The following is a 144,179-nucleotide window of genomic DNA, read 5'->3' on the forward strand; positions in this document are numbered from 1 at the left end:
AGTACATTAACACTCAGCAAAGATAAACAAACTCACTAACAAGTAAACCCAATAAGAGCAGAACACAAGAACATGCTAGCTGATGAGCTGAGATCTGTGCTATTATTATCAATAACAATGTCCTGTGCTATTATTATCAATAACAATGACAATGTCAGTTTGGCATCGATACGTATTGTCTTGTGTACTTAGAGAAAAAAACCAATTTCTTCGAGATATTGGGTTTCTTGGGCCAGACTAAAACGTCTCTGAACAATCTAGCATTTCCTAGCCTGGCTAATATATTTTACTCATGAATAAATTTATGTTCCATAAAATATTCTCTCCACTTCCACCGATTTATAAATACACCATTCAAAAGCTGTTATAAATATAATTCTTTGGCGGTTGAGAAAAGCTCTGGTCAAGGCTGCCTCCTCTCTTGCCTGGGCTCTTGGACATCAGTTTGCATGATGACAGCTCAGCTAGATGACTCAGGAGCCACGCTCATCCTTCGCCTTCCTCTGAGAGACATGGAGGACCAATCTATGGTCGGTCTTTTTGATACATGTGTTTAATATGTATTTGTATACGTTTGGTAACCCTAATCTTAATGTATCCATTCCTCCCACCTTTCCTTTTAGATAACCATAGTTTGTTTTCTAAGTCTGTGAGAGTCTTTCTCTGTGGAAATATGTGCATACGTGTCAGTTGTTAGGTAACAGCTAGGAGTGATATCACAGGTTATTTGTCGTCTGCTTTCCGACTTACCTCATGTTCTGTGATTATCTCTAGGCTCATCTATGGTGCTGCAAAGAGCAGTGTTTCATCCTTTTCCATGGCGAATATTCCATTGTGTATACGGACCACTTCTTCTTTGTGCATTCATCTGTTGATGGACATTTTGGTGACTTCCAAGTCTTGGCTATGCTAAATATTGATGCAGTGCAGGATTGCCAGCCTGTGTCTTTTGGATTCTGGTCTTCTCAGGGGTTAGGCCCAGCAGTGGGCCTACTAGATCATATGGTAGTTCAATTTTTACCTTTCAACGCACCTCCATTCTGTTCTCACTACTGGCTGTTACCAGTTTACATCCCACCAGCAACTACAGGGTACACAGATCTCTCAAACCCCTTCAGCATTTATTGTTTGTAGACTTTTTACTGATGGCATGTTGAGTGTTGGGAGGTGATACCTTTTTGTAGTTTGGATTTGTATGCGTCTAATAATTCCTGATATTGAGCTTTCATCTACGTCCGTTTTCTTTCTTTTTTTTAGGTGAAACAGAGAAACTTACCTCTTCAAATTGTTTCCTTGAAAAATGTGCCATGTTCTGAATTCCTGTGGCCATTACCTGCCCCAGGACATTTTTTGAGGGCAGGTGTCGTTTACAGCCCTGTAGTAATTGTGAGTATCACATGACCATTAGTTCTGCGTTTAAAGCTGCTGTTGCAGGCAACGGCCAAAAGGGGGCAGCATTTCTATATTCCCCACTCTGGTTACTAGGGCAGCAGAGCCTTCCTGGAAGTCCTGTTTGTAGGTTGTAGAGTAGAGTGGAATGTGCCAGGATAAACCCCCGAAAACTATGTCTACTTATTTGTTGTTGGTATTCTCAGTTGAATTTTCATTTTTCTCAGAGCAAATTTGATTGCAATGTTGTGTTTGTTCTAGGTGTACAGAATGTCTTTCATTGATTCATATATCTTTTCATGTTTGGATCCTGTTCCATATAGGTTATTACAGAATGTTGTATAGACCTCTCTTGGTATTCGGTATGTCTGATGATTATATATTTTATAAGTATTAGCATACGTCTGTTAAACACAATATCCTCCATTATACATTCCTCACACCTTTCCATTTGGTTAACCACAAGCTTGTTTTCTGAACACGTGAGTGTACTTCTCTGTGGAAAGAGGTTCATTCCTATGACATTTTAGATAAGACCTATACGTGATATCATAGGATATGTGTCTCTCGCTTTCTGACTTACTTCAAGTTGTGTGATTATCTGTAGCCTCATCTATGGTGCTGCAAACAGCATTGTTTCATTCTTTTCTGTGTCTAATATTGCATTGTGTACATGGACCACTTTTTCGTCCATTCATCTGATGATGGACATTTTTGTTGCTTCCAGGTCTTGGCTATTGTAAATACTGCTGCAATACACGATTTTCCATCCTGCGTCTTTTTGATTCTGGCTTTCACAGGTGACAGGCCCAATAGTGGGCCTTCCGGATCATATGGTGACTCAATTTTTACCTTTAAACGCACTGCCATTCTGTTCCTATTATATGCTTGTTACCAGTTTACATCCCACTTAGACCGAGAGCTTACGCTATTCTCCACAACTTCTTCAACATCTATCGTTTGTTGACTTTTTGCTGATGGTCATTTTGACTGGTGAGAGGTGACACCTTTGTGTAGATTGGATTTGCATGCGTCTAATAATTCCTGATGTTTTGCGTTTATCAATGTCCTTTTCATTTTTTTTAAAGATTGAGCTAAACTTACAACTTCAAATTGCCTTCTTGAAAAATTTGCCGCGTTTGGATTTCTTTGGGCATTCCCTACCCCAGGACAGTTTTTGAGGGCATGAGTCATTTACAGCCCTGCAGTCCTTGTGAATATTAGTGACCATTAGCAGTGGATTTAAAGCTGCTGTTTGAGGAAACGGCCTTAGGGTGGCAGCATTTCTACGTTGCCAACTCTGCTTGCTAGGGAAAGAGAACCTTGCTGCAAGTTGTGCTTTTAGGTTGCAGATTAGAGTGGAATGTGCCAGGACAAACCCCCATAAGTTTTAGCCTCCTTAATTCTTGTTTGTGTCTTTAAGTTTTAATTTTTATCAGAGCAAATTTGATTGAAATATGTCTTTTGTTCTAGGTGTACAGAATCTTGTTCATGAACACATATACATATATCTATTGATCTTTGTGTTCTTTTCCATGTAGGTTATTACAAAGTGTTGAGTAGACCACTCTTGGTATTCCATAGGTCTTTGGGGATGATATATTTTATATGTCTTAGTATATGTTTGTTAATCCCAATATCCTAATTTATCCATTCCTCACACCTTTTCATTGGCTTGACCATAAGTTTGTCTTCTCAATCTGAGATTGTCTTTCTCTATGGATATATGTTCATTTTTATGAATTTTCAGATACCATAAGTGATATCGTAGGATATTTGTCTTTCGCATTCTGACTTACTTCACGTTGTGTGATTATCTCTAGGCTCATCTGTGGTGCTGCATATGCCATTCTTTTATTATTTTTCGTGGCTAATATTCCATTCTGTACATGTACCACTTCTTCTTTGTCCATTCATTTGTTTATGGACCTTTTTTTTGCTTCCATGTCTTGGCTATTTCAGTATCGCTGCAGTGCATGTTTGCCTGTCTGTGCCTTTCCGATTGTGGTCTTCTTCGGGTATAGGCCCATTTAGGGGTTCGGCCACATCATATCCTAGCTCAGTTTTTACCTTTTAAAGCAACTCCATTCAGTTCTCATTAGTGCTGTTACCACTTTACATCCCACCAGCAGCTAGAAGGTACACAGCTCCTTAAAACCTCTTCAGCATTTATAGTTCGTAGACTTTTTGCTGATGGTCATTTGACTGGTGTGAGCTGAATCCTTTGTGGACGATGGATTTGCATGCGGCTAATAATTACTTATACTGAGCTTTAGGCATGTCCTTTTTTTTCTTTTCCTTTTTTTTTAAAGAGTGAGTACAACTTCCCTCTTCATATTGACTTTTTGAAAACTTTGTCATGTGTTGAATTTTCTTGCCTATTCCCTATCCCAGGACATTTTTTGAGGGCAGGTGTCCTTTACAGCCCTGCAGTCCTTGTGACTATTAAGCGACCATTAGCACTGGGTTTAAAGCTGCTGTTGTGGAAAACAGCCACAAGGCGGCAGCATTATTACGTTCTCAACTCTTGTTACCAGGGCAACAGAGTCTTTTTGGAGGTAGTGTTCCGAGGTTGTAAATTAGAGTGGAATGTGCTGGGACAAGCCCCCAGAAGTTTATGTCTCCTTACTTATGTTTGTTTTTAAAATTTAATTTCTATTTCTTATTGCAGTAAATTTGATTAGAGTGTTGTGATTGTCTGGCTGTACAGAATCTGCTCAACGATTCATACATATGTCTGTTCATCTTCGGATCCTGTTACCATGTATGTTATTACAGAATGTTGAGTAGACCTCCCTTGGTATTTGGTAGGTGTTTTGTCATTATATATTTTATATGGATTGGTGATTATATAATGCATATAGTTTATATGTTATATGTTTATATACATTTAACATACCTTAGTATATGTATGTTAGCCCCATAATCCTAATTTATCCGTCCTCCCACCTTTCATTTTGGTTAACCATTAGTTTGTTTTATAAGTCTGTGAGTGTCTTTTTCTGTGGAAATATGTTCATTGGTAGCAATCTTAGGATAACATGTATAAATGATATCATAGGATATTTGTCATTCCCTTTTGACTTACTTAACGTAATATGATTATTTCTAGGCTCATGTGTAGTCCTGAGAACGGCATTGTTCATTTCTTTTCCGAGGCTACTATTCCATTCGGTGGGTATACCAATTCTTCTTTGTCCATTTATCTGTTGATGGACATTTTGTTTGCTTCCATGTCTTGGCTATTGTAAATACTGCTGCAATACACGATTTTCCATCCTGATTCTTTTTGATTCTGCCTTTCACATGTGACAGGCCCAATAGTGGGCCTTCTGGATCATATGGTAACTCAATTTTTACCTTTAAACGCACTGCCATTCTGTTCCTATTATTGGCTGTTACCAGTTTACATCCCACTTAGACCGAGAGCTTACGCTATTCTCCACAACTTCTTCAACATCTATCGTTTGTTGACATTTTGCTGATGGTCATTTTGACTGGTGAGAGGTGATACCTTTGTGTAGATTGGACTTGTATGCGTCTAATAATTCCTGATGTTTTGCATTTATCAATGTCCTTTTCATTTTTTTTAAAGATTGAGCTAAACTTACAACTTCAAATTGCCTTCTTGAAAAATTTGCCGCGTTTGGATTTCTTTGGGCATTCCCTACCCCAGGACAGTTTTTGAGAGCATGAGTCACTTACAGCCCTGCAGTCCTTGTGAATATTAGTGACCATTAGCAGTGGATTTAAAGCTGCTGTTTGAGGAAACGGCCTTAGGGTGGCAGCATTTCTACGTTGCCAACTCTGCTTGCTAGGGAAACAGAACCTTGCTGCAAGTTGTGCTTTTAGGTTGCAGATTAGAGTGGAATGTGCCAGGACAAACCCCCATAAGTTTTAGCCTCCTTAATTCTTGTTTGTGTCTTTAAGTTTTAATTTTTATCAGAGCAAATATGATTGAAAAATGTCTTTTGTTCTAGGTGTACAGAATCTTGTTCATGAACACATATACATATATCTATTTATCTTTGTGTTCTTTTCCATGTAGGTTATTACAAAGTGTTGAGTAGACCACTCTTGGTATTCCATAGGTCTTTGGGGATGATATATTTTATATGTCTTAGTATATGTTTGTTAATCCCAATATCCTAATTTATCCATTCCTCACACCTTTTCATTGGCTTGACCATAAGTTTGTCTTCTCAATCTGAGATTGTCTTTCTCTATGGATATATGTTCATTTTTATGAATTTTCAGATACCATAAGTGATATCATAGGACATTTGTCTTTCGCATTCTGACTTACTTCACGTTGTGTGATTATCTCTAGGCTCATCTGTGGTGCTGCATATGCCATTCTTTTATTATTTTTCGTGGCTAATATTCCATTCTGTACATGTACCACTTCTTCTTTGTCCATTCATTTGTTTATGGACCTTTTTTTTGCTTCCATGTCTTGGCTATTTCAGTATCGCTGCAGTGCATGTTTGCCTGTCTGTGCCTTTCCGATTGTGGTCTTCTTCGGGTATAGGCCCATTTAGGGGTTCGGCCACATCATATCCTAGCTCAGTTTTTACCTTTTAAAGCAGCTCCATTCAGTTCTCATTAGTGCTGTTACCACTTTACATCCCACCAGCAGCTAGAAGGTACACAGCTCCTTAAAACCTCTTCAGCATTTATAGTTCGTAGACTTTTTGCTGATGGTCATTTGACTGGTGTGAGCTGAATCCTTTGTGGACGATGGATTTGCATGCGGCTAATAATTACTTATACTGAGCTTTAGGCATGTCCTTTTTTTTCTTTTCCTTTTTTTTTAAAGAGTGAGTACAACTTCCCTCTTCATATTGACTTTTTGAAAACTTTGTCATGTGTTGAATTTTCTTGCCTATTCCCTATCCCAGGACATTTTTTGAGGGCAGGTGTCCTTTACAGCCCTGCAGTCCTTGTGACTATTAAGCGACCATTAGCACTGGGTTTAAAGCTGCTGTTGTGGAAAACAGCCACAAGGCGGCAGCATTATTACGTTCTCAACTCTTGTTACCAGGGCAACAGAGTCTTTTTGGAGGTAGTGTTCCGAGGTTGTAAATTAGAGTGGAATGTGCTGGGACAAGCCCCCAGAAGTTTATGTCTCCTTACTTATGTTTGTTTTTAAAATTTAATTTCTATTTCTTATTGCAGTAAATTTGATTAGAGTGTTGTGATTGTCTGGCTGTACAGAATCTGCTCAACGATTCATACATATGTCTGTTCATCTTCGGATCCTGTTACCATGTATGTTATTACAGAATGTTGAGTAGACCTCCCTTGGTATTTGGTAGGTGTTTTGTCATTATATATTTTATATGGATTGGTGATTATATAATGCATATAGTTTATATGTTATATGTTTATATACATTTAACATACCTTAGTATATGTATGTTAGCCCCATAATCCTAATTTATCCGTCCTCCCACCTTTCATTTTGGTTAACCATTAGTTTGTTTTATAAGTCTGTGAGTGTCTTTTTCTGTGGAAATATGTTCATTGGTAGCAATCTTAGGATAACATGTATAAATGATATCATAGGATATTTGTCATTCCCTTTTGACTTACTTAACGTAATATGATTATTTCTAGGCTCATGTGTAGTCCTGAGAACGGCATTGTTCATTTCTTTTCCGAGGCTACTATTCCATTCGGTGGGTATACCAATTCTTCTTTGTCCATTTATCTGTTGATGGACATTTTGTTTGCTTCCATGTCTTGGCTATTGTAAATACTGCTGCAATACACGATTTTCCATCCTGATTCTTTTTGATTCTGCCTTTCACATGTGACAGGCCCAATAGTGGGCCTTCTGGATCATATGGTAACTCAATTTTTACCTTTAAACGCACTGCCATTCTGTTCCTATTATTGGCTGTTACCAGTTTACATCCCACTTAGACCGAGAGCTTACGCTATTCTCCACAACTTCTTCAACATCTATCGTTTGTTGACATTTTGCTGATGGTCATTTTGACTGGTGAGAGGTGATACCTTTGTGTAGATTGGACTTGTATGCGTCTAATAATTCCTGATGTTTTGCATTTATCAATGTCCTTTTCATTTTTTTTAAAGATTGAGCTAAACTTACAACTTCAAATTGCCTTCTTGAAAAATTTGCCGCGTTTGGATTTCTTTGGGCATTCCCTACCCCAGGACAGTTTTTGAGAGCATGAGTCACTTACAGCCCTGCAGTCCTTGTGAATATTAGTGACCATTAGCAGTGGATTTAAAGCTGCTGTTTGAGGAAACGGCCTTAGGGTGGCAGCATTTCTACGTTGCCAACTCTGCTTGCTAGGGAAACAGAACCTTGCTGCAAGTTGTGCTTTTAGGTTGCAGATTAGAGTGGAATGTGCCAGGACAAACCCCCATAAGTTTTAGCCTCCTTAATTCTTGTTTGTGTCTTTAAGTTTTAATTTTTATCAGAGCAAATATGATTGAAAAATGTCTTTTGTTCTAGGTGTACAGAATCTTGTTCATGAACACATATACATATATCTATTTATCTTTGTGTTCTTTTCCATGTAGGTTATTACAAAGTGTTGAGTAGACCACTCTTGGTATTCCATAGGTCTTTGGGGATGATATATTTTATATGTCTTAGTATATGTTTGTTAATCCCAATATCCTAATTTATCCATTCCTCACACCTTTTCATTGGCTTGACCATAAGTTTGTCTTCTCAATCTGAGATTGTCTTTCTCTATGGATATATGTTCATTTTTATGAATTTTCAGATACCATAAGTGATATCATAGGACATTTGTCTTTCGCATTCTGACTTACTTCACGTTGTGTGATTATCTCTAGGCTCATCTGTGGTGCTGCATATGCCATTCTTTTATTATTTTTCGTGGCTAATATTCCATTCTGTACATGTACCACTTCTTCTTTGTCCATTCATTTGTTTATGGACCTTTTTTTTGCTTCCATGTCTTGGCTATTTCAGTATCGCTGCAGTGCATGTTTGCCTGTCTGTGCCTTTCCGATTGTGGTCTTCTTCGGGTATAGGCCCATTTAGGGGTTCGGCCACATCATATCCTAGCTCAGTTTTTACCTTTTAAAGCAGCTCCATTCAGTTCTCATTAGTGCTGTTACCACTTTACATCCCACCAGCAGCTAGAAGGTACACAGCTCCTTAAAACCTCTTCAGCATTTATAGTTCGTAGACTTTTTGCTGATGGTCATTTGACTGGTGTGAGCTGAATCCTTTGTGGACGATGGATTTGCATGCGGCTAATAATTACTTATACTGAGCTTTAGGCATGTCCTTTTTTTTCTTTTCCTTTTTTTTTAAAGAGTGAGTACAACTTCCCTCTTCATATTGACTTTTTGAAAACTTTGTCATGTGTTGAATTTTCTTGCCTATTCCCTATCCCAGGACATTTTTTGAGGGCAGGTGTCCTTTACAGCCCTGCAGTCCTTGTGACTATTAAGCGACCATTAGCACTGGGTTTAAAGCTGCTGTTGTGGAAAACAGCCACAAGGCGGCAGCATTATTACGTTCTCAACTCTTGTTACTAGGGCAACAGAGTCTTTTTGGAGGTAGTGTTCCGAGGTTGTAAATTAGAGTGGAATGTGCTGGGACAAGCCCCCAGAAGTTTATGTCTCCTTACTTATGTTTGTTTTTAAAATTTAATTTCTATTTCTTATTGCAGTAAATTTGATTAGAGTGTTGTGATTGTCTGGCTGTACAGAATCTGCTCAACGATTCATACATATGTCTGTTCATCTTCGGATCCTGTTACCATGTATGTTATTACAGAATGTTGAGTAGACCTCCCTTGGTATTTGGTAGGTGTTTTGTCATTATATATTTTATATGGATTGGTGATTATATAATGCATATAGTTTATATGTTATATGTTTATATACATTTAACATACCTTAGTATATGTATGTTAGCCCCATAATCCTAATTTATCCGTCCTCCCACCTTTCATTTTGGTTAACCATTAGTTTGTTTTATAAGTCTGTGAGTGTCTTTTTCTGTGGAAATATGTTCATTGGTAGCAATCTTAGGATAACATGTATAAATGATATCATAGGATATTTGTCATTCCCTTTTGACTTACTTAACATAATATGATTATTTCTAGGCTCATGTGTAGTCCTGAGAACGGCATTGTTCATTTCTTTTCCGAGGCTACTATTCCATTCGGTGGGTATACCAATTCTTCTTTGTCCATTTATCTGTTGATGGACATTTTGTTTGCTTCCATGTCTTGGCTATTGTAAATACTGCTGCAATACACGATTTTCCATCCTGATTCTTTTTGATTCTGCCTTTCACATGTGACAGGCCCAATAGTGGGCCTTCTGGATCATATGGTAACTCAATTTTTACCTTTAAACGCACTGCCATTCTGTTCCTATTATTGGCTGTTACCAGTTTACATCCCACTTAGACCGAGAGCTTACGCTATTCTCCACAACTTCTTCAACATCTATCGTTTGTTGACATTTTGCTGATGGTCATTTTGACTGGTGAGAGGTGATACCTTTGTGTAGATTGGACTTGTATGCGTCTAATAATTCCTGATGTTTTGCATTTATCAATGTCCTTTTCATTTTTTTTAAAGATTGAGCTAAACTTACAACTTCAAATTGCCTTCTTGAAAAATTTGCCGCGTTTGGATTTCTTTGGGCATTCCCTACCCCAGGACAGTTTTTGAGAGCATGAGTCACTTACAGCCCTGCAGTCCTTGTGAATATTAGTGACCATTAGCAGTGGATTTAAAGCTGCTGTTTGAGGAAACGGCCTTAGGGTGGCAGCATTTCTACGTTGCCAACTCTGCTTGCTAGGGAAACAGAACCTTGCTGCAAGTTGTGCTTTTAGGTTGCAGATTAGAGTGGAATGTGCCAGGACAAACCCCCATAAGTTTTAGCCTCCTTAATTCTTGTTTGTGTCTTTAAGTTTTAATTTTTATCAGAGCAAATATGATTGAAAAATGTCTTTTGTTCTAGGTGTACAGAATCTTGTTCATGTACACATATACATATATGTATACATCTTTGACTCCTTGTCCATGTAGGTTATTACAAAGTGTTGAGTAGACCACTCTTGGTATTCCATAGGTCTTTGGGGATGATATATTTTATATGTCTTAGTATATGTTTGTTAACCCCAATATCCTAATTTATCCATTCCTCACACCTTTTCATCGGCTTAACCATAAGTTTGTTTTCTCAATCTGAGATTGTCTTTCTCTATGGATATATGTTCATTTTTATGAATTTTCAGATACCATAAGTGATATCATAGGACATTTGTCTTTCGCATTCTGACTTACTTCACGTTGTGTGATTATCTCTAGGCTCATCTGTGGTGCTGCATATGCCATTCTTTTATTTTTTTTCACGGCTAATATTCCATTCTGTACATGTACCACTTTGTCTTTGTCCATTCATTTGTTTATGGAGCTTTTTTTTGCTTCCATGTCTTGGCTATTTCAATATTGCTGCAGTGCATGTTTGCCTGTCTGTGCCTTTCCGATTCTGGTCTTCTTAGGGTATAGGCCCATTAGGGGATCGGCCGCATCATATGGTAGCTCAATTTTTACCTTTTAAACGCAGCTCCATTCTGTTCTCCTGATTAGCTGTTACCACTTTACATCCAACCAACAGCACAGTGGGTATGCATTTCTCCTCCAACCCGTCAGCATTCATTGTTTGTAGACTTTTTACGGATGGCATTTTGAATATTGGGTGGCGACATCTTTTTGTAGTTTGGATTTGCATCCAACCAATAATTCCTGATATGGAGCTTTTATCCATGTTCTTCTTTTTTTAAAACAACAGAGTGAGGAACACTTACCTCTTCAAACTGTCTTCTTGAGAAATTTTCCGTGTTGTGAACTTTCTTGGCCATTACCTACCCCAGGACATTTTTTGAGGACACGTGTCATTTACGGCCCTACAATTACCGTGAATCTCAAGTGACCGTTAGCCCTGTGTTTAAAGCTGCTATTGTGGGAGACGGCCACAAGGCGGCAGCATTTCTCCATTCCCAAATCTGGTTACTAGGGCAGCAGAGCCTTCCTGAAAGTCGTGTTCCTAGGTTGTAAATTAGAATGGGATATGCCAGGGAAAGCCCCAATAACTTTATGTCTCATTAATTGTCGTTCGTGGTTTTAATTTTTTAAATTGGGGTAATGAGTAGAATAGTGTTTGTTCTGGGTGTACACAATCAGGTTCAATTGAACATTATATATGTCTATTCATGTACAGATCCTCTTCCCATGTAAATTACTAGTATTTTTTTGGTAAATTTTATTTATTTATTTATTTATTTTTGGCAGAGTTGGATCTTCGTTGCTGCATGTGGGCTTTCTCCAGTTGCCGTGAGCGGGGGCCACTCTCCGTTGCGGTGCACGGGCTTCTCACTGCAGTGGCTTCTCTTGTTGCGGAGTACGGGCTCTAGGCGTGCGGGCTTCAGTAGTTGTGGTGCCTGGGCTCAGTAGTTATGGCTCGTGGGCTCCAGAGCGTAGGATCATTAGTTGTGGTGCACGAGCTTTGTTGCTCTGCAGCATGTGGGATCTTCCTGAACCAGGGATCGAACCTGTGTCCCCTGCATTGGCAGGCGGATTCTTAACCACGGTGCCACCAGGCAAGCCCCCGTGTAAATTATTACAGAGCGTTCAGTAGACCTCCCTTGGTATATGGTCGGTCTTTTTTTGTTTGTTTGTTTTTTCTGTTTTATTTGAAGTACAAGTAAATTTGGGAGAGAAGGATATTATCAACTGAATGTGGTATGATTGTTTCGGCGAAATGAAATGGTTAACTTGTGGGAGTGTTCTTACACAAGCTAAGACATCAAAATCATTGTTCTGTGGACATGGGGCTGTTGGAACTCTAAGTTTTTCAAAATATTTGGTCCAGAAGTAGTACAATAATTTAGTTTTAAAAGATTAAAAAATTAAAAATCCTTTCAGAAAGAGAAAATAGTACATTAACACTCAGCAAAGATAAACAAACTCACTAACAAGTAAACCCAATAAGAGCAGAACACAAGAACATGCTAGCTGATGAGCTGAGATCTGTGCTATTATTATCAATAACAATGTCCTGTGCTATTATTATCAATAACAATGACAATGTCAGTTTGGCATCGATACGTATTGTCTTGTGTACTTAGAGAAAAAAACCAATTTCTTCGAGATATTGGGTTTCTTGGGCCAGACTAAAACGTCTCTGAACAATCTAGCATTTCCTAGCCTGGCTAATATATTTTACTCATGAATAAATTTATGTTCCATAAAATATTCTCTCCACTTCCACCGATTTATAAATACACCATTCAAAAGCTGTTATAAATATAATTCTTTGGCGGTTGAGAAAAGCTCTGGTCAAGGCTGCCTCCTCTCTTGCCTGGGCTCTTGGACATCAGTTTGCATGATGACAGCTCAGCTAGATGACTCAGGAGCCACGCTCATCCTTCGCCTTCCTCTGAGAGACATGGAGGACCAATCTATGGTCGGTCTTTTTGATACATGTGTTTAATATGTATTTGTATACGTTTGGTAACCCTAATCTTAATGTATCCATTCCTCCCACCTTTCCTTTTAGATAACCATAGTTTGTTTTCTAAGTCTGTGAGAGTCTTTCTCTGTGGAAATATGTGCATACGTGTCAGTTGTTAGGTAACAGCTAGGAGTGATATCACAGGTTATTTGTCGTCTGCTTTCCGACTTACCTCATGTTCTGTGATTATCTCTAGGCTCATCTATGGTGCTGCAAAGAGCAGTGTTTCATCCTTTTCCATGGCGAATATTCCATTGTGTATACGGACCACTTCTTCTTTGTGCATTCATCTGTTGATGGACATTTTGGTGACTTCCAAGTCTTGGCTATGCTAAATATTGATGCAGTGCAGGATTGCCAGCCTGTGTCTTTTGGATTCTGGTCTTCTCAGGGGTTAGGCCCAGCAGTGGGCCTACTAGATCATATGGTAGTTCAATTTTTACCTTTCAACGCACCTCCATTCTGTTCTCACTACTGGCTGTTACCAGTTTACATCCCACCAGCAACTACAGGGTACACAGATCTCTAAAACCCCTTCAGCATTTATTGTTTGTAGACTTTTTACTGATGGCATGTTGAGTGTTGGGAGGTGATACCTTTTTGTAGTTTGGATTTGTATGCGTCTAATAATTCCTGATATTGAGCTTTCATCTACGTCCGTTTTCTTTCTTTTTTTTAGGTGAAACAGAGAAACTTACCTCTTCAAATTGTTTCCTTGAAAAATGTGCCATGTTCTGAATTCCTGTGGCCATTACCTGCCCCAGGACATTTTTTGAGGGCAGGTGTCGTTTACAGCCCTGTAGTAATTGTGAGTATCACATGACCATTAGTTCTGCGTTTAAAGCTGCTGTTGCAGGCAACGGCCAAAAGGGGGCAGCATTTCTATATTCCCCACTCTGGTTACTAGGGCAGCAGAGCCTTCCTGGAAGTCCTGTTTGTAGGTTGTAGAGTAGAGTGGAATGTGCCAGGATAAACCCCCGAAAACTATGTCTACTTATTTGTTGTTGGTATTCTCAGTTTAATTTTCATTTTTCTCAGAGCAAATTTGATTGCAATGTTGTGTTTGTTCTAGGTGTACAGAATGTCTTTCATTGATTCATATATCTTTTCATGTTTGGATCCTGTTCCATATAGGTTATTACAGAATGTTGTATAGACCTCTCTTGGTATTCGGTATGTCTGATGATTATATATTTTATAAGTATTAGCATACGTCTGTTAAACACAATATCCTCCATTATACATTCCTCACACCTTTCCATTTGGTTAACCACAAGCTTGTTTTCTGAACACGTGAGTGTACTTCTCTGTGGAAAGAGGTTCATTCCTATGACATTTTAGATAAGACCTATACGTGATATCATAGGATATGTGTCTCTCGCTTTCTGACTTACTTCAAGTTGTGTGATTATCTGTAGCCTCATCTATGGTGCTGCAAACAGCATTGTTTCATTCTTTTCTGTGTCTAATATTGCATTGTGTACATGGACCACTTTTTCGTCCATTCATCCGATGATGGACATTTTTGTTGCTTCCAGGTCTTGGCTATTGTAAATACTGCTGCAATACACGATTTTCCATCCTGCGTCTTTTTGATTCTGGCTTTCACAGGTGACAGGCCCAATAGTGGGCCTTCCGGATCATATGGTGACTCAATTTTTACCTTTAAACGCACTGCCATTCTGTTCCTATTATATGCTTGTTACCAGTTTACATCCCACTTAGACCGAGAGCTTACGCTATTCTCCACAACTTCTTCAACATCTATCGTTTGTTGACTTTTTGCTGATGGTCATTTTGACTGGTGAGAGGTGACACCTTTGTGTAGATTGGATTTGCATGCGTCTAATAATTCCTGATGTTTTGCGTTTATCAATGTCCTTTTCATTTTTTTTAAAGATTGAGCTAAACTTACAACTTCAAATTGCCTTCTTGAAAAATTTGCCGCGTTTGGATTTCTTTGGGCATTCCCTACCCCAGGACAGTTTTTGAGGGCATGAGTCATTTACAGCCCTGCAGTCCTTGTGAATATTAGTGACCATTAGCAGTGGATTTAAAGCTGCTGTTTGAGGAAACGGCCTTAGGGTGGCAGCATTTCTACGTTGCCAACTCTGCTTGCTAGGGAAACAGAACCTTGCTGCAAGTTGTGCTTTTAGGTTGCAGATTAGAGTGGAATGTGCCAGGACAAACCCCCATAAGTTTTAGCCTCCTTAATTCTTGTTTGTGTCTTTAAGTTTTAATTTTTATCAGAGCAAATTTGATTGAAATATGTCTTTTGTTCTAGGTGTACAGAATCTTGTTCATGAACACATATACATATATCTATTTATCTTTGTGTTCTTTTCCATGTAGGTTATTACAAAGTGTTGAGTAGACCACTCTTGGTATTCCATAGGTCTTTGGGGATGATATATTTTATATGTCTTAGTATATGTTTGTTAATCCCAATATCCTAATTTATCCATTCCTCACACCTTTTCATTGGCTTGACCATAAGTTTGTCTTCTCAATCTGAGATTGTCTTTCTCTATGGATATATGTTCATTTTTATGAATTTTCAGATACCATAAGTGATATCGTAGGATATTTGTCTTTCGCATTCTGACTTACTTCACGTTGTGTGATTATCTCTAGGCTCATCTGTGGTGCTGCATATGCCATTCTTTTATTATTTTTCGTGGCTAATATTCCATTCTGTACATGTACCACTTCTTCTTTGTCCATTCATTTGTTTATGGACCTTTTTTTTGCTTCCATGTCTTGGCTATTTCAGTATCGCTGCAGTGCATGTTTGCCTGTCTGTGCCTTTCCGATTGTGGTCTTCTTCGGGTATAGGCCCATTTAGGGGTTCGGCCACATCATATCCTAGCTCAGTTTTTACCTTTTAAAGCAACTCCATTCAGTTCTCATTAGTGCTGTTACCACTTTACATCCCACCAGCAGCTAGAAGGTACACAGCTCCTTAAAACCTCTTCAGCATTTATAGTTCGTAGACTTTTTGCTGATGGTCATTTGACTGGTGTGAGCTGAATCCTTTGTGGACGATGGATTTGCATGCGGCTAATAATTACTTATACTGAGCTTTAGGCATGTCCTTTTTTTTCTTTTCCTTTTTTTTTAAAGAGTGAGTACAACTTCCCTCTTCATATTGACTTTTTGAAAACTTTGTCATGTGTTGAATTTTCTTGCCTATTCCCTATCCCAGGACATTTTTTGAGGGCAGGTGTCCTTTACAGCCCTGCAGTCCTTGTGACTATTAAGCGACCATTAGCACTGGGTTTAAAGCTGCTGTTGTGGAAAACAGCCACAAGGCGGCAGCATTATTACGTTCTCAACTCTTGTTACTAGGGCAACAGAGTCTTTTTGGAGGTAGTGTTCCGAGGTTGTAAATTAGAGTGGAATGTGCTGGGACAAGCCCCCAGAAGTTTATGTCTCCTTACTTATGTTTGTTTTTAAAATTTAATTTCTATTTCTTATTGCAGTAAATTTGATTAGAGTGTTGTGATTGTCTGGCTGTACAGAATCTGCTCAACGATTCATATATATGTCTGTTCATCTTCGGATCCTGTTACCATGTATGTTATTACAGAATGTTGAGTAGACCTCCCTTGGTATTTGGTAGGTGTTTTGTCATTATATATTTTATATGGATTGGTGATTATATAATGCATATAGTTTATATGTTATATGTTTATATACATTTAACATACCTTAGTATATGTATGTTAGCCCCATAATCCTAATTTATCCGTCCTCCCACCTTTCATTTTGGTTAACCATTAGTTTGTTTTATAAGTCTGTGAGTGTCTTTTTCTGTGGAAATATGTTCATTGGTAGCAATCTTAGGATAACATGTATAAATGATATCATAGGATATTTGTCATTCCCTTTTGACTTACTTAACGTAATATGATTATTTCTAGGCTCATGTGTAGTCCTGAGAACGGCATTGTTCATTTCTTTTCCGAGGCTACTATTCCATTCGGTAGATATACCAATTCTTCTTTGTCCATTTATCTGTTGATGGACATTTTGTTTGCTTCCATGTCTTGGCTATTGTAAATACTGCTGCAATACACGATTTTCCATCCTGATTCTTTTTGATTCTGCCTTTCACATGTGACAGGCCCAATAGTGGGCCTTCTGGATCATATGGTAACTCAATTTTTACCTTTAAACGCACTGCCATTCTGTTCCTATTATTGGCTGTTACCAGTTTACATCCCACTTAGACCGAGAGCTTACGCTATTCTCCACAACTTCTTCAACATCTATCGTTTGTTGACATTTTGCTGATGGTCATTTTGACTGGTGAGAGGTGATACCTTTGTGTAGATTGGACTTGTATGCGTCTAATAATTCCTGATGTTTTGCATTTATCAATGTCCTTTTCATTTTTTTTAAAGATTGAGCTAAACTTACAACTTCAAATTGCCTTCTTGAAAAATTTGCCGCGTTTGGATTTCTTTGGGCATTCCCTACCCCAGGACAGTTTTTGAGAGCATGAGTCACTTACAGCCCTGCAGTCCTTGTGAATATTAGTGACCATTAGCAGTGGATTTAAAGCTGCTGTTTGAGGAAACGGCCTTAGGGTGGCAGCATTTCTACGTTGCCAACTCTGCTTGCTAGGGAAACAGAACCTTGCTGCAAGTTGTGCTTTTAGGTTGCAGATTAGAGTGGAATGTGCCAGGACAAACCCCCATAAGTTTTAGCCTCCTTAATTCTTGTTTGTGTCTTTAAGTTTTAATTTTTATCAGAGCAAATATGATTGAAAAATGTCTTTTGTTCTAGGTGTACAGAATCTTGTTCATGAACACATATACATATATCTATTTATCTTTGTGTTCTTTTCCATGTAGGTTATTACAAAGTGTTGAGTAGACCACTCTTGGTATTCCATAGGTCTTTGGGGATGATATATTTTATATGTCTTAGTATATGTTTGTTAATCCCAATATCCTAATTTATCCATTCCTCACACCTTTTCATTGGCTTGACCATAAGTTTGTCTTCTCAATCTGAGATTGTCTTTCTCTATGGATATATGTTCATTTTTATGAATTTTCAGATACCATAAGTGATATCATAGGACATTTGTCTTTCGCATTCTGACTTACTTCACGTTGTGTGATTATCTCTAGGCTCATCTGTGGTGCTGCATATGCCATTCTTTTATTATTTTTCGTGGCTAATATTCCATTCTGTACATGTACCACTTCTTCTTTGTCCATTCATTTGTTTATGGACCTTTTTTTTGCTTCCATGTCTTGGCTATTTCAGTATCGCTGCAGTGCATGTTTGCCTGTCTGTGCCTTTCCGATTGTGGTCTTCTTCGGGTATAGGCCCATTTAGGGGTTCGGCCACATCATATCCTAGCTCAGTTTTTACCTTTTAAAGCAGCTCCATTCAGTTCTCATTAGTGCTGTTACCACTTTACATCCCACCAGCAGCTAGAAGGTACACAGCTCCTTAAAACCTCTTCAGCATTTATAGTTCGTAGACTTTTTGCTGATGGTCATTTGACTGGTGTGAGCTGAATCCTTTGTGGACGATGGATTTGCATGCGGCTAATAATTACTTATACTGAGCTTTAGGCATGTCCTTTTTTTTCTTTTCCTTTTTTTTTAAAGAGTGAGTACAACTTCCCTCTTCATATTGACTTTTTGAAAACTTTGTCATGTGTTGAATTTTCTTGCCTATTCCCTATCCCAGGACATTTTTTGGGGGCAGGTGTCCTTTACAGCCCTGCAGTCCTTGTGACTATTAAGCGACCATTAGCACTGGGTTTAAAGCTGCTGTTGTGGAAAACAGCCACAAGGCGGCAGCATTATTACGTTCTCAACTCTTGTTACCAGGGCAACAGAGTCTTTTTGGAGGTAGTGTTCCGAGGTTGTAAATTAGAGTGGAATGTGCTGGGACAAGCCCCCAGAAGTTTATGTCTCCTTACTTATGTTTGTTTTTAAAATTTAATTTCTATTTCTTATTGCAGTAAATTTGATTAGAGTGTTGTGATTGTCTGGCTGTACAGAATCTGCTCAACGATTCATACATATGTCTGTTCATCTTCGGATCCTGTTACCATGTATGTTATTACAGAATGTTGAGTAGACCTCCCTTGGTATTTGGTAGGTGTTTTGTCATTATATATTTTATATGGATTGGTGATTATATAATGCATATAGTTTATATGTTATATGTTTATATACATTTAACATACCTTAGTATATGTATGTTAGCCCCATAATCCTAATTTATCCGTCCTCCCACCTTTCATTTTGGTTAACCATTAGTTTGTTTTATAAGTCTGTGAGTGTCTTTTTCTGTGGAAATATGTTCATTGGTAGCAATCTTAGGATAACATGTATAAATGATATCATAGGATATTTGTCATTCCCTTTTGACTTACTTAACGTAATATGATTATTTCTAGGCTCATGTGTAGTCCTGAGAACGGCATTGTTCATTTCTTTTCCGAGGCTACTATTCCATTCGGTAGGTATACCAATTCTTCTTTGTCCATTTATCTGTTGATGGACATTTTGTTTGCTTCCATGTCTTGGCTATTGTAAATACTGCTGCAATACACGATTTTCCATCCTGATTCTTTTTGATTCTGCCTTTCACATGTGACAGGCCCAATAGTGGGCCTTCTGGATCATATGGTAACTCAATTTTTACCTTTAAACGCACTGCCATTCTGTTCCTATTATTGGCTGTTACCAGTTTACATCCCACTTAGACCGAGAGCTTACGCTATTCTCCACAACTTCTTCAACATCTATCGTTTGTTGACATTTTGCTGATGGTCATTTTGACTGGTGAGAGGTGATACCTTTGTGTAGATTGGACTTGTATGCGTCTAATAATTCCTGATGTTTTGCATTTATCAATGTCCTTTTCATTTTTTTTAAAGATTGAGCTAAACTTACAACTTCAAATTGCCTTCTTGAAAAATTTGCCGCGTTTGGATTTCTTTGGGCATTCCCTACCCCAGGACAGTTTTTGAGAGCATGAGTCACTTACAGCCCTGCAGTCCTTGTGAATATTAGTGACCATTAGCAGTGGATTTAAAGCTGCTGTTTGAGGAAACGGCCTTAGGGTGGCAGCATTTCTACGTTGCCAACTCTGCTTGCTAGGGAAACAGAACCTTGCTGCAAGTTGTGCTTTTAGGTTGCAGATTAGAGTGGAATGTGCCAGGACAAACCCCCATAAGTTTTAGCCTCCTTAATTCTTGTTTGTGTCTTTAAGTTTTAATTTTTATCAGAGCAAATATGATTGAAAAATGTCTTTTGTTCTAGGTGTACAGAATCTTGTTCATGAACACATATACATATATCTATACATCTTTGACTCCTTGTCCATGTAGGTTATTACAAAGTGTTGAGTAGACCACTCTTGGTATTCCATAGGTCTTTGGGGATGATATATTTTATATGTCTTAGTATATGTTTGTTAATCCCAATATCCTAATTTATCCATTCCTCACACCTTTTCATTGGCTTGACCATAAGTTTGTCTTCTCAATCTGAGATTGTCTTTCTCTATGGATATATGTTCATTTTTATGAATTTTCAGATACCATAAGTGATATCATAGGACATTTGTCTTTCGCATTCTGACTTACTTCACGTTGTGTGATTATCTCTAGGCTCATCTGTGGTGCTGCATATGCCATTCTTTTATTTTTTTTCACGGCTAATATTCCATTCTGTACATGTACCACTTTGTCTTTGTCCATTCATTTGTTTATGGAGCTTTTTTTTGCTTCCATGTCTTGGCTATTTCAATATTGCTGCAGTGCATGTTTGCCTGTCTGTGCCTTTCCGATTCTGGTCTTCTTAGGGTATAGGCCCATTAGGGGATCGGCCGCATCATATGGTAGCTCAATTTTTACCTTTTAAACGCAGCTCCATTCTGTTCTCCTGATTAGCTGTTACCACTTTACATCCAACCAACAGCACAGTGGGTATGCATTTCTCCTCCAACCCGTCAGCATTCATTGTTTGTAGACTTTTTACGGATGGCATTTTGAATATTGGGTGGCGACATCTTTTTGTAGTTTGGATTTGCATCCAACCAATAATTCCTGATATGGAGCTTTTATCCATGTTCTTCTTTTTTTAAAACAACAGAGTGAGGAACACTTACCTCTTCAAACTGTCTTCTTGAGAAATTTTCCGTGTTGTGAACTTTCTTGGCCATTACCTACCCCAGGACATTTTTTGAGGACACGTGTCATTTACGGCCCTACAATTACCGTGAATCTCAAGTGACCGTTAGCCCTGTGTTTAAAGCTGCTATTGTGGGAGACGGCCACAAGGCGGCAGCATTTCTCCATTCCCAAATCTGGTTACTAGGGCAGCAGAGCCTTCCTGAAAGTCGTGTTCCTAGGTTGTAAATTAGAATGGGATATGCCAGGGAAAGCCCCAATAACTTTATGTCTCATTAATTGTCGTTCGTGGTTTTAATTTTTTAAATTGGGGTAATGAGTAGAATAGTGTTTGTTCTGGGTGTACACAATCAGGTTCAATTGAACATTATATATGTCTATTCATGTACAGATCCTCTTCCCATGTAAATTACTAGTATTTTTTTGGTAAATTTTATTTATTTATTTATTTATTTTTGGCAGAGTTGGATCTTCGTTGCTGCATGTGGGCTTTCTCCAGTTGCGGTGAGCGGGGGCCACTCTCCGTTGCGGTGCACGGGCTTCTCACTGCAGTGGCTTCTCTTGTTGTGGAGTACGGGCTCTAGGCGTGCGGGCTTCAGTGGTTGTGGTGCCTGGGCTCAGTAGTTATGGCTCGTGGGCTCCAGAGCGTAGGATCATTAGTTGTGGTGCACGAGCTTAGTTGCTCTGCAGCATGTGGGATCTTCCTGAACCAGGGATCGAACCTGTGTCCCCTGCATTGGCAGGAGGATTCTTAACCACGGTGCCACCAGGCAAGCCCCCGTGTAAATTATTACAGAGCGTTCAGTAGACCTCCCTTGGTATATGGTCGGTCTTTTTTTGTTTGTTTGTTTTTTCTGTTTTATTTGAAGTACAAGTAAATTTGGGAGAGAAGGATATTATCAACTGAATGTGGTATGATTGTTTCGGCGAAATGAAATGGTTAACTTGTGGGAGTGTTCTTACACAAGCTAAGACATCAAAATCATTGTTCTGTGGACATGGGGCTGTTGGAACTCTAAGTTTTTCAAAATATTTGGTCCAGAAGTAGTACAATAATTTAGTTTTAAAAGATTAAAAAATTAAAAATCCTTTCAGAAAGAGAAAATAGTACATTAACACTCAGCAAAGATAAACAAACTCACTAACAAGTAAACCCAATAAGAGCAGAACACAAGAACATGCTAGCTGATGAGCTGAGATCTGTGCTATTATTATCAATAACAATGTCCTGTGCTATTATTATCAATAACAATGACAATGTCAGTTTGGCATCGATACGTATTGTCTTGTGTACTTAGAGAAAAAAACCAATTTCTTCGAGATATTGGGTTTCTTGGGCCAGACTAAAACGTCTCTGAACAATCTAGCATTTCCTAGCCTGGCTAATATATTTTACTCATGAATAAATTTATGTTCCATAAAATATTCTCTCCACTTCCACCGATTTATAAATACACCATTCAAAAGCTGTTATAAATATAATTCTTTGGCGGTTGAGAAAAGCTCTGGTCAAGGCTGCCTCCTCTCTTGCCTGGGCTCTTGGACATCAGTTTGCATGATGACAGCTCAGCTAGATGACTCAGGAGCCACGCTCATCCTTCGCCTTCCTCTGAGAGACATGGAGGACCAATCTATGGTCGGTCTTTTTGATACATGTGTTTAATATGTATTTGTATACGTTTGGTAACCCTAATCTTAATGTATCCATTCCTCCCACCTTTCCTTTTAGATAACCATAGTTTGTTTTCTAAGTCTGTGAGAGTCTTTCTCTGTGGAAATATGTGCATACGTGTCAGTTGTTAGGTAACAGCTAGGAGTGATATCACAGGTTATTTGTCGTCTGCTTTCCGACTTACCTCATGTTCTGTGATTATCTCTAGGCTCATCTATGGTGCTGCAAAGAGCAGTGTTTCATCCTTTTCCATGGCGAATATTCCATTGTGTATACGGACCACTTCTTCTTTGTGCATTCATCTGTTGATGGACATTTTGGTGACTTCCAAGTCTTGGCTATGCTAAATATTGATGCAGTGCAGGATTGCCAGCCTGTGTCTTTTGGATTCTGGTCTTCTCAGGGGTTAGGCCCAGCAGTGGGCCTACTAGATCATATGGTAGTTCAATTTTTACCTTTCAACGCACCTCCATTCTGTTCTCACTACTGGCTGTTACCAGTTTACATCCCACCAGCAACTACAGGGTACACAGATCTCTAAAACCCCTTCAGCATTTATTGTTTGTAGACTTTTTACTGATGGCATGTTGAGTGTTGGGAGGTGATACCTTTTTGTAGTTTGGATTTGTATGCGTCTAATAATTCCTGATATTGAGCTTTCATCTACGTCCGTTTTCTTTCTTTTTTTTAGGTGAAACAGAGAAACTTACCTCTTCAAATTGTTTCCTTGAAAAATGTGCCATGTTCTGAATTCCTGTGGCCATTACCTGCCCCAGGACATTTTTTGAGGGCAGGTGTCGTTTACAGCCCTGTAGTAATTGTGAGTATCACATGACCATTAGTTCTGCGTTTAAAGCTGCTGTTGCAGGCAACGGCCAAAAGGGGGCAGCATTTCTATATTCCCCACTCTGGTTACTAGGGCAGCAGAGCCTTCCTGGAAGTCCTGTTTGTAGGTTGTAGAGTAGAGTGGAATGTGCCAGGATAAACCCCCGAAAACTATGTCTACTTATTTGTTGTTGGTATTCTCAGTTTAATTTTCATTTTTCTCAGAGCAAATTTGATTGCAATGTTGTGTTTGTTCTAGGTGTACAGAATGTCTTTCATTGATTCATATATCTTTTCATGTTTGGATCCTGTTCCATATAGGTTATTACAGAATGTTGTATAGACCTCTCTTGGTATTCGGTATGTCTGATGATTATATATTTTATAAGTATTAGCATACGTCTGTTAAACACAATATCCTCCATTATACATTCCTCACACCTTTCCATTTGGTTAACCACAAGCTTGTTTTCTGAACACGTGAGTGTACTTCTCTGTGGAAAGAGGTTCATTCCTATGACATTTTAGATAAGACCTATACGTGATATCATAGGATATGTGTCTCTCGCTTTCTGACTTACTTCAAGTTGTGTGATTATCTGTAGCCTCATCTATGGTGCTGCAAACAGCATTGTTTCATTCTTTTCTGTGTCTAATATTGCATTGTGTACATGGACCACTTTTTCGTCCATTCATCTGATGATGGACATTTTTGTTGCTTCCAGGTCTTGGCTATTGTAAATACTGCTGCAATACACGATTTTCCATCCTGCGTCTTTTTGATTCTGGCTTTCACAGGTGACAGGCCCAATAGTGGGCCTTCCGGATCATATGGTGACTCAATTTTTACCTTTAAACGCACTGCCATTCTGTTCCTATTATATGCTTGTTACCAGTTTACATCCCACTTAGACCGAGAGCTTACGCTATTCTCCACAACTTCTTCAACATCTATCGTTTGTTGACTTTTTGCTGATGGTCATTTTGACTGGTGAGAGGTGACACCTTTGTGTAGATTGGATTTGCATGCGTCTAATAATTCCTGATGTTTTGCGTTTATCAATGTCCTTTTCATTTTTTTTAAAGATTGAGCTAAACTTACAACTTCAAATTGCCTTCTTGAAAAATTTGCCGCGTTTGGATTTCTTTGGGCATTCCCTACCCCAGGACAGTTTTTGAGGGCATGAGTCATTTACAGCCCTGCAGTCCTTGTGAATATTAGTGACCATTAGCAGTGGATTTAAAGCTGCTGTTTGAGGAAACGGCCTTAGGGTGGCAGCATTTCTACGTTGCCAACTCTGCTTGCTAGGGAAACAGAACCTTGCTGCAAGTTGTGCTTTTAGGTTGCAGATTAGAGTGGAATGTGCCAGGACAAACCCCCATAAGTTTTAGCCTCCTTAATTCTTGTTTGTGTCTTTAAGTTTTAATTTTTATCAGAGCAAATTTGATTGAAATATGTCTTTTGTTCTAGGTGTACAGAATCTTGTTCATGAACACATATACATATATCTATTTATCTTTGTGTTCTTTTCCATGTAGGTTATTACAAAGTGTTGAGTAGACCACTCTTGGTATTCCATAGGTCTTTGGGGATGATATATTTTATATGTCTTAGTATATGTTTGTTAATCCCAATATCCTAATTTATCCATTCCTCACACCTTTTCATTGGCTTGACCATAAGTTTGTCTTCTCAATCTGAGATTGTCTTTCTCTATGGATATATGTTCATTTTTATGAATTTTCAGATACCATAAGTGATATCGTAGGATATTTGTCTTTCGCATTCTGACTTACTTCACGTTGTGTGATTATCTCTAGGCTCATCTGTGGTGCTGCATATGCCATTCTTTTATTATTTTTCGTGGCTAATATTCCATTCTGTACATGTACCACTTCTTCTTTGTCCATTCATTTGTTTATGGACCTTTTTTTTGCTTCCATGTCTTGGCTATTTCAGTATCGCTGCAGTGCATGTTTGCCTGTCTGTGCCTTTCCGATTGTGGTCTTCTTCGGGTATAGGCCCATTTAGGGGTTCGGCCACATCATATCCTAGCTCAGTTTTTACCTTTTAAAGCAACTCCATTCAGTTCTCATTAGTGCTGTTACCACTTTACATCCCACCAGCAGCTAGAAGGTACACAGCTCCTTAAAACCTCTTCAGCATTTATAGTTCGTAGACTTTTTGCTGATGGTCATTTGACTGGTGTGAGCTGAATCCTTTGTGGACGATGGATTTGCATGCGGCTAATAATTACTTATACTGAGCTTTAGGCATGTCCTTTTTTTTCTTTTCCTTTTTTTTTAAAGAGTGAGTACAACTTCCCTCTTCATATTGACTTTTTGAAAACTTTGTCATGTGTTGAATTTTCTTGCCTATTCCCTATCCCAGGACATTTTTTGAGGGCAGGTGTCCTTTACAGCCCTGCAGTCCTTGTGACTATTAAGCGACCATTAGCACTGGGTTTAAAGCTGCTGTTGTGGAAAACAGCCACAAGGCGGCAGCATTATTACGTTCTCAACTCTTGTTACCAGGGCAACAGAGTCTTTTTGGAGGTAGTGTTCCGAGGTTGTAAATTAGAGTGGAATGTGCTGGGACAAGCCCCCAGAAGTTTATGTCTCCTTACTTATGTTTGTTTTTAAAATTTAATTTCTATTTCTTATTGCAGTAAATTTGATTAGAGTGTTGTGATTGTCTGGCTGTACAGAATCTGCTCAACGATTCATACATATGTCTGTTCATCTTCGGATCCTGTTACCATGTATGTTATTACAGAATGTTGAGTAGACCTCCCTTGGTATTTGGTAGGTGTTTTGTCATTATATATTTTATATGGATTGGTGATTATATAATGCATATAGTTTATATGTTATATGTTTATATACATTTAACATACCTTAGTATATGTATGTTAGCCCCATAATCCTAATTTATCCGTCCTCCCACCTTTCATTTTGGTTAACCATTAGTTTGTTTTATAAGTCTGTGAGTGTCTTTTTCTGTGGAAATATGTTCATTGGTAGCAATCTTAGGATAACATGTATAAATGATATCATAGGATATTTGTCATTCCCTTTTGACTTACTTAACGTAATATGATTATTTCTAGGCTCATGTGTAGTCCTGAGAACGGCATTGTTCATTTCTTTTCCGAGGCTACTATTCCATTCGGTAGGTATACCAATTCTTCTTTGTCCATTTATCTGTTGATGGACATTTTGTTTGCTTCCATGTCTTGGCTATTGTAAATACTGCTGCAATACACGATTTTCCATCCTGATTCTTTTTGATTCTGCCTTTCACATGTGACAGGCCCAATAGTGGGCCTTCTGGATCATATGGTAACTCAATTTTTACCTTTAAACGCACTGCCATTCTGTTCCTATTATTGGCTGTTACCAGTTTACATCCCACTTAGACCGAGAGCTTACGCTATTCTCCACAACTTCTTCAACATCTATCGTTTGTTGACATTTTGCTGATGGTCATTTTGACTGGTGAGAGGTGATACCTTTGTGTAGATTGGACTTGTATGCGTCTAATAATTCCTGATGTTTTGCATTTATCAATGTCCTTTTCATTTTTTTTAAAGATTGAGCTAAACTTACAACTTCAAATTGCCTTCTTGAAAAATTTGCCGCGTTTGGATTTCTTTGGGCATTCCCTACCCCAGGACAGTTTTTGAGAGCATGAGTCACTTACAGCCCTGCAGTCCTTGTGAATATTAGTGACCATTAGCAGTGGATTTAAAGCTGCTGTTTGAGGAAACGGCCTTAGGGTGGCAGCATTTCTACGTTGCCAACTCTGCTTGCTAGGGAAACAGAACCTTGCTGCAAGTTGTGCTTTTAGGTTGCAGATTAGAGTGGAATGTGCCAGGACAAACCCCCATAAGTTTTAGCCTCCTTAATTCTTGTTTGTGTCTTTAAGTTTTAATTTTTATCAGAGCAAATATGATTGAAAAATGTCTTTTGTTCTAGGTGTACAGAATCTTGTTCATGAACACATATACATATATCTATTTATCTTTGTGTTCTTTTCCATGTAGGTTATTACAAAGTGTTGAGTAGACCACTCTTGGTATTCCATAGGTCTTTGGGGATGATATATTTTATATGTCTTAGTATATGTTTGTTAATCCCAATATCCTAATTTATCCATTCCTCACACCTTTTCATTGGCTTGACCATAAGTTTGTCTTCTCAATCTGAGATTGTCTTTCTCTATGGATATATGTTCATTTTTATGAATTTTCAGATACCATAAGTGATATCATAGGACATTTGTCTTTCGCATTCTGACTTACTTCACGTTGTGTGATTATCTCTAGGCTCATCTGTGGTGCTGCATATGCCATTCTTTTATTTTTTTTCACGGCTAATATTCCATTCTGTACATGTACCACTTTGTCTTTGTCCATTCATTTGTTTATGGAGCTTTTTTTTGCTTCCATGTCTTGGCTATTTCAATATTGCTGCAGTGCATGTTTGCCTGTCTGTGCCTTTCCGATTCTGGTCTTCTTAGGGTATAGGCCCATTAGGGGATCGGCCGCATCATATGGTAGCTCAATTTTTACCTTTTAAACGCAGCTCCATTCTGTTCTCCTGATTAGCTGTTACCACTTTACATCCAACCAACAGCACAGTGGGTATGCATTTCTCCTCCAACCCGTCAGCATTCATTGTTTGTAGACTTTTTACGGATGGCATTTTGAATATTGGGTGGCGACATCTTTTTGTAGTTTGGATTTGCATCCAACCAATAATTCCTGATATGGAGCTTTTATCCATGTTCTTCTTTTTTTAAAACAACAGAGTGAGGAACACTTACCTCTTCAAACTGTCTTCTTGAGAAATTTTCCGTGTTGTGAACTTTCTTGGCCATTACCTACCCCAGGACATTTTTTGAGGACACGTGTCATTTACGGCCCTACAATTACCGTGAATCTCAAGTGACCGTTAGCCCTGTGTTTAAAGCTGCTATTGTGGGAGACGGCCACAAGGCGGCAGCATTTCTCCATTCCCAAATCTGGTTACTAGGGCAGCAGAGCCTTCCTGAAAGTCGTGTTCCTAGGTTGTAAATTAGAATGGGATATGCCAGGGAAAGCCCCAATAACTTTATGTCTCATTAATTGTCGTTCGTGGTTTTAATTTTTTAAATTGGGGTAATGAGTAGAATAGTGTTTGTTCTGGGTGTACACAATCAGGTTCAATTGAACATTATATATGTCTATTCATGTACAGATCCTCTTCCCATGTAAATTACTAGTATTTTTTTGGTAAATTTTATTTATTTATTTATTTATTTTTGGCAGAGTTGGATCTTCGTTGCTGCATGTGGGCTTTCTCCAGTTGCGGTGAGCGGGGGCCACTCTCCGTTGCGGTGCACGGGCTTCTCACTGCAGTGGCTTCTCTTGTTGTGGAGTACGGGCTCTAGGCGTGCGGGCTTCAGTAGTTGTGGTGCCTGGGCTCAGTAGTTATGGCTCGTGGGCTCCAGAGCGTAGGATCATTAGTTGTGGTGCACGAGCTTAGTTGCTCTGCAGCATGTGGGATCTTCCTGAACCAGGGATCGAACCTGTGTCCCCTGCATTGGCAGGCGGATTCTTAACCACGGTGCCACCAGGCAAGCCCCCGTGTAAATTATTACAGAGCGTTCAGTAGACCTCCCTTGGTATATGGTCGGTCTTTTTTTTTTTGTTTGTTTTTTCTGTTTTATTTGAAGTACAAGTAAATTTGGGAGAGAAGGATATTATCAACTGAATGTGGTATGATTGTTTCGGCGAAATGAAATGGTTAACTTGTGGGAGTGTTCTTACACAAGCTAAGACATCAAAATCATTGTTCTGTGGACATGGGGCTGTTGGAACTCTAAGTTTTTCAAAATATTTGGTCCAGAAGTAGTACAATAATTTAGTTTTAAAAGATTAAAAAATTAAAAATCCTTTCAGAAAGAGAAAATAGTACATTAACACTCAGCAAAGATAAACAAACTCACTAACAAGTAAACCCAATAAGAGCAGAACACAAGAACATGCTAGCTGATGAGCTGAGATCTGTGCTATTATTATCAATAACAATGTCCTGTGCTATTATTATCAATAACAATGACAATGTCAGTTTGGCATCGATACGTATTGTCTTGTGTACTTAGAGAAAAAAACCAATTTCTTCGAGATATTGGGTTTCTTGGGCCAGACTAAAACGTCTCTGAACAATCTAGCATTTCCTAGCCTGGCTAATATATTTTACTCATGAATAAATTTATGTTCCATAAAATATTCTCTCCACTTCCACCGATTTATAAATACACCATTCAAAAGCTGTTATAAATATAATTCTTTGGCGGTTGAGAAAAGCTCTGGTCAAGGCTGCCTCCTCTCTTGCCTGGGCTCTTGGACATCAGTTTGCATGATGACAGCTCAGCTAGATGACTCAGGAGCCACGCTCATCCTTCGCCTTCCTCTGAGAGACATGGAGGACCAATCTATGGTCGGTCTTTTTGATACATGTGTTTAATATGTATTTGTATACGTTTGGTAACCCTAATCTTAATGTATCCATTCCTCCCACCTTTCCTTTTAGATAACCATAGTTTGTTTTCTAAGTCTGTGAGAGTCTTTCTCTGTGGAAATATGTGCATACGTGTCAGTTGTTAGGTAACAGCTAGGAGTGATATCACAGGTTATTTGTCGTCTGCTTTCCGACTTACCTCATGTTCTGTGATTATCTCTAGGCTCATCTATGGTGCTGCAAAGAGCAGTGTTTCATCCTTTTCCATGGCGAATATTCCATTGTGTATACGGACCACTTCTTCTTTGTGCATTCATCTGTTGATGGACATTTTGGTGACTTCCAAGTCTTGGCTATGCTAAATATTGATGCAGTGCAGGATTGCCAGCCTGTGTCTTTTGGATTCTGGTCTTCTCAGGGGTTAGGCCCAGCAGTGGGCCTACTAGATCATATGGTAGTTCAATTTTTACCTTTCAACGCACCTCCATTCTGTTCTCACTACTGGCTGTTACCAGTTTACATCCCACCAGCAACTACAGGGTACACAGATCTCTAAAACCCCTTCAGCATTTATTGTTTGTAGACTTTTTACTGATGGCATGTTGAGTGTTGGGAGGTGATACCTTTTTGTAGTTTGGATTTGTATGCGTCTAATAATTCCTGATATTGAGCTTTCATCTACGTCCGTTTTCTTTCTTTTTTTTAGGTGAAACAGAGAAACTTACCTCTTCAAATTGTTTCCTTGAAAAATGTGCCATGTTCTGAATTCCTGTGGCCATTACCTGCCCCAGGACATTTTTTGAGGGCAGGTGTCGTTTACAGCCCTGTAGTAATTGTGAGTATCACATGACCATTAGTTCTGCGTTTAAAGCTGCTGTTGCAGGCAACGGCCAAAAGGGGGCAGCATTTCTATATTCCCCACTCTGGTTACTAGGGCAGCAGAGCCTTCCTGGAAGTCCTGTTTGTAGGTTGTAGAGTAGAGTGGAATGTGCCAGGATAAACCCCCGAAAACTATGTCTACTTATTTGTTGTTGGTATTCTCAGTTTAATTTTCATTTTTCTCAGAGCAAATTTGATTGCAATGTTGTGTTTGTTCTAGGTGTACAGAATGTCTTTCATTGATTCATATATCTTTTCATGTTTGGATCCTGTTCCATATAGGTTATTACAGAATGTTGTATAGACCTCTCTTGGTATTCGGTATGTCTGATGATTATATATTTTATAAGTATTAGCATACGTCTGTTAAACACAATATCCTCCATTATACATTCCTCACACCTTTCCATTTGGTTAACCACAAGCTTGTTTTCTGAACACGTGAGTGTACTTCTCTGTGGAAAGAGGTTCATTCCTATGACATTTTAGATAAGACCTATACGTGATATCATAGGATATGTGTCTCTCGCTTTCTGACTTACTTCAAGTTGTGTGATTATCTGTAGCCTCATCTATGGTGCTGCAAACAGCATTGTTTCATTCTTTTCTGTGTCTAATATTGCATTGTGTACATGGACCACTTTTTCGTCCATTCATCTGATGATGGACATTTTTGTTGCTTCCAGGTCTTGGCTATTGTAAATACTGCTGCAATACACGATTTTCCATCCTGCGTCTTTTTGATTCTGGCTTTCACAGGTGACAGGCCCAATAGTGGGCCTTCCGGATCATATGGTGACTCAATTTTTACCTTTAAACGCACTGCCATTCTGTTCCTATTATATGCTTGTTACCAGTTTACATCCCACTTAGACCGAGAGCTTACGCTATTCTCCACAACTTCTTCAACATCTATCGTTTGTTGACTTTTTGCTGATGGTCATTTTGACTGGTGAGAGGTGACACCTTTGTGTAGATTGGATTTGCATGCGTCTAATAATTCCTGATGTTTTGCGTTTATCAATGTCCTTTTCATTTTTTTTAAAGATTGAGCTAAACTTACAACTTCAAATTGCCTTCTTGAAAAATTTGCCGCGTTTGGATTTCTTTGGGCATTCCCTACCCCAGGACAGTTTTTGAGGGCATGAGTCATTTACAGCCCTGCAGTCCTTGTGAATATTAGTGACCATTAGCAGTGGATTTAAAGCTGCTGTTTGAGGAAACGGCCTTAGGGTGGCAGCATTTCTACGTTGCCAACTCTGCTTGCTAGGGAAACAGAACCTTGCTGCAAGTTGTGCTTTTAGGTTGCAGATTAGAGTGGAATGTGCCAGGACAAACCCCCATAAGTTTTAGCCTCCTTAATTCTTGTTTGTGTCTTTAAGTTTTAATTTTTATCAGAGCAAATTTGATTGAAATATGTCTTTTGTTCTAGGTGTACAGAATCTTGTTCATGAACACATATACATATATCTATTTATCTTTGTGTTCTTTTCCATGTAGGTTATTACAAAGTGTTGAGTAGACCACTCTTGGTATTCCATAGGTCTTTGGGGATGATATATTTTATATGTCTTAGTATATGTTTGTTAATCCCAATATCCTAATTTATCCATTCCTCACACCTTTTCATTGGCTTGACCATAAGTTTGTCTTCTCAATCTGAGATTGTCTTTCTCTATGGATATATGTTCATTTTTATGAATTTTCAGATACCATAAGTGATATCGTAGGATATTTGTCTTTCGCATTCTGACTTACTTCACGTTGTGTGATTATCTCTAGGCTCATCTGTGGTGCTGCATATGCCATTCTTTTATTATTTTTCGTGGCTAATATTCCATTCTGTACATGTACCACTTCTTCTTTGTCCATTCATTTGTTTATGGACCTTTTTTTTGCTTCCATGTCTTGGCTATTTCAGTATCGCTGCAGTGCATGTTTGCCTGTCTGTGCCTTTCCGATTGTGGTCTTCTTCGGGTATAGGCCCATTTAGGGGTTCGGCCACATCATATCCTAGCTCAGTTTTTACCTTTTAAAGCAACTCCATTCAGTTCTCATTAGTGCTGTTACCACTTTACATCCCACCAGCAGCTAGAAGGTACACAGCTCCTTAAAACCTCTTCAGCATTTATAGTTCGTAGACTTTTTGCTGATGGTCATTTGACTGGTGTGAGCTGAATCCTTTGTGGACGATGGATTTGCATGCGGCTAATAATTACTTATACTGAGCTTTAGGCATGTCCTTTTTTTTCTTTTCCTTTTTTTTTAAAGAGTGAGTACAACTTCCCTCTTCATATTGACTTTTTGAAAACTTTGTCATGTGTTGAATTTTCTTGCCTATTCCCTATCCCAGGACATTTTTTGAGGGCAGGTGTCCTTTACAGCCCTGCAGTCCTTGTGACTATTAAGCGACCATTAGCACTGGGTTTAAAGCTGCTGTTGTGGAAAACAGCCACAAGGTGGCAGCATTATTACGTTCTCAACTCTTGTTACCAGGGCAACAGAGTCTTTTTGGAGGTAGTGTTCCGAGGTTGTAAATTAGAGTGGAATGTGCTGGGACAAGCCCCCAGAAGTTTATGTCTCCTTACTTATGTTTGTTTTTAAAATTTAATTTCTATTTCTTATTGCAGTAAATTTGATTAGAGTGTTGTGATTGTCTGGCTGTACAGAATCTGCTCAACGATTCATACATATGTCTGTTCATCTTCGGATCCTGTTACCATGTATGTTATTACAGAATGTTGAGTAGACCTCCCTTGGTATTTGGTAGGTGTTTTGTCATTATATATTTTATATGGATTGGTGATTATATAATGCATATAGTTTATATGTTATATGTTTATATACATTTAACATACCTTAGTATATGTATGTTAGCCCCATAATCCTAATTTATCCGTCCTCCCACCTTTCATTTTGGTTAACCATTAGTTTGTTTTATAAGTCTGTGAGTGTCTTTTTCTGTGGAAATATGTTCATTGGTAGCAATCTTAGGATAACATGTATAAATGATATCATAGGATATTTGTCATTCCCTTTTGACTTACTTAACGTAATATGATTATTTCTAGGCTCATGTGTAGTCCTGAGAACGGCATTGTTCATTTCTTTTCCGAGGCTACTATTCCATTCGGTAGGTATACCAATTCTTCTTTGTCCATTTATCTGTTGATGGACATTTTGTTTGCTTCCATGTCTTGGCTATTGTAAATACTGCTGCAATACACGATTTTCCATCCTGATTCTTTTTGATTCTGCCTTTCACATGTGACAGGCCCAATAGTGGGCCTTCTGGATCATATGGTAACTCAATTTTTACCTTTAAACGCACTGCCATTCTGTTCCTATTATTGGCTGTTACCAGTTTACATCCCACTTAGACCGAGAGCTTACGCTATTCTCCACAACTTCTTCAACATCTATCGTTTGTTGACATTTTGCTGATGGTCATTTTGACTGGTGAGAGGTGATACCTTTGTGTAGATTGGACTTGTATGCGTCTAATAATTCCTGATGTTTTGCATTTATCAATGTCCTTTTCATTTTTTTTAAAGATTGAGCTAAACTTACAACTTCAAATTGCCTTCTTGAAAAATTTGCCGCGTTTGGATTTCTTTGGGCATTCCCTACCCCAGGACAGTTTTTGAGAGCATGAGTCACTTACAGCCCTGCAGTCCTTGTGAATATTAGTGACCATTAGCAGTGGATTTAAAGCTGCTGTTTGAGGAAACGGCCTTAGGGTGGCAGCATTTCTACGTTGCCAACTCTGCTTGCTAGGGAAACAGAACCTTGCTGCAAGTTGTGCTTTTAGGTTGCAGATTAGAGTGGAATGTGCCAGGACAAACCCCCATAAGTTTTAGCCTCCTTAATTCTTGTTTGTGTCTTTAAGTTTTAATTTTTATCAGAGCAAATATGATTGAAAAATGTCTTTTGTTCTAGGTGTACAGAATCTTGTTCATGAACACATATACATATATCTATACATCTTTGACTCCTTGTCCATGTAGGTTATTACAAAGTGTTGAGTAGACCACTCTTGGTATTCCATAGGTCTTTGGGGATGATATATTTTATATGTCTTAGTATATGTTTGTTAATCCCAATATCCTAATTTATCCATTCCTCACACCTTTTCATTGGCTTGACCATAAGTTTGTCTTCTCAATCTGAGATTGTCTTTCTCTATGGATATATGTTCATTTTTATGAATTTTCAGATACCATAAGTGATATCATAGGACATTTGTCTTTCGCATTCTGACTTACTTCACGTTGTGTGATTATCTCTAGGCTCATCTGTGGTGCTGCATATGCCATTCTTTTATTTTTTTTCACGGCTAATATTCCATTCTGTACATGTACCACTTTGTCTTTGTCCATTCATTTGTTTATGGAGCTTTTTTTTGCTTCCATGTCTTGGCTATTTCAATATTGCTGCAGTGCATGTTTGCCTGTCTGTGCCTTTCCGATTCTGGTCTTCTTAGGGTATAGGCCCATTAGGGGATCGGCCGCATCATATGGTAGCTCAATTTTTACCTTTTAAACGCAGCTCCATTCTGTTCTCCTGATTAGCTGTTACCACTTTACATCCAACCAACAGCACAGTGGGTATGCATTTCTCCTCCAACCCGTCAGCATTCATTGTTTGTAGACTTTTTACGGATGGCATTTTGAATATTGGGTGGCGACATCTTTTTGTAGTTTGGATTTGCATCCAACCAATAATTCCTGATATGGAGCTTTTATCCATGTTCTTCTTTTTTTAAAACAACAGAGTGAGGAACACTTACCTCTTCAAACTGTCTTCTTGAGAAATTTTCCGTGTTGTGAACTTTCTTGGCCATTACCTACCCCAGGACATTTTTTGAGGACACGTGTCATTTACGGCCCTACAATTACCGTGAATCTCAAGTGACCGTTAGCCCTGTGTTTAAAGCTGCTATTGTGGGAGACGGCCACAAGGCGGCAGCATTTCTCCATTCCCAAATCTGGTTACTAGGGCAGCAGAGCCTTCCTGAAAGTCGTGTTCCTAGGTTGTAAATTAGAATGGGATATGCCAGGGAAAGCCCCAATAACTTTATGTCTCATTAATTGTCGTTCGTGGTTTTAATTTTTTAAATTGGGGTAATGAGTAGAATAGTGTTTGTTCTGGGTGTACACAATCAGGTTCAATTGAACATTATATATGTCTATTCATGTACAGATCCTCTTCCCATGTAAATTACTAGTATTTTTTTGGTAAATTTTATTTATTTATTTATTTATTTTTGGCAGAGTTGGATCTTCGTTGCTGCATGTGGGCTTTCTCCAGTTGCGGTGAGCGGGGGCCACTCTCCGTTGCGGTGCACGGGCTTCTCACTGCAGTGGCTTCTCTTGTTGTGGAGTACGGGCTCTAGGCGTGCGGGCTTCAGTAGTTGTGGTGCCTGGGCTCAGTAGTTATGGCTCGTGGGCTCCAGAGCGTAGGATCATTAGTTGTGGTGCACGAGCTTAGTTGCTCTGCAGCATGTGGGATCTTCCTGAACCAGGGATCGAACCTGTGTCCCCTGCATTGGCAGGCGGATTCTTAACCACGGTGCCACCAGGCAAGCCCCCGTGTAAATTATTACAGAGCGTTCAGTAGACCTCCCTTGGTATATGGTCGGTCTTTTTTTTTTTGTTTGTTTTTTCTGTTTTATTTGAAGTACAAGTAAATTTGGGAGAGAAGGATATTATCAACTGAATGTGGTATGATTGTTTCGGCGAAATGAAATGGTTAACTTGTGGGAGTGTTCTTACACAAGCTAAGACATCAAAATCATTGTTCTGTGGACATGGGGCTGTTGGAACTCTAAGTTTTTCAAAATATTTGGTCCAGAAGTAGTACAATAATTTAGTTTTAAAAGATTAAAAAATTAAAAATCCTTTCAGAAAGAGAAAATAGTACATTAACACTCAGCAAAGATAAACAAACTCACTAACAAGTAAACCCAATAAGAGCAGAACACAAGAACATGCTAGCTGATGAGCTGAGATCTGTGCTATTATTATCAATAACAATGTCCTGTGCTATTATTATCAATAACAATGACAATGTCAGTTTGGCATCGATACGTATTGTCTTGTGTACTTAGAGAAAAAAACCAATTTCTTCGAGATATTGGGTTTCTTGGGCCAGACTAAAACGTCTCTGAACAATCTAGCATTTCCTAGCCTGGCTAATATATTTTACTCATGAATAAATTTATGTTCCATAAAATATTCTCTCCACTTCCACCGATTTATAAATACACCATTCAAAAGCTGTTATAAATATAATTCTTTGGCGGTTGAGAAAAGCTCTGGTCAAGGCTGCCTCCTCTCTTGCCTGGGCTCTTGGACATCAGTTTGCATGATGACAGCTCAGCTAGATGACTCAGGAGCCACGCTCATCCTTCGCCTTCCTCTGAGAGACATGGAGGACCAATCTATGGTCGGTCTTTTTGATACATGTGTTTAATATGTATTTGTATACGTTTGGTAACCCTAATCTTAATGTATCCATTCCTCCCACCTTTCCTTTTAGATAACCATAGTTTGTTTTCTAAGTCTGTGAGAGTCTTTCTCTGTGGAAATATGTGCATACGTGTCAGTTGTTAGGTAACAGCTAGGAGTGATATCACAGGTTATTTGTCGTCTGCTTTCCGACTTACCTCATGTTCTGTGATTATCTCTAGGCTCATCTATGGTGCTGCAAAGAGCAGTGTTTCATCCTTTTCCATGGCGAATATTCCATTGTGTATACGGACCACTTCTTCTTTGTGCATTCATCTGTTGATGGACATTTTGGTGACTTCCAAGTCTTGGCTATGCTAAATATTGATGCAGTGCAGGATTGCCAGCCTGTGTCTTTTGGATTCTGGTCTTCTCAGGGGTTAGGCCCAGCAGTGGGCCTACTAGATCATATGGTAGTTCAATTTTTACCTTTCAACGCACCTCCATTCTGTTCTCACTACTGGCTGTTACCAGTTTACATCCCACCAGCAACTACAGGGTACACAGATCTCTAAAACCCCTTCAGCATTTATTGTTTGTAGACTTTTTACTGATGGCATGTTGAGTGTTGGGAGGTGATACCTTTTTGTAGTTTGGATTTGTATGCGTCTAATAATTCCTGATATTGAGCTTTCATCTACGTCCGTTTTCTTTCTTTTTTTTAGGTGAAACAGAGAAACTTACCTCTTCAAATTGTTTCCTTGAAAAATGTGCCATGTTCTGAATTCCTGTGGCCATTACCTGCCCCAGGACATTTTTTGAGGGCAGGTGTCGTTTACAGCCCTGTAGTAATTGTGAGTATCACATGACCATTAGTTCTGCGTTTAAAGCTGCTGTTGCAGGCAACGGCCAAAAGGGGGCAGCATTTCTATATTCCCCACTCTGGTTACTAGGGCAGCAGAGCCTTCCTGGAAGTCCTGTTTGTAGGTTGTAGAGTAGAGTGGAATGTGCCAGGATAAACCCCCGAAAACTATGTCTACTTATTTGTTGTTGGTATTCTCAGTTGAATTTTCATTTTTCTCAGAGCAAATTTGATTGCAATGTTGTGTTTGTTCTAGGTGTACAGAATGTCTTTCATTGATTCATATATCTTTTCATGTTTGGATCCTGTTCCATATAGGTTATTACAGAATGTTGTATAGACCTCTCTTGGTATTCGGTATGTCTGATGATTATATATTTTATAAGTATTAGCATACGTCTGTTAAACACAATATCCTCCATTATACATTCCTCACACCTTTCCATTTGGTTAACCACAAGCTTGTTTTCTGAACACGTGAGTGTACTTCTCTGTGGAAAGAGGTTCATTCCTATGACATTTTAGATAAGACCTATACGTGATATCATAGGATATGTGTCTCTCGCTTTCTGACTTACTTCAAGTTGTGTGATTATCTGTAGCCTCATCTATGGTGCTGCAAACAGCATTGTTTCATTCTTTTCTGTGTCTAATATTGCATTGTGTACATGGACCACTTTTTCGTCCATTCATCTGATGATGGACATTTTTGTTGCTTCCAGGTCTTGGCTATTGTAAATACTGCTGCAATACACGATTTTCCATCCTGCGTCTTTTTGATTCTGGCTTTCACAGGTGACAGGCCCAATAGTGGGCCTTCTGGATCATATGGTGACTCAATTTTTACCTTTAAACGCACTGCCATTCTGTTCCTATTATATGCTTGTTACCAGTTTACATCCCACTTAGACCGAGAGCTTACGCTATTCTCCACAACTTCTTCAACATCTATCGTTTGTTGACTTTTTGCTGATGGTCATTTTGACTGGTGAGAGGTGACACCTTTGTGTAGATTGGATTTGCATGCGTCTAATAATTCCTGATGTTTTGCGTTTATCAATGTCCTTTTCATTTTTTTTAAAGATTGAGCTAAACTTACAACTTCAAATTGCCTTCTTGAAAAATTTGCCGCGTTTGGATTTCTTTGGGCATTCCCTACCCCAGGACAGTTTTTGAGGGCATGAGTCATTTACAGCCCTGCAGTCCTTGTGAATATTAGTGACCATTAGCAGTGGATTTAAAGCTGCTGTTTGAGGAAACGGCCTTAGGGTGGCAGCATTTCTACGTTGCCAACTCTGCTTGCTAGGGAAACAGAACCTTGCTGCAAGTTGTGCTTTTAGGTTGCAGATTAGAGTGGAATGTGCCAGGACAAACCCCCATAAGTTTTAGCCTCCTTAATTCTTGTTTGTGTCTTTAAGTTTTAATTTTTATCAGAGCAAATTTGATTGAAATATGTCTTTTGTTCTAGGTGTACAGAATCTTGTTCATGAACACATATACATATATCTATTTATCTTTGTGTTCTTTTCCATGTAGGTTATTACAAAGTGTTGAGTAGACCACTCTTGGTATTCCATAGGTCTTTGGGGATGATATATTTTATATGTCTTAGTATATGTTTGTTAATCCCAATATCCTAATTTATCCATTCCTCACACCTTTTCATTGGCTTGACCATAAGTTTGTCTTCTCAATCTGAGATTGTCTTTCTCTATGGATATATGTTCATTTTTATGAATTTTCAGATACCATAAGTGATATCGTAGGATATTTGTCTTTCGCATTCTGACTTACTTCACGTTGTGTGATTATCTCTAGGCTCATCTGTGGTGCTGCATATGCCATTCTTTTATTATTTTTCGTGGCTAATATTCCATTCTGTACATGTACCACTTCTTCTTTGTCCATTCATTTGTTTATGGACCTTTTTTTTGCTTCCATGTCTTGGCTATTTCAGTATCGCTGCAGTGCATGTTTGCCTGTCTGTGCCTTTCCGATTGTGGTCTTCTTCGGGTATAGGCCCATTTAGGGGTTCGGCCACATCATATCCTAGCTCAGTTTTTACCTTTTAAAGCAACTCCATTCAGTTCTCATTAGTGCTGTTACCACTTTACATCCCACCAGCAGCTAGAAGGTACACAGCTCCTTAAAACCTCTTCAGCATTTATAGTTCGTAGACTTTTTGCTGATGGTCATTTGACTGGTGTGAGCTGAATCCTTTGTGGACGATGGATTTGCATGCGGCTAATAATTACTTATACTGAGCTTTAGGCATGTCCTTTTTTTTCTTTTCCTTTTTTTTTAAAGAGTGAGTACAACTTCCCTCTTCATATTGACTTTTTGAAAACTTTGTCATGTGTTGAATTTTCTTGCCTATTCCCTATCCCAGGACATTTTTTGAGGGCAGGTGTCCTTTACAGCCCTGCAGTCCTTGTGACTATTAAGCGACCATTAGCACTGGGTTTAAAGCTGCTGTTGTGGAAAACAGCCACAAGGCGGCAGCATTATTACGTTCTCAACTCTTGTTACCAGGGCAACAGAGTCTTTTTGGAGGTAGTGTTCCGAGGTTGTAAATTAGAGTGGAATGTGCTGGGACAAGCCCCCAGAAGTTTATGTCTCCTTACTTATGTTTGTTTTTAAAATTTAATTTCTATTTCTTATTGCAGTAAATTTGATTAGAGTGTTGTGATTGTCTGGCTGTACAGAATCTGCTCAACGATTCATACATATGTCTGTTCATCTTCGGATCCTGTTACCATGTATGTTATTACAGAATGTTGAGTAGACCTCCCTTGGTATTTGGTAGGTGTTTTGTCATTATATATTTTATATGGATTGGTGATTATATAATGCATATAGTTTATATGTTATATGTTTATATACATTTAACATACCTTAGTATATGTATGTTAGCCCCATAATCCTAATTTATCCGTCCTCCCACCTTTCATTTTGGTTAACCATTAGTTTGTTTTATAAGTCTGTGAGTGTCTTTTTCTGTGGAAATATGTTCATTGGTAGCAATCTTAGGATAACATGTATAAATGATATCATAGGATATTTGTCATTCCCTTTTGACTTACTTAACGTAATATGATTATTTCTAGGCTCATGTGTAGTCCTGAGAACGGCATTGTTCATTTCTTTTCCGAGGCTACTATTCCATTCGGTGGGTATACCAATTCTTCTTTGTCCATTTATCTGTTGATGGACATTTTGTTTGCTTCCATGTCTTGGCTATTGTAAATACTGCTGCAATACACGATTTTCCATCCTGATTCTTTTTGATTCTGCCTTTCACATGTGACAGGCCCAATAGTGGGCCTTCTGGATCATATGGTAACTCAATTTTTACCTTTAAACGCACTGCCATTCTGTTCCTATTATTGGCTGTTACCAGTTTACATCCCACTTAGACCGAGAGCTTACGCTATTCTCCACAACTTCTTCAACATCTATCGTTTGTTGACATTTTGCTGATGGTCATTTTGACTGGTGAGAGGTGATACCTTTGTGTAGATTGGACTTGTATGCGTCTAATAATTCCTGATGTTTTGCATTTATCAATGTCCTTTTCATTTTTTTTAAAGATTGAGCTAAACTTACAACTTCAAATTGCCTTCTTGAAAAATTTGCCGCGTTTCGATTTCTTTGGGCATTCCCTACCCCAGGACAGTTTTTGAGAGCATGAGTCACTTACAGCCCTGCAGTCCTTGTGAATATTAGTGACCATTAGCAGTGGATTTAAAGCTGCTGTTTGAGGAAACGGCCTTAGGGTGGCAGCATTTCTACGTTGCCAACTCTGCTTGCTAGGGAAACAGAACCTTGCTGCAAGTTGTGCTTTTAGGTTGCAGATTAGAGTGGAATGTGCCAGGACAAACCCCCATAAGTTTTAGCCTCCTTAATTCTTGTTTGTGTCTTTAAGTTTTAATTTTTATCAGAGCAAATATGATTGAAAAATGTCTTTTGTTCTAGGTGTACAGAATCTTGTTCATGAACACATATACATATATCTATTTATCTTTGTGTTCTTTTCCATGTAGGTTATTACAAAGTGTTGAGTAGACCACTCTTGGTATTCCATAGGTCTTTGGGGATGATATATTTTATATGTCTTAGTATATGTTTGTTAATCCCAATATCCTAATTTATCCATTCCTCACACCTTTTCATTGGCTTGACCATAAGTTTGTCTTCTCAATCTGAGATTGTCTTTCTCTATGGATATATGTTCATTTTTATGAATTTTCAGATACCATAAGTGATATCATAGGACATTTGTCTTTCGCATTCTGACTTACTTCACGTTGTGTGATTATCTCTAGGCTCATCTGTGGTGCTGCATATGCCATTCTTTTATTTTTTTTCACGGCTAATATTCCATTCTGTACATGTACCACTTTGTCTTTGTCCATTCATTTGTTTATGGAGCTTTTTTTTGCTTCCATGTCTTGGCTATTTCAATATTGCTGCAGTGCATGTTTGCCTGTCTGTGCCTTTCCGATTCTGGTCTTCTTAGGGTATAGGCCCATTAGGGGATCGGCCGCATCATATGGTAGCTCAATTTTTACCTTTTAAACGCAGCTCCATTCTGTTCTCCTGATTAGCTGTTACCACTTTACATCCAACCAACAGCACAGTGGGTATGCATTTCTCCTCCAACCCGTCAGCATTCATTGTTTGTAGACTTTTTACGGATGGCATTTTGAATATTGGGTGGCGACATCTTTTTGTAGTTTGGATTTGCATCCAACCAATAATTCCTGATATGGAGCTTTTATCCATGTTCTTCTTTTTTTAAAACAACAGAGTGAGGAACACTTACCTCTTCAAACTGTCTTCTTGAGAAATTTTCCGTGTTGTGAACTTTCTTGGCCATTACCTACCCCAGGACATTTTTTGAGGACACGTGTCATTTACGGCCCTACAATTACCGTGAATCTCAAGTGACCGTTAGCCCTGTGTTTAAAGCTGCTATTGTGGGAGACGGCCACAAGGCGGCAGCATTTCTCCATTCCCAAATCTGGTTACTAGGGCAGCAGAGCCTTCCTGAAAGTCGTGTTCCTAGGTTGTAAATTAGAATGGGATATGCCAGGGAAAGCCCCAATAACTTTATGTCTCATTAATTGTCGTTCGTGGTTTTAATTTTTTAAATTGGGGTAATGAGTAGAATAGTGTTTGTTCTGGGTGTACACAATCAGGTTCAATTGAACATTATATATGTCTATTCATGTACAGATCCTCTTCCCATGTAAATTACTAGTATTTTTTTGGTAAATTTTATTTATTTATTTATTTATTTTTGGCAGAGTTGGATCTTCGTTGCTGCATGTGGGCTTTCTCCAGTTGCGGTGAGCGGGGGCCCCTCTCCGTTGCGGTGCACGGGCTTCTCACTGCAGTGGCTTCTCTTGTTGTGGAGTACGGGCTCTAGGCGTGCGGGCTTCAGTAGTTGTGGTGCCTGGGCTCAGTAGTTATGGCTCGTGGGCTCCAGAGCGTAGGATCATTAGTTGTGGTGCACGAGCTTAGTTGCTCTGCAGCATGTGGGATCTTCCTGAACCAGGGATCGAACCTGTGTCCCCTGCATTGGCAGGCGGATTCTTAACCACGGTGCCACCAGGCAAGCCCCCGTGTAAATTATTACAGAGCGTTCAGTAGACCTCCCTTGGTATATGGTCGGTCTTTTTTTTTTTGTTTGTTTTTTCTGTTTTATTTGAAGTACAAGTAAATTTGGGAGAGAAGGATATTATCAACTGAATGTGGTATGATTGTTTCGGCGAAATGAAATGGTTAACTTGTGGGAGTGTTCTTACACAAGCTAAGACATCAAAATCATTGTTCTGTGGACATGGGGCTGTTGGAACTCTAAGTTTTTCAAAATATTTGGTCCAGAAGTAGTACAATAATTTAGTTTTAAAAGATTAAAAAATTAAAAATCCTTTCAGAAAGAGAAAATAGTACATTAACACTCAGCAAAGATAAACAAACTCACTAACAAGTAAACCCAATAAGAGCAGAACACAAGAACATGCTAGCTGATGAGCTGAGATCTGTGCTATTATTATCAATAACAATGTCCTGTGCTATTATTATCAATAACAATGACAATGTCAGTTTGGCATCGATACGTATTGTCTTGTGTACTTAGAGAAAAAAACCAATTTCTTCGAGATATTGGGTTTCTTGGGCCAGACTAAAACGTCTCTGAACAATCTAGCATTTCCTAGCCTGGCTAATATATTTTACTCATGAATAAATTTATGGTCCATAAAATATTCTCTCCACTTCCACCGATTTATAAATACACCATTCAAAAGCTGTTATAAATATAATTCTTTGGCGGTTGAGAAAAGCTCTGGTCAAGGCTGCCTCCTCTCTTGCCTGGGCTCTTGGACATCAGTTTGCATGATGACAGCTCAGCTAGATGACTCAGGAGCTACGCTCATCCTTCGCCTTCCTCTGAGAGACATGGAGGACCAATCTATGGTCGGTCTTTTTGATACATGTGTTTAATATGTATTTGTATACGTTTGGTAACCCTAATCTTAATGTATCCATTCCTCCCACCTTTCCTTTTAGATAACCATAGTTTGTTTTCTAAGTCTGTGAGAGTCTTTCTCTGTGGAAATATGTGCATACGTGTCAGTTGTTAGGTAACAGCTAGGAGTGATATCACAGGTTATTTGTCGTCTGCTTTCCGACTTACCTCATGTTCTGTGATTATCTCTAGGCTCATCTATGGTGCTGCAAAGAGCAGTGTTTCATCCTTTTCCATGGCGAATATTCCATTGTGTATACGGACCACTTCTTCTTTGTGCATTCATCTGTTGATGGACATTTTGGTGACTTCCAAGTCTTGGCTATGCTAAATATTGATGCAGTGCAGGATTGCCAGCCTGTGTCTTTTGGATTCTGGTCTTCTCAGGGGTTAGGCCCAGCAGTGGGCCTACTAGATCATATGGTAGTTCAATTTTTACCTTTCAACGCACCTCCATTCTGTTCTCACTACTGGCTGTTACCAGTTTACATCCCACCAGCAACTACAGGGTACACAGATCTCTAAAACCCCTTCAGCATTTATTGTTTGTAGACTTTTTACTGATGGCATGTTGAGTGTTGGGAGGTGATACCTTTTTGTAGTTTGGATTTGTATGCGTCTAATAATTCCTGATATTGAGCTTTCATCTACGTCCGTTTTCTTTCTTTTTTTTAGGTGAAACAGAGAAACTTACCTCTTCAAATTGTTTCCTTGAAAAATGTGCCATGTTCTGAATTCCTGTGGCCATTACCTGCCCCAGGACATTTTTTGAGGGCAGGTGTCGTTTACAGCCCTGTAGTAATTGTGAGTATCACATGACCATTAGTTCTGCGTTTAAAGCTGCTGTTGCAGGCAACGGCCAAAAGGGGGCAGCATTTCTATATTCCCCACTCTGGTTACTAGGGCAGCAGAGCCTTCCTGGAAGTCCTGTTTGTAGGTTGTAGAGTAGAGTGGAATGTGCCAGGATAAACCCCCGAAAACTATGTCTACTTATTTGTTGTTGGTATTCTCAGTTGAATTTTCATTTTTCTCAGAGCAAATTTGATTGCAATGTGGTGTTTGTTCTAGGTGTACAGAATGTCTTTCATTGATTCATATATCTTTTCATGTTTGGATCCTGTTCCATATAGGTTATTACAGAATGTTGTATAGACCTCTCTTGGTATTCGGTATGTCTGATGATTATATATTTTATAAGTATTAGCATACGTCTGTTAAACACAATATCCTCCATTATACATTCCTCACACCTTTCCATTTGGTTAACCACAAGCTTGTTTTCTGAACACGTGAGTGTACTTCTCTGTGGAAAGAGGTTCATTCCTATGAAATTTTAGATAAGACCTATACGTGATATCATAGGATATGTGTCTCTCGCTTTCTGACTTACTTCAAGTTGTGTGATTATCTGTAGCCTCATCTATGGTGCTGCAAACAGCATTGTTTCATTCTTTTCTGTGTCTAATATTGCATTGTGTACATGGACCACTTTTTCGTCCATTCATCTGATGATGGACATTTTTGTTGCTTCCAGGTCTTGGCTATTGTAAATACTGCTGCAATACACGATTTTCCATCCTGCGTCTTTTTGATTCTGGCTTTCACAGGTGACAGGCCCAATAGTGGGCCTTCCGGATCATATGGTGACTCAATTTTTACCTTTAAACGCACTGCCATTCTGTTCCTATTATATGCTTGTTACCAGTTTACATCCCACTTAGACCGAGAGCTTACGCTATTCTCCACAACTTCTTCAACATCTATCGTTTGTTGACTTTTTGCTGATGGTCATTTTGACTGGTGAGAGGTGACACCTTTGTGTAGATTGGATTTGCATGCGTCTAATAATTCCTGATGTTTTGCGTTTATCAATGTCCTTTTCATTTTTTTTAAAGATTGAGCTAAACTTACAACTTCAAATTGCCTTCTTGAAAAATTTGCCGCGTTTGGATTTCTTTGGGCATTCCCTACCCCAGGACAGTTTTTGAGGGCATGAGTCATTTACAGCCCTGCAGTCCTTGTGAATATTAGTGACCATTAGCAGTGGATTTAAAGCTGCTGTTTGAGGAAACGGCCTTAGGGTGGCAGCATTTCTACGTTGCCAACTCTGCTTGCTAGGGAAACAGAACCTTGCTGCAAGTTGTGCTTTTAGGTTGCAGATTAGAGTGGAATGTGCCAGGACAAACCCCCATAAGTTTTAGCCTCCTTAATTCTTGTTTGTGTCTTTAAGTTTTAATTTTTATCAGAGCAAATTTGATTGAAATATGTCTTTTGTTCTAGGTGTACAGAATCTTGTTCATGAACACATATACATATATCTATTTATCTTTGTGTTCTTTTCCATGTAGGTTATTACAAAGTGTTGAGTAGACCACTCTTGGTATTCCATAGGTCTTTGGGGATGATATATTTTATATGTCTTAGTATATGTTTGTTAATCCCAATATCCTAATTTATCCATTCCTCACACCTTTTCATTGGCTTGACCATAAGTTTGTCTTCTCAATCTGAGATTGTCTTTCTCTATGGATATATGTTCATTTTTATGAATTTTCAGATACCATAAGTGATATCGTAGGATATTTGTCTTTCGCATTCTGACTTACTTCACGTTGTGTGATTATCTCTAGGCTCATCTGTGGTGCTGCATATGCCATTCTTTTATTATTTTTCGTGGCTAATATTCCATTCTGTACATGTACCACTTCTTCTTTGTCCATTCATTTGTTTATGGACCTTTTTTTTGCTTCCATGTCTTGGCTATTTCAGTATCGCTGCAGTGCATGTTTGCCTGTCTGTGCCTTTCCGATTGTGGTCTTCTTCGGGTATAGGCCCATTTAGGGGTTCGGCCACATCATATCCTAGCTCAGTTTTTACCTTTTAAAGCAACTCCATTCAGTTCTCATTAGTGCTGTTACCACTTTACATCCCACCAGCAGCTAGAAGGTACACAGCTCCTTAAAACCTCTTCAGCATTTATAGTTCGTAGACTTTTTGCTGATGGTCATTTGACTGGTGTGAGCTGAATCCTTTGTGGACGATGGATTTGCATGCGGCTAATAATTACTTATACTGAGCTTTAGGCATGTCCTTTTTTTTCTTTTCCTTTTTTTTTAAAGAGTGAGTACAACTTCCCTCTTCATATTGACTTTTTGAAAACTTTGTCATGTGTTGAATTTTCTTGCCTATTCCCTATCCCAGGACATTTTTTGAGGGCAGGTGTCCTTTACAGCCCTGCAGTCCTTGTGACTATTAAGCGACCATTAGCACTGGGTTTAAAGCTGCTGTTGTGGAAAACAGCCACAAGGCGGCAGCATTATTACGTTCTCAACTCTTGTTACCAGGGCAACAGAGTCTTTTTGGAGGTAGTGTTCCGAGGTTGTAAATTAGAGTGGAATGTGCTGGGACAAGCCCCCAGAAGTTTATGTCTCCTTACTTATGTTTGTTTTTAAAATTTAATTTCTATTTCTTATTGCAGTAAATTTGATTAGAGTGTTGTGATTGTCTGGCTGTACAGAATCTGCTCAACGATTCATACATATGTCTGTTCATCTTCGGATCCTGTTACCATGTATGTTATTACAGAATGTTGAGTAGACCTCCCTTGGTATTTGGTAGGTGTTTTGTCATTATATATTTTATATGGATTGGTGATTATATAATGCATATAGTTTATATGTTATATGTTTATATACATTTAACATACCTTAGTATATGTATGTTAGCCCCATAATCCTAATTTATCCGTCCTCCCACCTTTCATTTTGGTTAACCATTAGTTTGTTTTATAAGTCTGTGAGTGTCTTTTTCTGTGGAAATATGTTCATTGGTAGCAATCTTAGGATAACATGTATAAATGATATCATAGGATATTTGTCATTCCCTTTTGACTTACTTAACGTAATATGATTATTTCTAGGCTCATGTGTAGTCCTGAGAACGGCATTGTTCATTTCTTTTCCGAGGCTACTATTCCATTCGGTGGGTATACCAATTCTTCTTTGTCCATTTATCTGTTGATGGACATTTTGTTTGCTTCCATGTCTTGGCTATTGTAAATACTGCTGCAATACACGATTTTCCATCCTGATTCTTTTTGATTCTGCCTTTCACATGTGACAGGCCCAATAGTGGGCCTTCTGGATCATATGGTAACTCAATTTTTACCTTTAAACGCACTGCCATTCTGTTCCTATTATTGGCTGTTACCAGTTTACATCCCACTTAGACCGAGAGCTTACGCTATTCTCCACAACTTCTTCAACATCTATCGTTTGTTGACATTTTGCTGATGGTCATTTTGACTGGTGAGAGGTGATACCTTTGTGTAGATTGGACTTGTATGCGTCTAATAATTCCTGATGTTTTGCATTTATCAATGTCCTTTTCATTTTTTTTAAAGATTGAGCTAAACTTACAACTTCAAATTGCCTTCTTGAAAAATTTGCCGCGTTTCGATTTCTTTGGGCATTCCCTACCCCAGGACAGTTTTTGAGAGCATGAGTCACTTACAGCCCTGCAGTCCTTGTGAATATTAGTGACCATTAGCAGTGGATTTAAAGCTGCTGTTTGAGGAAACGGCCTTAGGGTGGCAGCATTTCTACGTTGCCAACTCTGCTTGCTAGGGAAACAGAACCTTGCTGCAAGTTGTGCTTTTAGGTTGCAGATTAGAGTGGAATGTGCCAGGACAAACCCCCATAAGTTTTAGCCTCCTTAATTCTTGTTTGTGTCTTTAAGTTTTAATTTTTATCAGAGCAAATATGATTGAAAAATGTCTTTTGTTCTAGGTGTACAGAATCTTGTTCATGAACACATATACATATATCTATTTATCTTTGTGTTCTTTTCCATGTAGGTTATTACAAAGTGTTGAGTAGACCACTCTTGGTATTCCATAGGTCTTTGGGGATGATATATTTTATATGTCTTAGTATATGTTTGTTAATCCCAATATCCTAATTTATCCATTCCTCACACCTTTTCATTGGCTTGACCATAAGTTTGTCTTCTCAATCTGAGATTGTCTTTCTCTATGGATATATGTTCATTTTTATGAATTTTCAGATACCATAAGTGATATCGTAGGATATTTGTCTTTCGCATTCTGACTTACTTCACGTTGTGTGATTATCTCTAGGCTCATCTGTGGTGCTGCATATGCCATTCTTTTATTATTTTTCGTGGCTAATATTCCATTCTGTACATGTACCACTTCTTCTTTGTCCATTCATTTGTTTATGGACCTTTTTTTTGCTTCCATGTCTTGGCTATTTCAGTATCGCTGCAGTGCATGTTTGCCTGTCTGTGCCTTTCCGATTGTGGTCTTCTTCGGGTATAGGCCCATTTAGGGGTTCGGCCACATCATATCCTAGCTCAGTTTTTACCTTTTAAAGCAACTCCATTCAGTTCTCATTAGTGCTGTTACCACTTTACATCCCACCAGCAGCTAGAAGGTACACAGCTCCTTAAAACCTCTTCAGCATTTATAGTTCGTAGACTTTTTGCTGATGGTCATTTGACTGGTGTGAGCTGAATCCTTTGTGGACGATGGATTTGCATGCGGCTAATAATTACTTATACTGAGCTTTAGGCATGTCCTTTTTTTTCTTTTCCTTTTTTTTTAAAGAGTGAGTACAACTTCCCTCTTCATATTGACTTTTTGAAAACTTTGTCATGTGTTGAATTTTCTTGCCTATTCCCTATCCCAGGACATTTTTTGAGGGCAGGTGTCCTTTACAGCCCTGCAGTCCTTGTGACTATTAAGCGACCATTAGCACTGGGTTTAAAGCTGCTGTTGTGGAAAACAGCCACAAGGCGGCAGCATTATTACGTTCTCAACTCTTGTTACCAGGGCAACAGAGTCTTTTTGGAGGTAGTGTTCCGAGGTTGTAAATTAGAGTGGAATGTGCTGGGACAAGCCCCCAGAAGTTTATGTCTCCTTACTTATGTTTGTTTTTAAAATTTAATTTCTATTTCTTATTGCAGTAAATTTGATTAGAGTGTTGTGATTGTCTGGCTGTACAGAATCTGCTCAACGATTCATACATATGTCTGTTCATCTTCGGATCCTGTTACCATGTATGTTATTACAGAATGTTGAGTAGACCTCCCTTGGTATTTGGTAGGTGTTTTGTCATTATATATTTTATATGGATTGGTGATTATATAATGCATATAGTTTATATGTTATATGTTTATATACATTTAACATACCTTAGTATATGTATGTTAGCCCCATAATCCTAATTTATCCGTCCTCCCACCTTTCATTTTGGTTAACCATTAGTTTGTTTTATAAGTCTGTGAGTGTCTTTTTCTGTGGAAATATGTTCATTGGTAGCAATCTTAGGATAACATGTATAAATGATATCATAGGATATTTGTCATTCCCTTTTGACTTACTTAACGTAATATGATTATTTCTAGGCTCATGTGTAGTCCTGAGAACGGCATTGTTCATTTCTTTTCCGAGGCTACTATTCCATTCGGTAGGTATACCAATTCTTCTTTGTCCATTTATCTGTTGATGGACATTTTGTTTGCTTCCATGTCTTGGCTATTGTAAATACTGCTGCAATACACGATTTTCCATCCTGATTCTTTTTGATTCTGCCTTTCACATGTGACAGGCCCAATAGTGGGCCTTCTGGATCATATGGTAACTCAATTTTTACCTTTAAACGCACTGCCATTCTGTTCCTATTATTGGCTGTTACCAGTTTACATCCCACTTAGACCGAGAGCTTACGCTATTCTCCACAACTTCTTCAACATCTATCGTTTGTTGACATTTTGCTGATGGTCATTTTGACTGGTGAGAGGTGATACCTTTGTGTAGATTGGACTTGTATGCGTCTAATAATTCCTGATGTTTTGCATTTATCAATGTCCTTTTCATTTTTTTTAAAGATTGAGCTAAACTTACAACTTCAAATTGCCTTCTTGAAAAATTTGCCGCGTTTGGATTTCTTTGGGCATTCCCTACCCCAGGACAGTTTTTGAGAGCATGAGTCACTTACAGCCCTGCAGTCCTTGTGAATATTAGTGACCATTAGCAGTGGATTTAAAGCTGCTGTTTGAGGAAACGGCCTTAGGGTGGCAGCATTTCTACGTTGCCAACTCTGCTTGCTAGGGAAACAGAACCTTGCTGCAAGTTGTGCTTTTAGGTTGCAGATTAGAGTGGAATGTGCCAGGACAAACCCCCATAAGTTTTAGCCTCCTTAATTCTTGTTTGTGTCTTTAAGTTTTAATTTTTATCAGAGCAAATATGATTGAAAAATGTCTTTTGTTCTAGGTGTACAGAATCTTGTTCATGAACACATATACATATATCTATTTATCTTTGTGTTCTTTTCCATGTAGGTTATTACAAAGTGTTGAGTAGACCACTCTTGGTATTCCATAGGTCTTTGGGGATGATATATTTTATATGTCTTAGTATATGTTTGTTAATCCCAATATCCTAATTTATCCATTCCTCACACCTTTTCATTGGCTTGACCATAAGTTTGTCTTCTCAATCTGAGATTGTCTTTCTCTATGGATATATGTTCATTTTTATGAATTTTCAGATACCATAAGTGATATCATAGGACATTTGTCTTTCGCATTCTGACTTACTTCACGTTGTGTGATTATCTCTAGGCTCATCTGTGGTGCTGCATATGCCATTCTTTTATTTTTTTTCACGGCTAATATTCCATTCTGTACATGTACCACTTTGTCTTTGTCCATTCATTTGTTTATGGAGCTTTTTTTTGCTTCCATGTCTTGGCTATTTCAATATTGCTGCAGTGCATGTTTGCCTGTCTGTGCCTTTCCGATTCTGGTCTTCTTAGGGTATAGGCCCATTAGGGGATCGGCCGCATCATATGGTAGCTCAATTTTTACCTTTTAAACGCAGCTCCATTCTGTTCTCCTGATTAGCTGTTACCACTTTACATCCAACCAACAGCACAGTGGGTATGCATTTCTCCTCCAACCCGTCAGCATTCATTGTTTGTAGACTTTTTACGGATGGCATTTTGAATATTGGGTGGCGACATCTTTTTGTAGTTTGGATTTGCATCCAACCAATAATTCCTGATATGGAGCTTTTATCCATGTTCTTCTTTTTTTAAAACAACAGAGTGAGGAACACTTACCTCTTCAAACTGTCTTCTTGAGAAATTTTCCGTGTTGTGAACTTTCTTGGCCATTACCTACCCCAGGACATTTTTTGAGGACACGTGTCATTTACGGCCCTACAATTACCGTGAATCTCAAGTGACCGTTAGCCCTGTGTTTAAAGCTGCTATTGTGGGAGACGGCCACAAGGCGGCAGCATTTCTCCATTCCCAAATCTGGTTACTAGGGCAGCAGAGCCTTCCTGAAAGTCGTGTTCCTAGGTTGTAAATTAGAATGGGATATGCCAGGGAAAGCCCCAATAACTTTATGTCTCATTAATTGTCGTTCGTGGTTTTAATTTTTTAAATTGGGGTAATGAGTAGAATAGTGTTTGTTCTGGGTGTACACAATCAGGTTCAATTGAACATTATATATGTCTATTCATGTACAGATCCTCTTCCCATGTAAATTACTAGTATTTTTTTGGTAAATTTTATTTATTTATTTATTTATTTTTGGCAGAGTTGGATCTTCGTTGCTGCATGTGGGCTTTCTCCAGTTGCGGTGAGCGGGGGCCACTCTCCGTTGCGGTGCACGGGCTTCTCACTGCAGTGGCTTCTCTTGTTGTGGAGTACGGGCTCTAGGCGTGCGGGCTTCAGTAGTTGTGGTGCCTGGGCTCAGTAGTTATGGCTCGTGGGCTCCAGAGCGTAGGATCATTAGTTGTGGTGCACGAGCTTAGTTGCTCTGCAGCATGTGGGATCTTCCTGAACCAGGGATCGAACCTGTGTCCCCTGCATTGGCAGGCGGATTCTTAACCACGGTGCCACCAGGCAAGCCCCCGTGTAAATTATTACAGAGCGTTCAGTAGACCTCCCTTGGTATATGGTCGGTCTTTTTTTTTTTGTTTGTTTTTTCTGTTTTATTTGAAGTACAAGTAAATTTGGGAGAGAAGGATATTATCAACTGAATGTGGTATGATTGTTTCGGCGAAATGAAATGGTTAACTTGTGGGAGTGTTCTTACACAAGCTAAGACATCAAAATCATTGTTCTGTGGACATGGGGCTGTTGGAACTCTAAGTTTTTCAAAATATTTGGTCCAGAAGTAGTACAATAATTTAGTTTTAAAAGATTAAAAAATTAAAAATCCTTTCAGAAAGAGAAAATAGTACATTAACACTCAGCAAAGATAAACAAACTCACTAACAAGTAAACCCAATAAGAGCAGAACACAAGAACATGCTAGCTGATGAGCTGAGATCTGTGCTATTATTATCAATAACAATGTCCTGTGCTATTATTATCAATAACAATGACAATGTCAGTTTGGCATCGATACGTATTGTCTTGTGTACTTAGAGAAAAAAACCAATTTCTTCGAGATATTGGGTTTCTTGGGCCAGACTAAAACGTCTCTGAACAATCTAGCATTTCCTAGCCTGGCTAATATATTTTACTCATGAATAAATTTATGTTCCATAAAATATTCTCTCCACTTCCACCGATTTATAAATACACCATTCAAAAGCTGTTATAAATATAATTCTTTGGCGGTTGAGAAAAGCTCTGGTCAAGGCTGCCTCCTCTCTTGCCTGGGCTCTTGGACATCAGTTTGCATGATGACAGCTCAGCTAGATGACTCAGGAGCCACGCTCATCCTTCGCCTTCCTCTGAGAGACATGGAGGACCAATCTATGGTCGGTCTTTTTGATACATGTGTTTAATATGTATTTGTATACGTTTGGTAACCCTAATCTTAATGTATCCATTCCTCCCACCTTTCCTTTTAGATAACCATAGTTTGTTTTCTAAGTCTGTGAGAGTCTTTCTCTGTGGAAATATGTGCATACGTGTCAGTTGTTAGGTAACAGCTAGGAGTGATATCACAGGTTATTTGTCGTCTGCTTTCCGACTTACCTCATGTTCTGTGATTATCTCTAGGCTCATCTATGGTGCTGCAAAGAGCAGTGTTTCATCCTTTTCCATGGCGAATATTCCATTGTGTATACGGACCACTTCTTCTTTGTGCATTCATCTGTTGATGGACATTTTGGTGACTTCCAAGTCTTGGCTATGCTAAATATTGATGCAGTGCAGGATTGCCAGCCTGTGTCTTTTGGATTCTGGTCTTCTCAGGGGTTAGGCCCAGCAGTGGGCCTACTAGATCATATGGTAGTTCAATTTTTACCTTTCAACGCACCTCCATTCTGTTCTCACTACTGGCTGTTACCAGTTTACATCCCACCAGCAACTACAGGGTACACAGATCTCTCAAACCCCTTCAGCATTTATTGTTTGTAGACTTTTTACTGATGGCATGTTGAGTGTTGGGAGGTGATACCTTTTTGTAGTTTGGATTTGTATGCGTCTAATAATTCCTGATATTGAGCTTTCATCTACGTCCGTTTTCTTTCTTTTTTTTAGGTGAAACAGAGAAACTTACCTCTTCAAATTGTTTCCTTGAAAAATGTGCCATGTTCTGAATTCCTGTGGCCATTACCTGCCCCAGGACATTTTTTGAGGGCAGGTGTCGTTTACAGCCCTGTAGTAATTGTGAGTATCACATGACCATTAGTTCTGCGTTTAAAGCTGCTGTTGCAGGCAACGGCCAAAAGGGGGCAGCATTTCTATATTCCCCACTCTGGTTACTAGGGCAGCAGAGCCTTCCTGGAAGTCCTGTTTGTAGGTTGTAGAGTAGAGTGGAATGTGCCAGGATAAACCCCCGAAAACTATGTCTACTTATTTGTTGTTGGTATTCTCAGTTGAATTTTCATTTTTCTCAGAGCAAATTTGATTGCAATGTGGTGTTTGTTCTAGGTGTACAGAATGTCTTTCATTGATTCATATATCTTTTCATGTTTGGATCCTGTTCCATATAGGTTATTACAGAATGTTGTATAGACCTCTCTTGGTATTCGGTATGTCTGATGATTATATATTTTATAAGTATTAGCATACGTCTGTTAAACACAATATCCTCCATTATACATTCCTCACACCTTTCCATTTGGTTAACCACAAGCTTGTTTTCTGAACACGTGAGTGTACTTCTCTGTGGAAAGAGGTTCATTCCTATGACATTTTAGATAAGACCTATACGTGATATCATAGGATATGTGTCTCTCGCTTTCTGACTTACTTCAAGTTGTGTGATTATCTGTAGCCTCATCTATGGTGCTGCAAACAGCATTGTTTCATTCTTTTCTGTGTCTAATATTGCATTGTGTACATGGACCACTTTTTCGTCCATTCATCTGATGATGGACATTTTTGTTGCTTCCAGGTCTTGGCTATTGTAAATACTGCTGCAATACACGATTTTCCATCCTGCGTCTTTTTGATTCTGGCTTTCACAGGTGACAGGCCCAATAGTGGGCCTTCCGGATCATATGGTGACTCAATTTTTACCTTTAAACGCACTGCCATTCTGTTCCTATTATATGCTTGTTACCAGTTTACATCCCACTTAGACCGAGAGCTTACGCTATTCTCCACAACTTCTTCAACATCTATCGTTTGTTGACTTTTTGCTGATGGTCATTTTGACTGGTGAGAGGTGACACCTTTGTGTAGATTGGATTTGCATGCGTCTAATAATTCCTGATGTTTTGCGTTTATCAATGTCCTTTTCATTTTTTTTAAAGATTGAGCTAAACTTACAACTTCAAATTGCCTTCTTGAAAAATTTGCCGCGTTTGGATTTCTTTGGGCATTCCCTACCCCAGGACAGTTTTTGAGGGCATGAGTCATTTACAGCCCTGCAGTCCTTGTGAATATTAGTGACCATTAGCAGTGGATTTAAAGCTGCTGTTTGAGGAAACGGCCTTAGGGTGGCAGCATTTCTACGTTGCCAACTCTGCTTGCTAGGGAAACAGAACCTTGCTGCAAGTTGTGCTTTTAGGTTGCAGATTAGAGTGGAATGTGCCAGGACAAACCCCCATAAGTTTTAGCCTCCTTAATTCTTGTTTGTGTCTTTAAGTTTTAATTTTTATCAGAGCAAATTTGATTGAAATATGTCTTTTGTTCTAGGTGTACAGAATCTTGTTCATGAACACATATACATATATCTATTGATCTTTGTGTTCTTTTCCATGTAGGTTATTACAAAGTGTTGAGTAGACCACTCTTGGTATTCCATAGGTCTTTGGGGATGATATATTTTATATGTCTTAGTATATGTTTGTTAATCCCAATATCCTAATTTATCCATTCCTCACACCTTTTCATTGGCTTGACCATAAGTTTGTCTTCTCAATCTGAGATTGTCTTTCTCTATGGATATATGTTCATTTTTATGAATTTTCAGATACCATAAGTGATATCGTAGGATATTTGTCTTTCGCATTCTGACTTACTTCACGTTGTGTGATTATCTCTAGGCTCATCTGTGGTGCTGCATATGCCATTCTTTTATTATTTTTCGTGGCTAATATTCCATTCTGTACATGTACCACTTCTTCTTTGTCCATTCATTTGTTTATGGACCTTTTTTTTGCTTCCATGTCTTGGCTATTTCAGTATCGCTGCAGTGCATGTTTGCCTGTCTGTGCCTTTCCGATTGTGGTCTTCTTCGGGTATAGGCCCATTTAGGGGTTCGGCCACATCATATCCTAGCTCAGTTTTTACCTTTTAAAGCAACTCCATTCAGTTCTCATTAGTGCTGTTACCACTTTACATCCCACCAGCAGCTAGAAGGTACACAGCTCCTTAAAACCTCTTCAGCATTTATAGTTCGTAGACTTTTTGCTGATGGTCATTTGACTGGTGTGAGCTGAATCCTTTGTGGACGATGGATTTGCATGCGGCTAATAATTACTTATACTGAGCTTTAGGCATGTCCTTTTTTTTCTTTTCCTTTTTTTTTAAAGAGTGAGTACAACTTCCCTCTTCATATTGACTTTTTGAAAACTTTGTCATGTGTTGAATTTTCTTGCCTATTCCCTATCCCAGGACATTTTTTGAGGGCAGGTGTCCTTTACAGCCCTGCAGTCCTTGTGACTATTAAGCGACCATTAGCACTGGGTTTAAAGCTGCTGTTGTGGAAAACAGCCACAAGGCGGCAGCATTATTACGTTCTCAACTCTTGTTACCAGGGCAACAGAGTCTTTTTGGAGGTAGTGTTCCGAGGTTGTAAATTAGAGTGGAATGTGCTGGGACAAGCCCCCAGAAGTTTATGTCTCCTTACTTATGTTTGTTTTTAAAATTTAATTTCTATTTCTTATTGCAGTAAATTTGATTAGAGTGTTGTGATTGTCTGGCTGTACAGAATCTGCTCAACGATTCATACATATGTCTGTTCATCTTCGGATCCTGTTACCATGTATGTTATTACAGAATGTTGAGTAGACCTCCCTTGGTATTTGGTAGGTGTTTTGTCATTATATATTTTATATGGATTGGTGATTATATAATGCATATAGTTTATATGTTATATGTTTATATACATTTAACATACCTTAGTATATGTATGTTAGCCCCATAATCCTAATTTATCCGTCCTCCCACCTTTCATTTTGGTTAACCATTAGTTTGTTTTATAAGTCTGTGAGTGTCTTTTTCTGTGGAAATATGTTCATTGGTAGCAATCTTAGGATAACATGTATAAATGATATCATAGGATATTTGTCATTCCCTTTTGACTTACTTAACGTAATATGATTATTTCTAGGCTCATGTGTAGTCCTGAGAACGGCATTGTTCATTTCTTTTCCGAGGCTACTATTCCATTCGGTGGGTATACCAATTCTTCTTTGTCCATTTATCTGTTGATGGACATTTTGTTTGCTTCCATGTCTTGGCTATTGTAAATACTGCTGCAATACACGATTTTCCATCCTGATTCTTTTTGATTCTGCCTTTCACATGTGACAGGCCCAATAGTGGGCCTTCTGGATCATATGGTAACTCAATTTTTACCTTTAAACGCACTGCCATTCTGTTCCTATTATTGGCTGTTACCAGTTTACATCCCACTTAGACCGAGAGCTTACGCTATTCTCCACAACTTCTTCAACATCTATCGTTTGTTGACATTTTGCTGATGGTCATTTTGACTGGTGAGAGGTGATACCTTTGTGTAGATTGGACTTGTATGCGTCTAATAATTCCTGATGTTTTGCATTTATCAATGTCCTTTTCATTTTTTTTAAAGATTGAGCTAAACTTACAACTTCAAATTGCCTTCTTGAAAAATTTGCCGCGTTTCGATTTCTTTGGGCATTCCCTACCCCAGGACAGTTTTTGAGAGCATGAGTCACTTACAGCCCTGCAGTCCTTGTGAATATTAGTGACCATTAGCAGTGGATTTAAAGCTGCTGTTTGAGGAAACGGCCTTAGGGTGGCAGCATTTCTACGTTGCCAACTCTGCTTGCTAGGGAAACAGAACCTTGCTGCAAGTTGTGCTTTTAGGTTGCAGATTAGAGTGGAATGTGCCAGGACAAACCCCCATAAGTTTTAGCCTCCTTAATTCTTGTTTGTGTCTTTAAGTTTTAATTTTTATCAGAGCAAATATGATTGAAAAATGTCTTTTGTTCTAGGTGTACAGAATCTTGTTCATGAACACATATACATATATCTATTTATCTTTGTGTTCTTTTCCATGTAGGTTATTACAAAGTGTTGAGTAGACCACTCTTGGTATTCCATAGGTCTTTGGGGATGATATATTTTATATGTCTTAGTATATGTTTGTTAATCCCAATATCCTAATTTATCCATTCCTCACACCTTTTCATTGGCTTGACCATAAGTTTGTCTTCTCAATCTGAGATTGTCTTTCTCTATGGATATATGTTCATTTTTATGAATTTTCAGATACCATAAGTGATATCATAGGACATTTGTCTTTCGCATTCTGACTTACTTCACGTTGTGTGATTATCTCTAGGCTCATCTGTGGTGCTGCATATGCCATTCTTTTATTATTTTTCGTGGCTAATATTCCATTCTGTACATGTACCACTTCTTCTTTGTCCATTCATTTGTTTATGGACCTTTTTTTTGCTTCCATGTCTTGGCTATTTCAGTATCGCTGCAGTGCATGTTTGCCTGTCTGTGCCTTTCCGATTGTGGTCTTCTTCGGGTATAGGCCCATTTAGGGGTTCGGCCACATCATATCCTAGCTCAGTTTTTACCTTTTAAAGCAGCTCCATTCAGTTCTCATTAGTGCTGTTACCACTTTACATCCCACCAGCAGCTAGAAGGTACACAGCTCCTTAAAACCTCTTCAGCATTTATAGTTCGTAGACTTTTTGCTGATGGTCATTTGACTGGTGTGAGCTGAATCCTTTGTGGACGATGGATTTGCATGCGGCTAATAATTACTTATACTGAGCTTTAGGCATGTCCTTTTTTTTCTTTTCCTTTTTTTTTAAAGAGTGAGTACAACTTCCCTCTTCATATTGACTTTTTGAAAACTTTGTCATGTGTTGAATTTTCTTGCCTATTCCCTATCCCAGGACATTTTTTGAGGGCAGGTGTCCTTTACAGCCCTGCAGTCCTTGTGACTATTAAGCGACCATTAGCACTGGGTTTAAAGCTGCTGTTGTGGAAAACAGCCACAAGGCGGCAGCATTATTACGTTCTCAACTCTTGTTACCAGGGCAACAGAGTCTTTTTGGAGGTAGTGTTCCGAGGTTGTAAATTAGAGTGGAATGTGCTGGGACAAGCCCCCAGAAGTTTATGTCTCCTTACTTATGTTTGTTTTTAAAATTTAATTTCTATTTCTTATTGCAGTAAATTTGATTAGAGTGTTGTGATTGTCTGGCTGTACAGAATCTGCTCAACGATTCATACATATGTCTGTTCATCTTCGGATCCTGTTACCATGTATGTTATTACAGAATGTTGAGTAGACCTCCCTTGGTATTTGGTAGGTGTTTTGTCATTATATATTTTATATGGATTGGTGATTATATAATGCATATAGTTTATATGTTATATGTTTATATACATTTAACATACCTTAGTATATGTATGTTAGCCCCATAATCCTAATTTATCCGTCCTCCCACCTTTCATTTTGGTTAACCATTAGTTTGTTTTATAAGTCTGTGAGTGTCTTTTTCTGTGGAAATATGTTCATTGGTAGCAATCTTAGGATAACATGTATAAATGATATCATAGGATATTTGTCATTCCCTTTTGACTTACTTAACATAATATGATTATTTCTAGGCTCATGTGTAGTCCTGAGAACGGCATTGTTCATTTCTTTTCCGAGGCTACTATTCCATTCGGTAGGTATACCAATTCTTCTTTGTCCATTTATCTGTTGATGGACATTTTGTTTGCTTCCATGTCTTGGCTATTGTAAATACTGCTGCAATACACGATTTTCCATCCTGATTCTTTTTGATTCTGCCTTTCACATGTGACAGGCCCAATAGTGGGCCTTCTGGATCATATGGTAACTCAATTTTTACCTTTAAACGCACTGCCATTCTGTTCCTATTATTGGCTGTTACCAGTTTACATCCCACTTAGACCGAGAGCTTACGCTATTCTCCACAACTTCTTCAACATCTATCGTTTGTTGACATTTTGCTGATGGTCATTTTGACTGGTGAGAGGTGATACCTTTGTGTAGATTGGACTTGTATGCGTCTAATAATTCCTGATGTTTTGCATTTATCAATGTCCTTTTCATTTTTTTTAAAGATTGAGCTAAACTTACAACTTCAAATTGCCTTCTTGAAAAATTTGCCGCGTTTGGATTTCTTTGGGCATTCCCTACCCCAGGACAGTTTTTGAGAGCATGAGTCACTTACAGCCCTGCAGTCCTTGTGAATATTAGTGACCATTAGCAGTGGATTTAAAGCTGCTGTTTGAGGAAACGGCCTTAGGGTGGCAGCATTTCTACGTTGCCAACTCTGCTTGCTAGGGAAACAGAACCTTGCTGCAAGTTGTGCTTTTAGGTTGCAGATTAGAGTGGAATGTGCCAGGACAAACCCCCATAAGTTTTAGCCTCCTTAATTCTTGTTTGTGTCTTTAAGTTTTAATTTTTATCAGAGCAAATATGATTGAAAAATGTCTTTTGTTCTAGGTGTACAGAATCTTGTTCATGTACACATATACATATATGTATACATCTTTGACTCCTTGTCCATGTAGGTTATTACAAAGTGTTGAGTAGACCACTCTTGGTATTCCATAGGTCTTTGGGGATGATATATTTTATATGTCTTAGTATATGTTTGTTAACCCCAATATCCTAATTTATCCATTCCTCACACCTTTTCATCGGCTTAACCATAAGTTTGTTTTCTCAATCTGAGATTGTCTTTCTCTATGGATATATGTTCATTTTTATGAATTTTCAGATACCATAAGTGATATCATAGGACATTTGTCTTTCGCATTCTGACTTACTTCACGTTGTGTGATTATCTCTAGGCTCATCTGTGGTGCTGCATATGCCATTCTTTTATTTTTTTTCACGGCTAATATTCCATTCTGTACATGTACCACTTTGTCTTTGTCCATTCATTTGTTTATGGAGCTTTTTTTGCTTCCATGTCTTGGCTATTTCAATATTGCTGCAGTGCATGTTTGCCTGTCTGTGCCTTTCCGATTCTGGTCTTCTTAGGGTATAGGCCCATTAGGGGATCGGCCGCATCATATGGTAGCTCAATTTTTACCTTTTAAACGCAGCTCCATTCTGTTCTCCTGATTAGCTGTTACCACTTTACATCCAACCAACAGCACAGTGGGTATGCATTTCTCCTCCAACCCGTCAGCATTCATTGTTTGTAGACTTTTTACGGATGGCATTTTGAATATTGGGTGGCGACATCTTCTTGTAGTTTGGATTTGCATCCAACCAATAATTCCTGATATGGAGCTTTTATCCATGTTCTTCTTTTTTTAAAACAACAGAGTGAGGAACACTTACCTCTTCAAACTGTCTTCTTGAGAAATTTTCCGTGTTGTGAACTTTCTTGGCCATTACCTACCCCAGGACATTTTTTGAGGACACGTGTCATTTACGGCCCTACAATTACCGTGAATCTCAAGTGACCGTTAGCCCTGTGTTTAAAGCTGCTATTGTGGGAGACGGCCACAAGGCGGCAGCATTTCTCCATTCCCAAATCTGGTTACTAGGGCAGCAGAGCCTTCCTGAAAGTCGTGTTCCTAGGTTGTAAATTAGAATGGGATATGCCAGGGAAAGCCCCAATAACTTTATGTCTCATTAATTGTCGTTCGTGGTTTTAATTTTTTAAATTGGGGTAATGAGTAGAATAGTGTTTGTTCTGGGTGTACACAATCAGGTTCAATTGAACATTATATATGTCTATTCATGTACAGATCCTCTTCCCATGTAAATTACTAGTATTTTTTTGGTAAATTTTATTTATTTATTTATTTATTTTTGGCAGAGTTGGATCTTCGTTGCTGCATGTGGGCTTTCTCCAGTTGCCGTGAGCGGGGGCCACTCTCCGTTGCGGTGCACGGGCTTCTCACTGCAGTGGCTTCTCTTGTTGCGGAGTACGGGCTCTAGGCGTGCGGGCTTCAGTAGTTGTGGTGCCTGGGCTCAGTAGTTATGGCTCGTGGGCTCCAGAGCGTAGGATCATTAGTTGTGGTGCACGAGCTTTGTTGCTCTGCAGCATGTGGGATCTTCCTGAACCAGGGATCGAACCTGTGTCCCCTGCATTGGCAGGCGGATTCTTAACCACGGTGCCACCAGGCAAGCCCCCGTGTAAATTATTACAGAGCGTTCAGTAGACCTCCCTTGGTATATGGTCGGTCTTTTTTTTTTTGTTTGTTTTTTCTGTTTTATTTGAAGTACAAGTAAATTTGGGAGAGAAGGATATTATCAACTGAATGTGGTATGATTGTTTCGGCGAAATGAAATGGTTAACTTGTGGGAGTGTTCTTACACAAGCTAAGACATCAAAATCATTGTTCTGTGGACATGGGGCTGTTGGAACTCTAAGTTTTTCAAAATATTTGGTCCAGAAGTAGTACAATAATTTAGTTTTAAAAGATTAAAAAATTAAAAATCCTTTCAGAAAGAGAAAATAGTACATTAACACTCAGCAAAGATAAACAAACTCACTAACAAGTAAACCCAATAAGAGCAGAACACAAGAACATGCTAGCTGATGAGCTGAGATCTGTGCTATTATTATCAATAACAATGTCCTGTGCTATTATTATCAATAACAATGACAATGTCAGTTTGGCATCGATACGTATTGTCTTGTGTACTTAGAGAAAAAAACCAATTTCTTCGAGATATTGGGTTTCTTGGGCCAGACTAAAACGTCTCTGAACAATCTAGCATTTCCTAGCCTGGCTAATATATTTTACTCATGAATAAATTTATGTTCCATAAAATATTCTCTCCACTTCCACCGATTTATAAATACACCATTCAAAAGCTGTTATAAATATAATTCTTTGGCGGTTGAGAAAAGCTCTGGTCAAGGCTGCCTCCTCTCTTGCCTGGGCTCTTGGACATCAGTTTGCATGATGACAGCTCAGCTAGATGACTCAGGAGCCACGCTCATCCTTTGCCTTCCTCTGAGAGACATGGAGGACCAATCTATGGTCGGTCTTTTTGATACATGTGTTTAATATGTATTTGTATACGTTTGGTAACCCTAATCTTAATGTATCCATTCCTCCCACCTTTCCTTTTAGATAACCATAGTTTGTTTTCTAAGTCTGTGAGAGTCTTTCTCTGTGGAAATATGTGCATACGTGTCAGTTGTTAGGTAACAGCTAGGAGTGATATCACAGGTTATTTGTCGTCTGCTTTCCGACTTACCTCATGTTCTGTGATTATCTCTAGGCTCATCTATGGTGCTGCAAAGAGCAGTGTTTCATCCTTTTCCATGGCGAATATTCCATTGTGTATACGGACCACTTCTTCTTTGTGCATTCATCTGTTGATGGACATTTTGGTGACTTCCAAGTCTTGGCTATGCTAAATATTGATGCAGTGCAGGATTGCCAGCCTGTGTCTTTTGGATTCTGGTCTTCTCAGGGGTTAGGCCCAGCAGTGGGCCTACTAGATCATATGGTAGTTCAATTTTTACCTTTCAACGCACCTCCATTCTGTTCTCACTACTGGCTGTTACCAGTTTACATCCCACCAGCAACTACAGGGTACACAGATCTCTAAAACCCCTTCAGCATTTATTGTTTGTAGACTTTTTACTGATGGCATGTTGAGTGTTGGGAGGTGATACCTTTTTGTAGTTTGGATTTGTATGCGTCTAATAATTCCTGATATTGAGCTTTCATCTACGTCCGTTTTCTTTCTTTTTTTTAGGTGAAACAGAGAAACTTACCTCTTCAAATTGTTTCCTTGAAAAATGTGCCATGTTCTGAATTCCTGTGGCCATTACCTGCCCCAGGACATTTTTTGAGGGCAGGTGTCGTTTACAGCCCTGTAGTAATTGTGAGTATCACATGACCATTAGTTCTGCGTTTAAAGCTGCTGTTGCAGGCAACGGCCAAAAGGGGGCAGCATTTCTATATTCCCCACTCTGGTTACTAGGGCAGCAGAGCCTTCCTGGAAGTCCTGTTTGTAGGTTGTAGAGTAGAGTGGAATGTGCCAGGATAAACCCCCGAAAACTATGTCTACTTATTTGTTGTTGGTATTCTCAGTTGAATTTTCATTTTTCTCAGAGCAAATTTGATTGCAATGTTGTGTTTGTTCTAGGTGTACAGAATGTCTTTCATTGATTCATATATCTTTTCATGTTTGGATCCTGTTCCATATAGGTTATTACAGAATGTTGTATAGACCTCTCTTGGTATTCGGTATGTCTGATGATTATATATTTTATAAGTATTAGCATACGTCTGTTAAACACAATATCCTCCATTATACATTCCTCACACCTTTCCATTTGGTTAACCACAAGCTTGTTTTCTGAACACGTGAGTGTACTTCTCTGTGGAAAGAGGTTCATTCCTATGACATTTTAGATAAGACCTATACGTGATATCATAGGATATGTGTCTCTCGCTTTCTGACTTACTTCAAGTTGTGTGATTATCTGTAGCCTCATCTATGGTGCTGCAAACAGCATTGTTTCATTCTTTTCTGTGTCTAATATTGCATTGTGTACATGGACCACTTTTTCGTCCATTCATCTGATGATGGACATTTTTGTTGCTTCCAGGTCTTGGCTATTGTAAATACTGCTGCAATACACGATTTTCCATCCTGCGTCTTTTTGATTCTGGCTTTCACAGGTGACAGGCCCAATAGTGGGCCTTCTGGATCATATGGTGACTCAATTTTTACCTTTAAACGCACTGCCATTCTGTTCCTATTATATGCTTGTTACCAGTTTACATCCCACTTAGACCGAGAGCTTACGCTATTCTCCACAACTTCTTCAACATCTATCGTTTGTTGACTTTTTGCTGATGGTCATTTTGACTGGTGAGAGGTGACACCTTTGTGTAGATTGGATTTGCATGCGTCTAATAATTCCTGATGTTTTGCGTTTATCAATGTCCTTTTCATTTTTTTTAAAGATTGAGCTAAACTTACAACTTCAAATTGCCTTCTTGAAAAATTTGCCGCGTTTGGATTTCTTTGGGCATTCCCTACCCCAGGACAGTTTTTGAGGGCATGAGTCATTTACAGCCCTGCAGTCCTTGTGAATATTAGTGACCATTAGCAGTGGATTTAAAGCTGCTGTTTGAGGAAACGGCCTTAGGGTGGCAGCATTTCTACGTTGCCAACTCTGCTTGCTAGGGAAACAGAACCTTGCTGCAAGTTGTGCTTTTAGGTTGCAGATTAGAGTGGAATGTGCCAGGACAAACCCCCATAAGTTTTAGCCTCCTTAATTCTTGTTTGTGTCTTTAAGTTTTAATTTTTATCAGAGCAAATTTGATTGAAATATGTCTTTTGTTCTAGGTGTACAGAATCTTGTTCATGAACACATATACATATATCTATTTATCTTTGTGTTCTTTTCCATGTAGGTTATTACAAAGTGTTGAGTAGACCACTCTTGGTATTCCATAGGTCTTTGGGGATGATATATTTTATATGTCTTAGTATATGTTTGTTAATCCCAATATCCTAATTTATCCATTCCTCACACCTTTTCATTGGCTTGACCATAAGTTTGTCTTCTCAATCTGAGATTGTCTTTCTCTATGGATATATGTTCATTTTTATGAATTTTCAGATACCATAAGTGATATCGTAGGATATTTGTCTTTCGCATTCTGACTTACTTCACGTTGTGTGATTATCTCTAGGCTCATCTGTGGTGCTGCATATGCCATTCTTTTATTATTTTTCGTGGCTAATATTCCATTCTGTACATGTACCACTTCTTCTTTGTCCATTCATTTGTTTATGGACCTTTTTTTTGCTTCCATGTCTTGGCTATTTCAGTATCGCTGCAGTGCATGTTTGCCTGTCTGTGCCTTTCCGATTGTGGTCTTCTTCGGGTATAGGCCCATTTAGGGGTTCGGCCACATCATATCCTAGCTCAGTTTTTACCTTTTAAAGCAACTCCATTCAGTTCTCATTAGTGCTGTTACCACTTTACATCCCACCAGCAGCTAGAAGGTACACAGCTCCTTAAAACCTCTTCAGCATTTATAGTTCGTAGACTTTTTGCTGATGGTCATTTGACTGGTGTGAGCTGAATCCTTTGTGGACGATGGATTTGCATGCGGCTAATAATTACTTATACTGAGCTTTAGGCATGTCCTTTTTTTTCTTTTCCTTTTTTTTTAAAGAGTGAGTACAACTTCCCTCTTCATATTGACTTTTTGAAAACTTTGTCATGTGTTGAATTTTCTTGCCTATTCCCTATCCCAGGACATTTTTTGAGGGCAGGTGTCCTTTACAGCCCTGCAGTCCTTGTGACTATTAAGCGACCATTAGCACTGGGTTTAAAGCTGCTGTTGTGGAAAACAGCCACAAGGCGGCAGCATTATTACGTTCTCAACTCTTGTTACCAGGGCAACAGAGTCTTTTTGGAGGTAGTGTTCCGAGGTTGTAAATTAGAGTGGAATGTGCTGGGACAAGCCCCCAGAAGTTTATGTCTCCTTACTTATGTTTGTTTTTAAAATTTAATTTCTATTTCTTATTGCAGTAAATTTGATTAGAGTGTTGTGATTGTCTGGCTGTACAGAATCTGCTCAACGATTCATACATATGTCTGTTCATCTTTGGATCCTGTTACCATGTATGTTATTACAGAATGTTGAGTAGACCTCCCTTGGTATTTGGTAGGTGTTTTGTCATTATATATTTTATATGGATTGGTGATTATATAATGCATATAGTTTATATGTTATATGTTTATATACATTTAACATACCTTAGTATATGTATGTTAGCCCCATAATCCTAATTTATCCGTCCTCCCACCTTTCATTTTGGTTAACCATTAGTTTGTTTTATAAGTCTGTGAGTGTCTTTTTCTGTGGAAATATGTTCATTGGTAGCAATCTTAGGATAACATGTATAAATGATATCATAGGATATTTGTCATTCCCTTTTGACTTACTTAACGTAATATGATTATTTCTAGGCTCATGTGTAGTCCTGAGAACGGCATTGTTCATTTCTTTTCCGAGGCTACTATTCCATTCGGTGGGTATACCAATTCTTCTTTGTCCATTTATCTGTTGATGGACATTTTGTTTGCTTCCATGTCTTGGCTATTGTAAATACTGCTGCAATACACGATTTTCCATCCTGATTCTTTTTGATTCTGCCTTTCACATGTGACAGGCCCAATAGTGGGCCTTCTGGATCATATGGTAACTCAATTTTTACCTTTAAACGCACTGCCATTCTGTTCCTATTATTGGCTGTTACCAGTTTACATCCCACTTAGACCGAGAGCTTACGCTATTCTCCACAACTTCTTCAACATCTATCGTTTGTTGACATTTTGCTGATGGTCATTTTGACTGGTGAGAGGTGATACCTTTGTGTAGATTGGACTTGTATGCGTCTAATAATTCCTGATGTTTTGCATTTATCAATGTCCTTTTCATTTTTTTTAAAGATTGAGCTAAACTTACAACTTCAAATTGCCTTCTTGAAAAATTTGCCGCGTTTCGATTTCTTTGGGCATTCCCTACCCCAGGACAGTTTTTGAGAGCATGAGTCACTTACAGCCCTGCAGTCCTTGTGAATATTAGTGACCATTAGCAGTGGATTTAAAGCTGCTGTTTGAGGAAACGGCCTTAGGGTGGCAGCATTTCTACGTTGCCAACTCTGCTTGCTAGGGAAACAGAACCTTGCTGCAAGTTGTGCTTTTAGGTTGCAGATTAGAGTGGAATGTGCCAGGACAAACCCCCATAAGTTTTAGCCTCCTTAATTCTTGTTTGTGTCTTTAAGTTTTAATTTTTATCAGAGCAAATATGATTGAAAAATGTCTTTTGTTCTAGGTGTACAGAATCTTGTTCATGTACACATATACATATATGTATACATCTTTGACTCCTTGTCCATGTAGGTTATTACAAAGTGTTGAGTAGACCACTCTTGGTATTCCATAGGTCTTTGGGGATGATATATTTTATATGTCTTAGTATATGTTTGTTAACCCCAATATCCTAATTTATCCATTCCTCACACCTTTTCATCGGCTTAACCATAAGTTTGTTTTCTCAATCTGAGATTGTCTTTCTCTATGGATATATGTTCATTTTTATGAATTTTCAGATACCATAAGTGATATCATAGGACATTTGTCTTTCGCATTCTGACTTACTTCACGTTGTGTGATTATCTCTAGGCTCATCTGTGGTGCTGCATATGCCATTCTTTTATTTTTTTTCACGGCTAATATTCCATTCTGTACATGTACCACTTTGTCTTTGTCCATTCATTTGTTTATGGAGCTTTTTTTTGCTTCCATGTCTTGGCTATTTCAATATTGCTGCAGTGCATGTTTGCCTGTCTGTGCCTTTCCGATTCTGGTCTTCTTAGGGTATAGGCCCATTAGGGGATCGGCCGCATCATATGGTAGCTCAATTTTTACCTTTTAAACGCAGCTCCATTCTGTTCTCCTGATTAGCTGTTACCACTTTACATCCAACCAACAGCACAGTGGGTATGCATTTCTCCTCCAACCCGTCAGCATTCATTGTTTGTAGACTTTTTACGGATGGCATTTTGAATATTGGGTGGCGACATCTTTTTGTAGTTTGGATTTGCATCCAACCAATAATTCCTGATATGGAGCTTTTATCCATGTTCTTCTTTTTTTAAAACAACAGAGTGAGGAACACTTACCTCTTCAAACTGTCTTCTTGAGAAATTTTCCGTGTTGTGAACTTTCTTGGCCATTACCTACCCCAGGACATTTTTTGAGGACACGTGTCATTTACGGCCCTACAATTACCGTGAATCTCAAGTGACCGTTAGCCCTGTGTTTAAAGCTGCTATTGTGGGAGACGGCCACAAGGCGGCAGCATTTCTCCATTCCCAAATCTGGTTACTAGGGCAGCAGAGCCTTCCTGAAAGTCGTGTTCCTAGGTTGTAAATTAGAATGGGATATGCCAGGGAAAGCCCCAATAACTTTATGTCTCATTAATTGTCGTTCGTGGTTTTAATTTTTTAAATTGGGGTAATGAGTAGAATAGTGTTTGTTCTGGGTGTACACAATCAGGTTCAATTGAACATTATATATGTCTATTCATGTACAGATCCTCTTCCCATGTAAATTACTAGTATTTTTTTGGTAAATTTTATTTATTTATTTATTTATTTTTGGCAGAGTTGGATCTTCGTTGCTGCATGTGGGCTTTCTCCAGTTGCCGTGAGCGGGGGCCACTCTCCGTTGCGGTGCACGGGCTTCTCACTGCAGTGGCTTCTCTTGTTGCGGAGTACGGGCTCTAGGCGTGCGGGCTTCAGTAGTTGTGGTGCCTGGGCTCAGTAGTTATGGCTCGTGGGCTCCAGAGCGTAGGATCATTAGTTGTGGTGCACGAGCTTTGTTGCTCTGCAGCATGTGGGATCTTCCTGAACCAGGGATCGAACCTGTGTCCCCTGCATTGGCAGGCGGATTCTTAACCACGGTGCCACCAGGCAAGCCCCCGTGTAAATTATTACAGAGCGTTCAGTAGACCTCCCTTGGTATATGGTCGGTCTTTTTTTTTTTGTTTGTTTTTTCTGTTTTATTTGAAGTACAAGTAAATTTGGGAGAGAAGGATATTATCAACTGAATGTGGTATGATTGTTTCGGCGAAATGAAATGGTTAACTTGTGGGAGTGTTCTTACACAAGCTAAGACATCAAAATCATTGTTCTGTGGACATGGGGCTGTTGGAACTCTAAGTTTTTCAAAATATTTGGTCCAGAAGTAGTACAATAATTTAGTTTTAAAAGATTAAAAAATTAAAAATCCTTTCAGAAAGAGAAAATAGTACATTAACACTCAGCAAAGATAAACAAACTCACTAACAAGTAAACCCAATAAGAGCAGAACACAAGAACATGCTAGCTGATGAGCTGAGATCTGTGCTATTATTATCAATAACAATGTCCTGTGCTATTATTATCAATAACAATGACAATGTCAGTTTGGCATCGATACGTATTGTCTTGTGTACTTAGAGAAAAAAACCAATTTCTTCGAGATATTGGGTTTCTTGGGCCAGACTAAAACGTCTCTGAACAATCTAGCATTTCCTAGCCTGGCTAATATATTTTACTCATGAATAAATTTATGTTCCATAAAATATTCTCTCCACTTCCACCGATTTATAAATACACCATTCAAAAGCTGTTATAAATATAATTCTTTGGCGGTTGAGAAAAGCTCTGGTCAAGGCTGCCTCCTCTCTTGCCTGGGCTCTTGGACATCAGTTTGCATGATGACAGCTCAGCTAGATGACTCAGGAGCCACGCTCATCCTTCGCCTTCCTCTGAGAGACATGGAGGACCAATCTATGGTCGGTCTTTTTGATACATGTGTTTAATATGTATTTGTATACGTTTGGTAACCCTAATCTTAATGTATCCATTCCTCCCACCTTTCCTTTTAGATAACCATAGTTTGTTTTCTAAGTCTGTGAGAGTCTTTCTCTGTGGAAATATGTGCATACGTGTCAGTTGTTAGGTAACAGCTAGGAGTGATATCACAGGTTATTTGTCGTCTGCTTTCCGACTTACCTCATGTTCTGTGATTATCTCTAGGCTCATCTATGGTGCTGCAAAGAGCAGTGTTTCATCCTTTTCCATGGCGAATATTCCATTGTGTATACGGACCACTTCTTCTTTGTGCATTCATCTGTTGATGGACATTTTGGTGACTTCCAAGTCTTGGCTATGCTAAATATTGATGCAGTGCAGGATTGCCAGCCTGTGTCTTTTGGATTCTGGTCTTCTCAGGGGTTAGGCCCAGCAGTGGGCCTACTAGATCATATGGTAGTTCAATTTTTACCTTTCAACGCACCTCCATTCTGTTCTCACTACTGGCTGTTACCAGTTTACATCCCACCAGCAACTACAGGGTACACAGATCTCTAAAACCCCTTCAGCATTTATTGTTTGTAGACTTTTTACTGATGGCATGTTGAGTGTTGGGAGGTGATACCTTTTTGTAGTTTGGATTTGTATGCGTCTAATAATTCCTGATATTGAGCTTTCATCTACGTCCGTTTTCTTTCTTTTTTTTAGGTGAAACAGAGAAACTTACCTCTTCAAATTGTTTCCTTGAAAAATGTGCCATGTTCTGAATTCCTGTGGCCATTACCTGCCCCAGGACATTTTTTGAGGGCAGGTGTCGTTTACAGCCCTGTAGTAATTGTGAGTATCACATGACCATTAGTTCTGCGTTTAAAGCTGCTGTTGCAGGCAACGGCCAAAAGGGGGCAGCATTTCTATATTCCCCACTCTGGTTACTAGGGCAGCAGAGCCTTCCTGGAAGTCCTGTTTGTAGGTTGTAGAGTAGAGTGGAATGTGCCAGGATAAACCCCCGAAAACTATGTCTACTTATTTGTTGTTGGTATTCTCAGTTGAATTTTCATTTTTCTCAGAGCAAATTTGATTGCAATGTTGTGTTTGTTCTAGGTGTACAGAATGTCTTTCATTGATTCATATATCTTTTCATGTTTGGATCCTGTTCCATATAGGTTATTACAGAATGTTGTATAGACCTCTCTTGGTATTCGGTATGTCTGATGATTATATATTTTATAAGTATTAGCATACGTCTGTTAAACACAATATCCTCCATTATACATTCCTCACACCTTTCCATTTGGTTAACCACAAGCTTGTTTTCTGAACACGTGAGTGTACTTCTCTGTGGAAAGAGGTTCATTCCTATGACATTTTAGATAAGACCTATACGTGATATCATAGGATATGTGTCTCTCGCTTTCTGACTTACTTCAAGTTGTGTGATTATCTGTAGCCTCATCTATGGTGCTGCAAACAGCATTGTTTCATTCTTTTCTGTGTCTAATATTGCATTGTGTACATGGACCACTTTTTCGTCCATTCATCTGATGATGGACATTTTTGTTGCTTCCAGGTCTTGGCTATTGTAAATACTGCTGCAATACACGATTTTCCATCCTGCGTCTTTTTGATTCTGGCTTTCACAGGTGACAGGCCCAATAGTGGGCCTTCCGGATCATATGGTGACTCAATTTTTACCTTTAAACGCACTGCCATTCTGTTCCTATTATATGCTTGTTACCAGTTTACATCCCACTTATACCGAGAGCTTACGCTATTCTCCACAACTTCTTCAACATCTATCGTTTGTTGACTTTTTGCTGATGGTCATTTTGACTGGTGAGAGGTGACACCTTTGTGTAGATTGGATTTGCATGCGTCTAATAATTCCTGATGTTTTGCGTTTATCAATGTCCTTTTCATTTTTTTTAAAGATTGAGCTAAACTTACAACTTCAAATTGCCTTCTTGAAAAATTTGCCGCGTTTGGATTTCTTTGGGCATTCCCTACCCCAGGACAGTTTTTGAGGGCATGAGTCATTTACAGCCCTGCAGTCCTTGTGAATATTAGTGACCATTAGCAGTGGATTTAAAGCTGCTGTTTGAGGAAACGGCCTTATGGTGGCAGCATTTCTACGTTGCCAACTCTGCTTGCTAGGGAAACAGAACCTTGCTGCAAGTTGTGCTTTTAGGTTGCAGATTAGAGTGGAATGTGCCAGGACAAACCCCCATAAGTTTTAGCCTCCTTAATTCTTGTTTGTGTCTTTAAGTTTTAATTTTTATCAGAGCAAATTTGATTGAAATATGTCTTTTGTTCTAGGTGTACAGAATCTTGTTCATGAACACATATACATATATCTATTTATCTTTGTGTTCTTTTCCATGTAGGTTATTACAAAGTGTTGAGTAGACCACTCTTGGTATTCCATAGGTCTTTGGGGATGATATATTTTATATGTCTTAGTATATGTTTGTTAATCCCAATATCCTAATTTATCCATTCCTCACACCTTTTCATTGGCTTGACCATAAGTTTGTCTTCTCAATCTGAGATTGTCTTTCTCTATGGATATATGTTCATTTTTATGAATTTTCAGATACCATAAGTGATATCGTAGGATATTTGTCTTTCGCATTCTGACTTACTTCACGTTGTGTGATTATCTCTAGGCTCATCTGTGGTGCTGCATATGCCATTCTTTTATTATTTTTCGTGGCTAATATTCCATTCTGTACATGTACCACTTCTTCTTTGTCCATTCATTTGTTTATGGACCTTTTTTTTGCTTCCATGTCTTGGCTATTTCAGTATCGCTGCAGTGCATGTTTGCCTGTCTGTGCCTTTCCGATTGTGGTCTTCTTCGGGTATAGGCCCATTTAGGGGTTCGGCCACATCATATCCTAGCTCAGTTTTTACCTTTTAAAGCAACTCCATTCAGTTCTCATTAGTGCTGTTACCACTTTACATCCCACCAGCAGCTAGAAGGTACACAGCTCCTTAAAACCTCTTCAGCATTTATAGTTCGTAGACTTTTTGCTGATGGTCATTTGACTGGTGTGAGCTGAATCCTTTGTGGACGATGGATTTGCATGCGGCTAATAATTACTTATACTGAGCTTTAGGCATGTCCTTTTTTTTCTTTTCCTTTTTTTTTAAAGAGTGAGTACAACTTCCCTCTTCATATTGACTTTTTGAAAACTTTGTCATGTGTTGAATTTTCTTGCCTATTCCCTATCCCAGGACATTTTTTGAGGGCAGGTGTCCTTTACAGCCCTGCAGTCCTTGTGACTATTAAGCGACCATTAGCACTGGGTTTAAAGCTGCTGTTGTGGAAAACAGCCACAAGGCGGCAGCATTATTACGTTCTCAACTCTTGTTACTAGGGCAACAGAGTCTTTTTGGAGGTAGTGTTCCGAGGTTGTAAATTAGAGTGGAATGTGCTGGGACAAGCCCCCAGAAGTTTATGTCTCCTTACTTATGTTTGTTTTTAAAATTTAATTTCTATTTCTTATTGCAGTAAATTTGATTAGAGTGTTGTGATTGTCTGGCTGTACAGAATCTGCTCAACGATTCATACATATGTCTGTTCATCTTCGGATCCTGTTACCATGTATGTTATTACAGAATGTTGAGTAGACCTCCCTTGGTATTTGGTAGGTGTTTTGTCATTATATATTTTATATGGATTGGTGATTATATAATGCATATAGTTTATATGTTATATGTTTATATACATTTAACATACCTTAGTATATGTATGTTAGCCCCATAATCCTAATTTATCCGTCCTCCCACCTTTCATTTTGGTTAACCATTAGTTTGTTTTATAAGTCTGTGAGTGTCTTTTTCTGTGGAAATATGTTCATTGGTAGCAATCTTAGGATAACATGTATAAATGATATCATAGGATATTTGTCATTCCCTTTTGACTTACTTAACATAATATGATTATTTCTAGGCTCATGTGTAGTCCTGAGAACGGCATTGTTCATTTCTTTTCCGAGGCTACTATTCCATTCGGTAGGTATACCAATTCTTCTTTGTCCATTTATCTGTTGATGGACATTTTGTTTGCTTCCATGTCTTGGCTATTGTAAATACTGCTGCAATACACGATTTTCCATCCTGATTCTTTTTGATTCTGCCTTTCACATGTGACAGGCCCAATAGTGGGCCTTCTGGATCATATGGTAACTCAATTTTTACCTTTAAACGCACTGCCATTCTGTTCCTATTATTGGCTGTTACCAGTTTACATCCCACTTAGACCGAGAGCTTACGCTATTCTCCACAACTTCTTCAACATCTATCGTTTGTTGACATTTTGCTGATGGTCATTTTGACTGGTGAGAGGTGATACCTTTGTGTAGATTGGACTTGTATGCGTCTAATAATTCCTGATGTTTTGCATTTATCAATGTCCTTTTCATTTTTTTTAAAGATTGAGCTAAACTTACAACTTCAAATTGCCTTCTTGAAAAATTTGCCGCGTTTGGATTTCTTTGGGCATTCCCTACCCCAGGACAGTTTTTGAGAGCATGAGTCACTTACAGCCCTGCAGTCCTTGTGAATATTAGTGACCATTAGCAGTGGATTTAAAGCTGCTGTTTGAGGAAACGGCCTTAGGGTGGCAGCATTTCTACGTTGCCAACTCTGCTTGCTAGGGAAACAGAACCTTGCTGCAAGTTGTGCTTTTAGGTTGCAGATTAGAGTGGAATGTGCCAGGACAAACCCCCATAAGTTTTAGCCTCCTTAATTCTTGTTTGTGTCTTTAAGTTTTAATTTTTATCAGAGCAAATATGATTGAAAAATGTCTTTTGTTCTAGGTGTACAGAATCTTGTTCATGTACACATATACATATATGTATACATCTTTGACTCCTTGTCCATGTAGGTTATTACAAAGTGTTGAGTAGACCACTCTTGGTATTCCATAGGTCTTTGGGGATGATATATTTTATATGTCTTAGTATATGTTTGTTAACCCCAATATCCTAATTTATCCATTCCTCACACCTTTTCATCGGCTTAACCATAAGTTTGTTTTCTCAATCTGAGATTGTCTTTCTCTATGGATATATGTTCATTTTTATGAATTTTCAGATACCATAAGTGATATCATAGGACATTTGTCTTTCGCATTCTGACTTACTTCACGTTGTGTGATTATCTCTAGGCTCATCTGTGGTGCTGCATATGCCATTCTTTTATTTTTTTTCATGGCTAATATTCCATTCTGTACATGTACCACTTTGTCTTTGTCCATTCATTTGTTTATGGAGCTTTTTTTTGCTTCCATGTCTTCGCTATTTCAATATTGCTGCAGTGCATGTTTGCCTGTCTGTGCCTTTCCGATTCTGGTCTTCTTAGGGTATAGGCCCATTAGGGGATCGGCCGCATCATATGGTAGCTCAATTTTTACCTTTTAAACGCAGCTCCATTCTGTTCTCCTGATTAGCTGTTACCACTTTACATCCAACCAACAGCACAGTGGGTATGCATTTCTCCTCCAACCCGTCAGCATTCATTGTTTGTAGACTTTTTACGGATGGCATTTTGAATATTGGGTGGCGACATCTTTTTGTAGTTTGGATTTGCATCCAACCAATAATTCCTGATATGGAGCTTTTATCCATGTTCTTCTTTTTTTAAAACAACAGAGTGAGGAACACTTACCTCTTCAAACTGTCTTCTTGAGAAATTTTCCGTGTTGTGAACTTTCTTGGCCATTACCTACCCCAGGACATTTTTTGAGGACACGTGTCATTTACGGCCCTACAATTACCGTGAATCTCAAGTGACCGTTAGCCCTGTGTTTAAAGCTGCTATTGTGGGAGACGGCCACAAGGCGGCAGCATTTCTCCATTCCCAAATCTGGTTACTAGGGCAGCAGAGCCTTCCTGAAAGTCGTGTTCCTAGGTTGTAAATTAGAATGGGATATGCCAGGGAAAGCCCCAATAACTTTATGTCTCATTAATTGTCGTTCGTGGTTTTAATTTTTTAAATTGGGGTAATGAGTAGAATAGTGTTTGTTCTGGGTGTACACAATCAGGTTCAATTGAACATTATATATGTCTATTCATGTACAGATCCTCTTCCCATGTAAATTACTAGTATTTTTTTGGTAAATTTTATTTATTTATTTATTTATTTTTGGCAGAGTTGGATCTTCGTTGCTGCATGTGGGCTTTCTCCAGTTGCCGTGAGCGGGGGCCACTCTCCGTTGCGGTGCACGGGCTTCTCACTGCAGTGGCTTCTCTTGTTGCGGAGTACGGGCTCTAGGCGTGCGGGCTTCAGTAGTTGTGGTGCCTGGGCTCAGTAGTTATGGCTCGTGGGCTCCAGAGCGTAGGATCATTAGTTGTGGTGCACGAGCTTTGTTGCTCTGCAGCATGTGGGATCTTCCTGAACCAGGGATCGAACCTGTGTCCCCTGCATTGGCAGGCGGATTCTTAACCACGGTGCCACCAGGCAAGCCCCCGTGTAAATTATTACAGAGCGTTCAGTAGACCTCCCTTGGTATATGGTCGGTCTTTTTTTTTTTGTTTGTTTTTTCTGTTTTATTTGAAGTACAAGTAAATTTGGGAGAGAAGGATATTATCAACTGAATGTGGTATGATTGTTTCGGCGAAATGAAATGGTTAACTTGTGGGAGTGTTCTTACACAAGCTAAGACATCAAAATCATTGTTCTGTGGACATGGGGCTGTTGGAACTCTAAGTTTTTCAAAATATTTGGTCCAGAAGTAGTACAATAATTTAGTTTTAAAAGATTAAAAAATTAAAAATCCTTTCAGAAAGAGAAAATAGTACATTAACACTCAGCAAAGATAAACAAACTCACTAACAAGTAAACCCAATAAGAGCAGAACACAAGAACATGCTAGCTGATGAGCTGAGATCTGTGCTATTATTATCAATAACAATGTCCTGTGCTATTATTATCAATAACAATGACAATGTCAGTTTGGCATCGATACGTATTGTCTTGTGTACTTAGAGAAAAAAACCAATTTCTTCGAGATATTGGGTTTCTTGGGCCAGACTAAAACGTCTCTGAACAATCTAGCATTTCCTAGCCTGGCTAATATATTTTACTCATGAATAAATTTATGTTCCATAAAATATTCTCTCCACTTCCACCGATTTATAAATACACCATTCAAAAGCTGTTATAAATATAATTCTTTGGCGGTTGAGAAAAGCTCTGGTCAAGGCTGCCTCCTCTCTTGCCTGGGCTCTTGGACATCAGTTTGCATGATGACAGCTCAGCTAGATGACTCAGGAGCCACGCTCATCCTTCGCCTTCCTCTGAGAGACATGGAGGACCAATCTATGGTCGGTCTTTTTGATACATGTGTTTAATATGTATTTGTATACATTTGGTAACCCTAATCTTAATGTATCCATTCCTCCCACCTTTCCTTTTAGATAACCATAGTTTGTTTTCTAAGTCTGTGAGAGTCTTTCTCTGTGGAAATATGTGCATACGTGTCAGTTGTTAGGTAACAGCTAGGAGTGATATCACAGGTTATTTGTCGTCTGCTTTCCGACTTACCTCATGTTCTGTGATTATCTCTAGGCTCATCTATGGTGCTGCAAAGAGCAGTGTTTCATCCTTTTCCATGGCGAATATTCCATTGTGTATACGGACCACTTCTTCTTTGTGCATTCATCTGTTGATGGACATTTTGGTGACTTCCAAGTCTTGGCTATGCTAAATATTGATGCAGTGCAGGATTGCCAGCCTGTGTCTTTTGGATTCTGGTCTTCTCAGGGGTTAGGCCCAGCAGTGGGCCTACTAGATCATATGGTAGTTCAATTTTTACCTTTCAACGCACCTCCATTCTGTTCTCACTACTGGCTGTTACCAGTTTACATCCCACCAGCAACTACAGGGTACACAGATCTCTAAAACCCCTTCAGCATTTATTGTTTGTAGACTTTTTACTGATGGCATGTTGAGTGTTGGGAGGTGATACCTTTTTGTAGTTTGGATTTGTATGCGTCTAATAATTCCTGATATTGAGCTTTCATCTACGTCCGTTTTCTTTCTTTTTTTTAGGTGAAACAGAGAAACTTACCTCTTCAAATTGTTTCCTTGAAAAATGTGCCATGTTCTGAATTCCTGTGGCCATTACCTGCCCCAGGACATTTTTTGAGGGCAGGTGTCGTTTACAGCCCTGTAGTAATTGTGAGTATCACATGACCATTAGTTCTGCGTTTAAAGCTGCTGTTGCAGGCAACGGCCAAAAGGGGGCAGCATTTCTATATTCCCCACTCTGGTTACTAGGGCAGCAGAGCCTTCCTGGAAGTCCTGTTTGTAGGTTGTAGAGTAGAGTGGAATGTGCCAGGATAAACCCCCGAAAACTATGTCTACTTATTTGTTGTTGGTATTCTCAGTTGAATTTTCATTTTTCTCAGAGCAAATTTGATTGCAATGTTGTGTTTGTTCTAGGTGTACAGAATGTCTTTCATTGATTCATATATCTTTTCATGTTTGGATCCTGTTCCATATAGGTTATTACAGAATGTTGTATAGACCTCTCTTGGTATTCGGTATGTCTGATGATTATATATTTTATAAGTATTAGCATACGTCTGTTAAACACAATATCCTCCATTATACATTCCTCACACCTTTCCATTTGGTTAACCACAAGCTTGTTTTCTGAACACGTGAGTGTACTTCTCTGTGGAAAGAGGTTCATTCCTATGACATTTTAGATAAGACCTATACGTGATATCATAGGATATGTGTCTCTCGCTTTCTGACTTACTTCAAGTTGTGTGATTATCTGTAGCCTCATCTATGGTGCTGCAAACAGCATTGTTTCATTCTTTTCTGTGTCTAATATTGCATTGTGTACATGGACCACTTTTTCGTCCATTCATCTGATGATGGACATTTTTGTTGCTTCCAGGTCTTGGCTATTGTAAATACTGCTGCAATACACGATTTTCCATCCTGCGTCTTTTTGATTCTGGCTTTCACAGGTGACAGGCCCAATAGTGGGCCTTCCGGATCATATGGTGACTCAATTTTTACCTTTAAACGCACTGCCATTCTGTTCCTATTATATGCTTGTTACCAGTTTACATCCCACTTAGACCGAGAGCTTACGCTATTCTCCACAACTTCTTCAACATCTATCGTTTGTTGACTTTTTGCTGATGGTCATTTTGACTGGTGAGAGGTGACACCTTTGTGTAGATTGGATTTGCATGCGTCTAATAATTCCTGATGTTTTGCGTTTATCAATGTCCTTTTCATTTTTTTTAAAGATTGAGCTAAACTTACAACTTCAAATTGCCTTCTTGAAAAATTTGCCGCGTTTGGATTTCTTTGGGCATTCCCTACCCCAGGACAGTTTTTGAGGGCATGAGTCATTTACAGCCCTGCAGTCCTTGTGAATATTAGTGACCATTAGCAGTGGATTTAAAGCTGCTGTTTGAGGAAACGGCCTTAGGGTGGCAGCATTTCTACGTTGCCAACTCTGCTTGCTAGGGAAACAGAACCTTGCTGCAAGTTGTGCTTTTAGGTTGCAGATTAGAGTGGAATGTGCCAGGACAAACCCCCATAAGTTTTAGCCTCCTTAATTCTTGTTTGTGTCTTTAAGTTTTAATTTTTATCAGAGCAAATTTGATTGAAATATGTCTTTTGTTCTAGGTGTACAGAATCTTGTTCATGAACACATATACATATATCTATTGATCTTTGTGTTCTTTTCCATGTAGGTTATTACAAAGTGTTGAGTAGACCACTCTTGGTATTCCATAGGTCTTTGGGGATGATATATTTTATATGTCTTAGTATATGTTTGTTAATCCCAATATCCTAATTTATCCATTCCTCACACCTTTTCATTGGCTTGACCATAAGTTTGTCTTCTCAATCTGAGATTGTCTTTCTCTATGGATATATGTTCATTTTTATGAATTTTCAGATACCATAAGTGATATCGTAGGATATTTGTCTTTCGCATTCTGACTTACTTCACGTTGTGTGATTATCTCTAGGCTCATCTGTGGTGCTGCATATGCCATTCTTTTATTATTTTTCGTGGCTAATATTCCATTCTGTACATGTACCACTTCTTCTTTGTCCATTCATTTGTTTATGGACCTTTTTTTTGCTTCCATGTCTTGGCTATTTCAGTATCGCTGCAGTGCATGTTTGCCTGTCTGTGCCTTTCCGATTGTGGTCTTCTTCGGGTATAGGCCCATTTAGGGGTTCGGCCACATCATATCCTAGCTCAGTTTTTACCTTTTAAAGCAACTCCATTCAGTTCTCATTAGTGCTGTTACCACTTTACATCCCACCAGCAGCTAGAAGGTACACAGCTCCTTAAAACCTCTTCAGCATTTATAGTTCGTAGACTTTTTGCTGATGGTCATTTGACTGGTGTGAGCTGAATCCTTTGTGGACGATGGATTTGCATGCGGCTAATAATTACTTATACTGAGCTTTAGGCATGTCCTTTTTTTTCTTTTCCTTTTTTTTTAAAGAGTGAGTACAACTTCCCTCTTCATATTGACTTTTTGAAAACTTTGTCATGTGTTGAATTTTCTTGCCTATTCCCTATCCCAGGACATTTTTTGAGGGCAGGTGTCCTTTACAGCCCTGCAGTCCTTGTGACTATTAAGCGACCATTAGCACTGGGTTTAAAGCTGCTGTTGTGGAAAACAGCCACAAGGCGGCAGCATTATTACGTTCTCAACTCTTGTTACCAGGGCAACAGAGTCTTTTTGGAGGTAGTGTTCCGAGGTTGTAAATTAGAGTGGAATGTGCTGGGACAAGCCCCCAGAAGTTTATGTCTCCTTACTTATGTTTGTTTTTAAAATTTAATTTCTATTTCTTATTGCAGTAAATTTGATTAGAGTGTTGTGATTGTCTGGCTGTACAGAATCTGCTCAACGATTCATACATATGTCTGTTCATCTTCGGATCCTGTTACCATGTATGTTATTACAGAATGTTGAGTAGACCTCCCTTGGTATTTGGTAGGTGTTTTGTCATTATATATTTTATATGGATTGGTGATTATATAATGCATATAGTTTATATGTTATATGTTTATATACATTTAACATACCTTAGTATATGTATGTTAGCCCCATAATCCTAATTTATCCGTCCTCCCACCTTTCATTTTGGTTAACCATTAGTTTGTTTTATAAGTCTGTGAGTGTCTTTTTCTGTGGAAATATGTTCATTGGTAGCAATCTTAGGATAACATGTATAAATGATATCATAGGATATTTGTCATTCCCTTTTGACTTACTTAACGTAATATGATTATTTCTAGGCTCATGTGTAGTCCTGAGAACGGCATTGTTCATTTCTTTTCCGAGGCTACTATTCCATTCGGTGGGTATACCAATTCTTCTTTGTCCATTTATCTGTTGATGGACATTTTGTTTGCTTCCATGTCTTGGCTATTGTAAATACTGCTGCAATACACGATTTTCCATCCTGATTCTTTTTGATTCTGCCTTTCACATGTGACAGGCCCAATAGTGGGCCTTCTGGATCATATGGTAACTCAATTTTTACCTTTAAACGCACTGCCATTCTGTTCCTATTATTGGCTGTTACCAGTTTACATCCCACTTAGACCGAGAGCTTACGCTATTCTCCACAACTTCTTCAACATCTATCGTTTGTTGACATTTTGCTGATGGTCATTTTGACTGGTGAGAGGTGATACCTTTGTGTAGATTGGACTTGTATGCGTCTAATAATTCCTGATGTTTTGCATTTATCAATGTCCTTTTCATTTTTTTTAAAGATTGAGCTAAACTTACAACTTCAAATTGCCTTCTTGAAAAATTTGCCGCGTTTGGATTTCTTTGGGCATTCCCTACCCCAGGACAGTTTTTGAGAGCATGAGTCACTTACAGCCCTGCAGTCCTTGTGAATATTAGTGACCATTAGCAGTGGATTTAAAGCTGCTGTTTGAGGAAACGGCCTTAGGGTGGCAGCATTTCTACGTTGCCAACTCTGCTTGCTAGGGAAACAGAACCTTGCTGCAAGTTGTGCTTTTAGGTTGCAGATTAGAGTGGAATGTGCCAGGACAAACCCCCATAAGTTTTAGCCTCCTTAATTCTTGTTTGTGTCTTTAAGTTTTAATTTTTATCAGAGCAAATATGATTGAAAAATGTCTTTTGTTCTAGGTGTACAGAATCTTGTTCATGAACACATATACATATATCTATTTATCTTTGTGTTCTTTTCCATGTAGGTTATTACAAAGTGTTGAGTAGACCACTCTTGGTATTCCATAGGTCTTTGGGGATGATATATTTTATATGTCTTAGTATATGTTTGTTAATCCCAATATCCTAATTTATCCATTCCTCACACCTTTTCATTGGCTTGACCATAAGTTTGTCTTCTCAATCTGAGATTGTCTTTCTCTATGGATATATGTTCATTTTTATGAATTTTCAGATACCATAAGTGATATCATAGGACATTTGTCTTTCGCATTCTGACTTACTTCACGTTGTGTGATTATCTCTAGGCTCATCTGTGGTGCTGCATATGCCATTCTTTTATTATTTTTCGTGGCTAATATTCCATTCTGTACATGTACCACTTCTTCTTTGTCCATTCATTTGTTTATGGACCTTTTTTTTGCTTCCATGTCTTGGCTATTTCAGTATCGCTGCAGTGCATGTTTGCCTGTCTGTGCCTTTCCGATTGTGGTCTTCTTCGGGTATAGGCCCATTTAGGGGTTCGGCCACATCATATCCTAGCTCAGTTTTTACCTTTTAAAGCAGCTCCATTCAGTTCTCATTAGTGCTGTTACCACTTTACATCCCACCAGCAGCTAGAAGGTACACAGCTCCTTAAAACCTCTTCAGCATTTATAGTTCGTAGACTTTTTGCTGATGGTCATTTGACTGGTGTGAGCTGAATCCTTTGTGGACGATGGATTTGCATGCGGCTAATAATTACTTATACTGAGCTTTAGGCATGTCCTTTTTTTTCTTTTCCTTTTTTTTTAAAGAGTGAGTACAACTTCCCTCTTCATATTGACTTTTTGAAAACTTTGTCATGTGTTGAATTTTCTTGCCTATTCCCTATCCCAGGACATTTTTTGAGGGCAGGTGTCCTTTACAGCCCTGCAGTCCTTGTGACTATTAAGCGACCATTAGCACTGGGTTTAAAGCTGCTGTTGTGGAAAACAGCCACAAGGCGGCAGCATTATTACGTTCTCAACTCTTGTTACCAGGGCAACAGAGTCTTTTTGGAGGTAGTGTTCCGAGGTTGTAAATTAGAGTGGAATGTGCTGGGACAAGCCCCCAGAAGTTTATGTCTCCTTACTTATGTTTGTTTTTAAAATTTAATTTCTATTTCTTATTGCAGTAAATTTGATTAGAGTGTTGTGATTGTCTGGCTGTACAGAATCTGCTCAACGATTCATACATATGTCTGTTCATCTTCGGATCCTGTTACCATGTATGTTATTACAGAATGTTGAGTAGACCTCCCTTGGTATTTGGTAGGTGTTTTGTCATTATATATTTTATATGGATTGGTGATTATATAATGCATATAGTTTATATGTTATATGTTTATATACATTTAACATACCTTAGTATATGTATGTTAGCCCCATAATCCTAATTTATCCGTCCTCCCACCTTTCATTTTGGTTAACCATTAGTTTGTTTTATAAGTCTGTGAGTGTCTTTTTCTGTGGAAATATGTTCATTGGTAGCAATCTTAGGATAACATGTATAAATGATATCATAGGATATTTGTCATTCCCTTTTGACTTACTTAACGTAATATGATTATTTCTAGGCTCATGTGTAGTCCTGAGAACGGCATTGTTCATTTCTTTTCCGAGGCTACTATTCCATTCGGTAGGTATACCAATTCTTCTTTGTCCATTTATCTGTTGATGGACATTTTGTTTGCTTCCATGTCTTGGCTATTGTAAATACTGCTGCAATACACGATTTTCCATCCTGATTCTTTTTGATTCTGCCTTTCACATGTGACAGGCCCAATAGTGGGCCTTCTGGATCATATGGTAACTCAATTTTTACCTTTAAACGCACTGCCATTCTGTTCCTATTATTGGCTGTTACCAGTTTACATCCCACTTAGACCGAGAGCTTACGCTATTCTCCACAACTTCTTCAACATCTATCGTTTGTTGACATTTTGCTGATGGTCATTTTGACTGGTGAGAGGTGATACCTTTGTGTAGATTGGACTTGTATGCGTCTAATAATTCCTGATGTTTTGCATTTATCAATGTCCTTTTCATTTTTTTTAAAGATTGAGCTAAACTTACAACTTCAAATTGCCTTCTTGAAAAATTTGCCGCGTTTGGATTTCTTTGGGCATTCCCTACCCCAGGACAGTTTTTGAGAGCATGAGTCACTTACAGCCCTGCAGTCCTTGTGAATATTAGTGACCATTAGCAGTGGATTTAAAGCTGCTGTTTGAGGAAACGGCCTTAGGGTGGCAGCATTTCTACGTTGCCAACTCTGCTTGCTAGGGAAACAGAACCTTGCTGCAAGTTGTGCTTTTAGGTTGCAGATTAGAGTGGAATGTGCCAGGACAAACCCCCATAAGTTTTAGCCTCCTTAATTCTTGTTTGTGTCTTTAAGTTTTAATTTTTATCAGAGCAAATATGATTGAAAAATGTCTTTTGTTCTAGGTGTACAGAATCTTGTTCATGAACACATATACATATATCTATTTATCTTTGTGTTCTTTTCCATGTAGGTTATTACAAAGTGTTGAGTAGACCACTCTTGGTATTCCATAGGTCTTTGGGGATGATATATTTTATATGTCTTAGTATATGTTTGTTAATCCCAATATCCTAATTTATCCATTCCTCACACCTTTTCATTGGCTTGACCATAAGTTTGTCTTCTCAATCTGAGATTGTCTTTCTCTATGGATATATGTTCATTTTTATGAATTTTCAGATACCATAAGTGATATCATAGGACATTTGTCTTTCGCATTCTGACTTACTTCACGTTGTGTGATTATCTCTAGGCTCATCTGTGGTGCTGCATATGCCATTCTTTTATTATTTTTCGTGGCTAATATTCCATTCTGTACATGTACCACTTCTTCTTTGTCCATTCATTTGTTTATGGACCTTTTTTTTGCTTCCATGTCTTGGCTATTTCAGTATCGCTGCAGTGCATGTTTGCCTGTCTGTGCCTTTCCGATTGTGGTCTTCTTCGGGTATAGGCCCATTTAGGGGTTCGGCCACATCATATCCTAGCTCAGTTTTTACCTTTTAAAGCAGCTCCATTCAGTTCTCATTAGTGCTGTTACCACTTTACATCCCACCAGCAGCTAGAAGGTACACAGCTCCTTAAAACCTCTTCAGCATTTATAGTTCGTAGACTTTTTGCTGATGGTCATTTGACTGGTGTGAGCTGAATCCTTTGTGGACGATGGATTTGCATGCGGCTAATAATTACTTATACTGAGCTTTAGGCATGTCCTTTTTTTTCTTTTCCTTTTTTTTTAAAGAGTGAGTACAACTTCCCTCTTCATATTGACTTTTTGAAAACTTTGTCATGTGTTGAATTTTCTTGCCTATTCCCTATCCCAGGACATTTTTTGAGGGCAGGTGTCCTTTACAGCCCTGCAGTCCTTGTGACTATTAAGCGACCATTAGCACTGGGTTTAAAGCTGCTGTTGTGGAAAACAGCCACAAGGCGGCAGCATTATTACGTTCTCAACTCTTGTTACTAGGGCAACAGAGTCTTTTTGGAGGTAGTGTTCCGAGGTTGTAAATTAGAGTGGAATGTGCTGGGACAAGCCCCCAGAAGTTTATGTCTCCTTACTTATGTTTGTTTTTAAAATTTAATTTCTATTTCTTATTGCAGTAAATTTGATTAGAGTGTTGTGATTGTCTGGCTGTACAGAATCTGCTCAACGATTCATACATATGTCTGTTCATCTTCGGATCCTGTTACCATGTATGTTATTACAGAATGTTGAGTAGACCTCCCTTGGTATTTGGTAGGTGTTTTGTCATTATATATTTTATATGGATTGGTGATTATATAATGCATATAGTTTATATGTTATATGTTTATATACATTTAACATACCTTAGTATATGTATGTTAGCCCCATAATCCTAATTTATCCGTCCTCCCACCTTTCATTTTGGTTAACCATTAGTTTGTTTTATAAGTCTGTGAGTGTCTTTTTCTGTGGAAATATGTTCATTGGTAGCAATCTTAGGATAACATGTATAAATGATATCATAGGATATTTGTCATTCCCTTTTGACTTACTTAACGTAATATGATTATTTCTAGGCTCATGTGTAGTCCTGAGAACGGCATTGTTCATTTCTTTTCCGAGGCTACTATTCCATTCGGTAGGTATACCAATTCTTCTTTGTCCATTTATCTGTTGATGGACATTTTGTTTGCTTCCATGTCTTGGCTATTGTAAATACTGCTGCAATACACGATTTTCCATCCTGATTCTTTTTGATTCTGCCTTTCACATGTGACAGGCCCAATAGTGGGCCTTCTGGATCATATGGTAACTCAATTTTTACCTTTAAACGCACTGCCATTCTGTTCCTATTATTGGCTGTTACCAGTTTACATCCCACTTAGACCGAGAGCTTACGCTATTCTCCACAACTTCTTCAACATCTATCGTTTGTTGACATTTTGCTGATGGTCATTTTGACTGGTGAGAGGTGATACCTTTGTGTAGATTGGACTTGTATGCGTCTAATAATTCCTGATGTTTTGCATTTATCAATGTCCTTTTCATTTTTTTTAAAGATTGAGCTAAACTTACAACTTCAAATTGCCTTCTTGAAAAATTTGCCGCGTTTGGATTTCTTTGGGCATTCCCTACCCCAGGACAGTTTTTGAGAGCATGAGTCACTTACAGCCCTGCAGTCCTTGTGAATATTAGTGACCATTAGCAGTGGATTTAAAGCTGCTGTTTGAGGAAACGGCCTTAGGGTGGCAGCATTTCTACGTTGCCAACTCTGCTTGCTAGGGAAACAGAACCTTGCTGCAAGTTGTGCTTTTAGGTTGCAGATTAGAGTGGAATGTGCCAGGACAAACCCCCATAAGTTTTAGCCTCCTTAATTCTTGTTTGTGTCTTTAAGTTTTAATTTTTATCAGAGCAAATATGATTGAAAAATGTCTTTTGTTCTAGGTGTACAGAATCTTGTTCATGAACACATATACATATATCTATTTATCTTTGTGTTCTTTTCCATGTAGGTTATTACAAAGTGTTGAGTAGACCACTCTTGGTATTCCATAGGTCTTTGGGGATGATATATTTTATATGTCTTAGTATATGTTTGTTAATCCCAATATCCTAATTTATCCATTCCTCACACCTTTTCATTGGCTTGACCATAAGTTTGTCTTCTCAATCTGAGATTGTCTTTCTCTATGGATATATGTTCATTTTTATGAATTTTCAGATACCATAAGTGATATCATAGGACATTTGTCTTTCGCATTCTGACTTACTTCACGTTGTGTGATTATCTCTAGGCTCATCTGTGGTGCTGCATATGCCATTCTTTTATTATTTTTCGTGGCTAATATTCCATTCTGTACATGTACCACTTCTTCTTTGTCCATTCATTTGTTTATGGACCTTTTTTTTGCTTCCATGTCTTGGCTATTTCAGTATCGCTGCAGTGCATGTTTGCCTGTCTGTGCCTTTCCGATTGTGGTCTTCTTCGGGTATAGGCCCATTTAGGGGTTCGGCCACATCATATCCTAGCTCAGTTTTTACCTTTTAAAGCAGCTCCATTCAGTTCTCATTAGTGCTGTTACCACTTTACATCCCACCAGCAGCTAGAAGGTACACAGCTCCTTAAAACCTCTTCAGCATTTATAGTTCGTAGACTTTTTGCTGATGGTCATTTGACTGGTGTGAGCTGAATCCTTTGTGGACGATGGATTTGCATGCGGCTAATAATTACTTATACTGAGCTTTAGGCATGTCCTTTTTTTTCTTTTCCTTTTTTTTTAAAGAGTGAGTACAACTTCCCTCTTCATATTGACTTTTTGAAAACTTTGTCATGTGTTGAATTTTCTTGCCTATTCCCTATCCCAGGACATTTTTTGAGGGCAGGTGTCCTTTACAGCCCTGCAGTCCTTGTGACTATTAAGCGACCATTAGCACTGGGTTTAAAGCTGCTGTTGTGGAAAACAGCCACAAGGCGGCAGCATTATTACGTTCTCAACTCTTGTTACTAGGGCAACAGAGTCTTTTTGGAGGTAGTGTTCCGAGGTTGTAAATTAGAGTGGAATGTGCTGGGACAAGCCCCCAGAAGTTTATGTCTCCTTACTTATGTTTGTTTTTAAAATTTAATTTCTATTTCTTATTGCAGTAAATTTGATTAGAGTGTTGTGATTGTCTGGCTGTACAGAATCTGCTCAACGATTCATACATATGTCTGTTCATCTTCGGATCCTGTTACCATGTATGTTATTACAGAATGTTGAGTAGACCTCCCTTGGTATTTGGTAGGTGTTTTGTCATTATATATTTTATATGGATTGGTGATTATATAATGCATATAGTTTATATGTTATATGTTTATATACATTTAACATACCTTAGTATATGTATGTTAGCCCCATAATCCTAATTTATCCGTCCTCCCACCTTTCATTTTGGTTAACCATTAGTTTGTTTTATAAGTCTGTGAGTGTCTTTTTCTGTGGAAATATGTTCATTGGTAGCAATCTTAGGATAACATGTATAAATGATATCATAGGATATTTGTCATTCCCTTTTGACTTACTTAACGTAATATGATTATTTCTAGGCTCATGTGTAGTCCTGAGAACGGCATTGTTCATTTCTTTTCCGAGGCTACTATTCCATTCGGTAGGTATACCAATTCTTCTTTGTCCATTTATCTGTTGATGGACATTTTGTTTGCTTCCATGTCTTGGCTATTGTAAATACTGCTGCAATACACGATTTTCCATCCTGATTCTTTTTGATTCTGCCTTTCACATGTGACAGGCCCAATAGTGGGCCTTCTGGATCATATGGTAACTCAATTTTTACCTTTAAACGCACTGCCATTCTGTTCCTATTATTGGCTGTTACCAGTTTACATCCCACTTAGACCGAGAGCTTACGCTATTCTCCACAACTTCTTCAACATCTATCGTTTGTTGACATTTTGCTGATGGTCATTTTGACTGGTGAGAGGTGATACCTTTGTGTAGATTGGACTTGTATGCGTCTAATAATTCCTGATGTTTTGCATTTATCAATGTCCTTTTCATTTTTTTTAAAGATTGAGCTAAACTTACAACTTCAAATTGCCTTCTTGAAAAATTTGCCGCGTTTGGATTTCTTTGGGCATTCCCTACCCCAGGACAGTTTTTGAGAGCATGAGTCACTTACAGCCCTGCAGTCCTTGTGAATATTAGTGACCATTAGCAGTGGATTTAAAGCTGCTGTTTGAGGAAACGGCCTTAGGGTGGCAGCATTTCTACGTTGCCAACTCTGCTTGCTAGGGAAACAGAACCTTGCTGCAAGTTGTGCTTTTAGGTTGCAGATTAGAGTGGAATGTGCCAGGACAAACCCCCATAAGTTTTAGCCTCCTTAATTCTTGTTTGTGTCTTTAAGTTTTAATTTTTATCAGAGCAAATATGATTGAAAAATGTCTTTTGTTCTAGGTGTACAGAATCTTGTTCATGTACACATATACATATATGTATACATCTTTGACTCCTTGTCCATGTAGGTTATTACAAAGTGTTGAGTAGACCACTCTTGGTATTCCATAGGTCTTTGGGGATGATATATTTTATATGTCTTAGTATATGTTTGTTAACCCCAATATCCTAATTTATCCATTCCTCACACCTTTTCATCGGCTTAACCATAAGTTTGTTTTCTCAATCTGAGATTGTCTTTCTCTATGGATATATGTTCATTTTTATGAATTTTCAGATACCATAAGTGATATCATAGGACATTTGTCTTTCGCATTCTGACTTACTTCACGTTGTGTGATTATCTCTAGGCTCATCTGTGGTGCTGCATATGCCATTCTTTTATTTTTTTTCACGGCTAATATTCCATTCTGTACATGTACCACTTTGTCTTTGTCCATTCATTTGTTTATGGAGCTTTTTTTTGCTTCCATGTCTTGGCTATTTCAATATTGCTGCAGTGCATGTTTGCCTGTCTGTGCCTTTCCGATTCTGGTCTTCTTAGGGTATAGGCCCATTAGGGGATCGGCCGCATCATATGGTAGCTCAATTTTTACCTTTTAAACGCAGCTCCATTCTGTTCTCCTGATTAGCTGTTACCACTTTACATCCAACCAACAGCACAGTGGGTATGCATTTCTCCTCCAACCCGTCAGCATTCATTGTTTGTAGACTTTTTACGGATGGCATTTTGAATATTGGGTGGCGACATCTTTTTGTAGTTTGGATTTGCATCCAACCAATAATTCCTGATATGGAGCTTTTATCCATGTTCTTCTTTTTTTAAAACAACAGAGTGAGGAACACTTACCTCTTCAAACTGTCTTCTTGAGAAATTTTCCGTGTTGTGAACTTTCTTGGCCATTACCTACCCCAGGACATTTTTTGAGGACACGTGTCATTTACGGCCCTACAATTACCGTGAATCTCAAGTGACCGTTAGCCCTGTGTTTAAAGCTGCTATTGTGGGAGACGGCCACAAGGCGGCAGCATTTCTCCATTCCCAAATCTGGTTACTAGGGCAGCAGAGCCTTCCTGAAAGTCGTGTTCCTAGGTTGTAAATTAGAATGGGATATGCCAGGGAAAGCCCCAATAACTTTATGTCTCATTAATTGTCGTTCGTGGTTTTAATTTTTTAAATTGGGGTAATGAGTAGAATAGTGTTTGTTCTGGGTGTACACAATCAGGTTCAATTGAACATTATATATGTCTATTCATGTACAGATCCTCTTCCCATGTAAATTACTAGTATTTTTTTGGTAAATTTTATTTATTTATTTATTTATTTTTGGCAGAGTTGGATCTTCGTTGCTGCATGTGGGCTTTCTCCAGTTGCCGTGAGCGGGGGCCACTCTCCGTTGCGGTGCACGGGCTTCTCACTGCAGTGGCTTCTCTTGTTGCGGAGTACGGGCTCTAGGCGTGCGGGCTTCAGTAGTTGTGGTGCCTGGGCTCAGTAGTTATGGCTCGTGGGCTCCAGAGCGTAGGATCATTAGTTGTGGTGCACGAGCTTTGTTGCTCTGCAGCATGTGGGATCTTCCTGAACCAGGGATCGAACCTGTGTCCCCTGCATTGGCAGGCGGATTCTTAACCACGGTGCCACCAGGCAAGCCCCCGTGTAAATTATTACAGAGCGTTCAGTAGACCTCCCTTGGTATATGGTCGGTCTTTTTTTTTTTGTTTGTTTTTTCTGTTTTATTTGAAGTACAAGTAAATTTGGGAGAGAAGGATATTATCAACTGAATGTGGTATGATTGTTTCGGCGAAATGAAATGGTTAACTTGTGGGAGTGTTCTTACACAAGCTAAGACATCAAAATCATTGTTCTGTGGACATGGGGCTGTTGGAACTCTAAGTTTTTCAAAATATTTGGTCCAGAAGTAGTACAATAATTTAGTTTTAAAAGATTAAAAAATTAAAAATCCTTTCAGAAAGAGAAAATAGTACATTAACACTCAGCAAAGATAAACAAACTCACTAACAAGTAAACCCAATAAGAGCAGAACACAAGAACATGCTAGCTGATGAGCTGAGATCTGTGCTATTATTATCAATAACAATGTCCTGTGCTATTATTATCAATAACAATGACAATGTCAGTTTGGCATCGATACGTATTGTCTTGTGTACTTAGAGAAAAAAACCAATTTCTTCGAGATATTGGGTTTCTTGGGCCAGACTAAAACGTCTCTGAACAATCTAGCATTTCCTAGCCTGGCTAATATATTTTACTCATGAATAAATTTATGTTCCATAAAATATTCTCTCCACTTCCACCGATTTATAAATACACCATTCAAAAGCTGTTATAAATATAATTCTTTGGCGGTTGAGAAAAGCTCTGGTCAAGGCTGCCTCCTCTCTTGCCTGGGCTCTTGGACATCAGTTTGCATGATGACAGCTCAGCTAGATGACTCAGGAGCCACGCTCATCCTTCGCCTTCCTCTGAGAGACATGGAGGACCAATCTATGGTCGGTCTTTTTGATACATGTGTTTAATATGTATTTGTATACGTTTGGTAACCCTAATCTTAATGTATCCATTCCTCCCACCTTTCCTTTTAGATAACCATAGTTTGTTTTCTAAGTCTGTGAGAGTCTTTCTCTGTGGAAATATGTGCATACGTGTCAGTTGTTAGGTAACAGCTAGGAGTGATATCACAGGTTATTTGTCGTCTGCTTTCCGACTTACCTCATGTTCTGTGATTATCTCTAGGCTCATCTATGGTGCTGCAAAGAGCAGTGTTTCATCCTTTTCCATGGCGAATATTCCATTGTGTATACGGACCACTTCTTCTTTGTGCATTCATCTGTTGATGGACATTTTGGTGACTTCCAAGTCTTGGCTATGCTAAATATTGATGCAGTGCAGGATTGCCAGCCTGTGTCTTTTGGATTCTGGTCTTCTCAGGGGTTAGGCCCAGCAGTGGGCCTACTAGATCATATGGTAGTTCAATTTTTACCTTTCAACGCACCTCCATTCTGTTCTCACTACTGGCTGTTACCAGTTTACATCCCACCAGCAACTACAGGGTACACAGATCTCTCAAACCCCTTCAGCATTTATTGTTTGTAGACTTTTTACTGATGGCATGTTGAGTGTTGGGAGGTGATACCTTTTTGTAGTTTGGATTTGTATGCGTCTAATAATTCCTGATATTGAGCTTTCATCTACGTCCGTTTTCTTTCTTTTTTTTAGGTGAAACAGAGAAACTTACCTCTTCAAATTGTTTCCTTGAAAAATGTGCCATGTTCTGAATTCCTGTGGCCATTACCTGCCCCAGGACATTTTTTGAGGGCAGGTGTCGTTTACAGCCCTGTAGTAATTGTGAGTATCACATGACCATTAGTTCTGCGTTTAAAGCTGCTGTTGCAGGCAACGGCCAAAAGGGGGCAGCATTTCTATATTCCCCACTCTGGTTACTAGGGCAGCAGAGCCTTCCTGGAAGTCCTGTTTGTAGGTTGTAGAGTAGAGTGGAATGTGCCAGGATAAACCCCCGAAAACTATGTCTACTTATTTGTTGTTGGTATTCTCAGTTGAATTTTCATTTTTCTCAGAGCAAATTTGATTGCAATGTTGTGTTTGTTCTAGGTGTACAGAATGTCTTTCATTGATTCATATATCTTTTCATGTTTGGATCCTGTTCCATATAGGTTATTACAGAATGTTGTATAGACCTCTCTTGGTATTCGGTATGTCTGATGATTATATATTTTATAAGTATTAGCATACGTCTGTTAAACACAATATCCTCCATTATACATTCCTCACACCTTTCCATTTGGTTAACCACAAGCTTGTTTTCTGAACACGTGAGTGTACTTCTCTGTGGAAAGAGGTTCATTCCTATGAAATTTTAGATAAGACCTATACGTGATATCATAGGATATGTGTCTCTCGCTTTCTGACTTACTTCAAGTTGTGTGATTATCTGTAGCCTCATCTATGGTGCTGCAAACAGCATTGTTTCATTCTTTTCTGTGTCTAATATTGCATTGTGTACATGGACCACTTTTTCGTCCATTCATCTGATGATGGACATTTTTGTTGCTTCCAGGTCTTGGCTATTGTAAATACTGCTGCAATACACGATTTTCCATCCTGCGTCTTTTTGATTCTGGCTTTCACAGGTGACAGGCCCAATAGTGGGCCTTCCGGATCATATGGTGACTCAATTTTTACCTTTAAACGCACTGCCATTCTGTTCCTATTATATGCTTGTTACCAGTTTACATCCCACTTAGACCGAGAGCTTACGCTATTCTCCACAACTTCTTCAACATCTATCGTTTGTTGACTTTTTGCTGATGGTCATTTTGACTGGTGAGAGGTGACACCTTTGTGTAGATTGGATTTGCATGCGTCTAATAATTCCTGATGTTTTGCGTTTATCAATGTCCTTTTCATTTTTTTTAAAGATTGAGCTAAACTTACAACTTCAAATTGCCTTCTTGAAAAATTTGCCGCGTTTGGATTTCTTTGGGCATTCCCTACCCCAGGACAGTTTTTGAGGGCATGAGTCATTTACAGCCCTGCAGTCCTTGTGAATATTAGTGACCATTAGCAGTGGATTTAAAGCTGCTGTTTGAGGAAACGGCCTTAGGGTGGCAGCATTTCTACGTTGCCAACTCTGCTTGCTAGGGAAACAGAACCTTGCTGCAAGTTGTGCTTTTAGGTTGCAGATTAGAGTGGAATGTGCCAGGACAAACCCCCATAAGTTTTAGCCTCCTTAATTCTTGTTTGTGTCTTTAAGTTTTAATTTTTATCAGAGCAAATTTGATTGAAATATGTCTTTTGTTCTAGGTGTACAGAATCTTGTTCATGAACACATATACATATATCTATTTATCTTTGTGTTCTTTTCCATGTAGGTTATTACAAAGTGTTGAGTAGACCACTCTTGGTATTCCATAGGTCTTTGGGGATGATATATTTTATATGTCTTAGTATATGTTTGTTAATCCCAATATCCTAATTTATCCATTCCTCACACCTTTTCATTGGCTTGACCATAAGTTTGTCTTCTCAATCTGAGATTGTCTTTCTCTATGGATATATGTTCATTTTTATGAATTTTCAGATACCATAAGTGATATCGTAGGATATTTGTCTTTCGCATTCTGACTTACTTCACGTTGTGTGATTATCTCTAGGCTCATCTGTGGTGCTGCATATGCCATTCTTTTATTATTTTTCGTGGCTAATATTCCATTCTGTACATGTACCACTTCTTCTTTGTCCATTCATTTGTTTATGGACCTTTTTTTTGCTTCCATGTCTTGGCTATTTCAGTATCGCTGCAGTGCATGTTTGCCTGTCTGTGCCTTTCCGATTGTGGTCTTCTTCGGGTATAGGCCCATTTAGGGGTTCGGGCACATCATATCCTAGCTCAGTTTTTACCTTTTAAAGCAACTCCATTCAGTTCTCATTAGTGCTGTTACCACTTTACATCCCACCAGCAGCTAGAAGGTACACAGCTCCTTAAAACCTCTTCAGCATTTATAGTTCGTAGACTTTTTGCTGATGGTCATTTGACTGGTGTGAGCTGAATCCTTTGTGGACGATGGATTTGCATGCGGCTAATAATTACTTATACTGAGCTTTAGGCATGTCCTTTTTTTTCTTTTCCTTTTTTTTTAAAGAGTGAGTACAACTTCCCTCTTCATATTGACTTTTTGAAAACTTTGTCATGTGTTGAATTTTCTTGCCTATTCCCTATCCCAGGACATTTTTTGAGGGCAGGTGTCCTTTACAGCCCTGCAGTCCTTGTGACTATTAAGCGACCATTAGCACTGGGTTTAAAGCTGCTGTTGTGGAAAACAGCCACAAGGCGGCAGCATTATTACGTTCTCAACTCTTGTTACTAGGGCAACAGAGTCTTTTTGGAGGTAGTGTTCCGAGGTTGTAAATTAGAGTGGAATGTGCTGGGACAAGCCCCCAGAAGTTTATGTCTCCTTACTTATGTTTGTTTTTAAAATTTAATTTCTATTTCTTATTGCAGTAAATTTGATTAGAGTGTTGTGATTGTCTGGCTGTACAGAATCTGCTCAACGATTCATACATATGTCTGTTCATCTTCGGATCCTGTTACCATGTATGTTATTACAGAATGTTGAGTAGACCTCCCTTGGTATTTGGTAGGTGTTTTGTCATTATATATTTTATATGGATTGGTGATTATATAATGCATATAGTTTATATGTTATATGTTTATATACATTTAACATACCTTAGTATATGTATGTTAGCCCCATAATCCTAATTTATCCGTCCTCCCACCTTTCATTTTGGTTAACCATTAGTTTGTTTTATAAGTCTGTGAGTGTCTTTTTCTGTGGAAATATGTTCATTGGTAGCAATCTTAGGATAACATGTATAAATGATATCATAGGATATTTGTCATTCCCTTTTGACTTACTTAACGTAATATGATTATTTCTAGGCTCATGTGTAGTCCTGAGAACGGCATTGTTCATTTCTTTTCCGAGGCTACTATTCCATTCGGTGGGTATACCAATTCTTCTTTGTCCATTTATCTGTTGATGGACATTTTGTTTGCTTCCATGTCTTGGCTATTGTAAATACTGCTGCAATACACGATTTTCCATCCTGATTCTTTTTGATTCTGCCTTTCACATGTGACAGGCCCAATAGTGGGCCTTCTGGATCATATGGTAACTCAATTTTTACCTTTAAACGCACTGCCATTCTGTTCCTATTATTGGCTGTTACCAGTTTACATCCCACTTAGACCGAGAGCTTACGCTATTCTCCACAACTTCTTCAACATCTATCGTTTGTTGACATTTTGCTGATGGTCATTTTGACTGGTGAGAGGTGATACCTTTGTGTAGATTGGACTTGTATGCGTCTAATAATTCCTGATGTTTTGCATTTATCAATGTCCTTTTCATTTTTTTTAAAGATTGAGCTAAACTTACAACTTCAAATTGCCTTCTTGAAAAATTTGCCGCGTTTGGATTTCTTTGGGCATTCCCTACCCCAGGACAGTTTTTGAGAGCATGAGTCACTTACAGCCCTGCAGTCCTTGTGAATATTAGTGACCATTAGCAGTGGATTTAAAGCTGCTGTTTGAGGAAACGGCCTTAGGGTGGCAGCATTTCTACGTTGCCAACTCTGCTTGCTAGGGAAACAGAACCTTGCTGCAAGTTGTGCTTTTAGGTTGCAGATTAGAGTGGAATGTGCCAGGACAAACCCCCATAAGTTTTAGCCTCCTTAATTCTTGTTTGTGTCTTTAAGTTTTAATTTTTATCAGAGCAAATATGATTGAAAAATGTCTTTTGTTCTAGGTGTACAGAATCTTGTTCATGTACACATATACATATATGTATACATCTTTGACTCCTTGTCCATGTAGGTTATTACAAAGTGTTGAGTAGACCACTCTTGGTATTCCATAGGTCTTTGGGGATGATATATTTTATATGTCTTAGTATATGTTTGTTAACCCCAATATCCTAATTTATCCATTCCTCACACCTTTTCATCGGCTTAACCATAAGTTTGTTTTCTCAATCTGAGATTGTCTTTCTCTATGGATATATGTTCATTTTTATGAATTTTCAGATACCATAAGTGATATCATAGGACATTTGTCTTTCGCATTCTGACTTACTTCACGTTGTGTGATTATCTCTAGGCTCATCTGTGGTGCTGCATATGCCATTCTTTTATTTTTTTTCACGGCTAATATTCCATTCTGTACATGTACCACTTTGTCTTTGTCCATTCATTTGTTTATGGAGCTTTTTTTTGCTTCCATGTCTTGGCTATTTCAATATTGCTGCAGTGCATGTTTGCCTGTCTGTGCCTTTCCGATTCTGGTCTTCTTAGGGTATAGGCCCATTAGGGGATCGGCCGCATCATATGGTAGCTCAATTTTTACCTTTTAAACGCAGCTCCATTCTGTTCTCCTGATTAGCTGTTACCACTTTACATCCAACCAACAGCACAGTGGGTATGCATTTCTCCTCCAACCCGTCAGCATTCATTGTTTGTAGACTTTTTACGGATGGCATTTTGAATATTGGGTGGCGACATCTTTTTGTAGTTTGGATTTGCATCCAACCAATAATTCCTGATATGGAGCTTTTATCCATGTTCTTCTTTTTTTAAAACAACAGAGTGAGGAACACTTACCTCTTCAAACTGTCTTCTTGAGAAATTTTCCGTGTTGTGAACTTTCTTGGCCATTACCTACCCCAGGACATTTTTTGAGGACACGTGTCATTTACGGCCCTACAATTACCGTGAATCTCAAGTGACCGTTAGCCCTGTGTTTAAAGCTGCTATTGTGGGAGACGGCCACAAGGCGGCAGCATTTCTCCATTCCCAAATCTGGTTACTAGGGCAGCAGAGCCTTCCTGAAAGTCGTGTTCCTAGGTTGTAAATTAGAATGGGATATGCCAGGGAAAGCCCCAATAACTTTATGTCTCATTAATTGTCGTTCGTGGTTTTAATTTTTTAAATTGGGGTAATGAGTAGAATAGTGTTTGTTCTGGGTGTACACAATCAGGTTCAATTGAACATTATATATGTCTATTCATGTACAGATCCTCTTCCCATGTAAATTACTAGTATTTTTTTGGTAAATTTTATTTATTTATTTATTTATTTTTGGCAGAGTTGGATCTTCGTTGCTGCATGTGGGCTTTCTCCAGTTGCCGTGAGCGGGGGCCACTCTCCGTTGCGGTGCACGGGCTTCTCACTGCAGTGGCTTCTCTTGTTGCGGAGTACGGGCTCTAGGCGTGCGGGCTTCAGTAGTTGTGGTGCCTGGGCTCAGTAGTTATGGCTCGTGGGCTCCAGAGCGTAGGATCATTAGTTGTGGTGCACGAGCTTTGTTGCTCTGCAGCATGTGGGATCTTCCTGAACCAGGGATCGAACCTGTGTCCCCTGCATTGGCAGGCGGATTCTTAACCACGGTGCCACCAGGCAAGCCCCCGTGTAAATTATTACAGAGCGTTCAGTAGACCTCCCTTGGTATATGGTCGGTCTTTTTTTTTTTGTTTGTTTTTTCTGTTTTATTTGAAGTACAAGTAAATTTGGGAGAGAAGGATATTATCAACTGAATGTGGTATGATTGTTTCGGCGAAATGAAATGGTTAACTTGTGGGAGTGTTCTTACACAAGCTAAGACATCAAAATCATTGTTCTGTGGACATGGGGCTGTTGGAACTCTAAGTTTTTCAAAATATTTGGTCCAGAAGTAGTACAATAATTTAGTTTTAAAAGATTAAAAAATTAAAAATCCTTTCAGAAAGAGAAAATAGTACATTAACACTCAGCAAAGATAAACAAACTCACTAACAAGTAAACCCAATAAGAGCAGAACACAAGAACATGCTAGCTGATGAGCTGAGATCTGTGCTATTATTATCAATAACAATGTCCTGTGCTATTATTATCAATAACAATGACAATGTCAGTTTGGCATCGATACGTATTGTCTTGTGTACTTAGAGAAAAAAACCAATTTCTTCGAGATATTGGGTTTCTTGGGCCAGACTAAAACGTCTCTGAACAATCTAGCATTTCCTAGCCTGGCTAATATATTTTACTCATGAATAAATTTATGTTCCATAAAATATTCTCTCCACTTCCACCGATTTATAAATACACCATTCAAAAGCTGTTATAAATATAATTCTTTGGCGGTTGAGAAAAGCTCTGGTCAAGGCTGCCTCCTCTCTTGCCTGGGCTCTTGGACATCAGTTTGCATGATGACAGCTCAGCTAGATGACTCAGGAGCCACGCTCATCCTTCGCCTTCCTCTGAGAGACATGGAGGACCAATCTATGGTCGGTCTTTTTGATACATGTGTTTAATATGTATTTGTATACGTTTGGTAACCCTAATCTTAATGTATCCATTCCTCCCACCTTTCCTTTTAGATAACCATAGTTTGTTTTCTAAGTCTGTGAGAGTCTTTCTCTGTGGAAATATGTGCATACGTGTCAGTTGTTAGGTAACAGCTAGGAGTGATATCACAGGTTATTTGTCGTCTGCTTTCCGACTTACCTCATGTTCTGTGATTATCTCTAGGCTCATCTATGGTGCTGCAAAGAGCAGTGTTTCATCCTTTTCCATGGCGAATATTCCATTGTGTATACGGACCACTTCTTCTTTGTGCATTCATCTGTTGATGGACATTTTGGTGACTTCCAAGTCTTGGCTATGCTAAATATTGATGCAGTGCAGGATTGCCAGCCTGTGTCTTTTGGATTCTGGTCTTCTCAGGGGTTAGGCCCAGCAGTGGGCCTACTAGATCATATGGTAGTTCAATTTTTACCTTTCAACGCACCTCCATTCTGTTCTCACTACTGGCTGTTACCAGTTTACATCCCACCAGCAACTACAGGGTACACAGATCTCTAAAACCCCTTCAGCATTTATTGTTTGTAGACTTTTTACTGATGGCATGTTGAGTGTTGGGAGGTGATACCTTTTTGTAGTTTGGATTTGTATGCGTCTAATAATTCCTGATATTGAGCTTTCATCTACGTCCGTTTTCTTTCTTTTTTTTAGGTGAAACAGAGAAACTTACCTCTTCAAATTGTTTCCTTGAAAAATGTGCCATGTTCTGAATTCCTGTGGCCATTACCTGCACCAGGACATTTTTTGAGGGCAGGTGTCGTTTACAGCCCTGTAGTAATTGTGAGTATCACATGACCATTAGTTCTGCGTTTAAAGCTGCTGTTGCAGGCAACGGCCAAAAGGGGGCAGCATTTCTATATTCCCCACTCTGGTTACTAGGGCAGCAGAGCCTTCCTGGAAGTCCTGTTTGTAGGTTGTAGAGTAGAGTGGAATGTGCCAGGATAAACCCCCGAAAACTATGTCTACTTATTTGTTGTTGGTATTCTCAGTTGAATTTTCATTTTTCTCAGAGCAAATTTGATTGCAATGTTGTGTTTGTTCTAGGTGTACAGAATGTCTTTCATTGATTCATATATCTTTTCATGTTTGGATCCTGTTCCATATAGGTTATTACAGAATGTTGTATAGACCTCTCTTGGTATTCGGTATGTCTGATGATTATATATTTTATAAGTATTAGCATACGTCTGTTAAACACAATATCCTCCATTATACATTCCTCACACCTTTCCATTTGGTTAACCACAAGCTTGTTTTCTGAACACGTGAGTGTACTTCTCTGTGGAAAGAGGTTCATTCCTATGACATTTTAGATAAGACCTATACGTGATATCATAGGATATGTGTCTCTCGCTTTCTGACTTACTTCAAGTTGTGTGATTATCTGTAGCCTCATCTATGGTGCTGCAAACAGCATTGTTTCATTCTTTTCTGTGTCTAATATTGCATTGTGTACATGGACCACTTTTTCGTCCATTCATCTGATGATGGACATTTTTGTTGCTTCCAGGTCTTGGCTATTGTAAATACTGCTGCAATACACGATTTTCCATCCTGCGTCTTTTTGATTCTGGCTTTCACAGGTGACAGGCCCAATAGTGGGCCTTCCGGATCATATGGTGACTCAATTTTTACCTTTAAACGCACTGCCATTCTGTTCCTATTATATGCTTGTTACCAGTTTACATCCCACTTAGACCGAGAGCTTACGCTATTCTCCACAACTTCTTCAACATCTATCGTTTGTTGACTTTTTGCTGATGGTCATTTTGACTGGTGAGAGGTGACACCTTTGTGTAGATTGGATTTGCATGCGTCTAATAATTCCTGATGTTTTGCGTTTATCAATGTCCTTTTCATTTTTTTTAAAGATTGAGCTAAACTTACAACTTCAAATTGCCTTCTTGAAAAATTTGCCGCGTTTGGATTTCTTTGGGCATTCCCTACCCCAGGACAGTTTTTGAGGGCATGAGTCATTTACAGCCCTGCAGTCCTTGTGAATATTAGTGACCATTAGCAGTGGATTTAAAGCTGCTGTTTGAGGAAACGGCCTTAGGGTGGCAGCATTTCTACGTTGCCAACTCTGCTTGCTAGGGAAACAGAACCTTGCTGCAAGTTGTGCTTTTAGGTTGCAGATTAGAGTGGAATGTGCCAGGACAAACCCCCATAAGTTTTAGCCTCCTTAATTCTTGTTTGTGTCTTTAAGTTTTAATTTTTATCAGAGCAAATTTGATTGAAATATGTCTTTTGTTCTAGGTGTACAGAATCTTGTTCATGAACACATATACATATATCTATTTATCTTTGTGTTCTTTTCCATGTAGGTTATTACAAAGTGTTGAGTAGACCACTCTTGGTATTCCATAGGTCTTTGGGGATGATATATTTTATATGTCTTAGTATATGTTTGTTAATCCCAATATCCTAATTTATCCATTCCTCACACCTTTTCATTGGCTTGACCATAAGTTTGTCTTCTCAATCTGAGATTGTCTTTCTCTATGGATATATGTTCATTTTTATGAATTTTCAGATACCATAAGTGATATCGTAGGATATTTGTCTTTCGCATTCTGACTTACTTCACGTTGTGTGATTATCTCTAGGCTCATCTGTGGTGCTGCATATGCCATTCTTTTATTATTTTTCGTGGCTAATATTCCATTCTGTACATGTACCACTTCTTCTTTGTCCATTCATTTGTTTATGGACCTTTTTTTTGCTTCCATGTCTTGGCTATTTCAGTATCGCTGCAGTGCATGTTTGCCTGTCTGTGCCTTTCCGATTGTGGTCTTCTTCGGGTATAGGCCCATTTAGGGGTTCGGGCACATCATATCCTAGCTCAGTTTTTACCTTTTAAAGCAACTCCATTCAGTTCTCATTAGTGCTGTTACCACTTTACATCCCACCAGCAGCTAGAAGGTACACAGCTCCTTAAAACCTCTTCAGCATTTATAGTTCGTAGACTTTTTGCTGATGGTCATTTGACTGGTGTGAGCTGAATCCTTTGTGGACGATGGATTTGCATGCGGCTAATAATTACTTATACTGAGCTTTAGGCATGTCCTTTTTTTTCTTTTCCTTTTTTTTTAAAGAGTGAGTACAACTTCCCTCTTCATATTGACTTTTTGAAAACTTTGTCATGTGTTGAATTTTCTTGCCTATTCCCTATCCCAGGACATTTTTTGAGGGCAGGTGTCCTTTACAGCCCTGCAGTCCTTGTGACTATTAAGCGACCATTAGCACTGGGTTTAAAGCTGCTGTTGTGGAAAACAGCCACAAGGCGGCAGCATTATTACGTTCTCAACTCTTGTTACTAGGGCAACAGAGTCTTTTTGGAGGTAGTGTTCCGAGGTTGTAAATTAGAGTGGAATGTGCTGGGACAAGCCCCCAGAAGTTTATGTCTCCTTACTTATGTTTGTTTTTAAAATTTAATTTCTATTTCTTATTGCAGTAAATTTGATTAGAGTGTTGTGATTGTCTGGCTGTACAGAATCTGCTCAACGATTCATACATATGTCTGTTCATCTTCGGATCCTGTTACCATGTATGTTATTACAGAATGTTGAGTAGACCTCCCTTGGTATTTGGTAGGTGTTTTGTCATTATATATTTTATATGGATTGGTGATTATATAATGCATATAGTTTATATGTTATATGTTTATATACATTTAACATACCTTAGTATATGTATGTTAGCCCCATAATCCTAATTTATCCGTCCTCCCACCTTTCATTTTGGTTAACCATTAGTTTGTTTTATAAGTCTGTGAGTGTCTTTTTCTGTGGAAATATGTTCATTGGTAGCAATCTTAGGATAACATGTATAAATGATATCATAGGATATTTGTCATTCCCTTTTGACTTACTTAACGTAATATGATTATTTCTAGGCTCATGTGTAGTCCTGAGAACGGCATTGTTCATTTCTTTTCCGAGGCTACTATTCCATTCGGTGGGTATACCAATTCTTCTTTGTCCATTTATCTGTTGATGGACATTTTGTTTGCTTCCATGTCTTGGCTATTGTAAATACTGCTGCAATACACGATTTTCCATCCTGATTCTTTTTGATTCTGCCTTTCACATGTGACAGGCCCAATAGTGGGCCTTCTGGATCATATGGTAACTCAATTTTTACCTTTAAACGCACTGCCATTCTGTTCCTATTATTGGCTGTTACCAGTTTACATCCCACTTAGACCGAGAGCTTACGCTATTCTCCACAACTTCTTCAACATCTATCGTTTGTTGACATTTTGCTGATGGTCATTTTGACTGGTGAGAGGTGATACCTTTGTGTAGATTGGACTTGTATGCGTCTAATAATTCCTGATGTTTTGCATTTATCAATGTCCTTTTCATTTTTTTTAAAGATTGAGCTAAACTTACAACTTCAAATTGCCTTCTTGAAAAATTTGCCGCGTTTGGATTTCTTTGGGCATTCCCTACCCCAGGACAGTTTTTGAGAGCATGAGTCACTTACAGCCCTGCAGTCCTTGTGAATATTAGTGACCATTAGCAGTGGATTTAAAGCTGCTGTTTGAGGAAACGGCCTTAGGGTGGCAGCATTTCTACGTTGCCAACTCTGCTTGCTAGGGAAACAGAACCTTGCTGCAAGTTGTGCTTTTAGGTTGCAGATTAGAGTGGAATGTGCCAGGACAAACCCCCATAAGTTTTAGCCTCCTTAATTCTTGTTTGTGTCTTTAAGTTTTAATTTTTATCAGAGCAAATATGATTGAAAAATGTCTTTTGTTCTAGGTGTACAGAATCTTGTTCATGAACACATATACATATATCTATTTATCTTTGTGTTCTTTTCCATGTAGGTTATTACAAAGTGTTGAGTAGACCACTCTTGGTATTCCATAGGTCTTTGGGGATGATATATTTTATATGTCTTAGTATATGTTTGTTAATCCCAATATCCTAATTTATCCATTCCTCACACCTTTTCATTGGCTTGACCATAAGTTTGTCTTCTCAATCTGAGATTGTCTTTCTCTATGGATATATGTTCATTTTTATGAATTTTCAGATACCATAAGTGATATCATAGGACATTTGTCTTTCGCATTCTGACTTACTTCACGTTGTGTGATTATCTCTAGGCTCATCTGTGGTGCTGCATATGCCATTCTTTTATTATTTTTCGTGGCTAATATTCCATTCTGTACATGTACCACTTCTTCTTTGTCCATTCATTTGTTTATGGACCTTTTTTTTGCTTCCATGTCTTGGCTATTTCAGTATCGCTGCAGTGCATGTTTGCCTGTCTGTGCCTTTCCGATTGTGGTCTTCTTCGGGTATAGGCCCATTTAGGGGTTCGGCCACATCATATCCTAGCTCAGTTTTTACCTTTTAAAGCAGCTCCATTCAGTTCTCATTAGTGCTGTTACCACTTTACATCCCACCAGCAGCTAGAAGGTACACAGCTCCTTAAAACCTCTTCAGCATTTATAGTTCGTAGACTTTTTGCTGATGGTCATTTGACTGGTGTGAGCTGAATCCTTTGTGGACGATGGATTTGCATGCGGCTAATAATTACTTATACTGAGCTTTAGGCATGTCCTTTTTTTTCTTTTCCTTTTTTTTTAAAGAGTGAGTACAACTTCCCTCTTCATATTGACTTTTTGAAAACTTTGTCATGTGTTGAATTTTCTTGCCTATTCCCTATCCCAGGACATTTTTTGAGGGCAGGTGTCCTTTACAGCCCTGCAGTCCTTGTGACTATTAAGCGACCATTAGCACTGGGTTTAAAGCTGCTGTTGTGGAAAACAGCCACAAGGCGGCAGCATTATTACGTTCTCAACTCTTGTTACTAGGGCAACAGAGTCTTTTTGGAGGTAGTGTTCCGAGGTTGTAAATTAGAGTGGAATGTGCTGGGACAAGCCCCCAGAAGTTTATGTCTCCTTACTTATGTTTGTTTTTAAAATTTAATTTCTATTTCTTATTGCAGTAAATTTGATTAGAGTGTTGTGATTGTCTGGCTGTACAGAATCTGCTCAACGATTCATACATATGTCTGTTCATCTTCGGATCCTGTTACCATGTATGTTATTACAGAATGTTGAGTAGACCTCCCTTGGTATTTGGTAGGTGTTTTGTCATTATATATTTTATATGGATTGGTGATTATATAATGCATATAGTTTATATGTTATATGTTTATATACATTTAACATACCTTAGTATATGTATGTTAGCCCCATAATCCTAATTTATCCGTCCTCCCACCTTTCATTTTGGTTAACCATTAGTTTGTTTTATAAGTCTGTGAGTGTCTTTTTCTGTGGAAATATGTTCATTGGTAGCAATCTTAGGATAACATGTATAAATGATATCATAGGATATTTGTCATTCCCTTTTGACTTACTTAACGTAATATGATTATTTCTAGGCTCATGTGTAGTCCTGAGAACGGCATTGTTCATTTCTTTTCCGAGGCTACTATTCCATTCGGTGGGTATACCAATTCTTCTTTGTCCATTTATCTGTTGATGGACATTTTGTTTGCTTCCATGTCTTGGCTATTGTAAATACTGCTGCAATACACGATTTTCCATCCTGATTCTTTTTGATTCTGCCTTTCACATGTGACAGGCCCAATAGTGGGCCTTCTGGATCATATGGTAACTCAATTTTTACCTTTAAACGCACTGCCATTCTGTTCCTATTATTGGCTGTTACCAGTTTACATCCCACTTAGACCGAGAGCTTACGCTATTCTCCACAACTTCTTCAACATCTATCGTTTGTTGACATTTTGCTGATGGTCATTTTGACTGGTGAGAGGTGATACCTTTGTGTAGATTGGACTTGTATGCGTCTAATAATTCCTGATGTTTTGCATTTATCAATGTCCTTTTCATTTTTTTTAAAGATTGAGCTAAACTTACAACTTCAAATTGCCTTCTTGAAAAATTTGCCGCGTTTGGATTTCTTTGGGCATTCCCTACCCCAGGACAGTTTTTGAGAGCATGAGTCACTTACAGCCCTGCAGTCCTTGTGAATATTAGTGACCATTAGCAGTGGATTTAAAGCTGCTGTTTGAGGAAACGGCCTTAGGGTGGCAGCATTTCTACGTTGCCAACTCTGCTTGCTAGGGAAACAGAACCTTGCTGCAAGTTGTGCTTTTAGGTTGCAGATTAGAGTGGAATGTGCCAGGACAAACCCCCATAAGTTTTAGCCTCCTTAATTCTTGTTTGTGTCTTTAAGTTTTAATTTTTATCAGAGCAAATATGATTGAAAAATGTCTTTTGTTCTAGGTGTACAGAATCTTGTTCATGAACACATATACATATATCTATTTATCTTTGTGTTCTTTTCCATGTAGGTTATTACAAAGTGTTGAGTAGACCACTCTTGGTATTCCATAGGTCTTTGGGGATGATATATTTTATATGTCTTAGTATATGTTTGTTAATCCCAATATCCTAATTTATCCATTCCTCACACCTTTTCATTGGCTTGACCATAAGTTTGTCTTCTCAATCTGAGATTGTCTTTCTCTATGGATATATGTTCATTTTTATGAATTTTCAGATACCATAAGTGATATCATAGGACATTTGTCTTTCGCATTCTGACTTACTTCACGTTGTGTGATTATCTCTAGGCTCATCTGTGGTGCTGCATATGCCATTCTTTTATTATTTTTCGTGGCTAATATTCCATTCTGTACATGTACCACTTCTTCTTTGTCCATTCATTTGTTTATGGACCTTTTTTTTGCTTCCATGTCTTGGCTATTTCAGTATCGCTGCAGTGCATGTTTGCCTGTCTGTGCCTTTCCGATTGTGGTCTTCTTCGGGTATAGGCCCATTTAGGGGTTCGGCCACATCATATCCTAGCTCAGTTTTTACCTTTTAAAGCAGCTCCATTCAGTTCTCATTAGTGCTGTTACCACTTTACATCCCACCAGCAGCTAGAAGGTACACAGCTCCTTAAAACCTCTTCAGCATTTATAGTTCGTAGACTTTTTGCTGATGGTCATTTGACTGGTGTGAGCTGAATCCTTTGTGGACGATGGATTTGCATGCGGCTAATAATTACTTATACTGAGCTTTAGGCATGTCCTTTTTTTTCTTTTCCTTTTTTTTTAAAGAGTGAGTACAACTTCCCTCTTCATATTGACTTTTTGAAAACTTTGTCATGTGTTGAATTTTCTTGCCTATTCCCTATCCCAGGACATTTTTTGAGGGCAGGTGTCCTTTACAGCCCTGCAGTCCTTGTGACTATTAAGCGACCATTAGCACTGGGTTTAAAGCTGCTGTTGTGGAAAACAGCCACAAGGCGGCAGCATTATTACGTTCTCAACTCTTGTTACTAGGGCAACAGAGTCTTTTTGGAGGTAGTGTTCCGAGGTTGTAAATTAGAGTGGAATGTGCTGGGACAAGCCCCCAGAAGTTTATGTCTCCTTACTTATGTTTGTTTTTAAAATTTAATTTCTATTTCTTATTGCAGTAAATTTGATTAGAGTGTTGTGATTGTCTGGCTGTACAGAATCTGCTCAACGATTCATACATATGTCTGTTCATCTTCGGATCCTGTTACCATGTATGTTATTACAGAATGTTGAGTAGACCTCCCTTGGTATTTGGTAGGTGTTTTGTCATTATATATTTTATATGGATTGGTGATTATATAATGCATATAGTTTATATGTTATATGTTTATATACATTTAACATACCTTAGTATATGTATGTTAGCCCCATAATCCTAATTTATCCGTCCTCCCACCTTTCATTTTGGTTAACCATTAGTTTGTTTTATAAGTCTGTGAGTGTCTTTTTCTGTGGAAATATGTTCATTGGTAGCAATCTTAGGATAACATGTATAAATGATATCATAGGATATTTGTCATTCCCTTTTGACTTACTTAACGTAATATGATTATTTCTAGGCTCATGTGTAGTCCTGAGAACGGCATTGTTCATTTCTTTTCCGAGGCTACTATTCCATTCGGTGGGTATACCAATTCTTCTTTGTCCATTTATCTGTTGATGGACATTTTGTTTGCTTCCATGTCTTGGCTATTGTAAATACTGCTGCAATACACGATTTTCCATCCTGATTCTTTTTGATTCTGCCTTTCACATGTGACAGGCCCAATAGTGGGCCTTCTGGATCATATGGTAACTCAATTTTTACCTTTAAACGCACTGCCATTCTGTTCCTATTATTGGCTGTTACCAGTTTACATCCCACTTAGACCGAGAGCTTACGCTATTCTCCACAACTTCTTCAACATCTATCGTTTGTTGACATTTTGCTGATGGTCATTTTGACTGGTGAGAGGTGATACCTTTGTGTAGATTGGACTTGTATGCGTCTAATAATTCCTGATGTTTTGCATTTATCAATGTCCTTTTCATTTTTTTTAAAGATTGAGCTAAACTTACAACTTCAAATTGCCTTCTTGAAAAATTTGCCGCGTTTGGATTTCTTTGGGCATTCCCTACCCCAGGACAGTTTTTGAGAGCATGAGTCACTTACAGCCCTGCAGTCCTTGTGAATATTAGTGACCATTAGCAGTGGATTTAAAGCTGCTGTTTGAGGAAACGGCCTTAGGGTGGCAGCATTTCTACGTTGCCAACTCTGCTTGCTAGGGAAACAGAACCTTGCTGCAAGTTGTGCTTTTAGGTTGCAGATTAGAGTGGAATGTGCCAGGACAAACCCCCATAAGTTTTAGCCTCCTTAATTCTTGTTTGTGTCTTTAAGTTTTAATTTTTATCAGAGCAAATATGATTGAAAAATGTCTTTTGTTCTAGGTGTACAGAATCTTGTTCATGAACACATATACATATATCTATTTATCTTTGTGTTCTTTTCCATGTAGGTTATTACAAAGTGTTGAGTAGACCACTCTTGGTATTCCATAGGTCTTTGGGGATGATATATTTTATATGTCTTAGTATATGTTTGTTAATCCCAATATCCTAATTTATCCATTCCTCACACCTTTTCATTGGCTTGACCATAAGTTTGTCTTCTCAATCTGAGATTGTCTTTCTCTATGGATATATGTTCATTTTTATGAATTTTCAGATACCATAAGTGATATCATAGGACATTTGTCTTTCGCATTCTGACTTACTTCACGTTGTGTGATTATCTCTAGGCTCATCTGTGGTGCTGCATATGCCATTCTTTTATTATTTTTCGTGGCTAATATTCCATTCTGTACATGTACCACTTCTTCTTTGTCCATTCATTTGTTTATGGACCTTTTTTTTGCTTCCATGTCTTGGCTATTTCAGTATCGCTGCAGTGCATGTTTGCCTGTCTGTGCCTTTCCGATTGTGGTCTTCTTCGGGTATAGGCCCATTTAGGGGTTCGGCCACATCATATCCTAGCTCAGTTTTTACCTTTTAAAGCAGCTCCATTCAGTTCTCATTAGTGCTGTTACCACTTTACATCCCACCAGCAGCTAGAAGGTACACAGCTCCTTAAAACCTCTTCAGCATTTATAGTTCGTAGACTTTTTGCTGATGGTCATTTGACTGGTGTGAGCTGAATCCTTTGTGGACGATGGATTTGCATGCGGCTAATAATTACTTATACTGAGCTTTAGGCATGTCCTTTTTTTTCTTTTCCTTTTTTTTTAAAGAGTGAGTACAACTTCCCTCTTCATATTGACTTTTTGAAAACTTTGTCATGTGTTGAATTTTCTTGCCTATTCCCTATCCCAGGACATTTTTTGAGGGCAGGTGTCCTTTACAGCCCTGCAGTCCTTGTGACTATTAAGCGACCATTAGCACTGGGTTTAAAGCTGCTGTTGTGGAAAACAGCCACAAGGCGGCAGCATTATTACGTTCTCAACTCTTGTTACTAGGGCAACAGAGTCTTTTTGGAGGTAGTGTTCCGAGGTTGTAAATTAGAGTGGAATGTGCTGGGACAAGCCCCCAGAAGTTTATGTCTCCTTACTTATGTTTGTTTTTAAAATTTAATTTCTATTTCTTATTGCAGTAAATTTGATTAGAGTGTTGTGATTGTCTGGCTGTACAGAATCTGCTCAACGATTCATACATATGTCTGTTCATCTTCGGATCCTGTTACCATGTATGTTATTACAGAATGTTGAGTAGACCTCCCTTGGTATTTGGTAGGTGTTTTGTCATTATATATTTTATATGGATTGGTGATTATATAATGCATATAGTTTATATGTTATATGTTTATATACATTTAACATACCTTAGTATATGTATGTTAGCCCCATAATCCTAATTTATCCGTCCTCCCACCTTTCATTTTGGTTAACCATTAGTTTGTTTTATAAGTCTGTGAGTGTCTTTTTCTGTGGAAATATGTTCATTGGTAGCAATCTTAGGATAACATGTATAAATGATATCATAGGATATTTGTCATTCCCTTTTGACTTACTTAACGTAATATGATTATTTCTAGGCTCATGTGTAGTCCTGAGAACGGCATTGTTCATTTCTTTTCCGAGGCTACTATTCCATTCGGTGGGTATACCAATTCTTCTTTGTCCATTTATCTGTTGATGGACATTTTGTTTGCTTCCATGTCTTGGCTATTGTAAATACTGCTGCAATACACGATTTTCCATCCTGATTCTTTTTGATTCTGCCTTTCACATGTGACAGGCCCAATAGTGGGCCTTCTGGATCATATGGTAACTCAATTTTTACCTTTAAACGCACTGCCATTCTGTTCCTATTATTGGCTGTTACCAGTTTACATCCCACTTAGACCGAGAGCTTACGCTATTCTCCACAACTTCTTCAACATCTATCGTTTGTTGACATTTTGCTGATGGTCATTTTGACTGGTGAGAGGTGATACCTTTGTGTAGATTGGACTTGTATGCGTCTAATAATTCCTGATGTTTTGCATTTATCAATGTCCTTTTCATTTTTTTTAAAGATTGAGCTAAACTTACAACTTCAAATTGCCTTCTTGAAAAATTTGCCGCGTTTGGATTTCTTTGGGCATTCCCTACCCCAGGACAGTTTTTGAGAGCATGAGTCACTTACAGCCCTGCAGTCCTTGTGAATATTAGTGACCATTAGCAGTGGATTTAAAGCTGCTGTTTGAGGAAACGGCCTTAGGGTGGCAGCATTTCTACGTTGCCAACTCTGCTTGCTAGGGAAACAGAACCTTGCTGCAAGTTGTGCTTTTAGGTTGCAGATTAGAGTGGAATGTGCCAGGACAAACCCCCATAAGTTTTAGCCTCCTTAATTCTTGTTTGTGTCTTTAAGTTTTAATTTTTATCAGAGCAAATATGATTGAAAAATGTCTTTTGTTCTAGGTGTACAGAATCTTGTTCATGAACACATATACATATATCTATTTATCTTTGTGTTCTTTTCCATGTAGGTTATTACAAAGTGTTGAGTAGACCACTCTTGGTATTCCATAGGTCTTTGGGGATGATATATTTTATATGTCTTAGTATATGTTTGTTAATCCCAATATCCTAATTTATCCATTCCTCACACCTTTTCATTGGCTTGACCATAAGTTTGTCTTCTCAATCTGAGATTGTCTTTCTCTATGGATATATGTTCATTTTTATGAATTTTCAGATACCATAAGTGATATCATAGGACATTTGTCTTTCGCATTCTGACTTACTTCACGTTGTGTGATTATCTCTAGGCTCATCTGTGGTGCTGCATATGCCATTCTTTTATTATTTTTCGTGGCTAATATTCCATTCTGTACATGTACCACTTCTTCTTTGTCCATTCATTTGTTTATGGACCTTTTTTTTGCTTCCATGTCTTGGCTATTTCAGTATCGCTGCAGTGCATGTTTGCCTGTCTGTGCCTTTCCGATTGTGGTCTTCTTCGGGTATAGGCCCATTTAGGGGTTCGGCCACATCATATCCTAGCTCAGTTTTTACCTTTTAAAGCAGCTCCATTCAGTTCTCATTAGTGCTGTTACCACTTTACATCCCACCAGCAGCTAGAAGGTACACAGCTCCTTAAAACCTCTTCAGCATTTATAGTTCGTAGACTTTTTGCTGATGGTCATTTGACTGGTGTGAGCTGAATCCTTTGTGGACGATGGATTTGCATGCGGCTAATAATTACTTATACTGAGCTTTAGGCATGTCCTTTTTTTTCTTTTCCTTTTTTTTTAAAGAGTGAGTACAACTTCCCTCTTCATATTGACTTTTTGAAAACTTTGTCATGTGTTGAATTTTCTTGCCTATTCCCTATCCCAGGACATTTTTTGAGGGCAGGTGTCCTTTACAGCCCTGCAGTCCTTGTGACTATTAAGCGACCATTAGCACTGGGTTTAAAGCTGCTGTTGTGGAAAACAGCCACAAGGCGGCAGCATTATTACGTTCTCAACTCTTGTTACTAGGGCAACAGAGTCTTTTTGGAGGTAGTGTTCCGAGGTTGTAAATTAGAGTGGAATGTGCTGGGACAAGCCCCCAGAAGTTTATGTCTCCTTACTTATGTTTGTTTTTAAAATTTAATTTCTATTTCTTATTGCAGTAAATTTGATTAGAGTGTTGTGATTGTCTGGCTGTACAGAATCTGCTCAACGATTCATACATATGTCTGTTCATCTTCGGATCCTGTTACCATGTATGTTATTACAGAATGTTGAGTAGACCTCCCTTGGTATTTGGTAGGTGTTTTGTCATTATATATTTTATATGGATTGGTGATTATATAATGCATATAGTTTATATGTTATATGTTTATATACATTTAACATACCTTAGTATATGTATGTTAGCCCCATAATCCTAATTTATCCGTCCTCCCACCTTTCATTTTGGTTAACCATTAGTTTGTTTTATAAGTCTGTGAGTGTCTTTTTCTGTGGAAATATGTTCATTGGTAGCAATCTTAGGATAACATGTATAAATGATATCATAGGATATTTGTCATTCCCTTTTGACTTACTTAACGTAATATGATTATTTCTAGGCTCATGTGTAGTCCTGAGAACGGCATTGTTCATTTCTTTTCCGAGGCTACTATTCCATTCGGTGGGTATACCAATTCTTCTTTGTCCATTTATCTGTTGATGGACATTTTGTTTGCTTCCATGTCTTGGCTATTGTAAATACTGCTGCAATACACGATTTTCCATCCTGATTCTTTTTGATTCTGCCTTTCACATGTGACAGGCCCAATAGTGGGCCTTCTGGATCATATGGTAACTCAATTTTTACCTTTAAACGCACTGCCATTCTGTTCCTATTATTGGCTGTTACCAGTTTACATCCCACTTAGACCGAGAGCTTACGCTATTCTCCACAACTTCTTCAACATCTATCGTTTGTTGACATTTTGCTGATGGTCATTTTGACTGGTGAGAGGTGATACCTTTGTGTAGATTGGACTTGTATGCGTCTAATAATTCCTGATGTTTTGCATTTATCAATGTCCTTTTCATTTTTTTTAAAGATTGAGCTAAACTTACAACTTCAAATTGCCTTCTTGAAAAATTTGCCGCGTTTGGATTTCTTTGGGCATTCCCTACCCCAGGACAGTTTTTGAGAGCATGAGTCACTTACAGCCCTGCAGTCCTTGTGAATATTAGTGACCATTAGCAGTGGATTTAAAGCTGCTGTTTGAGGAAACGGCCTTAGGGTGGCAGCATTTCTACGTTGCCAACTCTGCTTGCTAGGGAAACAGAACCTTGCTGCAAGTTGTGCTTTTAGGTTGCAGATTAGAGTGGAATGTGCCAGGACAAACCCCCATAAGTTTTAGCCTCCTTAATTCTTGTTTGTGTCTTTAAGTTTTAATTTTTATCAGAGCAAATATGATTGAAAAATGTCTTTTGTTCTAGGTGTACAGAATCTTGTTCATGAACACATATACATATATCTATTTATCTTTGTGTTCTTTTCCATGTAGGTTATTACAAAGTGTTGAGTAGACCACTCTTGGTATTCCATAGGTCTTTGGGGATGATATATTTTATATGTCTTAGTATATGTTTGTTAATCCCAATATCCTAATTTATCCATTCCTCACACCTTTTCATTGGCTTGACCATAAGTTTGTCTTCTCAATCTGAGATTGTCTTTCTCTATGGATATATGTTCATTTTTATGAATTTTCAGATACCATAAGTGATATCATAGGACATTTGTCTTTCGCATTCTGACTTACTTCACGTTGTGTGATTATCTCTAGGCTCATCTGTGGTGCTGCATATGCCATTCTTTTATTATTTTTCGTGGCTAATATTCCATTCTGTACATGTACCACTTCTTCTTTGTCCATTCATTTGTTTATGGACCTTTTTTTTGCTTCCATGTCTTGGCTATTTCAGTATCGCTGCAGTGCATGTTTGCCTGTCTGTGCCTTTCCGATTGTGGTCTTCTTCGGGTATAGGCCCATTTAGGGGTTCGGCCACATCATATCCTAGCTCAGTTTTTACCTTTTAAAGCAGCTCCATTCAGTTCTCATTAGTGCTGTTACCACTTTACATCCCACCAGCAGCTAGAAGGTACACAGCTCCTTAAAACCTCTTCAGCATTTATAGTTCGTAGACTTTTTGCTGATGGTCATTTGACTGGTGTGAGCTGAATCCTTTGTGGACGATGGATTTGCATGCGGCTAATAATTACTTATACTGAGCTTTAGGCATGTCCTTTTTTTTCTTTTCCTTTTTTTTTAAAGAGTGAGTACAACTTCCCTCTTCATATTGACTTTTTGAAAACTTTGTCATGTGTTGAATTTTCTTGCCTATTCCCTATCCCAGGACATTTTTTGAGGGCAGGTGTCCTTTACAGCCCTGCAGTCCTTGTGACTATTAAGCGACCATTAGCACTGGGTTTAAAGCTGCTGTTGTGGAAAACAGCCACAAGGCGGCAGCATTATTACGTTCTCAACTCTTGTTACTAGGGCAACAGAGTCTTTTTGGAGGTAGTGTTCCGAGGTTGTAAATTAGAGTGGAATGTGCTGGGACAAGCCCCCAGAAGTTTATGTCTCCTTACTTATGTTTGTTTTTAAAATTTAATTTCTATTTCTTATTGCAGTAAATTTGATTAGAGTGTTGTGATTGTCTGGCTGTACAGAATCTGCTCAACGATTCATACATATGTCTGTTCATCTTCGGATCCTGTTACCATGTATGTTATTACAGAATGTTGAGTAGACCTCCCTTGGTATTTGGTAGGTGTTTTGTCATTATATATTTTATATGGATTGGTGATTATATAATGCATATAGTTTATATGTTATATGTTTATATACATTTAACATACCTTAGTATATGTATGTTAGCCCCATAATCCTAATTTATCCGTCCTCCCACCTTTCATTTTGGTTAACCATTAGTTTGTTTTATAAGTCTGTGAGTGTCTTTTTCTGTGGAAATATGTTCATTGGTAGCAATCTTAGGATAACATGTATAAATGATATCATAGGATATTTGTCATTCCCTTTTGACTTACTTAACGTAATATGATTATTTCTAGGCTCATGTGTAGTCCTGAGAACGGCATTGTTCATTTCTTTTCCGAGGCTACTATTCCATTCGGTGGGTATACCAATTCTTCTTTGTCCATTTATCTGTTGATGGACATTTTGTTTGCTTCCATGTCTTGGCTATTGTAAATACTGCTGCAATACACGATTTTCCATCCTGATTCTTTTTGATTCTGCCTTTCACATGTGACAGGCCCAATAGTGGGCCTTCTGGATCATATGGTAACTCAATTTTTACCTTTAAACGCACTGCCATTCTGTTCCTATTATTGGCTGTTACCAGTTTACATCCCACTTAGACCGAGAGCTTACGCTATTCTCCACAACTTCTTCAACATCTATCGTTTGTTGACATTTTGCTGATGGTCATTTTGACTGGTGAGAGGTGATACCTTTGTGTAGATTGGACTTGTATGCGTCTAATAATTCCTGATGTTTTGCATTTATCAATGTCCTTTTCATTTTTTTTAAAGATTGAGCTAAACTTACAACTTCAAATTGCCTTCTTGAAAAATTTGCCGCGTTTGGATTTCTTTGGGCATTCCCTACCCCAGGACAGTTTTTGAGAGCATGAGTCACTTACAGCCCTGCAGTCCTTGTGAATATTAGTGACCATTAGCAGTGGATTTAAAGCTGCTGTTTGAGGAAACGGCCTTAGGGTGGCAGCATTTCTACGTTGCCAACTCTGCTTGCTAGGGAAACAGAACCTTGCTGCAAGTTGTGCTTTTAGGTTGCAGATTAGAGTGGAATGTGCCAGGACAAACCCCCATAAGTTTTAGCCTCCTTAATTCTTGTTTGTGTCTTTAAGTTTTAATTTTTATCAGAGCAAATATGATTGAAAAATGTCTTTTGTTCTAGGTGTACAGAATCTTGTTCATGAACACATATACATATATCTATTTATCTTTGTGTTCTTTTCCATGTAGGTTATTACAAAGTGTTGAGTAGACCACTCTTGGTATTCCATAGGTCTTTGGGGATGATATATTTTATATGTCTTAGTATATGTTTGTTAATCCCAATATCCTAATTTATCCATTCCTCACACCTTTTCATTGGCTTGACCATAAGTTTGTCTTCTCAATCTGAGATTGTCTTTCTCTATGGATATATGTTCATTTTTATGAATTTTCAGATACCATAAGTGATATCATAGGACATTTGTCTTTCGCATTCTGACTTACTTCACGTTGTGTGATTATCTCTAGGCTCATCTGTGGTGCTGCATATGCCATTCTTTTATTATTTTTCGTGGCTAATATTCCATTCTGTACATGTACCACTTCTTCTTTGTCCATTCATTTGTTTATGGACCTTTTTTTTGCTTCCATGTCTTGGCTATTTCAGTATCGCTGCAGTGCATGTTTGCCTGTCTGTGCCTTTCCGATTGTGGTCTTCTTCGGGTATAGGCCCATTTAGGGGTTCGGCCACATCATATCCTAGCTCAGTTTTTACCTTTTAAAGCAGCTCCATTCAGTTCTCATTAGTGCTGTTACCACTTTACATCCCACCAGCAGCTAGAAGGTACACAGCTCCTTAAAACCTCTTCAGCATTTATAGTTCGTAGACTTTTTGCTGATGGTCATTTGACTGGTGTGAGCTGAATCCTTTGTGGACGATGGATTTGCATGCGGCTAATAATTACTTATACTGAGCTTTAGGCATGTCCTTTTTTTTCTTTTCCTTTTTTTTTAAAGAGTGAGTACAACTTCCCTCTTCATATTGACTTTTTGAAAACTTTGTCATGTGTTGAATTTTCTTGCCTATTCCCTATCCCAGGACATTTTTTGAGGGCAGGTGTCCTTTACAGCCCTGCAGTCCTTGTGACTATTAAGCGACCATTAGCACTGGGTTTAAAGCTGCTGTTGTGGAAAACAGCCACAAGGCGGCAGCATTATTACGTTCTCAACTCTTGTTACTAGGGCAACAGAGTCTTTTTGGAGGTAGTGTTCCGAGGTTGTAAATTAGAGTGGAATGTGCTGGGACAAGCCCCCAGAAGTTTATGTCTCCTTACTTATGTTTGTTTTTAAAATTTAATTTCTATTTCTTATTGCAGTAAATTTGATTAGAGTGTTGTGATTGTCTGGCTGTACAGAATCTGCTCAACGATTCATACATATGTCTGTTCATCTTCGGATCCTGTTACCATGTATGTTATTACAGAATGTTGAGTAGACCTCCCTTGGTATTTGGTAGGTGTTTTGTCATTATATATTTTATATGGATTGGTGATTATATAATGCATATAGTTTATATGTTATATGTTTATATACATTTAACATACCTTAGTATATGTATGTTAGCCCCATAATCCTAATTTATCCGTCCTCCCACCTTTCATTTTGGTTAACCATTAGTTTGTTTTATAAGTCTGTGAGTGTCTTTTTCTGTGGAAATATGTTCATTGGTAGCAATCTTAGGATAACATGTATAAATGATATCATAGGATATTTGTCATTCCCTTTTGACTTACTTAACGTAATATGATTATTTCTAGGCTCATGTGTAGTCCTGAGAACGGCATTGTTCATTTCTTTTCCGAGGCTACTATTCCATTCGGTGGGTATACCAATTCTTCTTTGTCCATTTATCTGTTGATGGACATTTTGTTTGCTTCCATGTCTTGGCTATTGTAAATACTGCTGCAATACACGATTTTCCATCCTGATTCTTTTTGATTCTGCCTTTCACATGTGACAGGCCCAATAGTGGGCCTTCTGGATCATATGGTAACTCAATTTTTACCTTTAAACGCACTGCCATTCTGTTCCTATTATTGGCTGTTACCAGTTTACATCCCACTTAGACCGAGAGCTTACGCTATTCTCCACAACTTCTTCAACATCTATCGTTTGTTGACATTTTGCTGATGGTCATTTTGACTGGTGAGAGGTGATACCTTTGTGTAGATTGGACTTGTATGCGTCTAATAATTCCTGATGTTTTGCATTTATCAATGTCCTTTTCATTTTTTTTAAAGATTGAGCTAAACTTACAACTTCAAATTGCCTTCTTGAAAAATTTGCCGCGTTTGGATTTCTTTGGGCATTCCCTACCCCAGGACAGTTTTTGAGAGCATGAGTCACTTACAGCCCTGCAGTCCTTGTGAATATTAGTGACCATTAGCAGTGGATTTAAAGCTGCTGTTTGAGGAAACGGCCTTAGGGTGGCAGCATTTCTACGTTGCCAACTCTGCTTGCTAGGGAAACAGAACCTTGCTGCAAGTTGTGCTTTTAGGTTGCAGATTAGAGTGGAATGTGCCAGGACAAACCCCCATAAGTTTTAGCCTCCTTAATTCTTGTTTGTGTCTTTAAGTTTTAATTTTTATCAGAGCAAATATGATTGAAAAATGTCTTTTGTTCTAGGTGTACAGAATCTTGTTCATGTACACATATACATATATGTATACATCTTTGACTCCTTGTCCATGTAGGTTATTACAAAGTGTTGAGTAGACCACTCTTGGTATTCCATAGGTCTTTGGGGATGATATATTTTATATGTCTTAGTATATGTTTGTTAACCCCAATATCCTAATTTATCCATTCCTCACACCTTTTCATCGGCTTAACCATAAGTTTGTTTTCTCAATCTGAGATTGTCTTTCTCTATGGATATATGTTCATTTTTATGAATTTTCAGATACCATAAGTGATATCATAGGACATTTGTCTTTCGCATTCTGACTTACTTCACGTTGTGTGATTATCTCTAGGCTCATCTGTGGTGCTGCATATGCCATTCTTTTATTTTTTTTCACGGCTAATATTCCATTCTGTACATGTACCACTTTGTCTTTGTCCATTCATTTGTTTATGGAGCTTTTTTTTGCTTCCATGTCTTGGCTATTTCAATATTGCTGCAGTGCATGTTTGCCTGTCTGTGCCTTTCCGATTCTGGTCTTCTTAGGGTATAGGCCCATTAGGGGATCGGCCGCATCATATGGTAGCTCAATTTTTACCTTTTAAACGCAGCTCCATTCTGTTCTCCTGATTAGCTGTTACCACTTTACATCCAACCAACAGCACAGTGGGTATGCATTTCTCCTCCAACCCGTCAGCATTCATTGTTTGTAGACTTTTTACGGATGGCATTTTGAATATTGGGTGGCGACATCTTTTTGTAGTTTGGATTTGCATCCAACCAATAATTCCTGATATGGAGCTTTTATCCATGTTCTTCTTTTTTTAAAACAACAGAGTGAGGAACACTTACCTCTTCAAACTGTCTTCTTGAGAAATTTTCCGTGTTGTGAACTTTCTTGGCCATTACCTACCCCAGGACATTTTTTGAGGACACGTGTCATTTACGGCCCTACAATTACCGTGAATCTCAAGTGACCGTTAGCCCTGTGTTTAAAGCTGCTATTGTGGGAGACGGCCACAAGGCGGCAGCATTTCTCCATTCCCAAATCTGGTTACTAGGGCAGCAGAGCCTTCCTGAAAGTCGTGTTCCTAGGTTGTAAATTAGAATGGGATATGCCAGGGAAAGCCCCAATAACTTTATGTCTCATTAATTGTCGTTCGTGGTTTTAATTTTTTAAATTGGGGTAATGAGTAGAATAGTGTTTGTTCTGGGTGTACACAATCAGGTTCAATTGAACATTATATATGTCTATTCATGTACAGATCCTCTTCCCATGTAAATTACTAGTATTTTTTTGGTAAATTTTATTTATTTATTTATTTATTTTTGGCAGAGTTGGATCTTCGTTGCTGCATGTGGGCTTTCTCCAGTTGCCGTGAGCGGGGGCCACTCTCCGTTGCGGTGCACGGGCTTCTCACTGCAGTGGCTTCTCTTGTTGCGGAGTACGGGCTCTAGGCGTGCGGGCTTCAGTAGTTGTGGTGCCTGGGCTCAGTAGTTATGGCTCGTGGGCTCCAGAGCGTAGGATCATTAGTTGTGGTGCACGAGCTTTGTTGCTCTGCAGCATGTGGGATCTTCCTGAACCAGGGATCGAACCTGTGTCCCCTGCATTGGCAGGCGGATTCTTAACCACGGTGCCACCAGGCAAGCCCCCGTGTAAATTATTACAGAGCGTTCAGTAGACCTCCCTTGGTATATGGTCGGTCTTTTTTTTTTTGTTTGTTTTTTCTGTTTTATTTGAAGTACAAGTAAATTTGGGAGAGAAGGATATTATCAACTGAATGTGGTATGATTGTTTCGGCGAAATGAAATGGTTAACTTGTGGGAGTGTTCTTACACAAGCTAAGACATCAAAATCATTGTTCTGTGGACATGGGGCTGTTGGAACTCTAAGTTTTTCAAAATATTTGGTCCAGAAGTAGTACAATAATTTAGTTTTAAAAGATTAAAAAATTAAAAATCCTTTCAGAAAGAGAAAATAGTACATTAACACTCAGCAAAGATAAACAAACTCACTAACAAGTAAACCCAATAAGAGCAGAACACAAGAACATGCTAGCTGATGAGCTGAGATCTGTGCTATTATTATCAATAACAATGTCCTGTGCTATTATTATCAATAACAATGACAATGTCAGTTTGGCATCGATACGTATTGTCTTGTGTACTTAGAGAAAAAAACCAATTTCTTCGAGATATTGGGTTTCTTGGGCCAGACTAAAACGTCTCTGAACAATCTAGCATTTCCTAGCCTGGCTAATATATTTTACTCATGAATAAATTTATGTTCCATAAAATATTCTCTCCACTTCCACCGATTTATAAATACACCATTCAAAAGCTGTTATAAATATAATTCTTTGGCGGTTGAGAAAAGCTCTGGTCAAGGCTGCCTCCTCTCTTGCCTGGGCTCTTGGACATCAGTTTGCATGATGACAGCTCAGCTAGATGACTCAGGAGCCACGCTCATCCTTCGCCTTCCTCTGAGAGACATGGAGGACCAATCTATGGTCGGTCTTTTTGATACATGTGTTTAATATGTATTTGTATACGTTTGGTAACCCTAATCTTAATGTATCCATTCCTCCCACCTTTCCTTTTAGATAACCATAGTTTGTTTTCTAAGTCTGTGAGAGTCTTTCTCTGTGGAAATATGTGCATACGTGTCAGTTGTTAGGTAACAGCTAGGAGTGATATCACAGGTTATTTGTCGTCTGCTTTCCGACTTACCTCATGTTCTGTGATTATCTCTAGGCTCATCTATGGTGCTGCAAAGAGCAGTGTTTCATCCTTTTCCATGGCGAATATTCCATTGTGTATACGGACCACTTCTTCTTTGTGCATTCATCTGTTGATGGACATTTTGGTGACTTCCAAGTCTTGGCTATGCTAAATATTGATGCAGTGCAGGATTTCCAGCCTGTGTCTTTTGGATTCTGGTCTTCTCAGGGGTTAGGCCCAGCAGTGGGCCTACTAGATCATATGGTAGTTCAATTTTTACCTTTCAACGCACCTCCATTCTGTTCTCACTACTGGCTGTTACCAGTTTACATCCCACCAGCAACTACAGGGTACACAGATCTCTAAAACCCCTTCAGCATTTATTGTTTGTAGACTTTTTACTGATGGCATGTTGAGTGTTGGGAGGTGATACCTTTTTGTAGTTTGGATTTGTATGCGTCTAATAATTCCTGATATTGAGCTTTCATCTACGTCCGTTTTCTTTCTTTTTTTTAGGTGAAACAGAGAAACTTACCTCTTCAAATTGTTTCCTTGAAAAATGTGCCATGTTCTGAATTCCTGTTGCCATTACCTGCCCCAGGACATTTTTTGAGGGCAGGTGTCGTTTACAGCCCTGTAGTAATTGTGAGTATCACATGACCATTAGTTCTGCGTTTAAAGCTGCTGTTGCAGGCAACGGCCAAAAGGGGGCAGCATTTCTATATTCCCCACTCTGGTTACTAGGGCAGCAGAGCCTTCCTGGAAGTCCTGTTTGTAGGTTGTAGAGTAGAGTGGAATGTGCCAGGATAAACCCCCGAAAACTATGTCTACTTATTTGTTGTTGGTATTCTCAGTTGAATTTTCATTTTTCTCAGAGCAAATTTGATTGCAATGTGGTGTTTGTTCTAGGTGTACAGAATGTCTTTCATTGATTCATATATCTTTTCATGTTTGGATCCTGTTCCATATAGGTTATTACAGAATGTTGTATAGACCTCTCTTGGTATTCGGTATGTCTGATGATTATATATTTTATAAGTATTAGCATACGTCTGTTAAACACAATATCCTCCATTATACATTCCTCACACCTTTCCATTTGGTTAACCACAAGCTTGTTTTCTGAACACGTGAGTGTACTTCTCTGTGGAAAGAGGTTCATTCCTATGACATTTTAGATAAGACCTATACGTGATATCATAGGATATGTGTCTCTCGCTTTCTGACTTACTTCAAGTTGTGTGATTATCTGTAGCCTCATCTATGGTGCTGCAAACAGCATTGTTTCATTCTTTTCTGTGTCTAATATTGCATTGTGTACATGGACCACTTTTTCGTCCATTCATCTGATGATGGACATTTTTGTTGCTTCCAGGTCTTGGCTATTGTAAATACTGCTGCAATACACGATTTTCCATCCTGCGTCTTTTTGATTCTGGCTTTCACAGGTGACAGGCCCAATAGTGGGCCTTCCGGATCATATGGTGACTCAATTTTTACCTTTAAACGCACTGCCATTCTGTTCCTATTATATGCTTGTTACCAGTTTACATCCCACTTAGACCGAGAGCTTACGCTATTCTCCACAACTTCTTCAACATCTATCGTTTGTTGACTTTTTGCTGATGGTCATTTTGACTGGTGAGAGGTGACACCTTTGTGTAGATTGGATTTGCATGCGTCTAATAATTCCTGATGTTTTGCGTTTATCAATGTCCTTTTCATTTTTTTTAAAGATTGAGCTAAACTTACAACTTCAAATTGCCTTCTTGAAAAATTTGCCGCGTTTGGATTTCTTTGGGCATTCCCTACCCCAGGACAGTTTTTGAGGGCATGAGTCATTTACAGCCCTGCAGTCCTTGTGAATATTAGTGACCATTAGCAGTGGATTTAAAGCTGCTGTTTGAGGAAACGGCCTTAGGGTGGCAGCATTTCTACGTTGCCAACTCTGCTTGCTAGGGAAACAGAACCTTGCTGCAAGTTGTGCTTTTAGGTTGCAGATTAGAGTGGAATGTGCCAGGACAAACCCCCATAAGTTTTAGCCTCCTTAATTCTTGTTTGTGTCTTTAAGTTTTAATTTTTATCAGAGCAAATTTGATTGAAATATGTCTTTTGTTCTAGGTGTACAGAATCTTGTTCATGAACACATATACATATATCTATTTATCTTTGTGTTCTTTTCCATGTAGGTTATTACAAAGTGTTGAGTAGACCACTCTTGGTATTCCATAGGTCTTTGGGGATGATATATTTTATATGTCTTAGTATATGTTTGTTAATCCCAATATCCTAATTTATCCATTCCTCACACCTTTTCATTGGCTTGACCATAAGTTTGTCTTCTCAATCTGAGATTGTCTTTCTCTATGGATATATGTTCATTTTTATGAATTTTCAGATACCATAAGTGATATCGTAGGATATTTGTCTTTCGCATTCTGACTTACTTCACGTTGTGTGATTATCTCTAGGCTCATCTGTGGTGCTGCATATGCCATTCTTTTATTATTTTTCGTGGCTAATATTCCATTCTGTACATGTACCACTTCTTCTTTGTCCATTCATTTGTTTATGGACCTTTTTTTTGCTTCCATGTCTTGGCTATTTCAGTATCGCTGCAGTGCATGTTTGCCTGTCTGTGCCTTTCCGATTGTGGTCTTCTTCGGGTATAGGCCCATTTAGGGGTTCGGCCACATCATATCCTAGCTCAGTTTTTACCTTTTAAAGCAACTCCATTCAGTTCTCATTAGTGCTGTTACCACTTTACATCCCACCAGCAGCTAGAAGGTACACAGCTCCTTAAAACCTCTTCAGCATTTATAGTTCGTAGACTTTTTGCTGATGGTCATTTGACTGGTGTGAGCTGAATCCTTTGTGGACGATGGATTTGCATGCGGCTAATAATTACTTATACTGAGCTTTAGGCATGTCCTTTTTTTTCTTTTCCTTTTTTTTTAAAGAGTGAGTACAACTTCCCTCTTCATATTGACTTTTTGAAAACTTTGTCATGTGTTGAATTTTCTTGCCTATTCCCTATCCCAGGACATTTTTTGAGGGCAGGTGTCCTTTACAGCCCTGCAGTCCTTGTGACTATTAAGCGACCATTAGCACTGGGTTTAAAGCTGCTGTTGTGGAAAACAGCCACAAGGCGGCAGCATTATTACGTTCTCAACTCTTGTTACCAGGGCAACAGAGTCTTTTTGGAGGTAGTGTTCCGAGGTTGTAAATTAGAGTGGAATGTGCTGGGACAAGCCCCCAGAAGTTTATGTCTCCTTACTTATGTTTGTTTTTAAAATTTAATTTCTATTTCTTATTGCAGTAAATTTGATTAGAGTGTTGTGATTGTCTGGCTGTACAGAATCTGCTCAACGATTCATACATATGTCTGTTCATCTTCGGATCCTGTTACCATGTATGTTATTACAGAATGTTGAGTAGACCTCCCTTGGTATTTGGTAGGTGTTTTGTCATTATATATTTTATATGGATTGGTGATTATATAATGCATATAGTTTATATGTTATATGTTTATATACATTTAACATACCTTAGTATATGTATGTTAGCCCCATAATCCTAATTTATCCGTCCTCCCACCTTTCATTTTGGTTAACCATTAGTTTGTTTTATAAGTCTGTGAGTGTCTTTTTCTGTGGAAATATGTTCATTGGTAGCAATCTTAGGATAACATGTATAAATGATATCATAGGATATTTGTCATTCCCTTTTGACTTACTTAACGTAATATGATTATTTCTAGGCTCATGTGTAGTCCTGAGAACGGCATTGTTCATTTCTTTTCCGAGGCTACTATTCCATTCGGTAGGTATACCAATTCTTCTTTGTCCATTTATCTGTTGATGGACATTTTGTTTGCTTCCATGTCTTGGCTATTGTAAATACTGCTGCAATACACGATTTTCCATCCTGATTCTTTTTGATTCTGCCTTTCACATGTGACAGGCCCAATAGTGGGCCTTCTGGATCATATGGTAACTCAATTTTTACCTTTAAACGCACTGCCATTCTGTTCCTATTATTGGCTGTTACCAGTTTACATCCCACTTAGACCGAGAGCTTACGCTATTCTCCACAACTTCTTCAACATCTATCGTTTGTTGACATTTTGCTGATGGTCATTTTGACTGGTGAGAGGTGATACCTTTGTGTAGATTGGACTTGTATGCGTCTAATAATTCCTGATGTTTTGCATTTATCAATGTCCTTTTCATTTTTTTTAAAGATTGAGCTAAACTTACAACTTCAAATTGCCTTCTTGAAAAATTTGCCGCGTTTGGATTTCTTTGGGCATTCCCTACCCCAGGACAGTTTTTGAGAGCATGAGTCACTTACAGCCCTGCAGTCCTTGTGAATATTAGTGACCATTAGCAGTGGATTTAAAGCTGCTGTTTGAGGAAACGGCCTTAGGGTGGCAGCATTTCTACGTTGCCAACTCTGCTTGCTAGGGAAACAGAACCTTGCTGCAAGTTGTGCTTTTAGGTTGCAGATTAGAGTGGAATGTGCCAGGACAAACCCCCATAAGTTTTAGCCTCCTTAATTCTTGTTTGTGTCCTTAAGTTTTAATTTTTATCAGAGCAAATATGATTGAAAAATGTCTTTTGTTCTAGGTGTACAGAATCTTGTTCATGTACACATATACATATATGTATACATCTTTGACTCCTTGTCCATGTAGGTTATTACAAAGTGTTGAGTAGACCACTCTTGGTATTCCATAGGTCTTTGGGGATGATATATTTTATATGTCTTAGTATATGTTTGTTAACCCCAATATCCTAATTTATCCATTCCTCACACCTTTTCATCGGCTTAACCATAAGTTTGTTTTCTCAATCTGAGATTGTCTTTCTCTATGGATATATGTTCATTTTTATGAATTTTCAGATACCATAAGTGATATCATAGGACATTTGTCTTTCGCATTCTGACTTACTTCACGTTGTGTGATTATCTCTAGGCTCATCTGTGGTGCTGCATATGCCATTCTTTTATTTTTTTTCACGGCTAATATTCCATTCTGTACATGTACCACTTTGTCTTTGTCCATTCATTTGTTTATGGAGCTTTTTTTTGCTTCCATGTCTTGGCTATTTCAATATTGCTGCAGTGCATGTTTGCCTGTCTGTGCCTTTCCGATTCTGGTCTTCTTAGGGTATAGGCCCATTAGGGGATCGGCCGCATCATATGGTAGCTCAATTTTTACCTTTTAAACGCAGCTCCATTCTGTTCTCCTGATTAGCTGTTACCACTTTACATCCAACCAACAGCACAGTGGGTATGCATTTCTCCTCCAACCCGTCAGCATTCATTGTTTGTAGACTTTTTACGGATGGCATTTTGAATATTGGGTGGCGACATCTTTTTGTAGTTTGGATTTGCATCCAACCAATAATTCCTGATATGGAGCTTTTATCCATGTTCTTCTTTTTTTAAAACAACAGAGTGAGGAACACTTACCTCTTCAAACTGTCTTCTTGAGAAATTTTCCGTGTTGTGAACTTTCTTGGCCATTACCTACCCCAGGACATTTTTTGAGGACACGTGTCATTTACGGCCCTACAATTACCGTGAATCTCAAGTGACCGTTAGCCCTGTGTTTAAAGCTGCTATTGTGGGAGACGGCCACAAGGCGGCAGCATTTCTCCATTCCCAAATCTGGTTACTAGGGCAGCAGAGCCTTCCTGAAAGTCGTGTTCCTAGGTTGTAAATTAGAATGGGATATGCCAGGGAAAGCCCCAATAACTTTATGTCTCATTAATTGTCGTTCGTGGTTTTAATTTTTTAAATTGGGGTAATGAGTAGAATAGTGTTTGTTCTGGGTGTACACAATCAGGTTCAATTGAACATTATATATGTCTATTCATGTACAGATCCTCTTCCCATGTAAATTACTAGTATTTTTTTGGTAAATTTTATTTATTTATTTATTTATTTTTGGCAGAGTTGGATCTTCGTTGCTGCATGTGGGCTTTCTCCAGTTGCCGTGAGCGGGGGCCACTCTCCGTTGCGGTGCACGGGCTTCTCACTGCAGTGGCTTCTCTTGTTGCGGAGTACGGGCTCTAGGCGTGCGGGCTTCAGTAGTTGTGGTGCCTGGGCTCAGTAGTTATGGCTCGTGGGCTCCAGAGCGTAGGATCATTAGTTGTGGTGCACGAGCTTTGTTGCTCTGCAGCATGTGGGATCTTCCTGAACCAGGGATCGAACCTGTGTCCCCTGCATTGGCAGGCGGATTCTTAACCACGGTGCCACCAGGCAAGCCCCCGTGTAAATTATTACAGAGCATTCAGTAGACCTCCCTTGGTATATGGTCGGTCTTTTTTTGTTTGTTTGTTTTTTCTGTTTTATTTGAAGTACAAGTAAATTTGGGAGAGAAGGATATTATCAACTGAATGTGGTATGATTGTTTCGGCGAAATGAAATGGTTAACTTGTGGGAGTGTTCTTACACAAGCTAAGACATCAAAATCATTGTTCTGTGGACATGGGGCTGTTGGAACTCTAAGTTTTTCAAAATATTTGGTCCAGAAGTAGTACAATAATTTAGTTTTAAAAGATTAAAAAATTAAAAATCCTTTCAGAAAGAGAAAATAGTACATTAACACTCAGCAAAGATAAACAAACTCACTAACAAGTAAACCCAATAAGAGCAGAACACAAGAACATGCTAGCTGATGAGCTGAGATCTGTGCTATTATTATCAATAACAATGTCCTGTGCTATTATTATCAATAACAATGACAATGTCAGTTTGGCATCGATACGTATTGTCTTGTGTACTTAGAGAAAAAAACCAATTTCTTCGAGATATTGGGTTTCTTGGGCCAGACTAAAACGTCTCTGAACAATCTAGCATTTCCTAGCCTGGCTAATATATTTTACTCATGAATAAATTTATGTTCCATAAAATATTCTCTCCACTTCCACCGATTTATAAATACACCATTCAAAAGCTGTTATAAATATAATTCTTTGGCGGTTGAGAAAAGCTCTGGTCAAGGCTGCCTCCTCTCTTGCCTGGGCTCTTGGACATCAGTTTGCATGATGACAGCTCAGCTAGATGACTCAGGAGCCACGCTCATCCTTCGCCTTCCTCTGAGAGACATGGAGGACCAATCTATGGTCGGTCTTTTTGATACATGTGTTTAATATGTATTTGTATACGTTTGGTAACCCTAATCTTAATGTATCCATTCCTCCCACCTTTCCTTTTAGATAACCATAGTTTGTTTTCTAAGTCTGTGAGAGTCTTTCTCTGTGGAAATATGTGCATACGTGTCAGTTGTTAGGTAACAGCTAGGAGTGATATCACAGGTTATTTGTCGTCTGCTTTCCGACTTACCTCATGTTCTGTGATTATCTCTAGGCTCATCTATGGTGCTGCAAAGAGCAGTGTTTCATCCTTTTCCATGGCGAATATTCCATTGTGTATACGGACCACTTCTTCTTTGTGCATTCATCTGTTGATGGACATTTTGGTGACTTCCAAGTCTTGGCTATGCTAAATATTGATGCAGTGCAGGATTGCCAGCCTGTGTCTTTTGGATTCTGGTCTTCTCAGGGGTTAGGCCCAGCAGTGGGCCTACTAGATCATATGGTAGTTCAATTTTTACCTTTCAACGCACCTCCATTCTGTTCTCACTACTGGCTGTTACCAGTTTACATCCCACCAGCAACTACAGGGTACACAGATCTCTAAAACCCCTTCAGCATTTATTGTTTGTAGACTTTTTACTGATGGCATGTTGAGTGTTGGGAGGTGATACCTTTTTGTAGTTTGGATTTGTATGCGTCTAATAATTCCTGATATTGAGCTTTCATCTACGTCCGTTTTCTTTCTTTTTTTTAGGTGAAACAGAGAAACTTACCTCTTCAAATTGTTTCCTTGAAAAATGTGCCATGTTCTGAATTCCTGTGGCCATTACCTGCCCCAGGACATTTTTTGAGGGCAGGTGTCGTTTACAGCCCTGTAGTAATTGTGAGTATCACATGACCATTAGTTCTGCGTTTAAAGCTGCTGTTGCAGGCAACGGCCAAAAGGGGGCAGCATTTCTATATTCCCCACTCTGGTTACTAGGGCAGCAGAGCCTTCCTGGAAGTCCTGTTTGTAGGTTGTAGAGTAGAGTGGAATGTGCCAGGATAAACCCCCGAAAACTATGTCTACTTATTTGTTGTTGGTATTCTCAGTTTAATTTTCATTTTTCTCAGAGCAAATTTGATTGCAATGTTGTGTTTGTTCTAGGTGTACAGAATGTCTTTCATTGATTCATATATCTTTTCATGTTTGGATCCTGTTCCATATAGGTTATTACAGAATGTTGTATAGACCTCTCTTGGTATTCGGTATGTCTGATGATTATATATTTTATAAGTATTAGCATACGTCTGTTAAACACAATATCCTCCATTATACATTCCTCACACCTTTCCATTTGGTTAACCACAAGCTTGTTTTCTGAACACGTGAGTGTACTTCTCTGTGGAAAGAGGTTCATTCCTATGACATTTTAGATAAGACCTATACGTGATATCATAGGATATGTGTCTCTCGCTTTCTGACTTACTTCAAGTTGTGTGATTATCTGTAGCCTCATCTATGGTGCTGCAAACAGCATTGTTTCATTCTTTTCTGTGTCTAATATTGCATTGTGTACATGGACCACTTTTTCGTCCATTCATCTGATGATGGACATTTTTGTTGCTTCCAGGTCTTGGCTATTGTAAATACTGCTGCAATACACGATTTTCCATCCTGCGTCTTTTTGATTCTGGCTTTCACAGGTGACAGGCCCAATAGTGGGCCTTCCGGATCATATGGTGACTCAATTTTTACCTTTAAACGCACTGCCATTCTGTTCCTATTATATGCTTGTTACCAGTTTACATCCCACTTAGACCGAGAGCTTACGCTATTCTCCACAACTTCTTCAACATCTATCGTTTGTTGACTTTTTGCTGATGGTCATTTTGACTGGTGAGAGGTGACACCTTTGTGTAGATTGGATTTGCATGCGTCTAATAATTCCTGATGTTTTGCGTTTATCAATGTCCTTTTCATTTTTTTTAAAGATTGAGCTAAACTTACAACTTCAAATTGCCTTCTTGAAAAATTTGCCGCGTTTGGATTTCTTTGGGCATTCCCTACCCCAGGACAGTTTTTGAGGGCATGAGTCATTTACAGCCCTGCAGTCCTTGTGAATATTAGTGACCATTAGCAGTGGATTTAAAGCTGCTGTTTGAGGAAACGGCCTTAGGGTGGCAGCATTTCTACGTTGCCAACTCTGCTTGCTAGGGAAACAGAACCTTGCTGCAAGTTGTGCTTTTAGGTTGCAGATTAGAGTGGAATGTGCCAGGACAAACCCCCATAAGTTTTAGCCTCCTTAATTCTTGTTTGTGTCTTTAAGTTTTAATTTTTATCAGAGCAAATTTGATTGAAATATGTCTTTTGTTCTAGGTGTACAGAATCTTGTTCATGAACACATATACATATATCTATTTATCTTTGTGTTCTTTTCCATGTAGGTTATTACAAAGTGTTGAGTAGACCACTCTTGGTATTCCATAGGTCTTTGGGGATGATATATTTTATATGTCTTAGTATATGTTTGTTAATCCCAATATCCTAATTTATCCATTCCTCACACCTTTTCATTGGCTTGACCATAAGTTTGTCTTCTCAATCTGAGATTGTCTTTCTCTATGGATATATGTTCATTTTTATGAATTTTCAGATACCATAAGTGATATCGTAGGACATTTGTCTTTCGCATTCTGACTTACTTCACGTTGTGTGATTATCTCTAGGCTCATCTGTGGTGCTGCATATGCCATTCTTTTATTATTTTTCGTGGCTAATATTCCATTCTGTACATGTACCACTTCTTCTTTGTCCATTCATTTGTTTATGGACCTTTTTTTTGCTTCCATGTCTTGGCTATTTCAGTATCGCTGCAGTGCATGTTTGCCTGTCTGTGCCTTTCCGATTGTGGTCTTCTTCGGGTATAGGCCCATTTAGGGGTTCGGCCACATCATATCCTAGCTCAGTTTTTACCTTTTAAAGCAGCTCCATTCAGTTCTCATTAGTGCTGTTACCACTTTACATCCCACCAGCAGCTAGAAGGTACACAGCTCCTTAAAACCTCTTCAGCATTTATAGTTCGTAGACTTTTTGCTGATGGTCATTTGACTGGTGTGAGCTGAATCCTTTGTGGACGATGGATTTGCATGCGGCTAATAATTACTTATACTGAGCTTTAGGCATGTCCTTTTTTTTCTTTTCCTTTTTTTTTAAAGAGTGAGTACAACTTCCCTCTTCATATTGACTTTTTGAAAACTTTGTCATGTGTTGAATTTTCTTGCCTATTCCCTATCCCAGGACATTTTTTGAGGGCAGGTGTCCTTTACAGCCCTGCAGTCCTTGTGACTATTAAGCGACCATTAGCACTGGGTTTAAAGCTGCTGTTGTGGAAAACAGCCACAAGGCGGCAGCATTATTACGTTCTCAACTCTTGTTACCAGGGCAACAGAGTCTTTTTGGAGGTAGTGTTCCGAGGTTGTAAATTAGAGTGGAATGTGCTGGGACAAGCCCCCAGAAGTTTATGTCTCCTTACTTATGTTTGTTTTTAAAATTTAATTTCTATTTCTTATTGCAGTAAATTTGATTAGAGTGTTGTGATTGTCTGGCTGTACAGAATCTGCTCAACGATTCATACATATGTCTGTTCATCTTCGGATCCTGTTACCATGTATGTTATTACAGAATGTTGAGTAGACCTCCCTTGGTATTTGGTAGGTGTTTTGTCATTATATATTTTATATGGATTGGTGATTATATAATGCATATAGTTTATATGTTATATGTTTATATACATTTAACATACCTTAGTATATGTATGTTAGCCCCATAATCCTAATTTATCCGTCCTCCCACCTTTCATTTTGGTTAACCATTAGTTTGTTTTATAAGTCTGTGAGTGTCTTTTTCTGTGGAAATATGTTCATTGGTAGCAATCTTAGGATAACATGTATAAATGATATCATAGGATATTTGTCATTCCCTTTTGACTTACTTAACGTAATATGATTATTTCTAGGCTCATGTGTAGTCCTGAGAACGGCATTGTTCATTTCTTTTCCGAGGCTACTATTCCATTCGGTGGGTATACCAATTCTTCTTTGTCCATTTATCTGTTGATGGACATTTTGTTTGCTTCCATGTCTTGGCTATTGTAAATACTGCTGCAATACACGATTTTCCATCCTGATTCTTTTTGATTCTGCCTTTCACATGTGACAGGCCCAATAGTGGGCCTTCTGGATCATATGGTAACTCAATTTTTACCTTTAAACGCACTGCCATTCTGTTCCTATTATTGGCTGTTACCAGTTTACATCCCACTTAGACCGAGAGCTTACGCTATTCTCCACAACTTCTTCAACATCTATCGTTTGTTGACATTTTGCTGATGGTCATTTTGACTGGTGAGAGGTGATACCTTTGTGTAGATTGGACTTGTATGCGTCTAATAATTCCTGATGTTTTGCATTTATCAATGTCCTTTTCATTTTTTTTAAAGATTGAGCTAAACTTACAACTTCAAATTGCCTTCTTGAAAAATTTGCCGCGTTTGGATTTCTTTGGGCATTCCCTACCCCAGGACAGTTTTTGAGAGCATGAGTCACTTACAGCCCTGCAGTCCTTGTGAATATTAGTGACCATTAGCAGTGGATTTAAAGCTGCTGTTTGAGGAAACGGCCTTAGGGTGGCAGCATTTCTACGTTGCCAACTCTGCTTGCTAGGGAAACAGAACCTTGCTGCAAGTTGTGCTTTTAGGTTGCAGATTAGAGTGGAATGTGCCAGGACAAACCCCCATAAGTTTTAGCCTCCTTAATTCTTGTTTGTGTCTTTAAGTTTTAATTTTTATCAGAGCAAATATGATTGAAAAATGTCTTTTGTTCTAGGTGTACAGAATCTTGTTCATGAACACATATACATATATCTATTTATCTTTGTGTTCTTTTCCATGTAGGTTATTACAAAGTGTTGAGTAGACCACTCTTGGTATTCCATAGGTCTTTGGGGATGATATATTTTATATGTCTTAGTATATGTTTGTTAATCCCAATATCCTAATTTATCCATTCCTCACACCTTTTCATTGGCTTGACCATAAGTTTGTCTTCTCAATCTGAGATTGTCTTTCTCTATGGATATATGTTCATTTTTATGAATTTTCAGATACCATAAGTGATATCATAGGACATTTGTCTTTCGCATTCTGACTTACTTCACGTTGTGTGATTATCTCTAGGCTCATCTGTGGTGCTGCATATGCCATTCTTTTATTATTTTTCGTGGCTAATATTCCATTCTGTACATGTACCACTTCTTCTTTGTCCATTCATTTGTTTATGGACCTTTTTTTTGCTTCCATGTCTTGGCTATTTCAGTATCACTGCAGTGCATGTTTGCCTGTCTGTGCCTTTCCGATTGTGGTCTTCTTCGGGTATAGGCCCATTTAGGGGTTCGGCCACATCATATCCTAGCTCAGTTTTTACCTTTTAAAGCAGCTCCATTCAGTTCTCATTAGTGCTGTTACCACTTTACATCCCACCAGCAGCTAGAAGGTACACAGCTCCTTAAAACCTCTTCAGCATTTATAGTTCGTAGACTTTTTGCTGATGGTCATTTGACTGGTGTGAGCTGAATCCTTTGTGGACGATGGATTTGCATGCGGCTAATAATTACTTATACTGAGCTTTAGGCATGTCCTTTTTTTTCTTTTCCTTTTTTTTTAAAGAGTGAGTACAACTTCCCTCTTCATATTGACTTTTTGAAAACTTTGTCATGTGTTGAATTTTCTTGCCTATTCCCTATCCCAGGACATTTTTTGAGGGCAGGTGTCCTTTACAGCCCTGCAGTCCTTGTGACTATTAAGCGACCATTAGCACTGGGTTTAAAGCTGCTGTTGTGGAAAACAGCCACAAGGCGGCAGCATTATTACGTTCTCAACTCTTGTTACCAGGGCAACAGAGTCTTTTTGGAGGTAGTGTTCCGAGGTTGTAAATTAGAGTGGAATGTGCTGGGACAAGCCCCCAGAAGTTTATGTCTCCTTACTTATGTTTGTTTTTAAAATTTAATTTCTATTTCTTATTGCAGTAAATTTGATTAGAGTGTTGTGATTGTCTGGCTGTACAGAATCTGCTCAACGATTCATACATATGTCTGTTCATCTTCGGATCCTGTTACCATGTATGTTATTACAGAATGTTGAGTAGACCTCCCTTGGTATTTGGTAGGTGTTTTGTCATTATATATTTTATATGGATTGGTGATTATATAATGCATATAGTTTATATGTTATATGTTTATATACATTTAACATACCTTAGTATATGTATGTTAGCCCCATAATCCTAATTTATCCGTCCTCCCACCTTTCATTTTGGTTAACCATTAGTTTGTTTTATAAGTCTGTGAGTGTCTTTTTCTGTGGAAATATGTTCATTGGTAGCAATCTTAGGATAACATGTATAAATGATATCATAGGATATTTGTCATTCCCTTTTGACTTACTTAACGTAATATGATTATTTCTAGGCTCATGTGTAGTCCTGAGAACGGCATTGTTCATTTCTTTTCCGAGGCTACTATTCCATTCGGTAGGTATACCAATTCTTCTTTGTCCATTTATCTGTTGATGGACATTTTGTTTGCTTCCATGTCTTGGCTATTGTAAATACTGCTGCAATACACGATTTTCCATCCTGATTCTTTTTGATTCTGCCTTTCACATGTGACAGGCCCAATAGTGGGCCTTCTGGATCATATGGTAACTCAATTTTTACCTTTAAACGCACTGCCATTCTGTTCCTATTATTGGCTGTTACCAGTTTACATCCCACTTAGACCGAGAGCTTACGCTATTCTCCACAACTTCTTCAACATCTATCGTTTGTTGACATTTTGCTGATGGTCATTTTGACTGGTGAGAGGTGATACCTTTGTGTAGATTGGACTTGTATGCGTCTAATAATTCCTGATGTTTTGCATTTATCAATGTCCTTTTCATTTTTTTTAAAGATTGAGCTAAACTTACAACTTCAAATTGCCTTCTTGAAAAATTTGCCGCGTTTGGATTTCTTTGGGCATTCCCTACCCCAGGACAGTTTTTGAGAGCATGAGTCACTTACAGCCCTGCAGTCCTTGTGAATATTAGTGACCATTAGCAGTGGATTTAAAGCTGCTGTTTGAGGAAACGGCCTTAGGGTGGCAGCATTTCTACGTTGCCAACTCTGCTTGCTAGGGAAACAGAACCTTGCTGCAAGTTGTGCTTTTAGGTTGCAGATTAGAGTGGAATGTGCCAGGACAAACCCCCATAAGTTTTAGCCTCCTTAATTCTTGTTTGTGTCTTTAAGTTTTAATTTTTATCAGAGCAAATATGATTGAAAAATGTCTTTTGTTCTAGGTGTACAGAATCTTGTTCATGTACACATATACATATATGTATACATCTTTGACTCCTTGTCCATGTAGGTTATTACAAAGTGTTGAGTAGACCACTCTTGGTATTCCATAGGTCTTTGGGGATGATATATTTTATATGTCTTAGTATATGTTTGTTAACCCCAATATCCTAATTTATCCATTCCTCACACCTTTTCATCGGCTTAACCGTAAGTTTGTTTTCTCAATCTGAGATTGTCTTTCTCTATGGATATATGTTCATTTTTATGAATTTTCAGATACCATAAGTGATATCATAGGACATTTGTCTTTCGCATTCTGACTTACTTCACGTTGTGTGATTATCTCTAGGCTCATCTGTGGTGCTGCATATGCCATTCTTTTATTTTTTTTCACGGCTAATATTCCATTCTGTACATGTACCACTTTGTCTTTGTCCATTCATTTGTTTATGGAGCTTTTTTTTGCTTCCATGTCTTGGCTATTTCAATATTGCTGCAGTGCATGTTTGCCTGTCTGTGCCTTTCCGATTCTGGTCTTCTTAGGGTATAGGCCCATTAGGGGATCGGCCGCATCATATGGTAGCTCAATTTTTACCTTTTAAACGCAGCTCCATTCTGTTCTCCTGATTAGCTGTTACCACTTTACATCCAACCAACAGCACAGTGGGTATGCATTTCTCCTCCAACCCGTCAGCATTCATTGTTTGTAGACTTTTTACGGATGGCATTTTGAATATTGGGTGGCGACATCTTTTTGTAGTTTGGATTTGCATCCAACCAATAATTCCTGATATGGAGCTTTTATCCATGTTCTTCTTTTTTTAAAACAACAGAGTGAGGAACACTTACCTCTTCAAACTGTCTTCTTGAGAAATTTTCCGTGTTGTGAACTTTCTTGGCCATTACCTACCCCAGGACATTTTTTGAGGACACGTGTCATTTACGGCCCTACAATTACCGTGAATCTCAAGTGACCGTTAGCCCTGTGTTTAAAGCTGCTATTGTGGGAGACGGCCACAAGGCGGCAGCATTTCTCCATTCCCAAATCTGGTTACTAGGGCAGCAGAGCCTTCCTGAAAGTCGTGTTCCTAGGTTGTAAATTAGAATGGGATATGCCAGGGAAAGCCCCAATAACTTTATGTCTCATTAATTGTCGTTCGTGGTTTTAATTTTTTAAATTGGGGTAATGAGTAGAATAGTGTTTGTTCTGGGTGTACACAATCAGGTTCAATTGAACATTATATATGTCTATTCATGTACAGATCCTCTTCCCATGTAAATTACTAGTATTTTTTTGGTAAATTTTATTTATTTATTTATTTATTTTTGGCAGAGTTGGATCTTCGTTGCTGCATGTGGGCTTTCTCCAGTTGCCGTGAGCGGGGGCCACTCTCCGTTGCGGTGCACGGGCTTCTCACTGCAGTGGCTTCTCTTGTTGCGGAGTACGGGCTCTAGGCGTGCGGGCTTCAGTAGTTGTGGTGCCTGGGCTCAGTAGTTATGGCTCGTGGGCTCCAGAGCGTAGGATCATTAGTTGTGGTGCACGAGCTTTGTTGCTCTGCAGCATGTGGGATCTTCCTGAACCAGGGATCGAACCTGTGTCCCCTGCATTGGCAGGCGGATTCTTAACCACGGTGCCACCAGGCAAGCCCCCGTGTAAATTATTACAGAGCGTTCAGTAGACCTCCCTTGGTATATGGTCGGTCTTTTTTTGTTTGTTTGTTTTTTCTGTTTTATTTGAAGTACAAGTAAATTTGGGAGAGAAGGATATTATCAACTGAATGTGGTATGATTGTTTCGGCGAAATGAAATGGTTAACTTGTGGGAGTGTTCTTACACAAGCTAAGACATCAAAATCATTGTTCTGTGGACATGGGGCTGTTGGAACTCTAAGTTTTTCAAAATATTTGGTCCAGAAGTAGTACAATAATTTAGTTTTAAAAGATTAAAAAATTAAAAATCCTTTCAGAAAGAGAAAATAGTACATTAACACTCAGCAAAGATAAACAAACTCACTAACAAGTAAACCCAATAAGAGCAGAACACAAGAACATGCTAGCTGATGAGCTGAGATCTGTGCTATTATTATCAATAACAATGTCCTGTGCTATTATTATCAATAACAATGACAATGTCAGTTTGGCATCGATACGTATTGTCTTGTGTACTTAGAGAAAAAAACCAATTTCTTCGAGATATTGGGTTTCTTGGGCCAGACTAAAACGTCTCTGAACAATCTAGCATTTCCTAGCCTGGCTAATATATTTTACTCATGAATAAATTTATGTTCCATAAAATATTCTCTCCACTTCCACCGATTTATAAATACACCATTCAAAAGCTGTTATAAATATAATTCTTTGGCGGTTGAGAAAAGCTCTGGTCAAGGCTGCCTCCTCTCTTGCCTGGGCTCTTGGACATCAGTTTGCACGATGACAGCTCAGCTAGATGACTCAGGAGCCACGCTCATCCTTCGCCTTCCTCTGAGAGACATGGAGGACCAATCTATGGTCGGTCTTTTTGATACATGTGTTTAATATGTATTTGTATACGTTTGGTAACCCTAATCTTAATGTATCCATTCCTCCCACCTTTCCTTTTAGATAACCATAGTTTGTTTTCTAAGTCTGTGAGAGTCTTTCTCTGTGGAAATATGTGCATACGTGTCAGTTGTTAGGTAACAGCTAGGAGTGATATCACAGGTTATTTGTCGTCTGCTTTCCGACTTACCTCATGTTCTGTGATTATCTCTAGGCTCATCTATGGTGCTGCAAAGAGCAGTGTTTCATCCTTTTCCATGGCGAATATTCCATTGTGTATATGGACCACTTCTTCTTTGTGCATTCATCTGTTGATGGACATTTTGGTGACTTCCAAGTCTTGGCTATGCTAAATATTGATGCAGTGCAGGATTGCCAGCCTGTGTCTTTTGGATTCTGGTCTTCTCAGGGGTTAGGCCCAGCAGTGGGCCTACTAGATCATATGGTAGTTCAATTTTTACCTTTCAACGCACCTCCATTCTGTTCTCACTACTGGCTGTTACCAGTTTACATCCCACCAGCAACTACAGGGTACACAGATCTCTAAAACCCCTTCAGCATTTATTGTTTGTAGACTTTTTACTGATGGCATGTTGAGTGTTGGGAGGTGATACCTTTTTGTAGTTTGGATTTGTATGCGTCTAATAATTCCTGATATTGAGCTTTCATCTACGTCCGTTTTCTTTCTTTTTTTTAGGTGAAACAGAGAAACTTACCTCTTCAAATTGTTTCCTTGAAAAATGTGCCATGTTCTGAATTCCTGTGGCCATTACCTGCCCCAGGACATTTTTTGAGGGCAGGTGTCGTTTACAGCCCTGTAGTAATTGTGAATATCACATGACCATTAGTTCTGCGTTTAAAGCTGCTGTTGCAGGCAACGGCCAAAAGGGGGCAGCATTTCTATATTCCCAACTCTGGTTACTAGGGCAGCAGAGCCTTCCTGGAAGTCCTGTTTGTAGGTTGTAGAGTAGAGTGGAATGTGCCAGGATAAACCCCCGGAAACTATGTCTACTTATTTGTTGTTGGTATTCTCAGTTGAATTTTCATTTTTCTCAGAGCAAATTTGATTGCAATGTTGTGTTTGTTCTAGGTGTACAGAATGTCTTTCATTGATTCATATATCTTTTCATGTTTGGATCCTGTTCCATATAGGTTATTACAGAATGTTGTATAGACCTCTCTTGGTATTCGGTATGTCTGATGATTATATATTTTATAAGTATTAGCATACGTCTGTTAAACACAATATCCTCCATTATACATTCCTCACACCTTTCCATTTGGTTAACCACAAGCTTGTTTTCTGAACACGTGAGTGTACTTCTCTGTGGAAAGAGGTTCATTCCTATGAAATTTTAGATAAGACCTATACGTGATATCATAGGATATGTGTCTCTCGCTTTCTGACTTACTTCAAGTTGTGTGATTATCTGTAGCCTCATCTATGGTGCTGCAAACAGCATTGTTTCATTCTTTTCTGTGTCTAATATTGCATTGTGTACATGGACCACTTTTTCGTCCATTCATCTGATGATGGACATTTTTGTTGCTTCCAGGTCTTGGCTATTGTAAATACTGCTGCAATACACGATTTTCCATCCTGCGTCTTTTTGATTCTGGCTTTCACAGGTGACAGGCCCAATAGTGGGCCTTCCGGATCATATGGTGACTCAATTTTTACCTTTAAACGCACTGCCATTCTGTTCCTATTATATGCTTGTTACCAGTTTACATCCCACTTAGACCGAGAGCTTACGCTATTCTCCACAACTTCTTCAACATCTATCGTTTGTTGACTTTTTGCTGATGGTCATTTTGACTGGTGAGAGGTGACACCTTTGTGTAGATTGGATTTGCATGCGTCTAATAATTCCTGATGTTTTGCGTTTATCAATGTCCTTTTCATTTTTTTTAAAGATTGAGCTAAACTTACAACTTCAAATTGCCTTCTTGAAAAATTTGCCGCGTTTGGATTTCTTTGGGCATTCCCTACCCCAGGACAGTTTTTGAGGGCATGAGTCATTTACAGCCCTGCAGTCCTTGTGAATATTAGTGACCATTAGCAGTGGATTTAAAGCTGCTGTTTGAGGAAACGGCCTTAGGGTGGCAGCATTTCTACGTTGCCAACTCTGCTTGCTAGGGAAACAGAACCTTGCTGCAAGTTGTGCTTTTAGGTTGCAGATTAGAGTGGAATGTGCCAGGACAAACCCCCATAAGTTTTAGCCTCCTTAATTCTTGTTTGTGTCTTTAAGTTTTAATTTTTATCAGAGCAAATTTGATTGAAATATGTCTTTTGTTCTAGGTGTACAGAATCTTGTTCATGAACACATATACATATATCTATTGATCTTTGTGTTCTTTTCCATGTAGGTTATTACAAAGTGTTGAGTAGACCACTCTTGGTATTCCATAGGTCTTTGGGGATGATATATTTTATATGTCTTAGTATATGTTTGTTAATCCCAATATCCTAATTTATCCATTCCTCACACCTTTTCATTGGCTTGACCATAAGTTTGTCTTCTCAATCTGAGATTGTCTTTCTCTATGGATATATGTTCATTTTTATGAATTTTCAGATACCATAAGTGATATCGTAGGATATTTGTCTTTCGCATTCTGACTTACTTCACGTTGTGTGATTATCTCTAGGCTCATCTGTGGTGCTGCATATGCCATTCTTTTATTATTTTTCGTGGCTAATATTCCATTCTGTACATGTACCACTTCTTCTTTGTCCATTCATTTGTTTATGGACCTTTTTTTTGCTTCCATGTCTTGGCTATTTCAGTATCGCTGCAGTGCATGTTTGCCTGTCTGTGCCTTTCCGATTGTGGTCTTCTTCGGGTATAGGCCCATTTAGGGGTTCGGCCACATCATATCCTAGCTCAGTTTTTACCTTTTAAAGCAGCTCCATTCAGTTCTCATTAGTGCTGTTACCACTTTACATCCCACCAGCAGCTAGAAGGTACACAGCTCCTTAAAACCTCTTCAGCATTTATAGTTCGTAGACTTTTTGCTGATGGTCATTTGACTGGTGTGAGCTGAATCCTTTGTGGACGATGGATTTGCATGCGGCTAATAATTACTTATACTGAGCTTTAGGCATGTCCTTTTTTTTCTTTTCCTTTTTTTTTAAAGAGTGAGTACAACTTCC

The sequence above is a fragment of the Balaenoptera ricei genome, chromosome 3 (assembly GCF_028023285.1).
Source record: "Balaenoptera ricei isolate mBalRic1 chromosome 3, mBalRic1.hap2, whole genome shotgun sequence".
Taxonomy (NCBI): domain Eukaryota; kingdom Metazoa; phylum Chordata; class Mammalia; order Artiodactyla; family Balaenopteridae; genus Balaenoptera; species Balaenoptera ricei.